Source organism: Rhamphochromis longiceps, linkage group LG12 (assembly GCF_057381845.1).
Source record: "Rhamphochromis longiceps isolate RC_006_pf linkage group LG12, R_longiceps_female_GT1.1, whole genome shotgun sequence".
Classification (NCBI taxonomy): domain Eukaryota; kingdom Metazoa; phylum Chordata; class Actinopteri; order Cichliformes; family Cichlidae; genus Rhamphochromis; species Rhamphochromis longiceps.
The window spans coordinates 13,723,764-13,867,942 of NC_140568.1; the positions used below are offsets into that span (position 1 = coordinate 13,723,764).

Sequence of the window (144,179 nt, forward strand, 5' to 3'; positions counted from 1 at the left end):
ATCCAGGAAGTGACACATCCATGTCATGTTTGGGATCTGATGTGATTCGCAAACAGATGAATTTCATTCGAGCTTAGATAATGCATTAACTTCATCAAGTCTTCATTTGTCATATTCTTTAGTTTATGACCACAAACCTACAAAAGTAATAACACTGCCATTGCTCAGACAACTTTAGCACTGGACTCCCAGCCAACCAACCAACAAAGCAAACTGGTACTTATTTAGCACTACGGGTTCAGCCCAGGAATCGTTAACATGCAAATGTGATAAGCAGGGATCAAACCACTGACATTCCAATTGGTAGAAAACCCTGCTTATCTTCTGAGATCAGACATAATTGGGCATGGTATGCATGTATAACTTACACGATAAACTGTAACATATAACTTGGAATACATTATGTTAAATTTAAGTTAAAATAAGTTATAGATGAAAATTTTTTTTACTTCTCAAAACACTGTAGATGCACAATTTCATCTTAAAATCACAAAAAGTGTTGCTTTTATCACGAGCACGTTCCACATGAAGCTTCTTTTAATTACGGTATTTTTAGTTTTTATGATTTCCATCAGTAAAACTGTTTATAAATATAAAAATCATAAATCATATTTTTCCTCTGTGCAGAAATTTTAGGTTCAACCCAAAAGATACAAAAGCCATAATAATAATAATAATTTTGAAAAAGTTAAATGATTCAATTATTCAAGCATTCAGAAATTGAAAAAAACAAAAACACTCAATGACTGACTGACCAGTTGGCTTATTTTCTCACAGTATTACAAACTAGTCATATAAAACATTTTAGTAAACAATTCGAAGGATATGAGTAATTTATCAAATCCTTCTCATTACTTCACAGTTGCACTGACCATGTAAAATCAGGCAGGTATGAGAGTACTAATGATGTTTAGTATAAGATGAGGGTATCTACTCCACTTGGTGCTCCTTAAGTGGTCATAAACCTCCTTTAAATGAATATGAACAACCCACATAAGAGTTAAGTAGCCACAGGTTTTCCAAAGACCAAAATAAAACGGACACAGGTTTAAACTCAAGTTGGGACTGAGCCTCCGACCACTGACAAATGAGATCAGTCATTATGTGTCAAATATTTATTCTTTTAAAACGTTTATTACTGATTAAATTCATGTAGGGAAAAATGAATAGTACATCTTTGTCTCCAGTGTACAGCAAACCACAGCTGACAAGTGTCTTTCAACCACAGCACACGGCCCATGTTTAACACATGTGCAGTTGGTGTGCTAATCATGTGTGTATGTTCTATATTGAATATAAACACACAAATATATTTATATATACATACACATAATGAAGAGAAATCATAAAGTGTGAGATCTGATATCATTTCGACGCCCTTGAGGTCGCGGTGACCTCTTGACACGTATCGGGATCCCAAACCAGCTGCCGGAGCCTGCCCAGAGGAGGAAAACAAAGTGTTTTCGACAGAAGCTTGTGCAACATCAAGCTCGCTCCCAATTCCAGAGACAGAAAAAAAATTAATAATAATGTCAGTAAGACATTGTACAACGCTTCGGCCTCTGTGGCAAATCCGGGCGGGGAGGGAGCGGATCCAGTGCTGCAGTTCATCCCCATTTGTTCTTATATTAACAGTCCCACTGTGCGCCACACTCTCAATGTGGAGGGTCGCCAAAAAACACTGTCCTGTAACACTTCAATTTGGGCAGGTAGTGCAGATCATGACCATGAAAAGCAAAGCGATAAACCTTAATGCTTTAGTCGACTGTTTAGAATATTCTGCAGGAGAAAACGCAGGAAATCCACAAGAGGTTGAATGCTAAAATGCATGGTATCTTTTTTTTTTCCCTAAACACACCCAATCAAACAGTGTTACATGCTCAAAAACACAAGATTGAAAACCACAGTCTGCAATGTATTTGGGAGGTTTGGGTGGTTGCACAGGTGTCTTGGCGAAGAGCTTCCATGCACCGTCGCTGGACCAAATGCAGGAGTCCATCACTGAGAGGGGTGCTGATATGTGGGCATCAGGGGAGAGAAGGCTGGTTGCTGCAGGAAAAAAGAAGTAAAAGAGGGAGAGGGATGGAGGGAGCGCCTGAGGACTCAATTCACCAAACGTCTTGGCCAGCCACTGGCCACTATGGCAACAGTCCAATGAGAGGCGCTGCAGCTCCTAATATTTCTTTTTTAATATATATAATATTGGCAGTATCACGGTTTAAAAAAAATAAAAAAAAAAAAAAAAAAGGGAAAAAAATATTTTGGGGAAAGGTTTTAAAGCAAACTCTGAAGCATAGTAAGACTGCAGTGAAAGGTGCACGAGGAGCTCGACGTCCCAGAGCTCCGAGAGTGGTTCAACTGCTCCGCTGCACTCAAAACAAAAAAAAAAAAAAAAATCTATTATGGATGGCTCAGCACTACTGGAAGTTAGAAAGGAAACAAGGGAAAACTTGGCAAAATACAGACAAAAAAGAAGAAAAAAAGTCACCAGTTCTGTCCATCAGATTAGTTGCTAAAGATTGACTACCAATGATCCTTCTCCTCCTCCAAGTGATTTTTCCCCCCAACAAGTCAAATAAAAGAAAACCTAGAAGTTCATGATCTGTTGGCGTGAAGCCATCGTAACACAGAAACGTTCAATGGAGATGTTCAGTGGAGAGACACCTGTTCCAAAAACTGCCCCCCTCCCTCCCCCCGCCCCAGAAAACAAACCCAAATAAATCCAGGAAAGGTGAGCCCTCCTCCTCCTCAGACGCAGAGTCCAACCCGACTCTGAATGTCCCGTGTGCAGTGGAATGAGAAGGAGAGATGAGATACTGATGTGAGAGAAACAGGGTTGTGGAAGTGGATACAAATCGGAGCATTATAGCTGTCAGTTGCAGATCCTTGAACAAAAAATTAGGACCTCAGGTCAATAGTGCCCATCTGCTGAATTCCAAATAAAACTTGATCTGATGTCTAATAAAATCTGTACAATTTTTTTTTTATTAAAGTCTTCATGATTAGTTTGTCCAAAGGGGACATTTTTGCCGTCATTTTTTTTTTTTTTAAATCTTTCACCATATATTTATTAAATCTTTATCTGCTCTTTAATTTAGATGCTCTGAGTCCCATCGTGTATGTGTGTATATGCATGTGAAGACGCCGCCCGCTTTTCTGTGGATGGCTTCGAGTTTGTTAGCAGCACTTTTTCTTTCGTTTACTGTTCCGGGTGAGTTTGACCACGTCGTTTTGTTGCTGCTGCTGCTGCTTGGCTAGCACTTCCTTCTTGGCTTTTAGCACTAGCTCCGTGATGCAGTTGAACATCTGCCGAGAGAGGCACAAACCAAAAAGCATGAACAGATTAGAGCGGTCAGATTTGTGTGTCATAATGGTGACAAAGGAACAGTTCAAAGCCTCACTTGAGTCTTATTTCTAAATATGAAGATGCAGCCTGGATAACTGAAATTAAGAATCAGGCAACAAAAATCCACCCACAGCTGTTCACAATGGTGGAAAACCTCTGATGATGAGTTTCCACATAGATGTTGTTATTTTGTTTTGATTAGCGAGTCTTGGGGTGGATTTGTTTACCTATGTACACAAGCAGGCTAGCAAACTCGACACCATTCTCATTGCTATTCCTATAAATCTGAAGCCAATCTAACACTGCAATAAAGCAGAAGAGCACATTAACAGCCTTTGGTTAAAAAGTAATAAAATCCACTCTTAGCTTTTCAAAAATAAGGACACTATTCTTTGTGCTGTGTGATTGTGAACCGTTTTAAACAATAGCACTCACTTGAATTAACTGAGTAAACGATTAGCAGATTGTTTTGTCGGGGCAAAAACAGTAACTTTCAGCGATGCTTTGTGCAGTGACAAGCTGATCAGCAGTTATCACAGAGCTTCTGTGCATGCCTGGCGAACAGCTCCAGACCAGCTTATCAGTCTGAGGCTACAAGTAACACAAAACAACTAATTACCTCTTCAACATTTATGTTCTCTTTTGCACTCGTCTCGAAAAGGCTGATTCCCATCTGCTCTGCAAACTTCTGCGCGTCAGTTGTCTCGACCACCTTAGAGTTTGGGTCGTCGTTCTTGTTTCCCACTAAAAATAGAAAACAGCTCAGTGTAAAATAATGGAGCAAGAAATTATTCCCATACTGCCAGCAAATACAAGAGGTGTGCACTGGAGTGAAGGGCAGAGTCTATTTTTAAGCTAAAGAAGACGAGGCGAGAACAGTGCCAAGGTGTTTCTTTGGAGCGCACTCACCTAATATTCGGCACACGTCGTCACAGTTCTGGTTGATTTCATGTAACCATCGTTTTACATTGACAAAGGACTCCGCACTCGTGACGTCATATACCACTATGACCCCATGTGTTCCCCTGTAATATCTAAAGACAGAAGAAAGGGGAAACAGTCAGCTTACAGTTTGCGAAAAAGATCAATTGAATTCATTTTAATTTTATTCATATAATGCTAAATCACAACAACAGTCGCCTCAAGGCGCTTTAAATTGTGGGGTTAAGACCCTACAATAATACAGAAAAAATCCCTAACAGTCATATAACACCCTTTGAGCAAGAACTTGGTGACATTGGAAGAAACCGCCAACAGAACCAGGCTCAGTGAGGGGCCTCCGTCTGCTGTGACTAGTTAGATAAAATATTTCTAATTAGCTGAACAGTTATAACGACTTCTACTTTTACTACAGAGAAATGGTAGTATAGCAGCAAGACTAGAGAACGCTAAAACTGTTGGCCGAAGAGTATGAACAACAGTATAACTGATTACCTAAAGATAAAGGATAACAGACAGGGTAAAACATGGACGTAGCTTCGGTGGCGGAAAAAAACCCTTTGACCTGCATTTTTTCTGAACACCACATTATGGTGATGGAAAGTAACCGACAAATTTAAAAATAAATCTAAAAGTAATGCCTCAATAGAAACTGTTAGACAGGATTAATGAATAAACAGCAGAGATAGTTTGGTAAAGGTAATAACAAATAAAAGGAATTATTAAAGCTAAAGTTGGCAAATAAATATGTAAAAAATAATTTGTTAAAGTTAATAGATGAAAATAAAACACACAGCAGAAATGGCTAACACACAAAACAGACTGGAAAATTTAAAAAAAAGAAAAAGAAAAAAAAAGGCCAACAGGATTGATGTGTGAAGAGTTTTTGATACCACTACACCGTGTAACAGTTTAAGTATGCTATGGCCTGACCTTCGGTATAATTTTAATTTCAAGTCATCCCTAACTTTCTGAGCGAATAACTAATGTTATCCAGCAAAGGGAAAGACACTTGAAGGGGCACAACTTAATAAATACATTCATCAGGACAGAGTGTATGACTGTGTGAAGGAAAAAGCAACAGCACCACATTTATACCGCACAGACAAATGAACTGGCTTCAAAAACAGAGGCCAGATCTGAGAGAGTGCATCACCAGTACCAATGCACTACGCCAAACAAACACAAAGAAACTTTTGTCAGGGATTCTCTGTGTGTGTGTGTGTGTGTGTGTGTGGTGACAGTTTGGGGATACAGCTTGTTTTGATAGGGTTTGGTGGCATCAAGGATTTACATCACACTATGTTATTAATGTAAATTAACATTATTGGGCATGATTTTCAATACCATAAAAAACTATTCTTACTACTGAAACTGATACAAGGGTGATCTGATGAGATGTTTTGTACTGCAAAGACTGCCAATACAAGAGTAAAGTGTAAAGCCAACACAGACCAAGCTTGGTTCTCCTCATTTATGGAAGGAGAGCGCTTCTTATTATACATACATGCTAGGGCTGGGCCATATTATACCGTTCACGGTAATACCGGTATAATGTTAGGCAACGATAGGAAAATGAAATATCGCGATAGAATGGGAGTAAAACGCGCATGCGCAGTGCCTTTGTTTTCATACGCACATGGCCGATTGTTGTGTGAAACAGATGAACCAGAATTGGTTTGTAAAAATGGTGAAACTTCAGTGATGTGGAACTGGTTTGGTGTTTGTCCGTCAGATACACGACAAAGCACATTTTTTTGCAGAACAATGCAAGCGGCCGTCGTTATTGTCGTATTTGTCGGACTAAGGTGCTCTTAAATCTGGGAGTAATCTGGGTCCTAAACTCTGTATTCACCTGGTCAAACGAACACTGCAGCATCACTGAGAGTTAAAAACTGTCTAAATTCTTTCATCTTTAATAAAACGATCAGCATTGCTGCTTTACCAGGTGTAACTATGAAGTTTAACTTCCAGACATCCATGAAAACAAAATGTATTACATTTAACGGAGTTAGAAGTTAGCAGGAAGCTAGCGGAAGTTAGCTCGCTAATTTCGCTAGTTACCTAAGCATGATATTGCATGTTCTGACTGAGATTTCTGAAAAAAAAAAAAAATCAAACGTACAGCTCTGCTATCACTTCCAACATAAATGAAGACAGGAAACTAAACAGCAGTGACGTTTGTAGGGTTACTGAACACTGCAGTTTAATGTTGCAAAGCACCTCTTTTTAACTTCAGTGGATATTATACATGGTTATGCTCAGGATATGTCAGCCCATTTCTACTGGAAATGCCTTTTGGTTAAACTTTCAGCAAGGAATTTGCAATTGCACTGTTACATTTTTATAAATATTTTTGGCCATATCGCCCTGCTCTAATACATGCTACAATTAGTGAAGTTTGTAGAGTCTAATTTTCTGGCTAAACAAATCAGACTGCCTTACTTTACTGACCATTGTTCTGCACTGCTCCTGCTAGCAGACTGGTATTAATAGTGCTGACTAGTATGGGTGGAAACATCTAATTGTTTAATTAAAACTACAATGACAAAACCAAACAAACACCACAACACACACAATACTACTGTATCCTCAGTAAAAAGATACCACCCAAGCCTATTGTCTGGGTTTGTCCCCAAAGTCCTTCAATGATGGACAGACACACAGCAGCGGTGTGTGGCTGTGCGTTTATGTCTGCTCAGTGCACATGAATAAAGAACCTTAAACTGCCAAACACACAAACAGCCTCACAGCCCAACCTGATGTACCCTTTTCTGTAAAGGGTTAGCATACTGAACTCACTGAAAGAATCATCATTCAGGTGGACCGCTGCTGGCGCTTGAACATGGGACCTAGATGCCCTCGGTAGGAGTCCACCTGCGGACTTTTTACTATTGTTAATCTCATTATGTGCTCTTTTATTTACAATGCAAAACAGTAAATAATTATGAGAAAAACAACAGCATAAAAGTCTCTAAAAGAGAAAAAGATAAAGTTAAAGTGATATTATGCTGTGACTGAAGCCTGAGGCTGAAAACACAGCTGCTCACTGACATATGGCTACCACCTCAGGTTAGTCTGCCTGAGTAGACTCAGCAGGTCACTGCCCATGATCCATCTCCACAGAAACATTCATTTAGGATCTAATGAGGCACCATGCCACTCTAGTTCGGCACAGGGAACAATCACCCTTAATAGGCAGCCTGCTCGCTGGAGGGATTCCTGCAGAACAAGTCGCAACAATCCTTCCAAACTAGGACAGCTATGCTCCACAGGGGCTAAAGCGTTAAGGATTTCACGCTTTCTGGGTGATTTTAGCATTCTGATTGGCCTCCCTGCAACAGTGCTAGTACATAAGAGTCAAACATGCCCTCCTGGTCCCATTCAAGACGAAACTCGGGAGGCAAATGACGCTCCAATATCTCCCAAGCGCAGTCTGTGTCTGCTTCAGTCAAAGTCAAAAAGGGGTGAGCATGTGAGATGACTGCAGTTTAAGCTGTAGGTCACATCAATGATGTTCCTATCGGTGCTGCTCAGAGCACTGAGTGACTGACTATTTGTCATGAATATAGAAACCTATGAATGCAGACTATTTCTCTTGATACAATGGCAAAGATTACTGAAATTTATTTTTAGGAGTCTAAAAACGTGTTATCCATAATAAAAGCAATCGTTATAGTTTGATAGTTTGAAGCAACATTAGTGGGCGTGGTAATAGTCATGAGCACTAAATGCTGAAATTGCTTTACTTTTTCATTAGTTTGGGATCATATTCATTTGCATCAAGGGTTTTTTTGCCCACTAACCCACCATCTGTCACCTGGAGGTCTACTACTGCTGCATCATCCAACCTTAAAACAAAATGTAATAGACTCCAGACTTCCACTCGTGGTATTGCGAGCTATGTGGGTTGACGTAAATGATGGGACGTCTTCTGAAAGCTTAGAGAGCATCTTTCTGTAGGCTGCCATCAAACCACAAGACCAAACTGAAGTGATAATATTTCTATTTAAAAAAAAAAAAAAGCCTGCACAGACCAAAACCAAATTTATGCTGTTAACAACTGTTATCTCTATATCCTGACAGACTTCATGTTTATTTGTCGTAAAAGTCGACCAACGCTTAAAAGCTCTCAAAAACAGAAATTTAAATTTGCAAGAGTAGCAGCAGCACTTTTTGTGTTTTTACAGGCTTTCTGAACAGCAGTGAACTTCTGGGACAGACAGCAGTCTGTGTTCTTGGTCTATTCAGGTAAACTGTGGAGAAAAGAAAAATTTAGGCCAACGTTCCTTCTTAAAGCGTGGGAGTGCCGATCATTGTGAACCCTCAGGGCACATGGACAGCAGTGTGAAACACGCTGCAAGTGTAAGAGGGTAATGACGTACACTCGGCACCGTCATGGAGCACTACAGCACACAACAAGGAGCCTCCCTCTCACATCTGTAATTAGGATGTGTGGGGAATTCCACCCAGTTTCATAGAACAGCAATGACTTATTCTACTGCTTCCTCATATAAAACCTAATGTCAGGACCGCAAAGAGCCTTTCATGGTTTCAGACTTAATTGTTAAAACATAAACAAAAAGTTTCACCTGAAAACTCCAAGCAAAGGAGGGGGACGTGTGTGTGAATGGATCCACTTACGTTGAGGTGATGGTGCGAAAACGTTCCTGCCCTGCTGTGTCCCAGATCTGTAGCTTCACCTTCTCCCCATTGATCTCCACTGTCCGGATCTTGAAGTCCACACCGATCGTGGTGATATAGCTACCTGCGAGTGGGCACGCGAACACAAAATCGAATTTATTATGAAAACATGGAAACTGAAACGGAGATGAGTCCTGATTATACATCGCTGCTTTGGTCGACCCCCGCACCTGAAAATGTGTTGTCTGCAAATCGCAGGAGGAGACTGCTCTTCCCCACTCCTGAGGAGGAAACACAAGCACAGGAAGAGGTTTAATGTACAGCGGCACAACAACAAAAAACATATACACTATAACAGCTCTGCATTTTTGATACTGGCAAGTCTGAAAACACTTTTTTTTGCACCACAACAGAGCAAGAGTTTTGGTTTCGCATATTATATCCTAGCTAACCAAGAGCAGCAGCACGTGATAACGGCACGCACACGCACACAAAAAAAAAGAAAAGTGGGGGATGTCAAGCTGAATCGTTCCTCTAATCTTTGTGTAAATACAGATTTAGTTCTTCAAGACATAAACACGGATCTAACCTGCTGCACAGTGTACAAGCTGAAGGCTTCGGGTAAGCAAGACTACACCCTACATACTCATTCTGATGACGAAGGTAGCTCTAGAATCTTAATCGATTTAACCTCAGTGAGGCAGACACAGGGAGGCTTCTTAAAAAATTCAGATATGAAACAGTGGAATTCAGAAAGAAAGAAAGAGTAATAAAAGATGACAGGAGAGGACAAAGAAAAAAAGAGAAAGGGACTGAAAATGAGGTTAGTTTATAAGTGTGAGGAAGAGTGATTGTGAGGTTACAACTGAAAGTTAGGAAGTCACTCTTTTGGCCTGAGGTGGGACTGAACCTGCAGCCCAGTTACACAGGTTATCTATTGTGTTATTGTAATTTCATGTTTGATTTGTCCTCACATAAAAAGCTATCAGGTTCCTGTGATCTCAGCACTACAGAGTTTTGTTCAAACATACAATGACCAAAGCTTCAAAGCAGAAGAGCATTCATCAGCTTTAACATGTAGTGTGGGCCTTTAGCTTGGCAACCCCCCCCCCCCCCCCCCCCCCCAAAAAAAACAAAAAACTGTCAGGTGTAAAAATATCCAGGACACCTCTGTTGTCAGCCTGTAATTATATCTCTACATCAATGGAGCATAAATTAACCACAGACCATGGAAAAAAAGGTAATACATATCTGATACATGAAATGTTGCTCAAATTTCCATTTAGAGAATGATGTTCATGTGTACTGTGAAATTTTGTATGTCCTCTAACTTGTCATAGGTTAGAGGGTGTTCACGTTCAACTAGGGATTCAGTGAGTGGAGAATCTGATTCCCAGCAGCAGGTCTGACAACAGAACAAGGGCACAAGGTCAGAGCCCCCCAAATAAATAAATAAAAATCTCTGTGCAGCACTGCAAACAGTAGTGCTTCCATGCTGCAGCTGAGGGCACACTGGCCCCTGTGTGTGACATGCAGTGAAGGGCTTGCTGTACTGCCTTGTCTCTCCACTGTGAGAAGCCAGCTGATGGGGCAGTGCCAGGACCGGAGCTGTCAATGAATCCAAAGACCATTGCTCACAAAAGAAGTTCAGCGGGATGAGGCTCTAGCTGCTGAGGGTGGAATACTTTTTTATTTTCCCGCTTTTCTTAAAGCATGTTTTCCACTTAAAAACAAGAGGGGCAAACATTTTTTTTTCATATATACACAGATCTTAGTTATGCATCTACCTGTGGCTGTTTGTTCTAATTATTAACATGATAAAAAGGTGCTAAACATAAAGAAGCTGTCAGAGTCTTTGTGCTGTTATACCTTATACACCAAAGGGCACTTTGGTTGACACTAACCGCGGTGTCAGTCTCACTTCACTGTAGTCTGACTAACTAGATGCAAACATGTCTTTGCAGTGCAGCATTCCTCCACTCTCAACCTCCTAGGTCTCACAAGCTAACTAGCTAAATAAATAAATAACAAAACCCATTGCAACATCTTAACCGGACTTAGTTGAATTTACATCTGTGCCGGCAACTTCTTAGCATTTAACCTTCCCGGTGCAGCAAATGATAACTAACAGTTATCAACATATAACCAGGCAAGGACTTGTCATGTTAGCCTAGCTCATAGCTAGCCAACACAACCTAGCTAACTGTAGATACAAACAAAAGGCCATAACTACATCCTACTACCACAGGAACGGTATAGGTCACAGTACGTGTTGTGTTACGGCGGTAAAACAATTGTCTAAACCGATATAAAAACAATTTAGGACATTTTCAAGAGATAAATCCTTAGTGTCTGGAGGCGGTATCCGGCCTCATCGGCTGACATGCCCAGCCCGGACACACAACCTCCGCCCTGTAGCTGACACGAAAATATGGCGGATGTGTACGTTTAACACGTAATTTCAGTGCCTAAAAGACAAAATAATACACTGCAAAAGCGCCCGGATGGTACATAGCCGGGTTAAAATAGTACTTCTGCTTCCCCCATTGTAAAAAAAAAAACAAGACAAGGCCCACTTCCCGTCCTGCATCCCCGGCGTCGGCTTACCGCTGTCACCGATGATGAGCAGCTTGAAGAGGTAATCGTAGTCCCTGGCCATGCCGGTAGCTGGTGGCTCACCCCCGCCGTGTACCGCTTCTTTGCTCGGTTAGCTGTCGGACTCCCTCGGTGCGTAAAGAAAATCACCAGACCCCAGATCCCCCCGGTATAAAACACCACCACCACTAAGGATATCACAAACTGTTAGCCCCCCGAGCCGGCGGCGTTTTTTCTCGGGGTTTCGCGGCGTCAGCAATCCTCACTCTCCGCTGCAAACAGCCGGAAACTCCGCTTCCTCCTCTGGTGGAGCTGCACCCAACTGTGACCCAGTCTCACTGCGCAGACTCGAGCTACAGCACAGCGGTCCCATCCCATTGATGAACACAAGAATCATGCCAGGAGAAACGCTGGAGAGTCCCGAGGATTCATGCTTCTTTTTAATGCACTGAAAACAACTTAAACCACACAATACTGAGAAGCACGTGTTGTTAAACTCGTAGTTTAACTCCACATTGCAGTAGTTTACAGGAAGTTCAACTAAATTCGTATTTGCATAGAGAGGAAATTCAGTTTGTCGGTTTTGTGTAATCAACTAGAAATAATTTGGAGCCTTAAAAGGGGGAAGACTTATTTTATTTCGCTGTTGTCTCATGGTTTTTATATATTATTTGTATTACAGTAGCTGAATTACCTTTCTCCAGTCTGCTCCACCTTTTATTTCATCCGGATTGTTGCGCAGACACACCAGGCTTCAGAGACTGGGGTACCTGTTACTTCATTTAAATATGTCCAAAACTAGAAATTATCCGATATCACTTATAATTTGATGCATTTCCAGCTCTATAGTAGCAGATATGGGCAATTTAATCTTTTACATAATTCATCTTACACTTATCCTTGGCGTTTCCCCTCAGTGCATCCTGTCTGAAATGGACTGTTTTAGCTGCCAACTTAAAGCTGTGTGCCTGAGATAAAGGGTATCTGCTCTCAGTGAGATCACACAGAGCCAAACATAGAAAAAAAAAGCCTTAAACGGAATTTAGAGTAGTTTAAGGACAAACACCAACCTCATTAACTGAAACTAGCCTCATTTAATAAGTCTCCACTGCTGTAAGAGCATACATATGGCAGAAAAAATGAAAGGCATAATAGTTCCCCTTCCTCCTCTTAATATACAAGTGGAAAACCAATCCTGAAACCTTTTTCTTCAGACATTTAAGGCCACTCGATAATATTTCAGATGTGAATGTACTCCTGCATCTCCTCTAGGCTCTGTGTTCCTGGTTTGGAAAACCTAGACCATGAAGGAAGACTTCAGACCTTGTACTCTGGGGCCTCTGGATATCTGGGGCCTGGATCTCCTCCATACCTGCTTCATACCCTGGTGGATGGGGCTATGGCTCCCCACACTCCCTAGCAGATCGTTACATGGAGAAACCTTTGGAGTACAAGCATGCTGATCCACACAGGTATGCTCACAGGTGTACACACGGGTGTTCACAGACACGGACTACACCTTTCTTGGCTGCTGCCTCAAAGCACATTGTGCGCTGTCTATCTTGCATGCTGCACAATAGCGTTTATTATTTAGTATCTACTGTTATCTACTGCTAACTAGTTTATTGTGATGGTGCGGTTTTGTTTTGTTTTTTTTATTATGTTGCTCTTTGTTGTTTGCCTTCTCTTCTGTTTTTTTTCTCCATACAGGTGATCCAGGTGGGGGTTTTTTTTTTTCTTTCTTCCCCCCTTCTCACCGTCTCTTCTCCCCTTTGGTTTTCTTTCTCTCCCTCTCTTTCTTTCATTCTTTCTCCCTGTCCTATCCCACAGTCATGTCTGTCCCGTTTGTAGCAACCGAAAATAAAATAAATTCATAATTATAATAAAGGTCAATCAAATGGACCAATATGGCAAGGCCATGATGATCCACTTGGTAAAATAAATCCGCTTGGCATCTTTCTTGGCCTTAAGACAACAATTCTGATGGCTAAAGATCCAAACGGGACACAAAAAAATAAAAAAAAATAAATAAAAATATACAAGTGGAAAACCAATCCTGAAACCTTTTTCTTCAGACATTTAAGGCCACTTGATAATATTTCAGATGTGAATGTACTCCTGCATCTCCTCTAGGCTCTGTGTTCCTGGTTTGGAAAACCTAAACCATGAAGGGAGACTTCAGACCAAATCACCAGAGTAGAAAAGCGAGATGAGGCCACATAGAAAGCAAGAGAGTGGCGAGGTTTTAACTGGAAGCCAAAAGTTTTTGTCTGCTGAAGCTTCAAGAGTAAAATCCAGCAATTGGTGAATCAGAGAACTTGGTGGAATTCAAGTGAGGTGTGACAAAGTCTGAGAGACGCCAACCTGAGAAAAACCAAGCATCCAATATTTAACACACTACATTATGAAATCCAGAACCTTTTATTATGTATTGCCTTTTTACAACTGCATCGCTGACATAAGAATGATTTGTGTTTTTATAAGAAGTTGCTTTCCCCAAACAACCGTCACACTCAAAGTTCAAATAAAAGGTAAAGAAAGGGGGGCTCTGTTTCATTAACAGTGGCAATAATTGAAATCATTTTGGTAAAATAAGTAGCAAAACACTGAAATATCAAAACAGATTTGGCATCGTGTCTTCTATTGTTGCTCGGTACAAGAGAACAACCTGTGCATCATATGATAAAATAAATTGGGCTTAAAGGCCGCTAAAACAAGGATTTAAAGTGGGTGGGGGGGAAGAAAAACGCCAAAAACAAAATTTTCTGGGGAATACAGCCAAAACACTACTCATCTCAGGCTCCCCAGTGTGTCTGAGGTTCTCATACACGGATTTGTTTAATATGTCAGTAAATCTTCTGCTGCTTTCTGCAGATCAGAGCACTTCGTTGTTTAGTCCATCATGTTAGGATTGTGTCATCGATCTCTTCATTGGAGTCTGGCTGGCTGGCGATTTTTTTCAAAGACCGGCGGTGACACTCTGACAGTAGGTCATTGCTTGCAGAGTCCAGAATGGCAGTAATAGTCTGAAATGCAAAGAGAGGAGCGTGTAAAAATGTTTTGCTCTACAGATTACATCTGTGTGCAGATTACAGTAGGGAGTTGATAGTCGCACCTGCATGGTTTCCTCCCCCTGACGAAGCCGTAGCAGGTTGACGATTGTGTGTTCGCTCTGGGCCCGGACGCTCGTGTTCTTGTCCTTGGTGTTGTCCAGCAGAGTTTTCAGCAGAGGTTTGATGAGATTCACGTCCACGGAGGGCAGTGATGGTTCTTTGAATACCCACCACAGCACCCGCTCTGACACCAGTCTGACATCACTAGACTGGTTCTGAAGACACTGCAGGGTCACGCAGACAACAGATATAATGGCACAATACACACTGTTCAAAGAGGTACTCAAAGGAATCATCTTCTTATAAATACACAGGCTTCACAGCAAACACCTGATCAGACTGATATCAGCTTTCATGCTGTGCTTTTAGTGTGGAAATGTACACACTAATCACTCACACACAAAAATAAATGTTTTCTACACTCCTCATTTACAGATGCTGAATATCCTGTTGAGCACACTGCTTAGTTTCTTCCTGGCCCTCACTACTGTGCAGGTACTTTCTCTTAGTGTTCAGTTTTCTACCTAAAGACTAAGAAGAGCTGTGAGCCTAAATAAAACAATGAGCGTGAGCTATAAAACCAAAAAAGATAATACTAAAGCATAACTCTACTACAAGCAACTATGTTTGTATTACACATAATTTTACTGTGAGAAGTATTAATTTAAACAGCTACACCTTTTTCCAACATTACAGTGGGCACGAGCCCATTTTTGGCAACTTGACTGCTCCCACTTCCTCACCTGTACAAATATAGAAATGGGAAGTGGACAGGGTTTGATTCTCTGCTTTACCTTAACAAATTGTGTAATCATCTGCTGGGAAACACCACTGCTCCCCTCTGTTCTCAAATGATGCTTCATCAGGTATCCCATACCTCTGATCCCACTGGTAGCAATGGGAATCTGGAAGAGGAACAAAATGCCACGCATGAGGACAAAAAGACTCTAAGATAAGGCTAGAAGATCGATCAGTGCAGCTGAAATTGCTACAAGGATGACTGACAAGCTGATAAGACAGAGTAACATATTATATGAACAAAGAAACTTAACAAGTAAATTCAATTAAAAAGATATGAAAGATAAAATGAAAATGCAAATAATTACATTAGGAATACATCAATGAGATTAAGAACACACAAAAAAAGATAATCGCACGGTGCATTAAAAGGACAAAACATCAAAATATACAATATTGAAAATAGACCAATCAATAATGGATTGGATTTATATAGCGCTTTTCAAGGCACCCAAAGCGCTTTACAATGCCACTATTCATTCACTCTCGCATTCACACACTGGTGGAGGCAGCTACAGTTGTAGCCACAGCTGCCCTGGGGCAGACTGACAGAATCGAGGCTGCCATATCGCGCCATCGGCCCCTCTGGCCAACACCAGTAGGCGGAAGAGTAAAGTGTCTTGCCCAAGGACACAACGACCAGGACAGAGAGGAGGGGATCGAAATGGCGACCTTCCGGTTACAGATGCGCTTCCCAACCCCCTGAGCCACGGTCGCCCCCTCAACAGTAATGAGACAATCTAGAGCAATAGATTGTAAGGTTGTTAGAGCGAGACAATGCTGTGTTTGCAGCCAGTCCTCAGTACTCTGTATCCATTTGCATATCAGTCATGATGAAAATGACTGTGTGGCTCATTGCTATGCAGTAGCACTGATTGTTACATAACTGTACAGTTTATGAGGTTGGGGAACCTACAGTCAGCTGAAACTGGATGTGATGAAATATTTTTCCCGCTGAAAATGCTGTATCCAGATGAAGTGACTAACTTTCACTTACTTTTGGTGCTTCGCTATTTGATAGCCTGCAACCAAATATTGATATTTTTTTATTAAAACAACAGGTGCTCTCCACTAATCTGACTAACCACAGACACCATCTCATTAATGGAAATAAAACTATGGTGATGAAGAAGAAACACATAGGTTTAAAATAGTGTCATGCACAGGAAAATAAATCAGTGAGCTCATTAATTCAAGTGGAACATTATTAAAATGTAATAACAGCAGGTCCATAGTGCTTCACACACTGGGGTTGCACTGGGAAGCACACCCGGTGTCAAAATCTGCCAAATCAAATGACCCCTTGCTACTAAGGGAGCCAAAAGTAGCTTCTATAAAAAGTTAGTAGTCAAACACACACTGACACCACCACAGTGCAGCAAACAGATACCCGATTCCTCCTTTTAGAGTGTGCGGGGATATTTTTTTCCTTCTTATGTTACTTAATATCTGGACGTACAGAGTATCACAGAATCACTGTATTATGATGTATGGTAATAGTGAATGAACCGGTTCATATACAGCGCTTTTCTACTCTACTCCAGCACTCAGAGTGTTTTATACAAAAGTATTTCTATACTGAAGGCATGCATGACAATGGTTATATGGGGCCGCTGAACAGTGACAATGACATGAATGTGAAAACACCTATGGAGGATTCCTGTGGAGGAAAGGGGTCCAACTCTTCAGAGTTCAAACCTGGAGAATCAGAGTGGAAGCTGTACTGGTGACACCTTACTGCGAGGCATTACGGTGATTTTTCCATTACCGCCTGTCACATCTCAGTTGTTTAATCCTTATAGTAAAAGAGTACATTGGTTTATTAACAGTGGTTTGAAATATATTTTTTGATCTGGTGTTTTTCAGAAGTGACTGTGTTACCTTGATGTTTCCAAGAGACATTACCACAACAAAATCACAACACACTTCCCAAAATGGCAACTATTTCTACTGTTTTCCAATCTCCCTGTGGGTATCTATGAGTAAACTCTCTGCTCACCCTATCAGCGGTGGCATTGGCCAAGATGGTCTCTGTCACAGTGTCACAGTACTCGTTCCCACACAGCTTCCCGGGAGCAGATTTGACGGCGATGGCCAGGGCCAAGCTGCGACCGTGACGCACCATCCAGTCCACACCAGACACGTCGGCTAAAGAGAGGCAGACCGTTCATGAGCTCGTGGCATCACTGCTCGGCTAACGCACAAAATAATGCAGCACACAGCAGCAGACAATAACAAGCTGAAGCTTTTTTTGATGCAGATACACTGGACAAACATACATTAAATGTTTTTATAAAAGGATTTTTTAAATTTCAAATTTCTTAGCGCTATAATTATTTCACTCTATAACTCACAATGAGCAGGAAAAAGGACATCTGATGATGGTCACAATGACAAAGCAACCCTACACACACTTACAATGAGATCCTGAGAGAGGTGTAAAATAACTTTGCACACAAATACCAACCTAAGACATGCTGAAGTAACACACTCTTCAGCTCCTCCTCTGACAGGAAGGCACACAGCTCACCAACACAGCCGGCTGAGGCCATACGAGTTGCATCCTGCAAGTGCACACACAGACACACACACCAATAAGACAGCCAGACAGAGACAGGTTGTGTGTCATTTATTCTCAAACTGACACGAAGACTAAAACCACCTTTTTAGAAAACCACATCCTCTTTGTCTGACTTCCGTTTTTCTACTGAGATCACAGAGGAAACTCTACTTGTGAATAACTCTGAAATCTGCTTATACACGTACTTCACTGCTAATTACTTTATGCATCCAGTAGCTACTGCAGGTTCTGGGTTGGAAAAAAGGGTTGCAACACATTCAAAAGAAGTCTTTGAGGGCTGCTCGTCATACCTCGTCATGTCCCAACATGCCTAGCAATGTGGTGGTGATGTTTTTGCGGATGGCTGGGTCCACCTTTGATCCGGCCCCCTGGATGACAAACCTTAAGGCCTGGAGCATAGTCTCCCTGTGAACACAAACAGGAGAATTAAACTAAAAGACAAAAGCAAATATTTTTTATTTCATGTAAAAACATGTAAGCAGATATTGTATTTTGGATATAAACACACAGCACAAACTACAGTTTTTGCTAATTATATGCTAAAACTCAACTTCCCAGAAATATGATAGAAGATTTGTAGTAAATTTGTCAGTGCTTTCTGGTGGACAAAGGATGTAATGAGGAACTATTTTTTTAAAGATAAATCCAAACACATTTGCATTTCTGTACTCTGGCTCTCCTTCCATCGTACACTTTTTAGAGTTAAGCTGGTGTCAGGCTGCACTATCAGCTTCTAGTTAATAATATTTTGGGAGAAATGTTTCAGACTTTAAAACTGACTCCAAACCAAGCAGCAACTAGAAAACTGAAGCCAGCAGAGGCCAGCCGATAAAGGATTTGTTTTTGGACCGACACCAATATTTGATGATTTAAGAAAAAAAGAAAAAGATCCCAAATTCTAAATCATTGGCTGATATTATTACTGCTTATGCTTCTTAAGCAGATTTTCCTAACATCTGATATGTGTACTTATTAATTGCGCTCTGCTCGACACTGTTCAGATCAGATTGTTGTCGCATTTCTTGCAAAAAGTGACGCTACAGAGTGCCCTCTGATGGACAAACTGTGCAATGTCAGCACCCACAACACAACTGAAGAGTGTTTCTCCAGCCTCTTCTTTACTATTTAATTTTTATCAGTGAGGAGATCGGTAGAGTGGCAAATAGCTAATACTGGTCACTAATTTAAGCCTACCGATAAATTAAATAAATGCTCTTTATGTTCCTTATTAGAGCAAAAAAGTTACAAAACACAAACACTGTTGTGTCTACTTTAAAGAAGTTAATGTTGAGGATACAACAAGGCTCCACCAGGTTTAAAAAAAAATAAAAATAAAAAAATCATTCTTTCAATGACACGTGTGCCAATATAAAGAGCTGTACTGGCAGCTGGTGTGCCCAATTTATGACTTCTCCATATTTTTTGTGCTCATGGTGCCTTTGGGAGTCTTCATGCTGAAATTAAGTGACAAATAAAATGACTTTCTGGGTGATTCAGTCCATCCTGAAGTTTGTGCTCTGTGCCCTGAAGGTTTGGTTCTGGTGTTTGGCAGTAATTAGCATGTAAATGCTTTCTCAGCATATTCTATTGTCTAAATGATTATTCCAAAATAGAGGAGTGAACTGCCCTCTTTAATATACAGGCTATGCTTCATACACACATTTTCAGACTAATGGCTCCCAGTCTGTGCTTGTAACATTAAGACAAAGCAGCATCTTTAATCAGATGATACATTTCAACTTCTCTATTTGTGGAGATAAAATGATTTAAAATATTAACATCACAGGCTCACACATTTTGAAAATTCTGTTGGGGATGTTTATTGTTGCTGATTCTGTACTGAACAATACCAGACTGCACACAAACCTGACTCCAGAGTCCTCGGCATTGCGAATCGCAGAGAGTTGCTCAGTGAAGAGTGGATCGACCTTGGCGTGGATGGAAACCAGCTGACCCAGAGCCTCTGCTGCCCTCAGTCTTACAGCACGGCTTGAATCCTGCAGGGCTTTCAGGAAGGTGGTCTGGAGCTGAGGCAGGAAGGGCTTCAGGGCTATGCCCACCTGGAGGAGGAACGCAGTGCAAAGGTTAGAGCCTTCTGACAGAAACTTTGACCAGCTTTGGAGAGGTACGGTTGGCCATTTTGTCTTCCACCAGACCTTTGCCAGCAGCAGGGTGAGAGTCTCTAATAGAGCAGTCTTCACAGTCCAGGCAAAGCGGTCTCCTAAGATACGAATAAGAGGTCCAGTGATGTTGACTACAGACGGCCGCAGAGCCTCGGGAGACGTCAGTTTGATGACCCCTCCTAATGCTTTAGCCGCCTCTTCTTTCTGTTCAGGGGTGCCAGTGAGGACACCTTCTCTCAGGACTGGCAGGATACAGGTCACACCCTATGTAAGCATCGAGATAAAAATAAAAATATTAACTGAACAGAGCTGAAAGAAACCAACATTTCCCAATTAATGTTTAATTGGTGGCATATTGAAATTGCTTTTTTGTTCCCTGAACAGTCAAGAATCCACAGGTAATATACATACACAATGATATAAACACTTTTGAAAGCTGGATCCAGTGGACATGTGGTACTTTGCTTTTTTGAAGAACTAAACAACATTAAAATCAGATTGTTACTGAAAGTGTGTAAGCCAGGTTAAAACACACTTGGCCCATTGCAGTGCCCGCTCTTATTGAGCAAATCAATAGAAAGACCTCCACGTGAATGATCACTATTAATGAGTTTCTAATTATGTGGACACAGTTCATGTCACAAATGTGCCCACTCAAAGCTCTGCTCACTTGACAGAACAAGAACTCAATAGGATGAATGAGCTGCTGTAGAATGACATCACCATGCTGTAATAATGTAGCAATAGTGTTTATTGTGTCAGGCGCTGCCCTCTTACCTTCTTGGGCAGACAGAAACCAGGAAGGTGCTGACCCTTCACGTCTCCGGCTACTGATCTAATGTCTCGATGCAGATCGTCGATTAGAGCCAGCTGGCTGCTTGCATCCAGTTTCTAAAGAACACATCAAAGCCACAGTGAGTTTGCATTTCACCTTTGATTTAAAAACAATCAAAAGGTCCACTGTTTTATTTACTAACATATTTTGTACTAGACTATGAAAGCTCATGCAAATGGAAAGAAATTTTTATAGGAACACACCTTGGTGATGGAGTTGATGGTGTCCCAACTCTGAGACAAAACCTCTGGGTTGGAATCGTTAAGAAGGCGGATGACGCCTGACAGCAGCGTGCGTGTGTGGGCACTGTAGTCCAGTCGAGTGCGAGCAAAGTAGGCATTGAGGATGGTGACGGCAGCCTGTCTGAGGCCAGGATCGGTGCCCCGTGTGGCCTCCAGCAGGTCTTCTATGATGATCCGCTGGCCCACTTCATCCTCCACAGAAAGGATCACCGTCTGACAGCTGCACAATTCCTGGTGCAAAGGTAACAACATCCAGTCATATCATTCAGAAAGGCAGTTTAAAATATGCAGTGTTCACAGTAAAATAACCACTAAAAAGTCAGAGTTAATAGAAGCAACACCATGACATTTTAATGGAGCTCACTTCTCGCATAGATCTGAAAAGTATTTTAGGGTTTAAATGCGTTGTAAATATTTACACCACAAAACTGCAGCTCTTTCTAAATCACTGCCAATACCTTTGTGTACAAAATGTTTTGAAATAAATTAAGAAGGTTTTAAAAGACAGGGAGACCACAGACTGGATAGTAACTGATTTAACCTGGTGATGGTCAAAGCTGTGCTTTAAAAAGGGGAAAAAAATAATCTGAGCCTAGAGGGGAGACATGGTGTTCTGGTACGTCTGCAGCTGCATTTTGAATGACAATAAGAGGAAATCAAAGTAGGACATATGGCCTGTTTAGCAGATAAGAAGGATTTTAATTCTCCAGTTGATTTAAAATAGAAGAAGCTACTGAGCAGAACTGGGCAACAGCAGTAGTGCTGGAGTATTGTCTCAGAATACTACAAAGTTAACATATACAGGAGTGGTATGGTATTAAAAAACAAACAAGCAAATAAGAAAAATCTGACTAAAGGACGTTAACAAAATCCTCAAACACAACAGAATCAGTAGGGAAGCTTTATATTTGGAGATTGCTGGTTGTACCTGTGCTTCGTCCTCTGTTCCCAGTTTTCCTTTGAGGGAAGAGAGCAGGGCAGGGAGGATGACTCCTAGATGACGTGTCAGAGCATCTCCAGCCACAGCAGACAGGAAGGCCAGTACTCGGGTGTTTACAGGAGGAGCAGTCAGCTAGCAGAAGCACAGAGAACACTGGATTATAGTCACACAACATAAAAATGACATAAAGGCCTTAAAAAGGAAATCACGTGTGATGCTTTACCTTTGGAACCAAGTAAGGCAGCACAGAACGACTCTTTACTGCCATGACTTGCTTCAGGCCATCCAAAGCAAACTCAGCCGTTTCCTCATCATCCTGCAAAAACATGTTCGGTATGAGATATAGACTAGACTGCAAAGCTTCTTAAATCCTACAGATTTCATATTACATTTTCCCCCTCACTCCCTCACCAGCTGTTTGAGCAGGGTAGGCAGGATGTCATCCAGCGCCTGGTGACCGATGGTTGCATGGAGCTGCTCAAAGGTTTTGGCTGCAGCCTCTCGGACCTCCTCCAGAGGGTCACACAGAGCCTTCCTCACTGTAGGGACGAGTGACTCAGAGAAAACAAGCACCTGCAACACAAGTGTCAACAGATTTAAGGTTTTAAGTTTACTAGAATTTTCAGCTTAAGCTAAAACAGGCCCCACTGCTTGATTCAGAACCATTTTTAATAAATAAAATCATTGTAAAAGTTCTAATTCAATCCCACGAGCTATAATAATTACAAACGTGCGGAAAAAATGTGTGTTACAACAGCAGTGTGACTCACAGCGTCTTTACTGGTGGACTTCATGATTTCACTGAGGCCGATGCAGACACCTTGCCTCTCATCGCTCTTGTCAGAGCGCAGGCCCTCCTCCAGGATGGGAATGATCTCCGGGAGAATCTTCTCTCCAAGTTTCCTCACCAGATCACCCAGCGTCCGAGCAGCGATCTAAAACCGTGCAGACAAATGACGTTAACAAAAAGCTCTGTATGACTACTTTCACGTCAAGAGCCAAACAGAAACACCAGAGATCATGAAAAGAGTTAAAGAAAAACAAGCATTACTGTTCTTTTGTCAGGACACGTAGAAGCCAGGAAGCCCAGCAAGAGTGTGAAGAGGGTTGGGAGGATTTCTCTCAAAGTTCTGGGGGTGTTGGACACCACGATCTTCCACACGTGGAGAGAAGCTTGTCGAACCACGAGCTGGGTGTCTGAACGGCCCATGTAGAGGCCTGAGAGGACGCGGTTACGACGCTCAGCTCCCAGAGCACTAATGATAGCCTGAGAGGGGTAAAGGTCAAAGATCAGCAAACAAAATTCAACCAATATCAGTTAATAGAAAATGAACTGCTGAGAAAAAAAATATATACATATTCATACTTTATTGGATGCAGCAGTTCCAAAGTTGTCGTCCTCTGACGCCGTCTCTGTGGTCATCTTTCCGGTTACTCCAGAGATATGGAACAGCAGGTCGCCAAGCAGCTGCACAGAGCTGAATCTATAAACCAACAAGGGCACGAGTCAGCAGGTCAGTAGCTCTATGAGTGACATTTATTGAACTGCCAACATGTTACCGTGCATTTATCTGACCTGATTCTCCACAGGTCATCAAACAGTCCTTGTTCCAGCTCGGGAAGCAGCAGTGCGATGGCGGTCTCAGCGTACATGCTGATGATTCTCTGGCCGGCTCGCAGTGCCGTGTCTCGCACGTACTCGTTCTCATCGGCCAGCGCCTGGTGGACGAGAGAGAGCATGAGGCTGCAGTGAAACATGTACGTGAACACGATACACAGTGAAAAACTGAAAATAGCTATACAAAAAAAGAAACATTTTTATATTATTATTCATTGTGATTTTAAAATGTTTTACTCTTAGCAGTAAGTAGCTCTTAGTAACCAGTACCTTGAGAATGCAAGGGATGATGGGACCAACATAGGGAGTAAATTTATCTCCAAAAGTGAGCGGCAGGTAGATGAACATCATGATGTAGCCATCTCTGACGTGGGAAGCAATGTCCACCTTGCTGGCAGTTTGCACTACGTCTGGCATTAGCTTGTCCAGCTTCTCTACTCCCAGTCCAGCCATGACCTCAGCCAGACCTGAAAAAGACCGTCACACAAACCACTGAGCTCTTGGCTTTGAGCACAAATCAGAAACACGAGGACAGAGTAGAGAAGAACCCACCTTGTGCAGCTCCTGAGCGGTCCACAGAGCTCTGCTCAGAGGCCAGCGTCTCCATGAGCCACGGCAGCAGGTCGTCAAAGCAGGACTCACCCATCCCCTTAACCATGGCACCCAGGGCTTTAGCTGATACTGTACGAACCTGAAGGGGGAAAGAGAAGGAAACATGATAAAAGATGAAAGGAAGAAATGAGAGGAGATAAAATGAAGTTAAAAAAAACAAACAAAAAAAAAAACAACACGGAGTGAACTGCTGCTTCATCGTCAGCTACATACATACAGGATTATTTAAGAATACTAAACACACCTCAGGCACCGGGTCCAACAAGGAGGCCTTCAGTCCAGGAATAACACTGGGTAGGTATGGTGACAGATCCTGTAAGGAGCAGAAGAAAACAAAAACAAAGCAAACAAATCATTAAGAAAAAGCTTTGGAAAACACTAGTTTTACTGAATGGACTACTCTGATATTTCGCTTATCCCCGTGTACCTTCTGGTCAGTGAGCGAGTACATGTTTCCAATGATCTGAGCAGCCATCTTGCGAGTGTCAGTGGAGCGATCCTGGAAGGCTCTCTGGACGATGGGCATGATGAGGGCGAGAGAGGGGGCGTCGATGAAGTGCACAAACTTGGTGTCCAGCAGCGTCTGCAGGCACGTCTGGGTTTTCCTGGACGGGTCGGTGAGAGCATCCAATAGGATGGGGGTGATAGCTGGAAGAGAAAAACAAACTTAGCTGTTAGCATTACTGTACCTACCACTGGTATAATACCAGTAGATTACAGATGGTCGCCCTCCCTAATCCTGGTTCTGCAGGGGGTTTCTTCCTGTTTACATGGATTTTTTCCTTCCCACTGTCGCCAAAGTGCTTGCTCATACGGGGTCGTATCATCATCATCGTTTATTTATATAGCACTTTAAAAACACACAAGGCTGACCAAAGTGCTGAACAATAGAAATATAATAGATTCCATAATAATAATAATAATAAATACGATAAAATAATAAACATAGCAAAAACAATAAAATATAAGTAAATTAAAGTCAGTCAACCACTGAGTCAAAAGCCAGTGAATAAAAATGCGTTTTCAATCTGGATTTAAAAACCAGCACTGATGTCGATCGCCTAATGTGAAGAGGAAGATTATTCCAAAGCTTAGGAGCCACGATAGAGAACGCTCGGTCTCCTCTCAGTTTCAGCCGTGATTTGGGGACTGAGAGCAACAGCTGCTCAGCTGACCGGAGCGAACGAGTGGGGACATAGGGCTTCAGCAAATCAGACAAATATGCAGGTGCCAGACCATTTAAAGATTTAAAAACCAATAAAAGAACCTTAAAATGAATCCTAAATTCAATTGGAAGCCAGTGCAGGGAGGCCAGAACCGGAGTAATGTGCTCAAATTTCCTTTTACCAGATAAAAACCGTGCCGCAGCATTCTGTACTAGTTGCAGGTATGTCAGAGTGCCCAGTCCAACCCCTATTAAAAGGGAGTTGCAATAATCCAAGCGTGAGGTTATAAAAGCGTGGATAACAGTCTCCAAGTCACGCCTTGAAAGAAAAGGTTTAACCTTCGACAGACGCCTGAGTTGATAGAATGACGATTTCACCACCCCATTCACGTGGCCATCAAAGGTAAGTGCAGAGTCGATTTTTACCCAAGATTGGTAATCGAGCTCTTCAGGTGAGGGGTCAGAGCAGCAAGGTCAACATCAGGGATATCAGAGGAACGATTCGGGCCAAACAGAATTGCTTCCGTTTTACGTTCATTAAAATTTAAAAAGTTTTGAGCCATCTATGACTTAACATCACTAAGGCAATCAAGCAGGAGTCTAATTGGGGAGCTATCAGAATGACTGAAAGGAAAATAAAGCTGGCAGTCATCAGCATATAGATGAAATGAAACTTTGTGTTTACGAAAGATTGCACCCAGCGGCAGGAGATACAATGTAAACAGTAATGGCCCAAGAATAGATCCCTGTGGTACACCCCATGGCAGAGGGGCCACAGAGGACAATGACGAGCCCAACTTAACACAGAAGCTCCTGTTTGACAGGTATGATTTTATCCACAGGAGTGCAAAGCCAGAAATGCCCACATAAAGCTGTAATCGAGAGATCAGCAGGTCGTGATCCACTGTGTCAAATGCAGCAGTAATATCTAGTAGTATAAGCACCACATGTTTACCACAGCCCGTCGCTACCAGAATATCGTTCATAACCTTTATGAGAGCTGTCTCTGTGCTATGAAACTGCTTAAAGCCGGACTGAAAAACATTTGAGAGTTGTTTAGATAATCCATCAGCTGAGTATGAACAACCTTTTCCAAGATCTTACTCAGAAAAGGAAGTTTAGAGATGGGTCTAAAGTTTGACATTACTGAAATATCTGAGCCGGGCATCTTAAGCAAGGGGTGAATAACTGCATGCTTAAGGTTGTATGATTGTTGGATTTTTCTCTGTATGTATTATTGTAGGGTCTACCTTACAAAATAAAGCACCTTGAGGCGACTGTTGTTGTGATGTGGCGCTGTATAAATAAAACTGAATTAAATTAATATGCAACTCGTCATATCATAAGGTGTTGTACTAGATGTACTAGACATTGTTGAGATGATTTGTTCCAGTCACTCAGAACAAAACAAACCTTTTTGGCTAAATATTTTAGAGTGAGCCAATTATGGTTATTTACATTCTGTTTTTATTGTTAGACTGTATTTGGTGCAGCCCCTCAGATGATTTTTTTCTACTTGCAAACTGCAGATTTTAACAGGTGGGTGGGCTTCAGTGCTCTGAGATTAAGGATATCTGTTCTCATTATTATCACGCAAAGAGTTCAAAAGGACTGTCTGAAGCTGAGCTTTTCATGCTTTGGGCTGAAGTTTTGGCTCACGGAGATTAGCTGTACACTGACCTCATTTGAAACTTTGAGCAGGTTAAAGCTTAGCATTCACTGTTGGAAAGTATACATGACAAAATAAGGGAAAGTGCAATATTTCCACTCTAAAAAGTGCATTCAAATTTAGGAATGCATTCCTGTGTTAAAAAAGGATTAAACTCATTGCAGCAGAGTATAGCTTTCATTTTATTTGCTCTTCATCGACACTACCTGAAACAGTAGCTTCTGAATGAAGACAAAGGAAATATTCAGATTTTCTGTTTCTTAATCCTCTTTGGGTCCATATTTTATGACTGCCTATGAGCAACAAGCCTTCTGCATTGGCAGCTGTGCCTCAAGACACTGAATCACTTACCCAGGATCTCTGGGTTGCGGATGACTGAGCCAATTTGTCGGAGGGCCTGCTGGCCGGCCTTCTGCACCTTCACATGGGAGTCAGTCAGCACCTCCGTCAGCTTGGGCACAATGCTGGGCAGGCAGGAGGACAGCTGCTTGGGTGCACAGTAAGCCATGGCACCCAATAACTCCACAGAACCTGCAGGAACAAGAGGGGTGAGCGACGGGATTGGAGTAGTCATCTGACTGAGACTGATTATTACCCATTTATGAACTCTTCAGTGCTGTTACAACAGCTGAAAACCACACGTGTAACTACTGTTCTCTAGTTACATGTGTGTGTGTGCTAAAAAAAAAACTAGAGCCCATTCTAAATACATCACTATATTCAAGACCTGCTGTGACACCCTTTGACTGAAGATGCGCTTTACCTGCTTTCGTCCTCCAAGACTCCTCCTCCAGGGCCACCAGCAGGGAGGGCAGGACCAGCTTCACCCCATGGGCACTCAGGTTCCTCATCACAGCCTTGGCACAGTCATCTGCAGCCTGGGAGGACAAGCAGGAGGGGTGGTAAAATGTCCCACTTGAGGAAAAGTCTCCAACAACTAATATTTAGACAACAACACGACCTGCCTGCTCACCTCTCTAACATACTGGTTCCCGTCTCCAAAACAGAGCAGGAGGTGTGGCAGCACATGGACCACGTAGGGCTCAAACAGTTTTCCCAACATGTTACACAGCATCTCAAAGGCAAACAGCGCCCCTGCAACAAACCAAAAATAAACCGGATACTCTGAGCTGTGCTAATAATGGTGGCATCTGGTATAAAGAGGATGAATCAAAACCAGACAGTTCAATGACTCATGAATTCTTGCTGACCTTCCCTGCGTCTGAAGTTTTTCTTATCCTGGATGGCCTCAGTAAGTGTGGTCATGATGTCCTGCTGTTTAAGCGCCAGGATCCCGAGTCCTTTGACCAGTCCAGCTAGCCCGTACGCTGCACCCTTCCTCTCTGCGTATTTGTCGCTCTCAAGCAGCAGCTGAAGCAGGTTTTTAACAATCCCTGCAGCATCCTCTTTGATGGCGGGGACCAAAGGAGGCAAACAGCTGGCAACAGACTCCTGGACCTGGTGAAGGACGACATACCACACAAGATGACGTTGTGAAAATCGGAGTAGTACAGGTTGAGTGGGTAGAAAAGGAGCCAAAGTAGGCCTTTACCTGCTGTGATGGGGTAGAGAGTGCGGTAATAAGCTTGGCCACAATGGGTTTGACTTTGGGGTCGTTTTTGTCCAAATGTTTGGCCAAGGAGCCCATGAGAATAACCACGCTCTGACGCACAGAGTCGTAGCTGGCATCCTGCGGGGCGTTCTTCAAGAACTCCTCAAACACTGGCAGCAGGGAGCTCACGTTATCCTGACACATAAGGAAGGCGCATGAGATGCCGAGGAATACAGAAATCATAGCTGTCTGAAAACAACGTCTAGAAAAATAGAACTGAGCGTTACCTTGCCGTGTGTGTTGAGCGCTGAAAGGGCGGCGTCCAGCATGCAGCGCCGCACATCAGTGTGGCGATCGTTCAGAGCATCGGGAACGAAGAAAAGGAAGAGAGGGGTGACCTGAGATTCATCCAGGTACTGAGAGAGCTTGTTCAGAGCCAGAGCAATGCCACACCTGGGAATAAAAAATATAATCAGCGCACAAGAACAACACTGCATTCAACCACAGTCTTTAGGAACACTTCTTAAGTCCTGATGTTTTCCCATCATTTACATTTGGGTAATACAGAACTGTGTGGCACTCAGAGCTTTTTTTCTTTCCTTAAATTCCATCAGACCCAGATTTAATTACCTGGCCTCCCACTGGTCAGGTGGGGCTTCAGAGATGACTCTGCCCAGTGCATCCAGCACAGGTGGTGGTCTCTTTAGAAGGAAAAAAAGAGAAGAAAGAACCGATCAAAACAAACTTACATTGTTACAGCAATAAAAATCTATGGGTGGGACATGTTCTTACATAAAGTTTTTGATGGTAGAGCTCAGTGAGCTGGCAGAGCACCGTGGCAGACTGGTCTCTGTACTGGGACACGGCACTCGACAGAGCGTCAGCTGCTGCAGAGCGGATGGCTTCCTCGTGGTGAGTGACGTCCCCGATCAGCAGTGAGCAGATCTCAGGGACCAACTCCAAACCCAGAGACTCCCAGAGCCTGAGCAGGAGGAACAAACAGGGGAACTGGCCAATTTACAACATTGTTTCTCCACAGCACAAATCAAACATTTTCATCATGTTTTGACTCGAATATAAAAACCAGAATGGTTAAAATGTAAATTTTCAAACAATGTTATTGCAGACATGCAACATGGGACTGAATGAAACATGAACGAACAAACAGGCTGAAGAACAAAAGTCAAACATTTTCAGTCAGTGACTGTTTGCAGGAAGTTAGGAACAGGTGTTACATACTTTTCAGCCAAGGCTTGACCTTCCTCCTCAACATCGAATCTGGCAACCCAAAGCCTGCGCAGCAAACTCATCCCGCTGGCATCTGTGCTGTCTGTAGGCAAGGCAAACTCCATCTCCAACAGCCCCTGAAAACAAACAGGACGAACCGTTAATCAAACGTTGAAACTTAAAATGTTGATTTTCTTGAAAAACGTATGTTTGTTTCACATTTTAATTTGCTAAAATGCTTCAAAAAAGTTAGGACGAGGCACTGAAAGACTGAAAAACATCTGGCGGAATCTCTTAAAACCAGGTTAATTACATGAGTGTGTAAAAAAGAGCAACCCAGAGAGGCCAAGGCTTTCAGGAATACAGCTGAACAATTAAATTAACTTCATTAATTTATTAAAAGACTAAGTTAATTCAGAGAAATCTGTGGCAGTCAGGGACAAAGGCTCTGAACTGTTCTGTAATGGAAACACTTCTAAAAACCACGGCCAGTGAAATGCAAGACAGAGAGACACAGAGACACTTCAGCAAATATCAAAATGAAGTGATCCCAGGCTCACCCTGAGGGCGGCGTCACGGACTGAGAAGCAGGGTGAAAGCAGGGCGTTGAGTAAGACATCGATCTCTGGCTGCTCTGCTACAGTGCAGCCCTCTTCTCCTCCAGCACTGGCACACAGAGCCGTCAGGCACTGAGACGCCAACACCTGAAACACAAAGTGTGCAAAGTGTCACATTGTGGAGCTACGCAATAATTCTGGAGCAGAGTAAAACAAGACCTAAAAGGTAACATTCAAAATGACTTGATGTCCCACTGAAGCATTAGAAAGGGTCCAAATGTTTGGATACACAAACTCTAAACTCTGGCATTTACCTGGAGCCTCGGTGCTGCGGTGGAAATGACTCTGGTCAGTAACAACAACATGCTGACACGTGGAAGCAGCTCTGGGCCGTTCTATGACAAGAAAACAACACAAAGAAATGATACTATGCAGTGTTTGGAAATGTACTCTATATCGTGCAAGTCTAGAGCCACTCTTCATTTTATTTACACTGCAAAGAGCCAGACTTTGTCATTTCTAAAGTGCTCTTGGGCAATAATTCTCCAGACTTTCTGAAGGCCTTTCTTTGGACACTGGCTGTTTTTTCACTTTCAGTCCAGCGCTTGTAGCTGAGCATTTTCAAAGGAAGGTCAAGGGTAGATATGTTGTTAAGTTACTTAACACTGATATATGAATCATGCAAACAACAAAGGCCCTAACTCAAAGAATAAACCTATGTCGCTTTTACACAGAGTAAACAAATGATTTTAAATTGTATTGTAAAATAAAATAAACAGATCCAGGCCAAGAAAAAAGGGGGACGGTATGTAAAGTGTAATTTAAAAACAAAAAAACAAAACAAAAAACAAAGATTTACAAATCTCATAAACTTAGAAAACATCTTAAACTGAAACTTTATCATTTCTCAAAATACATTTCAGCTTACTCTGAAATTGATGGTGGCAACACATGACCAAATATGTTGGGACAGGAAAAAAACAAACTAAATTAAAAAGTGGTACTAAAAAAACTGGGCTAGAAGAACGTTTGACAGCTAATCAGGTTAACTTGAAACAGGAACAAGGCGGAAAAATCAATACTGGATACCACATGATCTCTGGGCCTTCGGGCTGCACTGAATTAAAAAGCAGACACGATTCTGTCGTGACTCAGGAGCACTTCAGAAACTGTTCTCTATGAACACAGTTCACTGTGCCATTCACAAAAGCAGGTTAAAGCTCAATCATGTAAAGAAGCTCTATGTGAACCTGATCTAGAAATGCTGCCATCTTTCTCTGGGCATAAACTCATTTAACATGGACTGAGGTAAAGTGGAAAACTGTTCTGTGGTCAGATGAATTAAATCGGAAATTCTCTTTGGAAAACAGTGGCGCTGCGTCCTCTGGATTAAAGAGGAGAGGGATCATCCGGCTAGCCATCAGCCTTGAAGCCAACATCCTGATTGTATAGGGGTGCATTGGTGTTTATAGAAATGTCAGACTGTACATCTGGAACCAGGCACAATGCTGAAAGGCATATCCAGATTTTGGAGCATCGTGTGCTCCCATGCAGACAGGATCTATTTCAGGAAAGGCCAACAAGATGCTGCTAAATCTCATCCTGCATCTATTACAACAGCATGACTTCATATTAGAAGAGTTCATCGACCTGCGTGCAGTTCAGACCTTTCACCAACTGAAAACATTTCAGTGCGTCATGTAACATGAAACACCACAAAGAAGTATGGCGACTGTTAAGTAGCTAGAATCCTTTGTCAGGCGAGAGTGAGACAACATTCATCTCCCAAACGTCCAGCACCTGGTTTCCTCAGTCCCCAGATGTTTACAGACTGTTGTTAAAAGAACAGGGAACTCTACCCTGTGCCAACTTTCACGACACGAGTTGCTGCCATTAAATACCAAAATGAGCCAATATCTTCCTTGAAGTTGAATATTTTCTCCTCTTAAATGTTTGATATGTTTTATGTGCACTATATGAATAAAATATGGGTTTCTGCATATGATTGCATTCTCTTTTTATTTACACTTCACACAGACTCCCAACTTGTTTAGAACTCGCTCTGTGCAGATAACAGCCACCACACAGAAAATGGAATAAAGCCATTCGTCTGTACCTCATCTATGGCAACGTCATCACTGTTGGTGTCAGCCCGAAGCTGAGAGTGTTCATTGATGACCTGCAGTGCTCTCATCATGGTGTTCTCAGTCTCCTCGGTGCTGTCTGAAGACTCCCTGAGTGTAGCGTTGAGGAGAGGGAAGCAGAAGGAAAAGGCAGGAGCAGATAGAGGCGCCGCGTCTGAGGAAAAAATAAAAAATACATATTGAAAGGAAAGGAAGAGAAGGTCATCCCTCTCCTGAACGACGCTTGCTTGACACCGCCCAACACACACGCCAAGGTAACGCTTAATTCTGGGTTTTTTAACAGTTTGCTTTCTATCATTTTTATGTTCCTCGGAATCTCATGTGCCTGCTTTATGTGCCCGGATAATTATTTTTAGTACCTTATAATTTAAAATGATTTACACATGTATGCTATTAGGGTAATTTATACTTAATAGCCAGGTTCACTACAAGGCCTGAATATATTTTTTGGGTCATTGATGTCTGTTGATAATCAAGAGTACTGACCAAACCTAAATGAGCTTCACTGTTTTCACGAAGGATTAAAATTACCGTTAAACGGCACAAACTCATCAGTAAAGTATTTACAGAGATCAGCTCATCTTAGACCTTTAAAGACTGGGACTTTTTTGTTTTTAAACTAGAGCAGGCGCCCTCTGCTGGACGTTTGAAAGAATTCAGGTTTTCAGACCCATAAGGTATCTTTTACATACTTTAGGTTTGTATTTTCTGCACAGAAATGTCTATTATAAACCTGTCTCCTTTATTTGAGCTTTCATCTGAATTATTTTCATCTTTTGGGGGAAAAAATATGAAACTGAAACCAGTTTAATATTCATCACATTCAGCAGTTATACTGTGGTCACAGTGAGCAGCGCTTTAGTTTGTGTTCTTTAGATTTTATTCTCATCTTTTAATGTTTTTAATCATCAGTGTGGTGTTGGTTCAAGCCTTTCAGATTTATTGACTCACATTCATTTCATTTTGTGAACCACATGTACTCACCGGCAGTCTTGCCCTCTCTCTGTGGGACGGTGTGGTTGTGCAGCAGCATCACGGTGCGGTGAGCAGCTGTAGCCAGGTCCTCTTGTTCCCAGGCCTTATCCAGATCACACTCAGGCTTCAGTAACCGTAAAGTCACATGACCCACAAGGACAGCTGGATGGGGGAAAGAAAAACAAAAGTGATTTTAAACTGAGATGCCAGAAACAGTGTTTTAAAACTACACCAAGACAGACTTTGTACCCAGATGTTGAAGGCTCTTGGGCATGAGGCACACTCCAATATCCAAGAAGACCTGCTGGATGCTTGGAGCAGCCAGGGGGGAATGCAGCAGGGGCATTAGGACCTGGAGGACAGCAGGGAGCTCCCTGGTGATCTGAGCAGGTCTCTCTATCAGAGTGGCTTCCAGGAGACCCACCACACTCTGCAGCTCTCCATCCAGCTGCAAACAGCAAACAGGGAATTTTAAAATGTCACACTGGGGGGCAATCTGTTTTAATGACCTGATTTACTGGACAGACTTTAGAGCTCCTTACCTCTTGGAGTCTTTTGCGAGTAGCAGACTCTTTTTCCAGCTGGATTTGCATCATTTCCTTCTGTTTGGTAGTTAGCTGGATCTCCTCTTTGATACCTTTCTTCTTCTTGAGCTCCTGTCACATCAAAAAGGAAATTAACACATTCAAATAGTTTCAAACATTAAGGTCCTTAAAAAATAAAAAACAATAATTAATCTACCTCCTGTAACTCCAGTTCAATGATCTGTTCCTTGTATGAGTACGCCTTGTTCTCTCGCTTCATGTTTACTTTCTTAGTGTTTTCCTTCTGGGCACTGCAGCAGGTTAACAGAGGGGAGACAGGAGTGAATAAATGTCCCACAGACGGAGCTCTGAGTTCAGCTGCAGGTGAGTGAAACTGCGCATTTACCTCTGGATGATACTCTTGTCATACAGTTCTCCCTCGGGTGTCAACATGATGGCGTACTCCTCCCTGGTGACCTGAAGCAGTGCCGGTTTGGAAAGCCCTTTAGTGATGTGACTGATCACCCGTGGCAACAGCTTGTTTGGGGAGAGGCGTGAAAGGGAGCCCACTGCATTTCTGACCGCCTGAGGAGAAAGGAAGAAAATAAAAATAAATACATAAAATCACTAAATAATCCAAGACCTTATTCATCACTTAAGATACAAACAGAAAGTCTGCAAGTGTACGAGTTTAGTGAACAGTAAGAAAAACTGTTCTTCAATTTAAGATGAAATAAAAAAAGAAATGCTGCTTTTTAGCTGGAGAGCAAATGTAAAGAGGTGCATGTTTGTTATCATCATCTGAACACGTCTCCTTTCCTGGATCTAGATGCTACATGAAGCTGTTTCATTCTGTTTTTTCACCATTTTCTACATGAATCTGTATAAACAAATGTGGAATACAAGAAATGAAGCTGTACGATTGTCAAACCTGGTTGTCGGCATCGACTTTGAGCAGCTGTGGGAGAATAGCCTCCAGGTTGTTTTCTATGAACTCTTCAGCTTTCAAGTTCATGGAGGAGAGGAGAACAGGCCAGAGGCCACGGCGAGCTTCCACTGAAAAAGATAAACGTGGAGTGAGACATTTCAGATGCTGCTACCACCACCAAAGCACTATAGCAACAAACCTCGGGGTTATCAAACTGTGAAAACCATGTACCTATAGATGGATGATGAGAAACTATCAGGGTCTCCATAGCCAAACTCTCTGCTTCAGCAGGATCGCCCCACTGGCTGGCAGAGGAGCAAACAACACACAGTGCGTCCAACAGGATGCGAGGGGGCACATAGCTGCGACCCAGCTCAGTCAGCTCTCCGGACTCTGACACCACGCTGTCCTGGGGTAAAACCTGAAAGTTTACAGTATTGTCAGTAAGATAAAAATAAAGTGAGTAGAAAGAGTTAGCATCCAGCCCTGCAGCGGCTGGAAATGATAAGTGATTCTGTACTTTGTGTTTGTTGATGACCACCCGCAGTTCCCCAAGAAGGCCATGAGCAAGACTGGATCCTCCCAAAGAGGAGAGAAGCTTCCTGATTGTCTGCTGTGCTCTCTTCCTCACACGCCAGCTTCGAGACAACAGAGCCGCAACCGTGGCCTGATGATACATCCTACAGAGCGCACAAAAGGGCAAATGTCATTAAAGCAAAACGGGATAAAAGGCAGACTGCGTGCTTCCTGCATAAAAACAACACTAGGTGACTTTTAATTTCAGCAAGTCAGCAAGTTTGGGTTTTGTCCTGTTTACTTCAACAACTCTTTTGGAATTGGGGTTGTATCTGTATTCCAACCAAACACTGCCATGGGCCAATATTGCCTTCCAGACCTGTATCTAAATGACAGACTGATGTTTTTCTGTTGTTTCCACTTTTTTACTGCTTAAATGTTAAAACATGGTATGATGAAAAGATTTAAAACAGTTTTTTTTCTTATTAAGATTTGTTACTAGCCTAAGGGGAATAAATAACAGCAAGAAAAACAAACTACAGGGATCAAGCATCGCATGTGAAGACTTTTTCACACAACAATTTCTTGCATTTAGGCTCCTTCATACAGTAAAAGCACTGCCCCAACAGTATTAATACCATGGGAATATGTAAAATAGCATAAGCAAGTTGTGTAAGGTCCTTGTTGTGCACTACATTTTAAACCCTATTTCACTGCCCACTAAAAAAAAAAAGTACCATCTCAGGTTAAAATTAACATATGTTTCTGGCTATAACTGGGCTGATATCAGTCAGCTGATGTAGGCACTGACAGCAGATACTGGTATGCTGTCAATAAGTGCTATCATCAAAATCCTTTAAAGCTTTTATTCAATCTATCAATCTGTATCAGCCATAAAGAAGAGACATTAGAAAGGCTCTAAGTTCACCTTCACCTTGTTAGAAATATCAAAAAGGGCACACGATGTGTGAGGACAGTATTTTGATATCTAAGTGTTTCTGGTGTGAATGAACACTGAGGTTAGACTCACTGTGCTTTGCTGCTGTTCAGTCTGTGGGCATGATCTAAAAACAGCCGTTCACAGAGCTGTAGCACTGTGAGCAGAGCTAGAGACAGAGTGCAAAACAGAAATGAGACATTTTTTAAATCGCTCATAAGCAACGTAAAACTACATAACAGTATTTTTAAAATGCTCTTACTTTCTTCACTGCACTGGGAGAGGAACTTCTCTGTAGTGAATAACGGCTTCTTCTCATCCAAGATCAGATTCCAAAAGCTGGTGAATTTGGTCTCTGCAGGGACAAAAACAGCCTCTGTCACTTCATATTCTCTTAGAGGCTCTATAAGTGACAAAAAGCCACAGCTGGAACAAAAGCCTCACCTGTTTGTGTCTCCAGCAGAGCCAATCGACTCAAGAGAACAGACGCCGCCACGCCCTCTGCAAGCAGAGCATGCTGGGAGTTCTGCGCTGCAGCTTTCTCAATTGTCTGGAGCAGCAACGGTATGAGGTCTGAGGCTTGGGCCAGAGTGTCACCTGGACAACAGACAAAAATGGTTTGACTTCCTTTAAGCCAGCTGCACACGTGTGATGCAGCATAATGTCTCCTTGCGTCTCACTGACCTTTGAAGGCCCCCAGCATGGCTTGAAGGTAGGCATGCCGAACCAGAGAGGTGGAGGTCTTCAGGGTGAACGCCTTCTTGAACCAATCCAGCAGAGCGACGGGAACTTCCACCGTGAGGCGGTTGCTCCACTGGGAGAGCACAGACACTGCGTGCACCAACGTGCCCTCATGGACTAAACAAAAGAAGGAGAACAACAAGTTTAGAGTAACCCTGGATTTTGAGCTCACAGACACACAGGACCAAGAGAGGAAGGTGAGGAAGATGAGCGTTACCTTCCTGCTGTAAATAGGGGATGAACATCACAGTGACTGCAGAGCTCAGAGTCTGGTTGGAGGCTCCTGACACGGTATGATGGCTGCAGCTGGCAATGCCTGCAACATTTAGAGCAAATGCTTGCCTTTCTTTTCTCATGTTAAACAGCCAAGCTCATAAATACAAAGTGTTTGAAAGCCTGCATACCTGACAACACACTCATCTTTTGGGCAACAACTGTGAGCTTTCCTTCAGAACCTGCAACCACAACAATACTGCTTCAGCTCAACAAACCCAAACATAAAAATCTTCATTATTTGGGAAATAGTTAGTTCACCTCCGAGGATTTTGAAGAGATGTGTGACGACATCCTGCACAGCTGTGGGGTCGCTGCACTGCTGGGCCAAGTTCTGCACGGCCTGGACTGCTCCCTCCATCAGCTGGGCATTATTAGCTTTCAGCTGACCTGCAACACAAAGCACAATGATACCTAAAGCATAGCATCGCACAGGCTGAGTGTGTGGTTTAAAATCATGTTGCTCAAGAAATAAAGAGCACCAGCCGAAGCCTTACTTGCGAGTGCCTTTCCGATATCCATGGCATACTGACTGAGGTCGAGCGTTACAGCAGACAGCAGACAGGAAACGGCTGCAATGACATCAAAGAGTTTTTTTTTTTTTCCTCATTTGCTGCATGAGCTTCAGACAGGTGAGGATTAAACACTATGACCAAAAGCTAAAGGCAGCTCACTCTGCATGGCGTTCTCCGGGCTGCGGAGCATCGTCTTCTGCAGGGTAGGGAGCAGCGTCTCCTTAAACTCAGGGTGAGACACGTGACGCAGTAATGAAGTACTTTTGTCCAGAATGTGCTGCTGTGGTTTCGTCTTGCTCATGAGGACCGATTTCACGTACAGGTCCAGCAGCGCGCTCTGAAAGAAGCACACAAAGAACATCAGGGTACAAAGAGATATCAGAAAGAACTGCTAAAAATGGAAAATAAATTTAAACTCACCCTGTGTTTCTCTATAGTAGCGTTGTCCTTTTGAGCAGAGCAGAAGTCAAAACACACCCCCAGCAAAGCCAGAGTCGTGGGGCTCTGCTCCAGAGTCAACAGGGTGCTGATGTACTGATTGACCATCCCTGGGTTCTGGTAAAGAGAAGTGACTGTTAGAAAACCTGTGTGAATCATCAAATGGCTAGATGGCTAAAGCTAAAAGCAGTTGAAGTTTCTGCAGCCTGTTCTACACCATATTTATATCAATGTCATGTTCAGTGGTAACTAAATATTAAAACATGGAAGAAAAAAACCTAAAAGAAAAAGAAGTGACTTATTTTTATAAACACACTGTCTTTGTTTCAGTGGGAAAAAAAATGGGAAATAACAAAACAAAAAAAAACAAAAAACTGAGTATCAGCTTTACTGTTAGCAAAACTGTTGTTTTAAACATCTGTATCAGCCCAGAATTTCACATTTGGTCCATCTCGATTATTGAACTACAGTTACTTTTTTGAAATTTGACATTAAATCAAATAGTGAGATAGTTTACATATCATTTATCATGGTAGTAAGAAATGACCAGCTTTCTATAACGTGCAGCTACATCATATGAAAACACTTCAGCAGTACACAATCATCTGGAATATGATATTCAAATTGGCCATTTTTATGTGTTAGTAAAGTCTGGGTTTTTAACTACAATTTATCACCTTCACTGTAGCCTCACTGTGTGTGCACACGCACGCTAAGTTATGTTGAAATGAACCCACGTAAGCAAAGGGCAATTTCTGTTTGTGCATGCTGAGCTAATGAAATCAGCTTCGCATGCATAATTAAAGCCATAACAAACTGTTTATTGAGTGCTCTCTGTGACAGCTGACATGATCTGGTGCTTGTGAATTTAATAAACTGCACCTTTAGGTGAAGTGAATGAAAGTGAGATGTGAAAAAAGCAGGTCAGATCCAAGAATGTGTTCTAACTCACTCCCTTCCACAAGTGACTGAGATTCTTGAGGCTTGACTTCTTAGCGGTGGCCTTGGCTCCACCCACAACCTCAGCCACAAGAAGACTCTGAACCTCCACCTGAAAGAGAAGCCAAAACACCCAGGGGTGAGACCAACATCCAAGTAAAACCTGTGCTCTATTACAGGAAGCAGGTTTAGTGAACAACTCTGAGTTTGTTAACCTTGAGATTTGGTTTTCTGTTCTAGAAAGCGAGCTAACAGACTCTGTGGACTCAGCCAGCTCGCATTCAGGTTTTCTTCCTCCCCTCCTGGTGCACCTGAACCAGCTGACTGACACTCAGATTCATTTCCTCATTCATAAAGTTTAAAAGCGCACATTGAAGTGGATTCACCTGCAGCCCTTCATGTTTTTACAAACACTGATGTCCCAGGTAGATGTAAGTTTGCTTGATTTTTGTATTAAAACGAGTGCTTTCTAAAAGGATGGAGACAGCGACTGCAGCACAGATTTATCATCAGCTCAGAATAAAATTTCAGTTTCCATGTTTCTGACTCTGTGGACAATAACACAGCTATTCCTGTCAGCTGTCCCTGCACTGCAAACAATTATTGTATCTTATTGCAGCATTCACAGTTTAAATAAAACATCTCTGTATATGAAGCTTTAAACAGTCATTTGTTGTGTTGTCATCACTCTGGTGGAAAAATGTCCGTTACAGGTGGATCTCGGACATGTGATTATTTCAATGAAGATGAGGCTGAAATTAAATTAAATGATTTTAAGACTCTACAAACTGAACAAAATGTATTTTAAATGGACGTTTTAAATGCAGCTGCAGACAGTCTGAGGTTTAAAAATCTCAAAAAGTTGAAATTTGTTCACAGATTGAGATTCAGCCATTAAATGACTTCAAAGAGCCTGAAATTTAGAGTCTCAACTTTAACATATTTTCAAGTGAAGAGCACCTAAATCACTCCCAGTGAGTCGACCCAGAACCAGGACAGGTAAAAGACTCTGTAACAGATCAGAAAACCGTATCCATGTCAGAGTCCACTTGGAGAGCAGGACGGATGCTAAATGGATTCAGTCCGGATCAGAACGTTTGCTTTTACTAATAAAACAGATTCTGTCATCTAAATTTGCTCCTGTCAGGTAAGAGCACAATAATTAGAATATAAATATTAAATGTCAAACTAGGACTCCATCTTGACCTCATAAAAAGTTCAAGTTGGGTAAATGACGACCACAGACATAAATTTTACATCAAACTTTTATACAGTCTGTGATGATGTCAGAGGCCATCATGGTGCAAGCTGATTAAAACTCTTTTCCTCCTCCAATTTTTGAAGATAGATATCGGTCCACACTGATGTGTTCCTCTGCTCTTTACCCTCAACTTTTATATTTATCCGTTACCATGGTGAATTGTGGCATTGGGGCTCCATTGATGATGGCTTTCTTTACATAATTATGCGCTTAACTAAGGGGAACAATCTTAAAATTGAACTTGCTCTGATCAGCTGTTTCAGAAAGAGAAACTAAGAGCTGCTGATGTCAGACTTTATTTTTAAACTCAGTTTGTTGACCATGCTTCCTGGTATATGGCCCTGGTCTCATGCGAGCAAATCCTGTTGATAAAATGTTTAAATAATGCTATTTGTCACAAAGAGAAAAGAAAAAAAAAAAAGAAAAAGCATTTTCACTGACCATTTTCTTCCAGGTTGGTCCTTCTCTTTTCTCTGGGGCAGAGAACACACTGGACACTAAAAGGCAGGTCCAAGACAGGCCAACGAAGGCGGCGGAGCCTGTGGCTTTACTGCAAATACAACAAAGAAATCAACCAGAACAATATGTAAACAGAAAAATGACATTTTTCCACAGTGCATCCAAAAAAAAATGGAAGAACACTTCAAGTTTTCCAAATTTGAATGGAGATGTGAGAACTTTGGAAAACAAAAAAAATAACAGCACGTAAAACGTAAGTTTTTATGGTAATGTTGAAGGAGGCTATCCCAATTGTCGTAGGGCAAGAGGTGGAGAAGTTGTTAGTTCAGGACCCCCAGTAAGCACACTGGAACCCATTACCTTCTTGCTGTGAGGCGGCAGTAATTCCCAGATGGATAAGACATTACAGAATACCTACAGTCAAACATGGTCATGGCAGCAACATGCTGCAGGACTGTTGTTCTGTGACAGGATCACACAGATGGAAGGACGGATGCAGAAAAATACAGTGAAAACTTTTCTTCCAGAGCGCCCCAGATCTCACATTTTAGAAACTCAAGAATGTGAAAAGAAAGCAGTGTCTTCATAAAGCTCTGGACTGCTGCCCTGCTGTGTGCTGATGCCTTCTCAAAGGTTTAGAAAAAAAAAATCCAAGCTTTTATGATCCAAGGCAACTTTAGGGCATCGATGCTGTCAATGGCTTCACCCAAGCAAAGAATCTAAATATTCAGTTTTTACTTTTCATACACTTAGAAAACACTCAAACCCTCTTGCCATGTCAAGAGGATTGTGGAGTAGTGTGTGCAACGAGAAAGCGAATAAACACTATTTACTATGCCATAAAGCAATGCACCCACATTATTTTAATTAAAGCCGCTACACTAAGTTATATAAATTATGTTTACTGTGCCAGGCAAACACAGAAAGATTAAAGATGTTTATGACTCTTCTCTTCTGTAAGTCTGTAAAAGCAGGAATTTATTACCAGTGAACATCTGCAATGTTTAAAGCCAACTAGATGCACCCTGAAGTTTGGGTCATTACCTGGGCTCTCCGGTTTTGCTGATGACTCCACTGTTGAGCAGGCAGTGGAGCAGGCTGGTTACCAGGATGTCAGGCTTACTTTCAGCCAGCTGGCCAATAACAGAGAGCAGCTCTCTGCGTGATGTAGCATCCCTGAAGAGCGCACACAGGATAGAAAGTGTTGAAACCCCTGACAACAACTGAGTGTAAAGATTCACCTTCACTGTTACAGATGATGTCAGAAACCCACCGATATCTGTGTGGGGTGAGGCAGAAGAGCTTGCATAGTCCTTTAATGGCGGGCTCTGGTAACTCTAAAACAAAAGCATTTTACAGCTTGTTATTGTTTACTGAAGACCGAAAAGTGGAGAGATTAAAAAAAAAGAAGACATAAGCTCTCACCTTTGCCCTTTATACACCGTTTCAGGTCTCCGAATATCTCCTTACGCTCCTTCACGCTGGCTGTATTCACTTTCACAGCAAATTTCTTCAGCGTGTCTGAAACCTGAAGCAACACTCACAATGAGAAAGGAAAACATGACAGCAGTCTTGTGTAAGAGCTAAAAATGTGCAGCTTGTGGTCATGTGAGGCAGAGGAGGGGGGTTCAGTAACACATCAGAGAATGGGCTTGATAAGAATACTTGGGTGTGTTTTTTATTGGATGGTGTCTTAAATGACTGCTGAACTTAATTGTCAGCTCGGCTCTGTTAAAATGTTTGTCCCTCATACTTGAACGTTCATGTCAGAAGGCTATGAACTTGGTCGGAGACGATGAAAACAAAAGTTTGAGGCGGTCCTCTGCTGAGTACCGACTCGCTCCTCTGCTCTCGTCAGCTGCAACAGCTCAGCCTCATCAAGTCACACTTGATGCGACGTAGCACAAAGCTAACGGCTTGCTAGTTAGCTGCTGTAGAGGGCCGCTCGAGTCTGGTGGCGAACACCGAAACCCGTCGAGATGTTCAAATAAATGGACCCCCAAGACACCACCATTTTTGTTTCTGCCTCACCTGAAAGATATAGTAAAAGTAGTTAATAAAATCCTGCCACACAAACCTGCGTGTCCGCCGCCATCTTGCCGGTCTTGATGCAGGAAGGACTTGTTAGCGCCACTTCCGGGTCACGGCGGCTACGTATGCTTCTGCTGCATTCTTGAGAACTGGGAAAGTTCAAGTTCCAATCTAGTAACAAGAAAAATCATAAAGAAAACACAATAGTAATCTGTAACACCTAATTTTGTAATTGCAAACTTTTATGCACGAGGTACTATGAATGCAACCCCATAAACCCACACGCACCACAACTTAAACCGCACTCAGTCCTGTTTTCTTTATAATATCAAACACACAGTTCCATGTAAGATAAGATGCCACTTTCAGCTGTTCCCTTGTCGCCACAGCAGATAGCTCCTTGACTGATTTGGCGTAGTTCTCCTGACGCAATCGCGAAGGAAATTTGTGTCTGCTATTGAACAGTGTGTAAACCACATTTATTTTATTTTTAACCTGTGGTGTGAGTAAGTAAATGGTGTTGGGTTCAAATCTTTTTCCCAACATAAGAAAGAGCAGTAATAACAGCAACAAAGTCTTGAAAGAGCAGCAATAACAATGATGTGTGTTGCTGCAGCAGCTTTATCCATTGTAAATCATTGTCATCGTCATGTCCCCTCACAGTTTTGTTCTCTCCTGTGTCTTGGAGTGTTGCAGAAAAATTCTAGTTTAACCTCACATGTAGATTTAGGCGGTTAGAACTTCACTGTATGATTTTGTAAAACCTTTGTATGCTCAGATGAAGTATGTGTATGTGTCAGCGTGACTTTGTGAAAACTGCTTAGCTTTGCTTAACGATGTTTCGCTATGTTATCTGCTAACTCTTTTGCTCAGAAGGAGAAGAACAGTTGTGTGTAGGCAAAGCTGGCATGACTGTGAACTGTAATGTTTGATGTGTGTGCTGGCTCTCCTGCGCGCAGTAATAAATAGCTTGAACACAGCCTTTTCAGTGTTTCAGACTTTATTTACAAAATCCCGCGACAGGGGGGATTAGAAAATTGTTTAACATTTGCATTTGGTAAATTTCACAAAGACTATGTCAGATTATAAAAGCTGTTCATTTTTTAGCTTTAACATTTTCTCACATGATTTTATGTGTCCTCTAATTAATTTATACAAGGCCGTTATTGCTATTCTTCCTGTTGTGTGTATCTAACTTGTGGTGTTTGACTTGTATAATTTATTTATTTATGTATTTTTTTTTACCATTTGTCATTTTAGTGTTATTTAATTATTTCTTTTGTTGTTGTTGTTGTTTTTATTTAATTATTTCTTTACACAATGGAGTCTCAAACTGAAGAAAAATTCAAGTCCACTTACTGAAAGTCTGTTCATAACGTTTCACAAAGCCTAAAGATAAAGGCTTATGCTATGAAGACAAAGTGTAAGGAAAGATGCATATGGGCACATATTTCACTGCCATATGTAAATGTGGGTATGCTGATACTGAAAACTGTAATGTGTTTTCTTTTTTTTAAGTGTAGTAAAATGAGAATCAGGTATAGGCATATATTGTGTTAATAAGTGTGCAAAATTAAATGATTAATACTGTTAATATATAAATAAAAGTGAATCTATTCTGCTCATTCAAAAATCCATATTTTTATTATTTTCATGATCCAAACTTAAAAACAGACCCTTATATTTATCTCTCAAGTAATGACCATGCTGTAGTATTGCTTGATCTGTGGTTTCAGTCTGTTGTTAGGTGGTTGCTAGGTAACATGCTAAGCATCATTGATAAATAAAATGACAGTTATCATGTTATCACTGTAGGATTATAAGATTATTGTTATAAATCAGATGTTGCCATGAACATGCATTTATAAAGAGCTGCAGATACAAAAGAAAAAGCTTCAGATGTTGTAAGTGGTTGCTAGGCAACATTACAAGATCATAATATCTGATATAGATTAGAATCTTCTGGTGAGCAAGAAGCTACGTGCCAATTCTGGTTGCTCAGTTCCTTATCATGTAGGAGGAGTTCAGAGGGAAATATACAGAGATTCCTGGCCCAGTTTGCTATAAAGCACATTGTGTTGATAACATATTTTATTCCCAGGGAAACTGTTGTCAGTCAGCTCTACGGTTATCCAGAAATGATTTTGGTCTAATGAGCTAACAAAAGAACACAGAATTGGTAACTTTGACATGCAGACTGTTACACAATCATTAACCATAATAATGCAGGTACCACAGATTCTAACAGCATAAACTCCAAGCACAGTAGTGCAGCCACAGTGAATCGTGTGAACATATTACAGCTCTAAAACAATCACCTTTCACCTCGCAATATCACTGTCTGGCCTCGTTGCACAGCATGTCTTTGTAATTTCCTGCTAGAGTGAAGGTGACACATGCCTACGCATCAGTGAACTGTAAGAGTAATCCACTCTTTTATTAAATGTCCAGTTACAATATGTGTGTGTGTAGGCTAATGTTAATATCTTCATGGGGTTTCTATTATTTGGTTACAGACTGACAGTTAGTAATAACAGTGAACATAGTTCTTATGTTAACAAACCAAGTCACCTGATTATTTGGAAAGCTCCACACACATATAAATATTATGGTTCCACAGAGGTTTTTGGCCTCTACCTAGCATGTTTATCTAAAATGAAAACATCAGTCACCAGGGGTCACTGCTTTCTCTAATACTCTTCGTTCTGACTACAGATAAACAGAAACTGTCTTTCCCGTTATTGAGGGCTCCAAGCTCAGACTTTCAAATTATTAACAATACGACTCCAAACATGAGACGGTCAAGGAGTGAATCTGTTCTCCATCCACATGTGCTGGTCACATGACATACTGACATGGCACGTGGAGACCTTACATTCTGTTTGTAAGTGCAACATGAAGAAGAAATCTGGAGATTGTATCTGAGCAAAGAAAAGAAGAGCAACCTGACACTAAAATAAACCACTCAAAAATAACAAACACAAAAACATTTTAATGATTGTGAGGACAGTAAGTTTTACACCTAAACTTATCACATTTAGACATTTATTTCTCCTTTCCCACGTGGAGCTATCTGAGGCGGATACATATTTATAAAAGTTTGGCATCTGTTCTGTTTTCTTTCATCTCTTGATCATCTCTGAGAGATGAATGGGCACCGCAGCAGGAGCCTGGTGATATTTGATTAAAAATACTTGCAGTTTTCCTTAAAAAAAAGAAAGGGGGCAAAACACAAATGGTATCTACTTAGTATGTAGATACCATTTGAATAAATATTCATGGCAGTGAGATTTCACTGGGAGGACAGTGGACCAGTTTCATTCTGTTGATATTCATCCAGTGAACTTATAAGACTTTAAATCCACCTATAATCTCTTGGTGTGGGCTGTTCAGTGTTTTGAAAACATCACCTTTTAAAGAAGGGAGTCTTTTAAAAAGGAGAGAGAAAAAGCAGCTGAGCAACCCACGGTACCATATCAACTTAAGGCGTGCAGTAGAGTGAAGAACAGGAATTATCCTCCATAAATATGTCATAGAGAACAGTTCAGGCAAGATGCTGGAGTTCCACAGTTACAGTTCCTCTCCTCTTCCCAGGTGCTTTACCTTTAGTCACTTCCTTTGGTGCTTTGAACAATAGCAACGATTATAAGACTCAGAATGATGAGTCCTGCTACCACCGCAACTGCAATAAGCACCACTTTCATCTTCTTGTTCGCCCATCTTTTCTGTGTCTTCACCTGGGTGGATGTCTTTTCAAACTTTTTACTCTGCGAAAAACAAAATTAAAAGGTTTAAGATTTTGTTCTTGTATAATTACATTTCTAAATGTCTAATAGCTGTGATCACAAAGATAAAACCCAGAACTGACACGCTCATGCCACTTCCAAGTAAACTTATCACGTAAACAAATCCAGAGGAAGTCCTTGTATCTTTAGGTCAAACGAGTCACAGACTGAAGGTCAGCGTGTTTTTCATTAAACAGGAAAGTACAAGAAAAATGGAGATTTCGATATAACTGCAGCAATCAGTGCTTTCTTATTCAAACCTGTTAATGTTAAATCCACAGAGATTTGCTTTATGTCTCAGCTTTTGATTTTTTAGCTTCTTTCATCTTGTTTTCTCTTTAGGGCCCACATATTTCTGGTTCAGTTTGATCATATTTTTTCATCAGACAGGCATACATGAAGTGGGATAAATGATTTTTCGGGGTGTTTTTATTCTAATAGTTCTATTGAACTGGATAGATTACATTAACTACATTATAACCCACGATTTAAAGTTGCCTCCAGGTGTCACCTTTTGGCAGATTCTTTTTCCTGTGTTGTGGTCTGAGTGCAATGCAAATGATCTGGTGCTGAGTAGGGTGGTAGTAATGTCAGTGAGCAAAGCTGTGTAAATGAAAGCTCTGGACTGAAGAGTTTTAATGTTTTTGATTTAGCTGATCCCAGTTTTGTCAAACTTGCTTACTTCTGTCTGGGGTAAGCCTGTTCCTTTTTTGTATCGGTGAGATCCTCTGTAAGAATCTATGCATTTTCTTTGAAACACATAGGAACCGAACCTTGTTTTTTTCACAGTCTACGATATTCAAAAGTAGCTCAGTTTGCTTCTTGAACTTCAATTTGCCTGTCTGCTTTTTTAGTTCTCCCCCTGGCTCCTCACCAGTGTCATGTAACGCAGCCAATGGGGCAATGTGGGAATGATGCAACCTCGCTGTTGACCCCTGGAAGGATATTCATACCCAGGGAGACCAGCTTGTTTCATTCATCTTAAGAAACAATAGGAAATACCTTTCTAAATATAGCACCATAAAACAGAATCAGGATGTAAATCGCACATTTGCTTTCCTCTCCAGCTCCACCTAAAGCATATTTATAGACATCAATGTGACATGTCTTAGTATTAATCCAAAGGTGCTTGTGGAGAGGGGATCTGTGTGCCATTTGCCCCAGTTATTCACCTTCAAAATAAAAGCCAAAGACTTTTACAAGGAACATGTAGGCAAAATAGAGCTGTGCTAAGAGATGATGCTTTTCCACTTGGACAGTGTACCTCTTCCAGCAGCAGATCAGCCCTGTCTTCAAGCTCATTGAGTTTGCCAGATCTTTCTTCAGCTTTGTTCATGTTTTGCAGCATGATGACTTTCACCTCCTCCACTTCCTCCTGGGTCTTCTGCAGGTGGCTCTTCCCGTTCTCCTGTCCAATCAAAACACACAGTTTGATTAAAACTAAACCAACCCAACCTCCTAGGACCCTCACAGGAATTATGTGCTCACATTATTTAAACTTTCTCACGGTGACATAATGACAGATGTCAGTTGACACACAAACTGTGAGGCGCTCTTTGTGTTTTTGGATAAACAGAGGATCTCAGTGAGCATGCCCACAGTGACTGTGGAAGTCATCTGTGTAGCCAAAAAATGCAGGTCAGCGCACATCATTATGTCACAACTAAAATCAAATTTAAAAAAAAGAAGAAAGTCACAAGATTGGATTTCTAATTTGGATGACTCCAGTTTTTGTTCCTGTTGTGCGTCACTTTCAAATATGTGCTATCAAATTTAAGGAGACCTGTTATGCCCATTACCAAGGGTATATTTTCATTCTTTGACTCTATTAGAGTAGAGCTTCATATCATTCATGGTCAAAAATAATCCTAATTTAGTGTCTTTGTGCAGCCCCTCATCTGCCACCAATACACAATTTTAATCTCAAGCATCTGGTTCAATTAAGGTTAAATAAATTAGATCGAGAGTTTAAGAGTTTAAAACTATACTTCTACCTTGCTGTTGCAGAAGTCACTTATCTTATAATGTCTCTGCTTAAGTTAATTAAGAGCCTCTACCATTGTAACTGTATATATGAGAGAAAGTAAGAAAAATAATAACAGGTCTCCTTTAATGGAGCTGAGACGTTTCAGTGGGCTTTTGTGGAAATTCTTTTTTAAACAGAACAAGTAGCAACACTGGATGTTTAGTTACTTCTAATTCTATTACTATATTACTTTTATTGGTGTCGTTTTTTTGTAAACAACTTTTGAAAAGAAATCGAATCAAACATTAAGCTGCCAAATAAAAAAAATGGCAACCAGCACCAACAAGATCTAGGCTGCCTGATACAGGTCAGACTGGCATCTTGTTTTATAAACACAGCAGCACTCTTCTCCACCCGTCACCTGCTTTTCAAGCGTGCTTAAGCAGGGATATGTTAATTGTTAAACTGTATAGCTACAAATATATTTCTGGAAGCAACTCACAGAACAAACTAACTTACACAGTAAAGCAAACACATTCTGACATGTTAAAACTATTAAAAAGAAAACGTGTTGCCACTCAGACTGGTACCAGCTGTTTATTAGACAGCAAATGAGCAGAACAACAACAAGAGGGATGATTTTCAAGGATATTTGTCAAGTCAAATTATCCTTGAACTACTTTCAAGGATAGTTTGACCAAAGGGCCATTGGTATCCTGACAGCTCTCTCCTTCACCTTCGTCCTCTGGGGCGTGAGAGGAAACCGACATCTCAGATACTGACAGGAACAGGAAACTGACAGACAGAGCAAAACAAATATGCCTCAGCACCTTGATTCACTTCACGCTCAGCTGTCTGTTTCTCTAAAGGCTTTCGTAGCCCTCCCATACTGCGGTCTGCTTTTCATTGGACCTGGCTAAGAAACTTGCATCTCACCCAGCAATGGTGACAACTGATTTATGCTGGGCTTATCTCATCCTGGGCATAGCAAATAGCAGCTGAACAATGGTGTATGTTTAAAATTCAGATGGCGGTGTCTTGACACAGGAAATGCTGCCCATTCCAGTTCCCCTCCTTGCTTCCTTCCTTCCTTCCCTCACTCCCTCCCTCCTGCCTGCCCGCATTCAGGTACCTGATATTATCCCAGTAAGCCACATCATGTTATAACATGCTCAGTATGTTGTATCATGGCACTGTTTTAAGTGTTCTGCTGGTCCATAAATTGTTATAATCTTAGATGTTTACTCTTAAAGCAGGATGTGTTAAATGAGCAGGTTTAAAAATGAAAAGAGAAGAAATATAATAAATAAATTCATTCCATTTAGTTTACATCTATCTCATTTCACACATGACCTGGTGCCTCTCTTGACTGAAAATGGGTTAGCCTCTCTTCACCTTCACATTGTTAATGTATGAATTAACGTCATGTTATCTCTAACTGAGAACCTTCACAGACGTCATGTTATCTCGCTGTACCGAGTCTCTGGATGAGTACGTTAGTTTGGGTTGTAAAAAGCTAAGCTAAGCTAAGAGAACTGAAGGTTGACCTGCCTGTTCATTAGTACCATAACAGACTATAAATGGTCACAGCGTGCTTTAGGCGTTCTTAAAAGTAAAGAAAATACAAAAGACAGAAAGAAAACGGCAGCTCTAACAAACTTTATCTCTCATTCATCTCGTGTTTTTTGTGAAAGCCATTTAAATGTCCTTTAGCTCAGAGGAGGCAGGTATGCACTTACCGAGTCCATGTTGTCTCGTGCTGTTTGCGTCGAAACTGTCACAGAGTCCGCATTTAAAAGGGGAGAGTCGACTCGACTTTGCAGTAAGAGGAACACCCAGGCTCCGCTGCTCTATCCGGACTAATGTCACAAATTAAGACAGAGAGATATTTCTCTGTTTTCTTTTATCCGTATCCTCTTTTCTGCGCTCGAGCTCACCTTACTCACTTTCACTTCTCTCTCCTGTGGCTTCACAACTTGTTTGCGCTTTGGCTGTGAGGCGTTCGAGGTATTCCCGGAAACCTCGTGTTTATGAAAAATCATGTTACGTACAACGTCAAATGCAAAACGGTGGTGAAAAACTCCCGGATTTCCCCCGCGCTGTACCACAGTCTATGCAACTGTGTAAAGTATGCACCTAGTAGTTTATAGTTTAGACAAGAGATTTTACTTATTTTGTTTTTGTTTATTCATTTTTACACTTAATATCCGTTATACTCATCTATATAAGTATAAATGTTTTAAATACATATATTACTAAACCTATGAATGCATTGCAAATAACGATTTATATTCAAACCATGACAGCTGCATTAAATTAATTTTACGTGCTTAAGTATCAGTAAAATCTGGGGAATATTCGGCATTTCTGTGCTGCATTTGTACCAATTCACACCCACGCAGCTCGTGGGATTTACTGTTAGTGGTGAAACAGTGGTTAGCGCTGCTTGCCTCATAGTAAGAGGCAAGAACCGCTGTCCGGCTCGGGCTTCCTTGCGTGGAGTTGTAAGTTTACTCCGGCTTTTCCCTACAGTTCAAAGACATGTATGTTTGGTTAATTAGGGATTCTAAACTGGCTGATAACTCATCATCTGTCTGATATCTCTCCATCTGTCTGATAGATGGGTGTACCCCACCCAGTGGCATCTGCGTTAGAGCCCGCGACCCTGAAGTGGACCCTGAAGCGGTTAAGACTATAGATGGATAGATGACCAAAAACCTTTCCCGTGTTTATTGTGTCTTATTGTGCTTTATATCTATATCCAGAGCTTATGTTACCTTTACCTTGACAGGGGCTCTGTATATCCAGATTTGGTTTGCATGTGCACATTCATAACTTCATTAGCACAGATAACGATGGCTTTGTCGTTTGGATGAAACTATTCAGACACAGGAAATGGGTGTATGTGACTGTGGAGATGCAGGAAGTGGGTTCTCTTGTTTGTTATAGATGATCTACGAATGTCAGTTTTACATGAAATGGCTAAGCACACACTGAAATGTTTCAGTGTTTAGATATATGTCTCTAAGCTTTGTTTAAGCTTTGTTTCATTTCTAAAGCATTTCATTCATTCATTTATTTGTTCATTTCCAGGCACAACAAATACCTATATTGAACATAAAATGCACAAAACAAAAAACAAAAATTGCCTGAAAAAGGAGTGGGACGAAGAAAACTTATTAAATCCCACCCCTGTACTCACTCATCAACAAAAAAACAAAAAACAAAACAAAACAATAAATTATATGTTTGTGTAAGCCAGATATGAAATTTGATGTAGAGCTGTGGAGGAGCCTGTTTTGCGTATTTTTTATGAATTTGTAGTATTGTGAACCCCCATGTGACCTGAGAAATATGCATATGACATGTTTGGCACAACATAACTTTTACTTCATGTCAACCTATCTTATAAAAAGTATAAAAACGGCATTCTTTTTAATGTGGATTTCCAACATAGCATTTCTAAACATAGTAGTTTTCTTCAGAGAGCATAAGTTATTTCTATCTGCACGCAATAACAGAATTATTTAAAAAAATAAAAAATGACAAAAGTGTTTTATACCACAACACAAACCATGATGATGTGCTTTAGCTTTGTAATAGTTAAAGCTTGTAAAATCGAGTTAAAACTGAGGGTTATCTTCAAATTAACATACAGCATAAAAACTTCAGTGATGATTTCTTGAATCAGAATCACTTTTATTGCCGGATTTGTATACGACCAAGGAATTTGTCGCAGTGTTATGGTGCAGAAAAGAGAAAGCATCATGCCAAAAATAAAATAAATAGAGTTGAGAAAAAAGAGAAAGATTTCAAAGACTCTGGGAAAAAGCCGAAAAAAACAAACAAACAAAAAGACACTAGAACAACTGCCAAGATACTTATAAATGATGTAGCCAAGTCAGGACTTGTAGTCTCAAAGAAACAATCAGCCCTGCACAGTAATGGACTTTGAGGGTGCAGACCAAGAAAAACTCCACTTCTGCCAAAGAAACACCTTCAAGTCAGACTAAAACATGTTAAGGACAACCAGGAGACAGATTATGTATACTGGAAGTGCGTGATTTGGTCAGATAAGATGGAACTAGAGCTCCTTGGCCACAAAGTCGCTGCTTATGTTTGGAGAAAGAAGGGAGAGGTGTTCAAAGAACAGTGTTACCCACAAAGAAACACGGTAGATGTTTATGTTGTCAGTCTTCAGTGTGTCTGGAACTGAGAGTCTAATCAAGCTGGAAGAAATCACGAAGAAGGACTATATATGAATGAGAATAAGTGAAGATTTCTGTAATACCCAGGTCCAGAGGTAGGGAAATGGAACAGCTGCAGCCAGGTCCAGCTGCCAGTCACAATTAAAGGTGTGGTTTGTTACTACTCAATCAATCAATCTATCAATCAATCAAGGCTTTATTCGCCATGTGCAGGTTGCCCTGCAGTGAAATAGGACCCCCCCCCCCCCCCCCCCCGACCTTACACACACATCATAGACATCACATAGGGATACAGGTCGGAGATCGGTAGTGTTACAGAAAAAAAAAACACTGAAATATACACTACAATGGGAAAGTACAAGAGGAAAAAAGAGACCTCTACTCATGCTGGGCTCCTGGGAGGACAGCAGGAAACAAAAAAACTCCTCTGCACAAAAAAGCACATAAATGTCCACAGCACAACATTATGGAACACATGACAAGCCACAGGGTCGGGTGGGGGGTGAGGAGTAATCCGAAGCAAACACAGCAGCCATCCTGCCCAGCGCTACCATTCCAGCGCGGGCTCAGACCCGCCGTGTTCCCAGGAGGGAACAAGCATCGAAGGCGTTTGGAAAGGGAGGGGGGATAAGTGTGTGCATATCAGTATATATGTATGTGTGTGCGTGTCCAGAGTTCAGCTGAGACAGTGTCCTTCGCCCTGCCAGGCTAAGTAAACAGTCTTCCAGCCAACCCAGGTGGTCTTGCATGGAATGGGAAGGAACAGACTAAACACAGTCGTTATCAGGGTGTTTTTGTTCGGCTCCAGCCTTGCGACCGCAGCTGGCGCCGAAAGGGTATCCGCATGAAGTGATGGTGCTTTTTACTTTAGTGCGAACAGCTCATATGAATTTCAAAGCTGTTCTAACAGTCCAACACTGGTCTCTCAATCTCCCGTTGGAGAGCCGTGAGCTTCTCCATGATGTTATCAAACTTGCACTCTGTGATGTTGTCATTCTTGTGCTCAAAGAGCCGATTCTGAGAACTCACGACCACAGTGAGCCTCCCCAAGATGTAATCCAATTTGCGCTCAGAGATGTTATTCCGAGCGAGCCCCTCCGAGATGTAATCCAGTCTGCACTCAGAGATCTTATTCTGAGTATTCACGGCAGCCGTGCGTTCTCCAAGATCTTATCCGTGCTGCACTCAATGAGCCCATTTTGAGAAACTCACGCCTTGTCTCATCATTTCAATCCCAGCGGGCAGCCTTGTGGGGGTTTGAACAGCCGGTTCTGCTTTCTTAAATCTTTGATAAGTCAGGGCCAAGCCAGCTCCGATCAGAAAGAACCCTGTTACCATGGTTCCGAATAGGTAGATATCTTCAGCACTCAGGCTCACCCAAGCCCAAACTTCTCGTTGAGAAAGGGGTGTCAATTGCATTTAGGGACCAGTTGATCAAATCCATAATTCCTCTTTTAGGTTTTAGAGAACAGACTGTGAGAGAGTGTTCCAGGGAAAAGTAATACAAAAAACATGAGACTAGACAAGGACATAAGAGGCTAAGCAGGGAAACTAAGGGAGGGGAGGAGAGGAGAAAAGTGCGACCGCCTTCGTCAAGAGCAAGAGCAGTGACTCTTGGTCAAAAGGTCAGTACCCAAAACTGAAGGCATAGGCAAAGCTAAAAACAAAACCAACCAGTAAGAGGAAGTGTTACCTAACCCTATGTGAAACAAAATGTAAAAAGAAGAAAAAAAGACGTGGTTTCCCTAACTCACCAAAGCACAAGAGGAAAAACTGTACAAAAATAAATAGGCAGTTCACTCCTTCTGGTTCAGTGATAGTTCCAATAGTTACATGGTGGGTAGATGGCGTTATTGACAGGAACACTGTATGCAAAACTAAGTTTCGCTCAGGAAAACACAGAGAACAAGCAAAGGTTTGGAAAATCACCAGAGGCACCTGAACGCAGCAGTACTGTTTATCTCCTTTATATCTTTTGTGCTGTGTTAAACTGTGAAGGACTGCTTGATAAACAAACTAATATGCTGCTGTATTCAGTGAGAGCCTGGCAGTGTGTGGCTCTTCCTGTCTGAACTTGTCAAACGTGTTGTGATGTGATAAGACGCACAGCCCTTTTGTTGCAGAACTCTGTGACATTGGGTCGCTTAAGGGTGTTGCCTTCTTGTGGGCCCTGAAAGCGTTTAAAACGTCCTCCTCATGTGAAATATGTGTAATATCCATGTCATATCCCCACAGGGATAAGTCTGTGCCATATTAAGAAGGCCATTCTTTGTGGTACTTTTTGCTGCTTCCTGCAGTGGAATTGTTTCTTGTAATTTATGTTTTTTTTTTTTTTAAACTAAACAATGGCACATGTCTTTCAGCATAAATGTGATGTAGATACACACTAGGTTTTTGTTATGATATGTGTTGGATCACTCAGAGACTAAAGCCTCTCTTTTTTCTGAAGAAGTCGGTCATCAAACAGGTTTTTAACCAAGACTGCTTCCGTGTATGTCTGTGTGACACGCATATGATAGGGAGCTGATGAGCAGACAACACTGCTCTATTGTTGCTTAGCTGTGTCACTCGGTGAGCAATTAGAATTCTTTCCCACAGCGTTTGATTCAACAAGCATGAGACCCCTGCCTGAGACCAGCAGACCATATTAATTTGCAGTGTTCCATTAGCTTTGATGGAAAAAAAATACACATTATAATTTACATATTTGCAATCATATCTGCATAGTATATGTGTGTATGTGCGTGTGTGTGTGTTTAACTTAATCTTATTAAAATCTGTGGAGATACAAACCAAATTTTTCTGCACCGCATAATAACAATAAAGATACATGCTACATACATTCTATTCGTGTCCCGTGAGGGTGTGAAAATTAGAGGAAAGTAAAGAAATATCAGAAATGGGAAGTAAGGCCTTCCATGCGTGCAAAACATGAAAGGGGTAAATTTTCTTCATCATGTGATTTTGGCATAAGCGCAATTTTATTTGCATCATCAAACTTCCACACATGTATGCGGTCAAATGGCTTAACAGTGAAAAAGGAACTAAGAAAGCGAATAAATTTCTTTTAATCCTTGGAAGATTTTGGAAACACGTATTAGTTCCATGATTCATAAATGATCAAGTGATGTTTGACTGAACCTTAGCTTGCTTAGCTTTTAGCTTAGCTTGCTTAGCTTAGCTCGCCTAGCTTGAGTGTGTGAGTAGAACCACAGGCCTGTTCACACCTGCGCTTTCTTCTGTTTCACTTGCAGGTTATGTTCGTTCTCACTTCTTGTTCTCTGTTATTTTTGGCAGCTGTTAGGTTTAGGTTTGGCTCCAAAAGTATTTAATTATGTTTAGGAAAACATGTGGTTTTGGTTCAAATGAGATAATTTGGTTGTAAGACGAGAACTGCTCCGCGTACCTCCCAGGGCTACTTCCTTGTTTCCCTGAGCGGAGGTAGCTGGGTTTAAACAGCAGTATTTGATGGTCTGTAATGACAAAAATACAATAACATTAACAACTGGAATGGGCATGAATGGAATATATGAGCACCTGGGGCCTTGTTTTCCGTCAACAAAGGTTTAATGAGTGACAAATGTAAATACAGTTAATCGGGAAAAAATACAGCAAACAATCTGGTCCTGTCACAGTTTCTGTTTACACTGTGAGTGAAGATAAATGTGTGAAAAAAGAATCTCCTGTGTTAAAATCAGTGGTTTGGAGTTGACAAACTTAAAACTCTATTACTTTATTAGCAATAAATACTACTATTATTATCTCTATAATAATAATAATAATAATAATAATAATAACTATTACTAATATTACAGTACTATTTAAGAGTTAGTACCACGAAATTTGCCTCTCCACTCCTCCATCACTGTGTTATACTTTCGCTTTCAGTTTCAGCTGTCTGTATGATGATATTGTTGTGTTTAATTTTCATGTAATTGTTTCAGGCAGTGTTTTATGTGAGAGTAGTCTTACAGCACAATGATAGATTTTTAAAATTTACAGTAGTATATTGTGCAGTTTCACAATATACTATATTTTACCAAACCATACAGTATGTTCTTGTGTGGTGTTGTGTACTGTAGTGCAGTAAAAGTATCATCTACTTCAGCACTATGAAGTACTATGACACTACGATAGAGTGTATTACATAAAAATAGTAATATAAAGATATTTAAATATTAAACATAAACAACATGAGGCTGCACTCATCATAAATTCTTTTTACTAGCACATCATCTGTATGACAGTATAATTATCACTGTGTATCTCATCAGCACCGTCTACGTATTAAACATTATGGTGGGTCACAGTTTTTGGTGACACAGACCAGGCCAACAAAAGGCTTGCTGTGGGGAAAAAGCTTCACAAATACAAAGGTTGCATTCAGGATACTGACCACCCTCCCTTCACATTACTGCCTGAGGTTCATGCATAGATGGCAGAGTCACATTCACATGACAGTCGGGGCTGATTTCCCATTAGTAACAAATGAGCTTTGTGTTCCAGAGCTGTTGTCGCAAAGCTTAATTAGGTCTTTTGCCATGGGGATAACTATATTGCTTTACTAACCACATGTGGGCAAAACAGCACTTTCACAGTGAACGGAAAGACAGGCTCAGTTGAGAAACTATTAAGTCAACATCAGAGTCCAGCCTGTTACAACCTGCTGTCTATCTCGTTTGAATACACTTTGGAATGTTTGAAATGATTGATTTATTCTTTTTACTTTGGGAAGAGAATCCAAAAAAAATCATTTAAAGACACAGAGGATTTACAATTTTTATTGTTGTGACCAGTGTGTTTCCTTTGCCTGTTTTTGCATTTTATTTTTGCAGTTTCTTTGACAAAATGCACACAGAATACACCTTAAAGCCTGTAAAACAACACAACGATATGTGGTTTTATAGACCTTGTTGCTGTAGAAAAACATTGATCAGTGAAGGCTCTCTGGCAACCAGCCTTACCAGCTGGGTGTAGTTTGTAGCATACACCCTTTTTTAATCACTTAAACTCCATAACCCAATGTTGCATCATAGTTTAGCTTTTTTTGTTTTTTTGCTTTGCTCTACACATTAGCAAAGCCTGCGATTAGACAAACAGAGAGCAAACGTGTGCCAAAATGTGGCACAACAACCTTCATAATGTTATCAAGACCTGATCTTCACTGAACAACAAGGAAAATTCTGCGGGAATCCCCTCTGATCAACTTAATCAAGACTCAGATCATTTGGACTCTCAGTCTCCATCTGCTGGCAAATCAGCAATTTCTCTATTACAGTCAGCCTGTATGAACACAGAAGGAGTCACAGAGAAGGGAGATTATAAATGGGCAGTTAACTTTTGGAACCTTTTGCAACATTTCTATACATATAGGTGACATTATGTTTAAATAGATATTTAGGTTGGTTTTTTTTTTACCACTTTCAAGATAAAGTGCTGCAGATTTTCAGTCTAAAATGACAGAACTGCAACTTTGAGAGCCAATTGGTTGACGTGGGCCTATGTAGAGGCCATAAATGATCCTGGAGCCAGGTGGATGGTTTGAAGAGCCTAGTAGCACTGGCAGTGTGAAAACAGACAAAAGCCTCGTTTCTGTTTGCTTGATTTAGAGATTTGAAACTTTTGGTCTCATCTGTTCAAGTCCAAAAATCTCAGATCACATCTCAGTATAAACAGCAGGTTTATTATGTTATTTTAAGTTGACCAGTGTGAAGAATCGGTATAATGCAGAAGGCACTATGCTAATGCTGGAGTAATCTCTCAGTCATCACCCAAAACATCTGTGTGCAATGCTTCTCTTGTAGTCCGTCATGTTGACCTATTCAGTGCAAATTTTCACAACATCTGCCCTCATAAGTGCAGATTGCTTCCCCCTTCCTGAGCCTTGTTGAGCCCAAGGTTTGTTCCTGTTAAAAGGGAGTTTTTCTTGCCATTGTCACCAGTTTTTTTTTGCTAGGGGGGTGTCTGATTGTTGTGGTTTTTACTGCGTCTTTACCTTACAATATGAAGCACCTTGAGGCAACTGTTGCTGAGATTTGGCACCGTATAAATAAAATTGAATTGAATCTTAAGTGAGGATTAAAAGGTGTGCAACATAGTACATCTTTAAAATGTTACAGATGCTTATTCTTCAGATCCTGCTGTTGATTGTGCTCTGTTTATCAAATGAAAGAACCAAAGTATTATGCTAACGTGTGTGGTGTTTTAGTGACCTCCACAGTGAAAGTTTTCTTTCAGAGCCACTGAGTGTATGGTGCAAACAACCGACTCTTGAGTGCCCTCTGCTGCTTAAATGGAAGCAGGACGTGCCTGCACAAAGCTGAGGATGGCACTGCACACACGTTTTATTACAGTATCACTTACACCATCTTCCTACTCAATGAGACATAATTTATTTATCTTAAACACAGATCGCTTTTATTTTTCCCCTTAAAGTTACATATTTGTCTTCAAGTCCATATGCAGTCTATGTTTTTGACACAAGCATCATTTTATTGCTAAAACCACGACAGTGTGATTAGGAGATGATACCATTTTTTTTTTTTTGCAAATTAACAGATGTAGGATCAGAGAGACTCATGCAGTGATGTTGGATTATGATCTAAATGTGTTTTCAGGGCTTGGAGGTGGGGCTGGCTATTGGAGTCACAAGAGCACTGATGGGGATGACCAGCAGCTAGCAGAATGATGATGATGAGGACAGCGATGAGGACGATCACTATGATGGCCACAATCAGCTGGATGTTCTTACACCTGTAAGAGCTTTCGACTTTTTTCAGAAAGAGAAACAAGACAGGCCGCTGAAGAAACACACTGTTCTACATGTCTGCTAATGACAACATACTCCAAACACACAAGACTATTATTAGCTTCATTCTTTAACAATACCTACATCAACTACTACTGAAAATAACTAAACTCCTAAAAACATATTTAGTGGAATGAGGAAACAAAACAACTTTATAACACAAGAAAAGCAAAATCCACTGTTTCCTAGCTTTAGAATGTTTGGGTCTTTTTAAACTTTACTTTTTAGACAAAAAGTTTACTTTTTACTTTGCCACCTTTTTTACGCGTGTTTCACACACACACACACACACACACACACACACACACACACACACACACACACACACACACACACACACACACACACACACACGTATGACTTTGCCGGTTTCAGCTGAAACAATTTCAGTGTTTCAAACCATGTTCCAGGATTTTTCCTTCACCATTTATGAGGTTTCAAGAAGAAGATAAACGACAGATATGAATGTTTGAAAAAGTTATAGATGAAAAGATGAAAAATACTCAAAGGATAAATTCAATTGGTTTATTGTTTTATGAATAAGTTGAAAAAGAAAAAGTTAAACAAGTAAATAATGAAACAAGGTAAAATGAAGTAAGAACAAAACGTCAACAAGTAAATAATGAAACAAGGTAAAATGAAGTAAGAACAAAACGTTAACAAGTAAATAATGAAACAAGGTAAAATGAAGCAAGCACAAAAAGTTAAGTAAATAATGAAACAAGGTAAAATGAAGTAAGCACAAAAAGTTAAGTAAATAATGAAACAAGGTAGAGGAGAGAAAACCCCAACAATCCCCTCTGAGCACGCACTAGGCGACAGTGGGGAGGAAAAACTGCCTTTAAACGGGCAGAAACCTCCGGCAGAACCAGGCTCAGGAGGGGACAGTCAACTGCCGGGACTGGTTGGGGAGGTGAACAGAGGTGGAGCAAGACGAGGCTACACCTGCTGAGGAAGCAGTAGAGTTCCTCCTCCAGGGCCAGCGGAAGCGTTTGTTCTTCTTTTTCATGCAGTTTTCTACAAGAGCTTTTTTTTCCAGGATGAGGGTTCTCAACTCATCGATGGTTTCTTTGTTTTGTTTCTCAAGCTTCTTGCACGTTTTCTCCACCTCTTCCAACGTTGCTTGTTTTTCTTCAAGCTTTTCCCTGAGCTCTTTGGATGTTTCCTCCTGCATTATCTTGTCCTTGTGCATGTCTGCGTTTCTTTGTTGTACTTCTTTGTACATGTCTTGTAGCTCCTCATTTCTTTTGTGGATATCTTGGAGCGTACGCTGCAGGTCGTCATGTATGTTGTCTTGTTCTTGCTTTTGCGCCTGCATTTCAGTGTGTTTGCGCTTCAAGTTGTTGTATTCCAACAATATCCCCTTAGTGAGCTCGGAGTTGTTTCTCGCCATTTGCTCCATCCTTTTCTGCATGTGCGAGCATTGTTTGTCCAGTTTTTCTTTTTCCCCTTCTAGTTGCTTTTTCTCATGAAGAAGGTCTTTATTTTGGCGCAGAGTATCATCCACCTTCTCTTTCAGCATTCTGTATTTTTCCTCCGTGACTTTGAGTTTGTGCTCCATGTCTCTTTGCTTTTTCTCCTGTTCTTCCTTCTGTTGGAGGATTTCTTCATTTTTTTTCACAGCTTCATCGAAGTTTGTTTGGAGCAGCCGATTCATTTGGTCCATATATTGGAGATCCCATTCTGTCTTCTCAACAGTAGCTTTGCTGTCTTTAAGCTGGTTGGACATCTCCTTTAGTTCCACGCTCTTTTGCTTGTTTTCCTTAATTAGGAAGACAATCTGCTCTCGGGCTTGTCCAAACTTGATTCCCCAACCCTCATTAATAATATTTATGTCGGGCTGGCGTTTTTGTCTTTCTTCCAGGTTCTTATTTTGCGCTTCCATCTGTCTACACTTCTCCTCCAGTTGAAGTTTCTCTTCTTCAATCTGTTGAATTTTATTCTGGAGATGGTAGTTTTCCTTCTTACTGTCATGTAATGCCCTTTGGACGGCTAAGAGGTCATTTGGGGAAATTGGCCGGCCACGACAGGAAGGAGAAGCGGCGTAATCTTTTTGCCTTGGTTGGTGTCTTGTTGGATACATGTTGAAGGTTGTACACGACAACTCTGAAAAGGTTTCCAAAAGTTTCTGTGGTGAACGTGTGAAGGCTGCAAACACAAATGCTGCGAAGACACGAACTAAAAAACTGCTGTGTGTCACCCCTGTTTAAGGAAAAACTTCAAAGGATCGTGTAGTGACATCATAACTCCGTGAGCCAATGAGATTGTCATGTGACATTTTGGAATGGGGATATTTTTTTTTAAACCGTTTTCAAATTTAACTTAATATTTGACTGTTTCTTAACTGACCTGTTTAGCTGATTAAGAAATGAATTGAAACGAGCATCACTAACGTTATATAACAGACAACAGAAAAAAAACAGTTTTTTTTCTAAGTAATAGAGGTATAATACATTTTTTTAAATTTTTTTTTAAATTATCCTACTTTTTATAAGAGGGAACATTATTTAAAGAATATGTATTTAATTGGAAAACTCTCTATTCGTCTAAAGGCTATAACAAGAAAGGTGAGCTTCCTGCTCAAAAATGAAATGACCAAAATAAATGGAGCATTTCTCTGCAATTACAAACTCTGTGTAAACAATCTTGGTTTCAAAATAAGGCTAATGCTGGTGAGATGTCATCACAGGTGTAAATATTACTGCAGATGTTACTATGTCAAAGTTTCACAACTGTCTTATGTTTATTTATGTAGGCAAGACCTACTTTTCACTTTTTTGCTTTGCTATATGTTCTTGAGTGTATTAGTTTGCCAGCAGCACGAACATGTACTAGTGTCAATAATAATAGTACGGTGGATTAGAAAACCTGCTCACAAGTTGAATAAACACCCAGGATTGTTTCATCATTTTCATTCAAAACCAATATTTGAGTCAAAATGAGAAAGTTGTTTGTGCTGTCTGATGAAGAAGAAGCAAAATAAAGTGCAGTTTTGATGTAGATGATGTTGTATACAAACTAGAAGAGGAAGATAGTAGGATCTCTGTATCATGCTTTGTCACTTTGTACCATGTAATTCTTTCTATTTCCACCAGGGGGTGTTTTCAGAAGTGGTAGGTGGTAAAAGAAGAGGTCAGCAGGAAGATGGCGAAGAGCGACCAAAGACCAAGAAAAAGAGGCAGTCAGGGAAAGATGAAGAGTATTATATCCCTTACAGACCTAAAGACTTTGACTCTGAGAGAGGGTGAGGCATTAAACTGTTGCATCTGTTTCTTTAAAAAATGTGAATGGCTTTGTGTTTTATGCTGTTTTGTCCTGTGTTATGCGTCGACAGGTTGAGTCTCGGTGGAGAGGGCAGTGCTTTTGAACAGCAGGCCTCTTCAGCTGTCCTTGATCTCATGGGAGATGAAGGCGATCGCCTTAACCAGCAGAAGAAAATGATGAAATGGTACAAATTTCCCTATGTTTGACTCAGTATCCACCAAATGGTCATTTCAAACTATAATTTAAAGTCTTTTTTCCCCCTTCTTTTTTTAGGGACCGTAAGAGGAAGCGTTTTGTGAGAGAAACGGGAAAAGAAGACCAGAAGAAGAAGATCAAAACAGACAGCGGTCAGGTTATCAGTAACAAGAAGAACAGGAAGAACTTGTATCCTTCCAACAAAAAGCTTCTCTGTGTGCTGCTCTCAATGACCCTCTTCTCTACTCCTATGACAATATTAAGCTGTACTGTGAAGATGTTGTATCACTTGACAACATGTCAGTTATGAGGAGTGAAGGAAAAAATACAAGATTGATGATACAGGATCTGGATCAGATGGAGAAACAGGCGGAGGAGGCAGGAAGCCAGCAAGAGGTAGGAAGGCATCAAAATGAATAGCACAAACATGTTAAATATAGACCATCAGCCACCATGTTTTAACTCAACTCTAAAGGTAAATACTTCAAGTCCCTCTTCCAGCCTTGCGAGCTATAACCTCCAACCTCTTTGTTGTGTCGTGCCTCTCCCAGGTCGTGGCCGTGGCCGACGAGGTCCAAACGTACAGAGCTCCGGTGACCACAAAGCACGCTCGGAGCTGAAAACAAAGGATCAGATCATGAAGCAGCGCAAGAAAAAGCAGAAGCACCAGTTCCTGCAGGGCGGGGGGATGAGGAAGCTCCGCTCCAAGAACAAAAAGTGGCTCGGATAAGTTAAAAAGTCAGGTTTTGGAAGGGGTGGCCATAAGAAAGGCAAGCTGAGGAAGAAACTGGGAGGAGGACAGAGGGTTGATGGTGTGGAGGACATCACGAGGAACTGGGTGATAAGCGTCAGAATCATCTGAGAACATCACCAAAGATTTTCCTGGCGCTTTGTGTGACTGTAGATTAAGGAGAAAATCATTTGTGAATCTTTACACTGCAGAAATGCACGTCACTTCTTCCTTGATGGCCTGCTGAACTCTGCGTTTGCCACAGAGTTATGTTTAATTATGATCCACTAACCTGGATTTACTACTTGTAAGCATGTTGGCAGTCTAATAAAAGTGTTTTGGAGTACTGAAATATGTCTTATCAAAATGGTAAAATACAGATATTAAATATTGTGTGCTTAATTTGCAGTTAGTTTCAAAAATCGTCTCGCCCATCTTTTCTTAAAATAAGAGGTGCTCTATAAAACTGACATTAAATTCTGTAAACGTGCTCTATTTGCAATTATTTATCATTACTGTTGTCCAAGTGGTCTCATTTCAAAGTTGAAAGCGAGCATCGGAACGGGCAAGAAAGGCGACTTTTAATTGACTTTGAATGTGTTGTGGTTACTGATATCAGATGGGCTGGGTTGAGAAACTGGCTTAGAATTCCTCTTGCCTTCAGCATGGCCACGCCCCTCTGACTTCTGCAATCAACAAGGCATTTTTACCCAGGGAAATGTTTATTTCGCTTTTCAGTTTGGACTGTTCTCTGTAAATTCCTGAGAAAATTTGAGAAGATCAGGAGTGTCTGAAAAACGTAAAACAGCCCATCTGTCACCAACAGCAATGCTGCCTTCAAAGTCACTTAAATCACCCTTTTTTTTTCTGGCATGTGATTGGCTGATTAGATATTTGCATTCACAAGCAGCTGAATAGGTTAGTGCAGGGGTCAGCAACCTGCGGCTCTTTAGTCCTTTTAGTGCGGCTCTGCGTGGTTTGGGAAAATAAATTATTTTTTTAAGTAATTAGCTGAAGTGTATTTTATTTATGTTAGTTCTTTTTTAACTTGTAGTTCTAAATTGGAAGATTACTGTGATATTGAAATATAAATATAAAATTATATTCTATTAGTTTTTGAACGCTCAAAATAAGCGTCACACTTGCGGAAGCCGATATACCCGCCGAAACGCCGTGCATTTATCGAGACTTTCAACCCCAGGTAGGCTAATTATCAATCTTCGGATCCACATTATGTCAGCAGCTCCACCGTGAACTATGTTAAAAACAAACACCGCTCACGCCTCACAGATGACAGCTTACAGTCCTGCGTAAAGATGAAAGTGACTTCATACAGCTCCGATTTGCAGACGCTGTGCGCAGAGATTCAGGAGCAGAAGTCCCATTGTAAACATATCACGGCAGACCCAACGATGTTTCCATGAACACGCTTTACAGCTTCTCTTTATTGACCACTTTTCACACACGGTTGCTGTATGCATACAGCCGGTGTTAAAGCTCACAGCCCGACACATACCAACACAACAGCATAGAGAGCACAGACGTTAAGGCGCCGAGGCGTGATCTCGGGTGCCGCTCAGGTGCGTCCGCCTCCCCTGCAGCGGCGCTGCAGACCACGCCCCGCCACACACATTAACCAGGTAAAATACATATTGTCAGGGTTCCTGGGTCGGTGACCCAGTGTTTTCAGTTTTGTTCATGTTCATATATATATATAGCATATAGTAAACAATGAATCTGTAAACGACAGCTGTTGACATTTTTTAAAAATGAATGAAAAAGCATATTTAAATAATCAACATACATGATTTAAATATAAACACACACGTGACAAGAGACAGAACGTGTAGAAGATATATGCAGAAAGAGCTTTCAGTGGTCAGCTGATAACATGATATCTAAAAAATACATAGCTCATTTTCCTGTCTGTTAGTTGGACATGCTAACCTGTTAACAAGCTCCTATATTCACCCATACAGTTTGTAGATCATTTTGCTAAAATAGGTAAAATCTCCACTCTTTCAGGGCACTAATAGGCTAAAGGCATATTACAAAAGGTCATTCATGTATTCACAGATTCTCTGTAGTTATTCTGCTGCTCATTCACCTGTAAAAACCACACCAATCATTATTTCAACAGCCTTTTTATTTTGGAACAAAAGCATTTGACGATATGACTTACAGGACGTTACCAAATTCATGAAGCTATATTTGTGAGTTTATTTATCAATATCAGTTTAATGTAAACAGACTGATGTAGTAATAGACAGTAAAATGTTGGTGCGTGTGTAATATATGAGCGTTTATGTTTCTCTACATGGGTAAAAGTACTCCATGTCGCCCTCTGGTGGTAGCAACCAACTATGAAAAGAATGGATGTTGGATCTTAACTAAATGATAAAAAGTTTTATTACTTTGTATTACTTTCTTTAGTTTGGTAAAATTTACAGTTTTAATCCCGTAAGAAAATAAATCACTATCATAGAGAGGGATATTAGTAATTCGTTTGTTAATAACACTTTGTTTGTGTTTGCTAATGTTTCGACAGGAAAATGGTTTTCTACAAAGTTGTTTCATGTACAGAGTAACACACACACACACACACACACACACACACACACACACACACACACACACACACACACACACACACACACACACACACACACACACACACGTATGACTTTGCCGGTTTCAGCTGAAACAATTTCAGTGTTTCAAACCATGTTCCAGGATTTTTCCTTCGCCATTTATGAGGTTTCAAGAAGAAGATAAACGACAGATATGAATGTTTGAAAAAGTTATAGATGAAAAGATGAAAAATACTCAAAGGATAAATTCAATTGGTTTATTGTTTTATGAATAAGTTGAAAAAGAAAAAGTTAAACAAGTAAATAATGAAACAAGGTAAAATGAAGTAAGAACAAAACGTCAACAAGTAAATAATGAAACAAGGTAAAATGAAGTAAGAACAAAACGTCAACAAGTAAATAATGAAACAAGGTAAAATGAAGTAAGAACAAAACGTTAACAAGTAAATAATGAAACAAGGTAAAATGAAGTAAGAACAAAACGTTAACAAGTAAATAATGAAACAAGGTAAAATGAAGTAAGAACAAAACGTTAAGTAAATAATGAAACAAGGTAAAATGAAGTAAGCACAAAAAGTTAAGTAAATAATGAAACAAGGTAGAGGAGAGAAAACCCCAACAATCCCCTCTGAGCACGCACTAGGCGACAGTGGGGAGGAAAAACTGCCTTTAAACGGGCAGAAACCTCCGGCAGAACCAGGCTCAGGAGGGGACAGTCAACTGCCGGGACTGGTTGGGGAGGTGAACAGAGGTGGAGCAAGACGAGGCTACACCTGCTGAGGAAGCAGTAGAGTTCCTCCTCCAGGGCCAGCGGAAGCGTTTGTTCTTCTTTTTCATGCAGTTTTCTACAAGAGCTTTTTTTTCCAGGATGAGGGTTCTCAACTCATCGATGGTTTCTTTGTTTTGTTTCTCAAGCTTCTTGCACGTTTTCTCCACCTCTTCCAACGTTGCTTGTTTTTCTTCAAGCTTTTCCCTGAGCTCTTTGGATGTTTCCTCCTGCATTATCTTGTCCTTGTGCATGTCTGCGTTTCTTTGTTGTACTTCTTTGTACATGTCTTGTAGCTCCTCATTTCTTTTGTGGATATCTTGGAGCGTACGCTGCAGGTCGTCATGTATGTTGTCTTGTTCTTGCTTTTGCGCCTGCATTTCAGTGTGTTTGCGCTTCAAGTTGTTGTATTCCAACAATATCCCCTTAGTGAGCTCGGAGTTGTTTCTCGCCATTTGCTCCATCCTTTTCTGCATGTGCGAGCATTGTTTGTCCAGTTTTTCTTTTTCCCCTTCTAGTTGCTTTTTCTCGTGAAGAAGGTCTTTATTTTGGCGCAGAGTATCATCCACCTTCTCTTTCAGCATTCTGTATTTTTCCTCCGTGACTTTGAGTTTGTGCTCCATGTCTCTTTGCTTTTTCTCCTGTTCTTCCTTCTGTTGGAGGATTTCTTCATTTTTTTTCACAGCTTCATCGAAGTTTGTTTGGAGCAGCCGATTCATTTGGTCCATATATTGGAGATCCCATTCTGTCTTCTCAACAGTAGCTTTGCTGTCTTTAAGCTGGTTGGACATCTCCTTTAGTTCCACGCTCTTTTGCTTGTTTTCCTTAATTAGGAAGACAATCTGCTCTCGGGCTTGTCCAAACTTGATTCCCCAACCCTCATTAATAATATTTATGTCGGGCTGGCGTTTTTGTCTTTCTTCCAGGTTCTTATTTTGCGCTTCCATCTGTCTACACTTCTCCTCCAGTTGAAGTTTCTCTTCTTCAATCTGTTGAATTTTATTCTGGAGATGGTAGTTTTCCTTCTTACTGTCATGTAATGCCCTTTGGACGGCTAAGAGGTCATTTGGGGAAATTGGCCGGCCACGACAGGAAGGAGAAGCGGCGTAATCTTTTTGCCTTGGTTGGTGTCTTGTTGGATACATGTTGAAGGTTGTACACGACAACTCTGAAAAGGTTTCCAAAAGTTTCTGTGGTGAACGTGTGAAGGCTGCAAACACAAATGCTGCGAAGACACGAACTAAAAAACTGCTGTGTGTCACCCCTGTTTAAGGAAAAACTTCAAAGGATCGTGTAGTGACATCATAACTCCGTGAGCCAATGAGATTGTCATGTGACATTTTGGAATGGGGATATTTTTTTTTAAACCGTTTTCAAATTTAACTTAATATTTGACTGTTTCTTAACTGACCTGTTTAGCTGATTAAGAAATGAATTGAAACGAGCATCACTAACGTTATATAACAGACAACAGAAAAAAAACATTTTTTTTCTAAGTAATAGAGGTATAATACATTTTTTAAAATTTTTTTTAAATTATCCTACTTTTTATAAGAGGGAACATTATTTAAAGAATATGTATTTAATTGGAAAACTCTCTATTCGTCTAAAGGCTATAACAAGAAAGGTGAGCTTCCTGCTCAAAAATGAAATGACCAAAATAAATGGAGCATTTCTCTGCAATTACAAACTCTGTGTAAACAATCTTGGTTTCAAAATAAGGCTAATGCTGGTGAGATGTCATCACAGGTGTAAATATTACTGCAGATGTTACTATGTCAAAGTTTCACAACTGTCTTATGTTTATTTATGTAGGCAAGACCTACTTTTCACTTTTTTGCTTTGCTATATGTTCTTGAGTGTATTAGTTTGCCAGCAGCACGAACATGTACTAGTGTCAATAATAGTACGGTGGATTAGAAAACCTGCTCACAAGTTGAATAAACACCCAGGATTGTTTCATCATTTTCATTCAAAACCAATATTTGAGTCAAAATGAGAAAGTTGTTTGTGCTGTCTGATGAAGAAGAAGCAAAATAAAGTGCAGTTTTGATGTAGATGATGTTGTATACAAACTAGAAGAGGAAGATAGTAGGATCTCTGTATCATGCTTTGTCACTTTGTACCATGTAATTCTTTCTATTTCCACCAGGGGGTGTTTTCAGAGGTGGTAGGTGGTAAAAGAAGAGGTCAGCAGGAAGATGGCGAAGAGCGACCAAAGACCAAGAAAAAGAGGCAGTCAGGCAAAGATGAAGAGTATTATATCCCTTACAGACCTAAAGACTTTGACTCTGAGAGAGGGTGAGGCATTAAACTGTTGCATCTGTTTCTTTAAAAAATGTGAATGGCTTTGTGTTTTATGCTGTTTTGTCCTGTGTTATGCGTCGACAGGTTGAGTCTCGGTGGAGAGGGCAGTGCTTTTGAACAGCAGGCCTCTTCAGCTGTCCTTGATCTCATGGGAGATGAAGGCGATCGCCTTAACCAGCAGAAGAAAATGATGAAATGGTACAAATTTCCCTATGTTTGACTCAGTATCCACCAAATGGTCATTTCAAACTATAATTTAAAGTCTTTTTTCCCCCTTCTTTTTTTAGGGACCGTAAGAGGAAGCGTTTTGTGAGAGAAACGGGAAAAGAAGACCAGAAGAAGAAGATCAAAACAGACAGCGGTCAGGTTATCAGTAACAAGAAGAACAGGAAGAACTTGTATCCTTCCAACAAAAAGCTTCTCTGTGTGCTGCTCTCAATGACCCTCTTCTCTACTCCTATGACAATATTAAGCTGTACTGTGAAGATGTTGTATCACTTGACAACATGTCAGTTATGAGGAGTGAAGGAAAAAATACAAGATTGATGATACAGGATCTGGATCAGATGGAGAAACAGGCGGAGGAGGCAGGAAGCCAGCAAGAGGTAGGAAGGCATCAAAATGAATAGCACAAACATGTTAAATATAGACCATCAGCCACCATGTTTTAACTCAACTCTAAAGGTAAATACTTCAAGTCCCTCTTCCAGCCTTGCGAGCTATAACCTCCAACCTCTTTGTTGTGTCGTGCCTCTCCCAGGTCGTGGCCGTGGCCGACGAGGTCCAAACGTACAGAGCTCCGGTGACCACAAAGCACGCTCGGAGCTGAAAACAAAGGATCAGATCATGAAGCAGCGCAAGAAAAAGCAGAAGCACCAGTTCCTGCAGGGCGGGGGGATGAGGAAGCTCCGCTCCAAGAACAAAAAGTGGCTCGGAGAAGTTAAAAAGTCAGGTTTTGGAAGGGGTGGCCATAAGAAAGGCAAGCTGAGGAAGAAACTGTGAGGAGGACAGAGGGTTGATGGTGTGGAGGACATCACGAGGAACTGGGTGATAAGCGTCAGAATCATCTGAGAACATCACCAAAGATTTTCCTGGCGCTTTGTGTGACTGTAGATTAAGGAGAAAATCATTTGTGAATCTTTACACTGCAGAAATGCACGTCACTTCTTCCTTGATGGCCTGCTGAACTCTGCGTTTGCCACAGAGTTATGTTTAATTATGATCCACTAACCTGGATTTATTACTTGTAAGCATGTTGGCAGTCTAATAAAAGTGTTTTGGAGTACTGAAATATGTCTTATCAAAATGGTAAAATACAGATATTAAATATTGTGTGCTTAATTTGCAGTTAGTTTCAAAAGTCGTCTCGCCCATCTTTTCTTAAAATAAGAGGTGCTCTATAAAAATGACATTAAATTCTGTAAACGTGCTCTATTTGCAATTATTTATCATTACTGTTGTCCAAGTGGTCTCATTTCAAAGTTGAAAGCGAGCATCGGAACGGGCAAGAAAGGCGACTTTTAATTGACTTTGAATGTGTTGTGGTTACTGATATCAGATGGGCTGGGTTGAGAAACTGGCTTAGAATTCCTCTTGCCTTCAGCATGGCCACGCCCCTCTGACTTCTGCAATCAACAAGGCATTTTTACCCAGGGAAATGTTTATTTCGCTTTTCAGTTTGGACTGTTCTCTGTAAATTCCTGAGAAAATTTGAGAAGATCAGGAGTGTCTGAAAAACGTAAAACAGCCCATCTGTCACCAACAGCAATGCTGCCTTCAAAGTCACTTAAATCACCCTTTTTTTTTTCTGGCATGTGATTGGCTGATTAGATATTTGCATTCACAAGCAGCTGAATAGGTTAGTGCAGGGGTCAGCAACCTGCGGCTCTTTAGTCCTTTTAGTGCGGCTCTGCGTGGTTTGGGAAAATAAATTATTTTTTTAAGTAATTAGCTGAAGTGTATTTTATTTATGTTAGTTCTTTTTTAACTTGTAGTTCTAAATTGGAAGATTACTGTGATATTGAAATATAAATATAAAATTATATTCTATTACAGTTTTTTCTGAATGCCTAAGCACATTTTTTGTAACTATTGGCTAATTTTGCAAAACTCTTCACACAAATAAGAAAACCTGTCACCCAATAATCAAAACATTGTAGTTCTCTTGCAAAAGCAAACACAGCTAGATTAACTCTTCACACCTTCGTAAAAATGGTGTTTCCGTATCAAACAGTACACACAAGCCATCATCTACTAAGCACACAATGCGCCAACTGCACACTGATGGTATGAATACAAAACACATCTGGCTTTTGCTTTCTCTGTGCACAAGGTAGGCTATGTCAGTTTGAGCTCATACTTCTGTCATAGATCCATAAGCATAGAGGGATCCAAACTTCAAGTACTGGTGTACTTGAAACACATCAAAACAAACACAAGTGTTCATTTCCAAGTATAGGATTATTTGCAATCGCCATAATGACTATATGGGTTACTTGGTCTGCAGTGAACATGCTTCCTCTGCCCCCAGCATCTGGTCATCTAGCAATTCTGTAAAGTAACAATTTCAGTATTTTTACATCAATGGTATTGGTGTGTTTCTCATTGGCATATGGCAGTGCTACAAATCTTTGTGCGAAGTGACTGTACTAACCGATTCTCATTTCAAGATGTCCTTATGGTACTTGCTACAGTGTAGCGGCTCGAGTTAGGCTGGACCCGTTGGCCAGCTACCCTCAGGGTCATTCCACGGTTGATTACATGGTTGATTACATGGTCCACTATTGTCATCAGCAATTCTATTTCTTACTCTTCCTACCCTTCCTCTCCCCCCTCCTCATCTTCCTCTCCCCCCTCCTCGTCTTCCTCTTGCTCCTCCTTGTCCTTGTCGTCCTCTTCATCCTACTTCTTCACCTCCACGTCCTCTTCCTCGGCCTACTCTACTTCTCACTCTTTCTGCTCCCTCCATTGTACTCCGCACACACAGCTTACCTGTATTATAGTGCTTAGGCTGATTGCAAAGTGAACTAATTATCTAAAAAAGTTTTCACATGTGAAAGTGTGCCAGACAGTTGGCAAATTAGTGTTAATGATAGCCATACATGTGTATACTTTTGCTAGGAGTGTGTTGGAAATTTGGTAATTGAGTGTTGTGCAGTGAATTGTGCCTACCGTTTTGCAAAGTGTGTGTTACAAAATTGCAAACTGAGTGCAAAGCAGTTTATGTGCTTTTAGTTTTGCAAACTCAGTGAGTGGTTTTGCTATAAGTCTGAATAGTTTTAGAGATTGTGCTACAGGAATCACAGTTAGGGTTTAAGCATTCAGAAAAAACTGTAGTTTTTGAACGCTCAAAATAAGCGTCACACTTGCGGAAGCCGATATACCCGCCGAAACGCCGTGCATTTATCGAGACTTTCAACCCCAGGTAGGCTAATTATCAATCTTCGGATCCACATTATGTCAGCAGCTCCACCGTGAACTATGTTAAAAATAAACACCGCTCACGCCTCACAGATGACAGCTTACAGTCCTGCGTAAAGATGAAAGTGACTTCATACAGCTCCGATTTGCAGACGCTGTGCGCAGAGATTCAGGAGCAGAAGTCCCATTGTAAACATATCACGGCAGACCCAACGATGTTTCCATGAACACGCTTTACAGCTTCTCTTTCCCCACGGGGCTCAATAAAGTACAATAATGTACACACTTTCTTTCTTTATTGACCACTTTTCACACACGGTTGCTGTATGCATACAGCCGGTGTTAAAGCTCACAGCCCGACACATACCAACACAACAGCATAGAGAGCGCAGACGTTAAGGCGCCGAGGCGTGATCGCGGGTGCCGCTCAGGTGCGTCCGCCTCCCCTGCAGCGGCGCTGCAGACCACGCCCCGCCACACACATTAACCAGGTAAAATACATATTGTCAGGGTTCCTGGGTCGGTGACCCAGTGTTTTCAGTTTTGTTCATGTTCATATATATATATATAGCATATAGTAAACAATGAATCTGTAAACGACAGCTGTTGACATTTTTTAAAAATGAATGAAAAAGCATATTTAAATAATCAACATACATGATTTAAATATAAACACACACGTGACAAGAGACAGAACGTGTAGAAGATATATGCAGAAAGAGCTTTCAGTGGTCAGCTGATAACATGATATCTAAAAAATACATAGCTCATTTTCCTGTCTGTTAGTTGGACATGCTAACCTGTTAACAAGCTCCTATATTCACCCATACAGTTTGTAGATCATTTTGCTAAAATAGGTAAAATCTCCACTCTTTCAGGGCACTAATAGGCTAAAGGCATATTACAAAAGGTCATTCATGTATTCACAGATTCTCTGTAGTTATTCTGCTGCTCATTCACCTGTAAAAACCACACCAATCATTATTTCAACAGCCTTTTTATTTTGGAACAAAAGCATTTGACGATATGACTTACAGGACGTTACCAAATTCATGAAGCTATATTTGTGAGTTTATTTATCAATATCAGTTTAATGTAAACAGACTGATGTAGTAATAGACAGTAAAATGTTGGTGCATGTGTAATATATGAGCGTTTATGTTTCTCTACATGGGTAAAAGTACTCCATGTCGCCCTCTGGTGGTAGCAACCAACTATGAAAAGAATGGATGTTGGATCTTAACTAAATGATAAAAAGTTTTATTACTTTGTATTACTTTCTTTAGTTTGGTAAAATTTACAGTTTTAATCCCGTAAGAAAATAAATCACTATCATAGAGAGGGATATTAGTAATTCGTTTGTTAATAACACTTTGTTTGTGTTTGCTAATGTTTCGACAGGAAAATGGTTTTCTACAAAGTTGTTTCATGTACAGAGTAACACACACACACACACACACACACACACACACACACACACACACACACACACACACACACACACACACACACACACACACACGTATGACTTTGCCGGTTTCAGCTGAAACAATTTCAGTGTTTCAAACCATGTTCCAGGATTTTTCCTTCACCATTTATGAGGTTTCAAGAAGAAGATAAACGACAGATATGAATGTTTGAAAAAGTTATAGATGAAAAGATGAAAAATACTCAAAGGATAAATTCAATTGGTTTATTGTTTTATGAATAAGTTGAAAAAGAAAAAGTTAAACAAGTAAATAATGAAACAAGGTAAAATGAAGTAAGAACAAAACGTTAACAAGTAAATAATGAAACAAGGTAAAATGAAGTAAGAACAAAACGTCAACAAGTAAATAATGAAACAAGGTAAAATGAAGTAAGAACAAAACGTCAACAAGTAAATAATGAAACAAGGTAAAATGAAGTAAGAACAAAACGTTAACAAGTAAATAATGAAACAAGGTAAAATGAAGTAAGAACAAAACGTTAACAAGTAAATAATGAAACAAGGTAAAATGAAGTAAGAACAAAACGTTAAGTAAATAATGAAACAAGGTAGAGGAGAGAAAACCCCAACAATCCCCTCTGAGCACGCACTAGGCGACAGTGGGGAGGAAAAACTGCCTTTAAACAGGCAGAAACCTCCGGCAGAACCAGGCTCAGGAGGGGACAGTCAACTGCCGGGACTGGTTGGGGAGGTGAACAGAGGTGGAGCAAGACGAGGCTACACCTGCTGAGGAAGCAGTAGAGTTCCTCCTCCAGGGCCAGCGGAAGCGTTTGTTCTTCTTTTTCATGCAGTTTTCTACAAGAGCTTTTTTTTCCAGGATGAGGGTTCTCAACTCATCGATGGTTTCTTTGTTTTGTTTCTCAAGCTTCTTGCACGTTTTCTCCACCTCTTCCAACGTTGCTTGTTTTTCTTCAAGCTTTTCCCTGAGCTCTTTGGATGTTTCCTCCTGCATTATCTTGTCCTTGTGCATGTCTGCGTTTCTTTGTTGTACTTCTTTGTACATGTCTTGTAGCTCCTCATTTCTTTTGTGGATATCTTGGAGCGTACGCTGCAGGTCGTCATGTATGTTGTCTTGTTCTTGCTTTTGCGCCTGCATTTCAGTGTGTTTGCGCTTCAAGTTGTTGTATTCCAACAATATCCCCTTAGTGAGCTCGGAGTTGTTTCTCGCCATTTGCTCCATCCTTTTCTGCATGTGCGAGCATTGTTTGTCCAGTTTTTCTTTTTCCCCTTCTAGTTGCTTTTTCTCGTGAAGAAGGTCTTTATTTTGGCGCAGAGTATCATCCACCTTCTCTTTCAGCATTCTGTATTTTTCCTCCGTGACTTTGAGTTTGTGCTCCATGGCTCTTTGCTTTTTCTCCTGTTCTTCCTTCTGTTGGAGGATTTCTTCATTTTTTTTCACAGCTTCATCGAAGTTTGTTTGGAGCAGCCGATTCATTTGGTCCATATATTGGAGATCCCATTCTGTCTGCTCAAAAGTAGCTTTGCTGTCTTTAAGCTGGTTGGACATCTCCTTTAGTTCCACGCTCTTTTGCTTGTTTTCCTTAATTAGGAAGACAATCTGCTCTCGGGCTTGTCCAAACTTGATTCCCCAACCCTCATTAATAATATTTATGTCGGGCTGGCGTTTTTGTCTTTCTTCCAGGTTCTTATTTTGCGCTTCCATCTGTCTACACTTCTCCTCCAGTTGAAGTTTCTCTTCTTCAATCTGTTGAATTTTATTCTGGAGATGGTAGTTTTCCTTCTTACTGTCATGTAATGCCCTTTGGACGGCTAAGAGGTCATTTGGGGAAATTGGCCGGCCACGACAGGAAGGAGAAGCGGCGTAATCTTTTTGCCTTGGTTGGTGTCTTGTTGGATACATGTTGAAGGTTGTACACGACAACTCTGAAAAGGTTTCCAAAAGTTTCTGTGGTGAACGTGTGAAGGCTGCAAACACAAATGCTGCGAAGACACGAACTAAAAAACTGCTGTGTGTCACCCCTGTTTAAGGAAAAACTTCAAAGGATCGTGTAGTGACATCATAACTCCGTGAGCCAATGAGATTGTCATGTGACATTTTGGAATGGGGATATTTTTTTTTAAACCGTTTTCAAATTTAACTTAATATTTGACTGTTTCTTAACTGACCTGTTTAGCTGATTAAGAAATGAATTGAAACGAGCATCACTAACGTTATATAACAGACAACAGAAAAAAAACAGTTTTTTTTCTAAGTAATAGAGGTATAATACATTTTTTAAATTTTTTTTTTAAAATTATCCTACTTTTTATAAGAGGGAACATTATTTAAAGAATATGTATTTAATTGCAAAACTCTATTCGTCTAAAGGCTATAACAAGAAAGGTGAGCTTCCTGCTCAAAAATGAAATGACCAAAATAAATGGAGCATTTCTCTGCAATTACAAACTCTGTGTAAACAATCTTGGTTTCAAAATAAGGCTAATGCTGGTGAGATGTCATCACAGGTGTAAATATTACTGCAGATGTTACTATGTCAAAGTTTCACAACTGTCTTATGTTTATTTATGTAGGCAAGACCTACTTTTCACTTTTTTGCTTTGCTATATGTTCTTGAGTGTATTAGTTTGCCAGCAGCACGAACATGTACTAGTGTCAATAATAGTACGGTGGATTAGAAAACCTGCTCACAAGTTGAATAAACACCCAGGATTGTTTCATCATTTTCATTCAAAACCAATATTTGAGTCAAAATGAGAAAGTTGTTTGTGCTGTCTGATGAAGAAGAAGCAAAATAAAGTGCAGTTTTGATGTAGATGATGTTGTATACAAACTAGAAGAGGAAGATAGTAGGATCTCTGTATCATGCTTTGTCACTTTGTACCATGTAATTCTTTCTATTTCCACCAGGGGGTGTTTTCAGAAGTGGTAGGTGGTAAAAGAAGAGGTCAGCAGGAAGATGGCGAAGAGCGACCAAAGACCAAGAAAAAGAGGCAGTCAGGCAAAGATGAAGAGTATTATATCCCTTACAGACCTAAAGACTTTGACTCTGAGAGAGGGTGAGGCATTAAACTGTTGCATCTGTTTCTTTAAAAAATGTGAATGGCTTTGTGTTTTATGCTGTTTTGTCCTGTGTTATGCGTCGACAGGTTGAGTCTCGGTGGAGAGGGCAGTGCTTTTGAACAGCAGGCCTCTTCAGCTGTCCTTGATCTCATGGGAGATGAAGGCGATCGCCTTAACCAGCAGAAGAAAATGATGAAATGGTACAAATTTCCCTATGTTTGACTCAGTATCCACCAAATGGTCATTTCAAACTATAATTTAAAGTCTTTTTTCCCCCTTCTTTTTTTAGGGACCGTAAGAGGAAGCGTTTTGTGAGAGAAACGGGAAAAGAAGACCAGAAGAAGAAGATCAAAACAGACAGCGGTCAGGTTATCAGTAACAAGAAGAACAGGAAGAACTTGTATCCTTCCAACAAAAAGCTTCTCTGTGTGCTGCTCTCAATGACCCTCTTCTCTACTCCTATGACAATATTAAGCTGTACTGTGAAGATGTTGTATCACTTGACAACATGTCAGTTATGAGGAGTGAAGGAAAAAATACAAGATTGATGATACAGGATCTGGATCAGATGGAGAAACAGGCGGAGGAGGCAGGAAGCCAGCAAGAGGTAGGAAGGCATCAAAATGAATAGCACAAACATGTTAAATATAGACCATCAGCCACCATGTTTTAACTCAACTCTAAAGGTAAATACTTCAAGTCCCTCTTCCAGCCTTGCGAGCTATAACCTCCAACCTCTTTGTTGTGTCGTGCCTCTCCCAGGTCGTGGCCGTGGCCGACGAGGTCCAAACGTACAGAGCTCCGGTGACCACAAAGCACGCTCGGAGCTGAAAACAAAGGATCAGATCATGAAGCAGCGCAAGAAAAAGCAGAAGCACCAGTTCCTGCAGGGCGGGGGGATGAGGAAGCTCCGCTCCAAGAACAAAAAGTGGCTCGGAGAAGTTAAAAAGTCAGGTTTTGGAAGGGGTGGCCATAAGAAAGGCAAGCTGAGGAAGAAACTGTGAGGAGGACAGAGGGTTGATGGTGTGGAGGACATCACGAGGAACTGGGTGATAAGCGTCAGAATCATCTGAGAACATCACCAAAGATTTTCCTGGCGCTTTGTGTGACTGTAGATTAAGGAGAAAATCATTTGTGAATCTTTACACTGCAGAAATGCACGTCACTTCTTCCTTGATGGCCTGCTGAACTCTGCGTTTGCCACAGAGTTATGTTTAATTATGATCCACTAACCTGGATTTATTACTTGTAAGCATGTTGGCAGTCTAATAAAAGTGTTTTGGAGTACTGAAATATGTCTTATCAAAATGGTAAAATACAGATATTAAATATTGTGTGCTTAATTTGCAGTTAGTTTCAAAAGTCGTCTCGCCCATCTTTTCTTAAAATAAGAGGTGCTCTATAAAAATGACATTAAATTCTGTAAACGTGCTCTATTTGCAATTATTTATCATTACTGTTGTCCAAGTGGTCTCATTTCAAAGTTGAAAGCGAGCATCGGAACGGGCAAGAAAGGCGACTTTTAATTGACTTTGAATGTGTTGTGGTTACTGATATCAGATGGGCTGGGTTGAGAAACTGGCTTAGAATTCCTCTTGCCTTCAGCATGGCCACGCCCCTCTGACTTCTGCAATCAACAAGGCATTTTTACCCAGGGAAATGTTTATTTCGCTTTTCAGTTTGGACTGTTCTCTGTAAATTCCTGAGAAAATTTGAGAAGATCAGGAGTGTCTGAAAAACGTAAAACAGCCCATCTGTCACCAACAGCAATGCTGCCTTCAAAGTCACTTAAATCACCCTTTTTTTTTTCTGGCATGTGATTGGCTGATTAGATATTTGCATTCACAAGCAGCTGAATAGGTTAGTGCAGGGGTCAGCAACCTGCGGCTCTTTAGTCCTTTTAGTGCGGCTCTGCGTGGTTTGGGAAAATAAATTATTTTTTTAAGTAATTAGCTGAAGTGTATTTTATTTATGTTAGTTCTTTTTTAACTTGTAGTTCTAAATTGGAAGATTACTGTGATATTGAAATATAAATATAAAATTATATTCTATTACAGTTTTTTCTGAATGCCTAAGCACATTTTTTGTAACTATTGGCTAATTTTGCAAAACTCTTCACACAAATAAGAAAACCTGTCACCCAATAATCAAAACATTGTAGTTCTCTTGCAAAAGCAAACACAGCTAGATTAACTCTTCACACCTTCGTAAAAATGGTGTTTCCGTATCAAACAGTACACACAAGCCATCATCTACTAAGCACACAATGCGCCAACTGCACACTGATGGTATGAATACAAAACACATCTGGCTTTTGCTTTCTCTGTGCACAAGGTAGGCTATGTCAGTTTGAGCTCATACTTCTGTCATAGATCCATAAGCATAGAGGGATCCAAACTTCAAGTACTGGTGTACTTGAAACACATCAAAACAAACACAAGTGTTCATTTCCAAGTATAGGATTATTTGCAATCGCCATAATGACTATATGGGTTACTTGGTCTGCAGTGAACATGCTTCCTCTGCCCCCAGCATCTGGTCATCTAGCAATTCTGTAAAGTAACAATTTCAGTATTTTTACATCAATGGTATTGGTGTGTTTCTCATTGGCATATGGCAGTGCTACAAATCTTTGTGCGAAGTGACTGTACTAACCGATTCTCATTTCAAGATGTCCTTATGGTACTTGCTACAGTGTAGCGGCTCGAGTTAGGCTGGACCCGTTGGCCAGCTACCCTCAGGGTCATTCCACGGTTGATTACATGGTTGATTACATGGTCCACTATTGTCATCAGCAATTCTATTTCTTACTCTTCCTACCCTTCCTCTCCCCCCTCCTCATCTTCCTCTCCCCCCTCCTCGTCTTCCTCTTGCTCCTCCTTGTCCTTGTCGTCCTCTTCATCCTACTTCTTCACCTCCACGTCCTCTTCCTCGGCCTCCTCTACTTCTCACTCTTTCTGCTCCCTCCATTGTACTCCGCACACACAGCTTACCTGTATTATAGTGCTTAGGCTGATTGCAAAGTGAACTAATTATCTAAAAAAGTTTTCACATGTGAAAGTGTGCCAGACAGTTGGCAAATTAGTGTTAATGATAGCCATACATGTGTATACTTTTGCTAGGAGTGTGTTGGAAATTTGGTAATTGAGTGTTGTGCAGTGAATTGTGCCTACCGTTTTGCAAAGTGTGTGTTACAAAATTGCAAACTGAGTGCAAAGCAGTTTATGTGCTTTTAGTTTTGCAAACTCAGTGAGTGGTTTTGCTATAAGTCTGAATAGTTTTAGAGATTGTGCTACAGGAATCACAGTTAGGGTTTAAGCATTCAGAAAAAACTGTAGTTTTTGAACGCTCAAAATAAGCGTCACACTTGCGGAAGCCGATATACCCGCCGAAACGCCGTGCATTTATCGAGACTTTCAACCCCAGGTAGGCTAATTATCAATCTTCGGATCCACATTATGTCAGCAGCTCCACCGTGAACTATGTTAAAAACAAACACCGCTCACGCCTCACAGATGACAGCTTACAGTCCTGCGTAAAGATGAAAGTGACTTCATACAGCTCCGATTTGCAGACGCTGTGCGCAGAGATTCAGGAGCAGAAGTCCCATTGTAAACATATCACGGCAGACCCAACGATGTTTCCATGAACACGCTTTACAGCTTCTCTTTCCCCACGGGGCTCAATAAAGTACAATAATGTACACACTTTCTTTCTTTATTGACCACTTTTCACACACGGTTGCTGTATGCATACAGCCGGTGTTAAAGCTCACAGCCCGACACATACCAACACAACAGCATAGAGAGCGCAGACGTTAAGGCGCCGAGGCGTGATCGCGGGTGCCGCTCAGGTGCGTCCGCCTCCCCTGCAGCGGCGCTGCAGACCACGCCCCGCCACACACATTAACCAGGTAAAATACATATTGTCAGGGTTCCTGGGTCGGTGACCCAGTGTTTTCAGTTTTGTTCATGTTCATATATATATATATAGCATATAGTAAACAATGAATCTGTAAACGACAGCTGTTGACATTTTTTAAAAATGAATGAAAAAGCATATTTAAATAATCAACATACATGATTTAAATATAAACACACACGTGACAAGAGACAGAACGTGTAGAAGATATATGCAGAAAGAGCTTTCAGTGGTCAGCTGATAACATGATATCTAAAAAATACATAGCTCATTTTCCTGTCTGTTAGTTGGACATGCTAACCTGTTAACAAGCTCCTATATTCACCCATACAGTTTGTAGATCATTTTGCTAAAATAGGTAAAATCTCCACTCTTTCAGGGCACTAATAGGCTAAAGGCATATTACAAAAGGTCATTCATGTATTCACAGATTCTCTGTAGTTATTCTGCTGCTCATTCACCTGTAAAAACCACACCAATCATTATTTCAACAGCCTTTTTATTTTGGAACAAAAGCATTTGACGATATGACTTACAGGACGTTACCAAATTCATGAAGCTATATTTGTGAGTTTATTTATCAATATCAGTTTAATGTAAACAGACTGATGTAGTAATAGACAGTAAAATGTTGGTGCGTGTGTAATATATGAGCGTTTATGTTTCTCTACATGGGTAAAAGTACTCCATGTCGCCCTCTGGTGGTAGCAACCAACTATGAAAAGAATGGATGTTGGATCTTAACTAAATGATAAAAAGTTTTATTACTTTGTATTACTTTCTTTAGTTTGGTAAAATTTACAGTTTTAATCCCGTAAGAAAATAAATCACTATCATAGAGAGGGATATTAGTAATTCGTTTGTTAATAACACTTTGTTTGTGTTTGCTAATGTTTCGACAGGAAAATGGTTTTCTACAAAGTTGTTTCATGTACAGAGTAACACACACACACACACACACACACACACACACACACACACACACACACACACACACACACACACACACACACACACACGTATGACTTTGCCGGTTTCAGCTGAAACAATTTCAGTGTTTCAAACCATGTTCCAGGATTTTTCCTTCACCATTTATGAGGTTTCAAGAAGAAGATAAACGACAGATATGAATGTTTGAAAAAGTTATAGATGAAAAGATGAAAAATACTCAAAGGATAAATTCAATTGGTTTATTGTTTTATGAATAAGTTGAAAAAGAAAAAGTTAAACAAGTAAATAATGAAACAAGGTAAAATGAAGTAAGAACAAAACGTCAACAAGTAAATAATGAAACAAGGTAAAATGAAGTAAGAACAAAACGTTAACAAGTAAATAATGAAACAAGGTAAAATGAAGTAAGAACAAAACGTTAACAAGTAAATAATGAAACAAGGTAAAATGAAGTAAGAACAAAACGTTAAGTAAATAATGAAACAAGGTAAAATGAAGCAAGCACAAAAAGTTAAGTAAATAATGAAACAAGGTAGAGGAGAGAAAACCCCAACAATCCCCTCTGAGCACGCACTAGGCGACAGTGGGGAGGAAAAACTGCCTTTAAACGGGCAGAAACCTCCGGCAGAACCAGGCTCAGGAGGGGACAGTCAACTGCCGGGACTGGTTGGGGAGGTGAACAGAGGTGGAGCAAGACGAGGCTACACCTGCTGAGGAAGCAGTAGAGTTCCTCCTCCAGGGCCAGCGGAAGCGTTTGTTCTTCTTTTTCATGCAGTTTTCTACAAGAGCTTTTTTTTCCAGGATGAGGGTTCTCAACTCATCGATGGTTTCTTTGTTTTGTTTCTCAAGCTTCTTGCACGTTTTCTCCACCTCTTCCAACGTTGCTTGTTTTTCTTCAAGCTTTTCCCTGAGCTCTTTGGATGTTTCCTCCTGCATTATCTTGTCCTTGTGCATGTCTGCGTTTCTTTGTTGTACTTCTTTGTACATGTCTTGTAGCTCCTCATTTCTTTTGTGGATATCTTGGAGCGTACGCTGCAGGTCGTCATGTATGTTGTCTTGTTCTTGCTTTTGCGCCTGCATTTCAGTGTGTTTGCGCTTCAAGTTGTTGTATTCCAACAATATCCCCTTAGTGAGCTCGGAGTTGTTTCTCGCCATTTGCTCCATCCTTTTCTGCATGTGCGAGCATTGTTTGTCCAGTTTTTCTTTTTCCCCTTCTAGTTGCTTTTTCTCGTGAAGAAGGTCTTTATTTTGGCGCAGAGTATCATCCACCTTCTCTTTCAGCATTCTGTATTTTTCCTCCGTGACTTTGAGTTTGTGCTCCATGTCTCTTTGCTTTTTCTCCTGTTCTTCCTTCTGTTGGAGGATTTCTTCATTTTTTTTCACAGCTTCATCGAAGTTTGTTTGGAGCAGCCGATTCATTTGGTCCATATATTGGAGATCCCATTCTGTCTTCTCAACAGTAGCTTTGCTGTCTTTAAGCTGGTTGGACATCTCCTTTAGTTCCACGCTCTTTTGCTTGTTTTCCTTAATTAGGAAGACAATCTGCTCTCGGGCTTGTCCAAACTTGATTCCCCAACCCTCATTAATAATATTTATGTCGGGCTGGCGTTTTTGTCTTTCTTCCAGGTTCTTATTTTGCGCTTCCATCTGTCTACACTTCTCCTCCAGTTGAAGTTTCTCTTCTTCAATCTGTTGAATTTTATTCTGGAGATGGTAGTTTTCCTTCTTACTGTCATGTAATGCCCTTTGGACGGCTAAGAGGTCATTTGGGGAAATTGGCCGGCCACGACAGGAAGGAGAAGCGGCGTAATCTTTTTGCCTTGGTTGGTGTCTTGTTGGATACATGTTGAAGGTTGTACACGACAACTCTGAAAAGGTTTCCAAAAGTTTCTGTGGTGAACGTGTGAAGGCTGCAAACACAAATGCTGCGAAGACACGAACTAAAAAACTGCTGTGTGTCACCCCTGTTTAAGGAAAAACTTCAAAGGATCGTGTAGTGACATCATAACTCCGTGAGCCAATGAGATTGTCATGTGACATTTTGGAATGGGGATATTTTTTTTTAAACCGTTTTCAAATTTAACTTAATATTTGACTGTTTCTTAACTGACCTGTTTAGCTGATTAAGAAATGAATTGAAACGAGCATCACTAACGTTATATAAAAAACAGTTTTTTTTCTAAGTAATAGAGGTATAATACATTTTTTAAAATTTTTTTTTAAATTATCCTACTTTTTATAAGAGGGAACATTATTTAAAGAATATGTATTTAATTGGAAAACTTTCCGCAGTGCCAGTCACTTTTTAAAAAAAATACATTTTGACCTGATGTGAAGAATGCAAAAAATGTCATTAGTTTGGAAGCATGTTTGGTATATGATATACTTGCCTGACTAATAATAATTTATTATTACTATTACTAATGTTGTTGTTGTTGTACAATGGAGCCTTTCCCCTGTGAATGACCAGCTCCCAGCTAAAATGTGTATTTTGTGCCATTTATAAGGTCAGTGCTTTATCATACCTTAAACTGTGCAGGGTAAAAGCCTCAGTTGCTGGGAAAAGCACAGGTGTATTAGAGTTTTTCTGAATTGCTAAAACACTAAACCCCATTGTAAAAACTAAACTGTCAACTATGAAAACTCTTTCATCAAATCAGTCCCACTGTTGCCAAAATCTTAAACACTATTCAAAGCTCAGTCTCCCATTTAGCAAAACTCTAAACACAAAACACACTTAGCAGTGTGGTGCACCTGTTGTCGTGTGAAGGCTGTGTGCAGTAGTGATGTCTCCTGTGTGTCGAAGCTTTGAAGCGTGTGTCGGGTAATCTCGTGGTAGTTTTGTAAAGCGCGTATCGAGGCTTGCTTTGATTACGTATGCAGTGATGTTCGAGGCCTCGCGGGCAGTCCGTACCACGTGACTGATTCAGGAACTGGCTCGCCGGTTTGCACCAGATTCTAAATAAATTGGGCAGCAAAACACAGCTGATTCCCCGTCACATTGTGTTGTGGAATTGGATTACGTCCCAGTTACATACTTACTTGAACATTTCTCCTTCGATGGAACCAGCAAGGAAGAGAATATTTGTCTGACAACATTTAATCTCATCTCTCCTAATAAAGTATGCACACAGTAATAAATATCACAAATGATAAGTACCATAATATAAATCAACAACACCACAGATCTTATAATCTGATTTCTGTCTTTTAGTTTATTACAGTTTTTTTCTGAATGCCTAAGCACATTTTTTGTAACTATTGGCTAATTTTGCAAAACTCTTCACACAAATAAGAAAACCTGTCACCCAATAATCAAAACATTGTAGTTCTCTTGCAAAAGCAAACACAGCTAGATTAACTCTTCACACCTTCGTAAAAATGGTGTTTCCGTATCAAACAGTACACACAAGCCATCATCTACTAAGCACACAATGCGCCAACTGCACACTGATGGTATGAATACAAAACACATCTGGCTTTTGCTTTCTCTGTGCACAAGGTAGGCTATGTCAGTTTGAGCTCATACTTCTGTCATAGATCCATAAGCATAGAGGGATCCAAACTTCAAGTACTGGTGTACTTGAAACACATCAAAACAAACACAAGTGTTCATTTCCAAGTATAGGATTATTTGCAATCGCCATAATGACTATATGGGTTACTTGGTCTGCAGTGAACATGCTTCCTCTGCCCCCAGCATCTGGTCATCTAGCAATTCTGTAAAGTAACAATTTCAGTATTTTTACATCAATGGTATTGGTGTGTTTCTCATTGGCATATGGCAGTGCTACAAATCTTTGTGCGAAGTGACTGTACTAACCGATTCTCATTTCAAGATGTCCTTATGGTACTTGCTACAGTGTAGCGGCTCGAGTTAGGCTGGACCCGTTGGCCAGCTACCCTCAGGGTCATTCCACGGTTGATTACATGGTTGATTACGTGGTCCACTATTGTCATCAGCAATTCTATTTCTTACTCTTCCTACCCTTCCTCTCCCCCCTCCTCATCTTCCTCTCCCCCCTCCTCGTCTTCCTCTTGCTCCTCCTTGTCCTTGTCGTCCTCTTCATCCTACTTCTTCACCTCCACGTCCTCTTCCTCGGCCTCCTCTACTTCTCACTCTTTCTGCTCCCTCCATTGTACTCCGCACACACAGCTTACCTGTATTATAGTGCTTAGGCTGATTGCAAAGTGAACTAATTATCTAAAAAAGTTTTCACATGTGAAAGTGTGCCAGACAGTTGGCAAATTAGTGTTAATGATAGCCATACATGTGTATACTTTTGCTAGGAGTGTGTTGGAAATTTGGTAATTGAGTGTTGTGCAGTGAATTGTGCCTACCGTTTTGCAAAGTGTGTGTTACAAAATTGCAAACTGAGTGCAAAGCAGTTTATGTGCTTTTAGTTTTGCAAACTCAGTGAGTGGTTTTGCTATAAGTCTGAATAGTTTTAGAGATTGTGCTACAGGAATCACAGTTAGGGTTTAAGCATTCAGAAAAAACTGTAAGTTTAGAGGTTTACACATCACATCATTATAATCATTGAGCCTGTCTGACTTTAATCGTCCACTTGATGGCGCAGTAGAGCCAATGAATCGTCACAATGCTTCGAACCATGAGTCGACCAGTTGGATGGAAAGCTTCAGTTCATCACAAGGCTTCATCTCACCATCACTAATGAAAGCTCTTATAATTTGGCTGCTATTAGAGACCATTGATTTAGTCTCTCTTTGGTTACTACGTGGATCTTTTTTCAGACAAATTAATGAAAAAAAATATAATAAATGGAAAAACAGAGTACAAATGTGGACAGTTAACTGGATATTACAGCGCGATTTCAGTGCATAAATACATAAATACAGGTCTGAGACGTAAGTGGTGCAATATTGATAGAGCTCACATGACTCCGTCCTGTTCGTATCCCAGAAATCCACCAGGATTTTAGTGCCTCATATACTGCACAGGTCATTGGCACACCTGAGATTCAGGACGACATGCTAAGCAGTGCTGTGTCACCATCAATAATACACCATATTAATGCAAGGTACAATTACAGCTGGGCTCCGCCACATTTTATTTTAACAGAGGAAATAAAATATGCAGAGCTAGCTGAGTTGGTTGAAATTCAGTTGCTACTTTAAGAGAATTTCATACAAGAATAATTGAAGATAAAATAGGTTATTAAAGCTGTCATCATTGCTTCAGTGCCATATTCTCTCTGCTGTAACTCCGATTTGAAGAGGGCTTGTTTAGGCAACAACTCAGAGCACTATACGATCACTGCCGGTCACTTAGGTGATTTGTTATAAATGTGAAAACAGCTATGCAGGTTTAATGCAAGGAAGTCTTTACTCAGTGTTTGGCATGGGTCCTAAATGAAGGAGGGGTAGTCTGTCAGTCACTGCATTCCTCACCTGCATGGGAAACTTCCCAAACTGGAAGTTATCAGAAACATTGGAGACAATACTGAATCCACCAGAGACAGCTGGGACAGGTCCTAGTCATTACCATACAGAAAAGAACGGATTTATTTCAGTTCAGTTCAAATTAATAAGGTGAAGAAAAAACAGAGACTGCATCTTATGTGTTTTCTATTCTATTCTAGTAGTTTTAGAATCCAATAACTACACAAACAATCATGGCAGTGAGGTGTGGAGGGCCAAGAGTGACAAAATGAATGAATTAAATATGCCATTAATTATTGAATTAAATGTTTCATTATTTAATTAAATGCCCATTCACTTCACTAGTGTTTGTAGTTGTTGTTGAGAAATGCCCACTGAAAGAATGGCCACCAGGGCAAGTGCCTGTAATCGGATTACAGTAACACGTTACTTGTAACGCATTACTGCCCATCTCTGTTGAGAACAAATAATGTAAATGAATAATAGTGTTCAAATTGTTCGTTAAAACTCTGCATATCTCAGAAAAACTAAAAAAAAATCAGCTTTCTTCACTCACTTCTTTACAATGCAGCCATTACAGTCTTCTTTGATTGGTCGCTGCAGGATTGCCATTCTTCTCATGTTTAGTTTTTTTTCCTATCAGTGCTTTAATTCTATGAAATAAATTTTTCAAAGTCACTTTTTGCTTTCACTAGCTTGTTTTTAGTGTCCCACTTTTGGATCTTCTGAACTCACTCTGATTAAAGTTGTCATTGTACTAATGTTATTCATGTGCAGCTGACTTCACAGCTGTGTGTGGTTTTTTTTTTGCTTTTTTGCAACTTTTTGTGATATCTAAATGTTTAACCTGTTCAATAACATTATTACTATTCAGTGATTATTATATATGATTATCACTTGGCTACGTGAACATACATAAATCTGTTCAATCTCAGCGACACAAGCATGTCTTCATGCGCACACACAGTTTCTACTCCCATTCATTCAGGTTTATATTTACAACTTTTACAGGACGAATGGACAGCCATCACTTTAAGGAAAAACAAAGAGAGAGAGAGAGAGATTATAAGTTCAGGGCAGGTCAGTTTTTATAGAAATGCATAGATGTGTGTTGTACTTCCATCTGGCTTATTACTTTCTAATGCAGGGGAAAGACATTGGCAAAGAAACACCTACTACATAAATAGTTTGATTTGAAGTTGCTCTTTTGAGTCCTCTCTATTGACTCTGACATCCTGCTGTTAACAGTTTCATGGTATTGCTTTGTTTGCTTTAAACAAACCTCACAGGGTGGTAGAATATGTCTGCGGTGCAGAGGTCCTTGGATCGCCTCTCTGTTGTCTTTGTTGACAGCAATGAAGGTGGTGAAAGAACTGCTCACTCCTGATTGGACACTGAGCTGCACCACCTTCTCCTTCACTCCTCCATCTTGCTGTCCTCTGAGCTCTCTCTCCTTCATCTCCAGGGAACGAATCAGAGTGCGAGCACCCAACCTGTGGACTGTTAATCTGCAGACAAGGAAGAAAACATTTACAGTTTTAATGTTTCCTATTTTTGCTACATTTGTACATCACTGACTTTTCTGTTTTTCTGTACTGAGGGTGCATTCTTTTTATATTAGAATTAGTAGAGTTACAGAGGGTATATAGAGTGTGAACATAAAATAAGAGCTTGATTAGGCTGTAGAAACGGATGAAAATCCAGTAAAGTGAAGAGTGTGTGTGTGTGTGTGTGTCTGGCAGGAAGTGAAGCAGGAAGTCTGAATATAGCTTGTGAGCTTGTGAGAGACGTTTCAAAAGGAAAACAGAGGAATTAGAGAGTGAAAGTGCTAAGAAATAGTAATGAAAATGATATTAAATAAATGTCTTAGTGTGTTAATACAGGTGCCCATGGACTTGGCTCAACCTCAGATGAGTACAGCGGCAAAATGATAGATTAACATAATTGGAACGACAAACAGGCCAGGCTTTGGCTGAAATTTTACAGCTTCACCTCTCATCCTGCCCTTATCCTGAGAAGAAGCTTAAAGGACAGTCAATCTCCTGATGAAGACAGAAAACAGACAGAACAACACCGTAGATTTGAAGAATTAACAGCAGGCAGAAGACAGTACAACTGACCTAAAACACTGAAGGGTCCAGCAGCATGTATGTTAATGGAACATGTGCTCTGAATTACAAGCTGGAAAGTGTACCAGTGACATGACTGTGTGAAAGCACTGCATTGGACTGTCTGAGTTCATATTTGCCATGCTGGGAGTTAACCGCCAAGAAAAGACTGAAAAGATGAAGAGAGAATGAACAGAGAAGAAGAAACGGCTGATTTGGGCCTGTGTTTGATTTGGGAGGCCACACAGGAAGCTGTGAGAAGAGGGGACGAGGACCGGTGAGAGGTGAAGGCTGGACGTGTTCAAGTGAAAGTATAGGAAAATTGGGTTGAAAATTGAGGCTGAACTTGTGGGGTTTAGAAATGTCCAGAGCATCGCAACAGAAAGGTGAATTTAAAAAAAAGAGAGAGAGCGGGATGAAGAAATAAATAAACTAATAATACATAAATGAATAGAAAAATCTTTTGTATATGGCGAGGTGCTGTGGGCACCTAAGTCTTTGATAGTGTAGAATTTTCAAGTCAATACCATGGTTGCATCTACTGAAAATCTCTGTGACGCTTAAATCTCAATGACCTTGACTTCAAGGTCAGAGGTCAACTTTTCTGAAAATCAGAGGAGTTTCACATTCATAACACAGGTATGTCTACTAGGAGGCTGAAGGGTAGCTCTATATATTTATAAACAATCAAAAACAACAATTATTACGCAATTTATTTCCAATTTGTATGGAATTTATTTCTGTAAAGGTGGTGTTTTAGGTCTGATTGAAGGACTGATGTGATGGTAAGGTGTCCACTGCTGCGCTTTGAAGATTGGTAGGCTTTTTTTTTTAATTTTCACAAGAATTGCTACTTCCCCTAGAGTTTTGGCCACTCCAACAATCAGAAGATTTCCCTATGAGCAAGCATTTAGCGACAGTGGGAAGGAAAAACTCCCTTTAAAAAGGAAGAAACCTTCAACAGAGCCAGGCTCAGGAAGGGACAGCCCTCTGCCACGACTGGTTGGGGTGGGGGGAGTGAAAATTAAAAAAAAAGAAGCCAAAGTGATCATTTTTGGAGCAGCTTAATTAATTTTTGCATTGTAATTTGCTGTTAATGTCATTTTCCAACCCCAGTTTGTATTTTTATCACTTTTGTCCAGGGTGGAAGATGCCATGCTGGAGACTGATTCAGTATGGTCTTTCAATGTTGATACATGGGAACCTTTTAGAGAGGCCAGGGCTGAAAAAGGGATGCCGGAGAACCTGAGAGGGTGTTATCCGCTGGTGTGCATCCAAGGCCAACATCTGTTTAATTAGGCTGACAAATAAGCGTTGGCCAGCTTCTGGTCCTCGTCTAAACATCATTAGCTGTTCAAGGTCATCCAGACGTGTAAGTATTATGTATCTTGTCTCCAGGGATTCATGTCCTGTCCCTGGAACAGAGTCTTTATATTGTTCTTCCGTCTTAAATGTCCAGCGCTGTTGCTTGTATTTGTCTCCAATGAAATAGTTTTCAGTGTACACGCCAGAGTCTAGCACATGATCTGGTGGCTGACCCTGAGTCTCTATGATGAATTTCAGATAATCATAGTCATTCTCCGAAGGGTAGAGTGGCAGCCCTGTAGCAAGCTCCACAGCCACCAGCCCCAGAGACCACATGTCACTTGCTTCATTGTAAGGAAGGCCAAGCATAACCTCAGGTGCACAGTAACCAACCGTCCCCACAAAGTCACCAGGTATCACTGCAGACGCAGGACATGCGAGGCCAAAGTCTATAAGTTTGACTTTGATGGGAGACTCATGGCGGTTTACAACCATGATGTTTCCAGGTTTGAGGTCAGCGTGCACTATTCCCACAGAACTCAGGTGGGACAGAGCATTTGTGATTTGACCTAAAATTGGCCTGACTTCGCTTATGGGGAGACCCTGTTTATTCCGGTCCCCTATGTAGTCCCACAGGCATTGATCAAGGAGTTCAAATTTCAGGCAAACCCGCTGTCCGTCGTGGAAAAAGCCGTTCCATTGAACAATGTTGGCGGCATCTGGATCCAACCTTCGCAGCTGCTCCAGGATGAAAATTTCCACATGTGCCTGTTGCAGAATATCAGGGTCGCTCTTGTTGACTTTAATGGCAACAGCTTGGTTGGTTGTTGTGTCGCGGCATTTGGCTACAATACCAAAGCCCCCTTCTCCGAGGAAAGCCTCTACCTTGTAGTGCTTTCCCAAAATGCTCCCTTTAACTAATTCAAGCTCATCTGAGCTGAATGATGGACTGGCTGATGTGTGGACGAATACTTGCTGAGAAAATTCAACCGAGTTTTGAAAACTGCAGTTGATTTTCTGTGATCTCTTGCTTTCCAAGTTTGAAGGGTGCTGAAAGACCACAGGGTTTTGTGATATTTCAGCACTCATGTCAATGCACAGGGAACTCTTAGGGCTGAAAAAGGGATGCCGGAGAACCTCCGAGGGTGTTATCCGCTGGTGTGCATCCAAGGCCAACATCTGTTTAATTAAGCTGACAAATAAGCGTTGGCCAGCTTCTGGTCCTCGTCTAAACATTATTATTTGTTCAAGGTCATCCAGACGCGTCAGTTTTATGCATCTTGTCTCCAGGGACTCATATCCTGTCTCATACTGAAATTGTTGGTCAGTCTTAAATGTCCAGCGCTGTTGCTTGTCTTTGTCTTCAATGAAATAGTCTTCAGTGTAGACGCCAGAGTCTAGAACATGATCTGGTGGCTGACCCTGAGTCTCTATGATGAATTTCAAAACATCATAGTCTTCATTTCCAGGGTAGAGTGGCAGCCCTGTAGCAAGCTCCACAGCTACCAGCCCCAGAGACCACATGTCAATTGCTTCATTGTAAGGAAGGCCAAGCATAACCTCAGGTGCACAATAACCAACCGTCCCCACACGGTCACCAGGCATCACTGCAGACGCAGGACATGCGAGGCCAAAGTCTATAAGTTTGACTTTGATGGGAGACTCATGGCGGTTTACAACCATGATGTTTCCAGGTTTAAGGTCAGCGTGCACCATTCCCACAGAACCCAGGTGGGACAGAGCATTTGTCAGTTGACCTAAAATTGGCCTGACTTCGCTTATGGGGAGACAGTGGTTTTTCCGGTCCCATATGTAGTCCCTCAGGCATTGATCAAGGAGTTCAAATTTCAGGCAAACCCGCTCTCCGTCGTGAAAAAAGCCGTTCCATTGAACAATGTTGGCGGCATCTGAATCCAACCTTCGCAGCTGCTCCAGGATGAAAATTTCCAATTTCGCCTGTTGCAGAATATCAGGGCGGCTCTTGTTCACTTTAATAGCCACAGCTCGGTTAGTCATGGTATCACGACATTTGGCTACAATACCAAAGCCCCCTTCTCCGAGGAAAGCCTCTACCTTGTAGTGCTTTCCCAAAATGCTCCCTTTAACTAATCCAAGCTCATTTGAGCTGAAGGATGGGTGAGCTGACATGGTGAAATGTGTCGGCTTGGTCGGTGAATTGCTAAGTAAAATTCTCTCAAAACTCTCCAAAAAGGGTTTGCTTGCTGTCAGGTCAAGGTCCGTTGAGCATTAAAGTTTAACAGAGCAAAGCTCCTATTTAAGGGTTTTTTCTCTCAGCAAGATGATGACATAACAAAGGATCTATGTCATCATCTTGTGATGTCACAAGATGTCACCTTTTTTCACAAGATGCATTCCATTTGGATCAAAGGCATTCTATTTTTTCAGTTGAAACACTAAAAAAAAACAATGTTTCAACAGGCCAGGCTGCATTTTCTGCTGCAACATCTCAACAGGAGATAATAAGATAAAGACAAGGAAGACTGGTGATCTATCCATATCAGCAACATCGGCAGGTTTCTAGTGCAGGAAGTAATAAATTCAGCCCTCGTGTTTGCACTACAGGTTGCTTTCATGAGTATTTCTGTTTTTGTGGTGGGGGAATTTTTCCTCGTTCCAACGATGTAAACAAAAACATTAATTGTGCTTTCCGCAATGACTAGTAATCATTTTGTCCTACTGTTCATTTACAGAACAGGAAAGGTTTTGTTTGGTTATGATTGTTTTGCAAGAAATGCTTCAATCACAGTGGGGTAGTCTTGATTAAAATGTTATATGAGAACTGTGGCACCATGTGTGACCAGATATTGGCATGTAGTCGTCGCCAGACTGTCATCAAAAGTGTGAAGTTTGGGACAGACTGGACAAAATACATTTTTAGAGATGAAAATCTTATGTCCAGTGATAAATGATCAAAATTCCACCACAAACATGGCTTTGACAAAGATGTCCCTTTCTGAAGTAACCCCAAAAAGTTCCTGAAGTAACCAAATGGAATTTAACCAGTGACCTCTCACTTTGCAGGCGAATGTGTAAACCAGCGATGCCTGGAAAACACTAAAACTGTGCCAAAATGTCATTTTACATTCAAAATGGCGGACTTCCAGACTTCCTCTTTGGATTGGGTTCACTGAATCTGTGTGTAATAAATGTCATACATGTATTTCAAGCTGTAAATAAGTTGTTAGAAGTTCTTTAAAATTTCTTAAGTGGTGCTGTAGATCCATTTCCGCAGTGCCAGTCACTTTTTAAAAAAAAGTACATTTTGACCTGATGTGAAGAATGCAAAAAATGTCATTAGTTTGGAAGCATGTTTGGTATATGATATACTTGCCTGACTAATAATAATTTATTATTACTATTACTACTGTTGTTGTTGTTGTACAATGGAGCCTTTCCCCTGTGAATGACCAGCTCCCAGCTAAAATGTGTATTTTGTGCCATTTATAAGGTCAGTGCTTTATCATACCTTAAACTGTGCAGGGTAAAAGCCTCAGTTGCTGGGAAAAGCACAGGTGTATTAGAGTTTTTCTGAATTGCTAAAACACTAAACCCCATTGTAAAAACTAAACTGTCAACTATGAAAACTCTTTCATCAAATCAGTCCCACTGTTGCCAAAATCTTAAACACTATTCAAAGCTCAGTCTCCCATTTAGCAAAACTCTAAACACAAAACACACTTAGCAGTGTGGTGCACCTGTTGTCGTGTGAAGGCTGTGTGCAGTAGTGATGTCTCCTGTGTGTCGAAGCTTTGAAGCGTGTGTCGGGTAATCTCGTGGTAGTTTTGTAAAGCGCGTATCGAGGCTTGCTTTGATTACGTATGCAGTGATGTTCGAGGCCTCGCGGGCAGTCCGTACCACGTGACTGATTCAGGAACTGGCTCGCCGGTTTGCACCAGATTCTAAATAAATTGGGCAGCAAAACACAGCTGATTCCCCGTCACATTGTGTTGTGGAATTGGATTACGTCCCAGTTACATACTTACTTGAACATTTCTCCTTCGATGGAACCAGCAAGGAAGAGAATATTTGTCTGACAACATTTAATCTCATCTCTCCTAATAAAGTATGCACACAGTAATAAATATCACAAATGATAAGTACCATAATATAAATCAACAACACCACAGATCTTATAATCTGATTTCTGTCTTTTAGTTTATTACAGTTTTTTCTGAATGCCTAAGCACATTTTTTGTAACTATTGGCTAATTTTGCAAAACTCTTCACACAAATAAGAAAACCTGTCACCCAATAATCAAAACATTGTAGTTCTCTTGCAAAAGCAAACACAGCTAGATTAACTCTTCACACCTTCGTAAAAATGGTGTTTCCGTATCAAACAGTACACACAAGCCATCATCTACTAAGCACACAATGCGCCAACTGCACACTGATGGTATGAATACAAAACACATCTGGCTTTTGCTTTCTCTGTGCACAAGGTAGGCTATGTCAGTTTGAGCTCATACTTCTGTCATAGATCCATAAGCATAGAGGGATCCAAACTTCAAGTACTGGTGTACTTGAAACACATCAAAACAAACACAAGTGTTCATTTCCAAGTATAGGATTATTTGCAATCGCCATAATGACTATATGGGTTACTTGGTCTGCAGTGAACATGCTTCCTCTGCCCCCAGCATCTGGTCATCTAGCAATTCTGTAAAGTAACAATTTCAGTATTTTTACATCAATGGTATTGGTGTGTTTCTCATTGGCATATGGCAGTGCTACAAATCTTTGTGCGAAGTGACTGTACTAACCGATTCTCATTTCAAGATGTCCTTATGGTACTTGCTACAGTGTAGCGGCTCGAGTTAGGCTGGACCCGTTGGCCAGCTACCCTCAGGGTCATTCCACGGTTGATTACATGGTTGATTACGTGGTCCACTATTGTCATCAGCAATTCTATTTCTTACTCTTCCTACCCTTCCTCTCCCCCCTCCTCATCTTCCTCTCCCCCCTCCTCGTCTTCCTCTTGCTCCTCCTTGTCCTTGTCGTCCTCTTCATCCTACTTCTTCACCTCCACGTCCTCTTCCTCGGCCTCCTCTACTTCTCACTCTTTCTGCTCCCTCCATTGTACTCCGCACACACAGCTTACCTGTATTATAGTGCTTAGGCTGATTGCAAAGTGAACTAATTATCTAAAAAAGTTTTCACATGTGAAAGTGTGCCAGACAGTTGGCAAATTAGTGTTAATGATAGCCATACATGTGTATACTTTTGCTAGGAGTGTGTTGGAAATTTGGTAATTGAGTGTTGTGCAGTGAATTGTGCCTACCGTTTTGCAAAGTGTGTGTTACAAAATTGCAAACTGAGTGCAAAGCAGTTTATGTGCTTTTAGTTTTGCAAACTCAGTGAGTGGTTTTGCTATAAGTCTGAATAGTTTTAGAGATTGTGCTACAGGAATCACAGTTAGGGTTTAAGCATTCAGAAAAAACTGTAGTTTTTGAACGCTCAAAATAAGCGTCACACTTGCGGAAGCCGATATACCCGCCGAAACGCCGTGCATTTATCTAGACTTTCAACCCCAGGTAGGCTAATTATCAATCTTCGGATCCACATTATGTCAGCAGCTCCACCGTGAACTATGTTAAAAACAAACACCGCTCACGCCTCACAGATGACAGCTTACAGTCCTGCGTAAAGATGAAAGTGACTTCATACAGCTCCGATTTGCAGACGCTGTGCGCAGAGATTCAGGAGCAGAAGTCCCATTGTAAACATATCACGGCAGACCCAACGATGTTTCCATGAACACGCTTTACAGCTTCTCTTTCCCCACGGGGCTCAATAAAGTACAATAATGTACACACTTTCTTTCTTTATTGACCACTTTTCACACACGGTTGCTGTATGCATACAGCCGGTGTTAAAGCTCACAGCCCGACACATACCAACACAACAGCATAGAGAGCACAGACGTTAAGGCGCCGAGGCGTGATCGCGGGTGCCGCTCAGGTGCGTCCGCCTCCCCTGCAGCGGCGCTGCAGACCACGCCCCGCCACACACATTAACCAGGTAAAATACATATTGTCAGGGTTCCTGGGTCGGTGACCCAGTGTTTTCAGTTTTGTTCATGTTCATATATATATATATATAGCATATAGTAAACAATGAATCTGTAAACGACAGCTGTTGACATTTTTTAAAAATGAATGAAAAAGCATATTTAAATAATCAACATACATGATTTAAATATAAACACACACGTGACAAGAGACAGAACGTGTAGAAGATATATGCAGAAAGAGCTTTCAGTGGTCAGCTGATAACATGATATCTAAAAAATACTGGGCTCATTTTCCTGTCTGTTAGTTGGACATGCTAACCTGTTAACAAGCTCCTATATTCACCCATACAGTTTGTAGATCATTTTGCTAAAATAGGTAAAATCTCCACTCTTTCAGGGCACTAATAGGCTAAAGGCATATTACAAAAGGTCATTCATGTATTCACAGATTCTCTGTAGTTATTCTGCTGCTCATTCACCTGTAAAAACCACACCAATCATTATTTCAACAGCCTTTTTATTTTGGAACAAAAGCATTTGACGATATTGTTAGGTATTTTAGTACCATGGGAGCATTTACTGGATATTGTTTTATAGTGACATTGTACAGGAAAACTCTGTCATTCAATAAGGCCCCTTTGTTTGAGTTATTATTCTCTTTGACCCAAGAATTGATGTGTGAGAATCACAGGCTGGTACAAGGTTGAAATACCACAGAGATCACTCCCTCAGCTACATTAGTTTCTTAATCTTTTAGACGCCTGTTGAAGGCCAAATGGTTTGTTTCAGATTTCACTAATGTAAGAACTCTTTGTTTTGTGCCTTGAAAATATGTCGCTGAGATAATCACAATTGTAGCTGAACTGATACACTACACAAAGGATGCTTCTTCACCCAAGGGCAGGAAGACGCTGCCTTATCTTGGTCTGTACTGGTTTAAACTGATAAATCTGCTGTCTCATGAATTTTACCCTCTATATAAACTGTTGTACTTGTGAATAAAGTTGAGTCAATTTGGGAAGACAACCTGAAGCAGTCTCTGTTTTCTTGTTCTCCCAAGCTGCTCCCGAGCTCGTACTAACACGCTGAATGGCATGCTTGAATATTACTTGAGAATATATTTGACTGTGTTACAGACTAAGGTACATTCTCTGCTGATAGGTGAAGGTACATTCTCTGCTGATAGACGTCCACGCCTCGAAGGAAGTCGATCCACGGATTAGGCCCTGGAAACCGTTTCCTTCAATTTTGGTGTCAGAAGTGGGATCCTGACGAAGGTAGGCACTCGTCTTTTATTTTATAAGACTGTGTTATGCCTTTCTCAGTGATCCACATAGAAACGGGATACGCTGACGAGGCCTTCTTCAGTGGCCCACATAGTAACAAGTGGGATACGCTGAGGAGCCTTCGTTAGTGGCCCACATAGAAACACAGGAAGTTGCCTGTTGTTTTGTAAATAAAAGCAGAAAGGACACAGGAAGTTGCCTGCTGTCATAAACTAAGAAGTTGCTCACCAGCAGAAAGGACACAGGAAGTTGCCTGGGGTCATAAAACGAGAAGTTGCTCGTTAAAAAGTGAGAAGTTGCTCACTAAAAAGATAAATTGCTAGCAAAAAATCAAGTAACCTCAGGTGTGCCACAGCAAAAATAAAAACTAACTTAAATCCTTCAAAGCGTCTAAACCCCTCTGGAAATCACTGACCATGGGTCAGAATAATTCAAAGACCTTAGACGGGTCCGATAAAAACTCAAAATTAACTGTAAAACCGAAAATAATAAAATATAAAATCACAAATAGCGGCTCAGTACGACTCCCACTTCCGGTTACGTTTAACCCACGCTCGTGAATCAATGAAGACTTCCATGATTACGTATCCAGAACATGCGGAAGTGCTTACGTGACTGATTTCGTCTCGAACTTAAGAACTATAACTTTAATGCATCCTAATGTATTTCCGGAGCCCTATCCCGAACGATTATCGCCAGAAAACAGGTCAGTAGAAATGTTAAATACTATTTGTGATAAGGAAAGTAGGCTGATTAAAAAGTCCTGTAAAAAATATATGATAGAATGTCGTGATGTGATCAATCGCATGCTACCGCTATGGAAAAAGGGACCCGAGCCAGACGTAAATGCTTTAAATCAAGCCAGTGTAGGCTCTAGTAAATCCACTGCAGAAAAAACTAGCCTTATATGCCCATCCGTTCAACCTACGGCTCCGCCGCCTTATGATGAAAAGACAGAATTAATAGCTGCTGCGGCGGCTGCACGTCATCAGCGCGTATATCCTGATATAACAGCAGAATCCCAAAAGAGTGAGGAAGGCACTGAAATGACACCTAAATCAGAAGAAGATGACTGGTTTAACCTAGATCAAAGACAGGAACGAGAATACACTGAACGAGAAAGAGAGTTACAGGAACATAAAAAGCAAACAAAACAGTTAATGACAGAGTGTGAGGAAATCATGAAAGATCCTTTAACTGAACGTACGGAAGCTGAACTGCAGCAAGCAGTTTCCGTCATAGATAATCATGTTCAGCGCCACACTAGAGTAGCGAATGGTTTGACTGTGCCAAAAGCAATAACTAACACCAGAAATTGAATAAGGAACTACTTAAAGCAGAGAAAAGAGGAAAAAACTCAAGAGGGCCCCCACAAAAACACCCGTTATAAAGAAAAGCAGGGATCACAATTTAATGACGTCAGCCCCTCCCTCCCGTTCATGATAATAGGGGACATGTGTTGCATTCAACCCCCTAAAATTTCAGAGTTAGCAGCAACCATTAAAGAACTTCCCGATCCTCTAAAAAATCCTACAGCCTTTGTTTCTGCATTACAGAGAAGTACCAGATACCACCACTTGGGTGGGCCTGACTATAGATATATATTATGTCAACGAATTCCAGGTGTGACTGAATCTCAGCTTATTGAAGAAGTAGAGGAACTAGACCCTAAAAATGACCAAGCAGCCAACACCACCTCGTTTTTGTGGATAAACGATGACAAAATCACAGCCTTTTTTCAAAATCTAAAGAAATTTCTGCTCACAATGTCTAGAGATAAAATTGATTTAAATGCAGTAACCATGTGTAAGCAAAAGCCAGATGAATCCATTCTAGTGTTTATGAAACGTTTCACACACTGCTGGACTAATGAGGCATGCATGCCTGAAGGAGGAAATGATCAGATTTTCATAACAACATTCTTAAACAATATTCATCCAGAATGTTCACAACTATTGAAGCTGACTGCCACTGATAATCTCTATGACATGAAAATAAAGAACTTTATCACACTTGTCAAAACAAAAGCTGGTGCAGATCTTTTCCCCAACAGCACGAAGGCTAAAAGTGTTAAGATGATGTTGAATTTTGATGTTGAAGGCTCAGAGGAAAGTGAAAAAATGATGTATGCAGGGGCCCCGTCCCCTCAACAAGCGCAGCAGGGAGATTTCAGAAGGAGAGATAGGAGTGGAGACGTATGTTTTTACTGTGGAAAAATAGGACACTGGAGGAGGGAATGCAAATCAGCAGCACATAGGTCTCAACCACAAAACACAGGACCAGCTCCTGCCACTAGGCGTCAGCAGAGCTCTTACAGACAAGGTAACTGGCAACGCAGACAGGAATCACATCAAAGAAACGGCCCCTTTGCACTTAGGGAGCAACCTTATAATCCACATTTTAATCCCCATCCATATGATAACGAAAGACTGGACCAACCATAGGGAGGCCCAGGTGAAGATGAGGGACAGTGTGAAGCACTACACACGATGCTGCATTTGCAATTGTCCCGTAACACAGAAAGCTTGCCCATGTTAGATATAGAAATAGGTGAAAAGATTTATTCCTTTTTAGTTGACAGTGGAGCCACTAAAAGTTCACTGTCTGGAAAATTCTATAGTGGGCCTGTTTCCTCTGTGTGCATCAACACCATGGGAATAAACGGAACTCTAGTGCAATGCCCCAAAACTCATTCTCTAAAAACACGCTGGGGCCCAAAACCAGACGAAATTACATATCATCCATTCATAATTCTTCCAAACTCGCCTGTCAATTTATTAGGCAGAGATTTAATGGCAAAAATGAACTTGTGTATTTCATTTAACACAAAGGGTGAAATGTTTGCAGATACTGATAACAGCTATGTTTTCTCTGCCCTATGCACTGACACCATGGAGAAGGAACAGCCTCTGTGTCAGCTGGACGCCTCAGCGGAGAATGAACTCAATATCCATCTGACTGGTATCCCACGTCACACTCTGTGTCAAAAACATGTGCAAACACCGTTACCAGGTAGCCCCATGCCTGGAAGCCACATATTTGTTTCTCTCACACTGTTCAACAACATGATAACTGCTCACACCAGTGAAGGCCAAACAGTGGTTTTGTCACATAACTCAGACATAGGCTATGACATTACTGCACCATGTCGACACACAGATCTAACCTACCCCATACACTGTACTATCTCTGCTGTCACATTGCCAGCTGAATATCAAAACATGACATTATGGTCAAGAGGTGAGAATGATGTAGGATTTATTGACTGTACACCTTATCATGCTCAGCTGAAAAACAACAAGCCGGTATATGTCAAGCAATATCCCATTTCCGCTGAAAAAGCCGCAGCCTTAGACATCATCATAGGAGATTTATTGACAGTTGGAGTAATAAAGCCCACAGTATCTCCATATAACACTCCTGTCAATCCTGTGCCAAAGCCTAACAAACCTGGCGTATGGCGTTTCACACAAGACTTAAGGCAAATTAATGCAGTCATTATGCCTCTACCTCCTCTTGTCCCAGATGTTCCCAGCATACTGACAGGTATTCCAGCAACAGCTACACATTTTACTGTGGTGGATTTGTGCTCCGCCTTTTTCTCAGTACCTGTGCATGAGGACACACAGCCGATATTTGCTTTTACACATAGAGATAAGCAGTACACATGGACTCGCTTACCCCAAGGCATGGTAGACAGCCCTGCAGCTTTCTCAATGGTGGTACGTGCTACCCTGGACGGCTTCATTCCTCCAGAGGGCTGTACTCTGATCCAGTATGTAGATGATCTCCTCCTCTGTGCTGAAAGTGAAAAACTATGTCAAACTGCCACACACATGCTACTCTAGCACCTCCAACAGACTGGCCACAAAGCATCAGCAAAGAAAATGCAGTACTGTCAGACTTCTGTTCAATATTTGGGATTTACACTGTCTCACGGACAACGTTCCATGACTACAGACAGGGTCAAAGCTGTGACCTCTGTCCCTAAGCCCACTACACAGAAGGAAATGCTGTCCTTCCTAGGCATGGTGAACTATTGCAGACAGTGGATACCAGACTGTTCTTTTCATGACCACATTCTGCGTGAATGCTGCAAAAAAGACAAGCCTCCTCGAATACTGTGGTCCACAGAAATGACTGCCTCTTTCAATGCATTACAGGGAGCGCTGACCTCCGCCCCTTGTTTGGGTCTGCCTGACTACCACTTACCGTTCCACCTGTACGTCACAGAGAACGGCACAACCTGTGCAGGTGTATTGGCCCAAGAGCATGGCTGTGGCTACCGTCCAGTAGCCTTCTACTCAAAGGTGCTGCCAGCAGTAGTTCAGGGGATGCCGGCCTGCCTGAGAGCAGTAGCAGCTTGCTCTATCATGATAAGGGACTGCGAGAAGCTCACACTCTCACATGACACTATTCTACACACCAATCACCAGGTCACGACCATTCTAGCAAACATAACTACACAACATATGACCGCACAACGTCGCTCAGGTTATGAAGCTACACTGACTTCAACAGCAAATCTCACTATAAAAGCAAGCAGCACACCCAATTCGCCAGCACACTTACTTATTCGTATGCTGTGTTCTTCTGACCGACAGGATGGTTCAGACGACCCTGACGATCATGATTGTATGACACGTATACAGGAATCCACAGCACCACGCCCAGACTTAGAGCAGACACCAATCCCAGACTCAGTCATTGTTTATGTGGACGGGTCCTGTTCAAAACCAAATGACAACTCATTTCTTTGTGGCTATTCAGTGGTCACATTGCCTGACATCATACTAGAGGCTCACTCATTACCGTTTCACTCAGCACAAAAAGCAGAGCTCATGGCTTTAATACGCGCCTGTGAGCCACATGTGGATAAGCGGGTAACAATTTACACTGATAGCCGTTATGCATTCGGTGTGGTGCATGACTTTGGCACATTGTGGAGACAAAGAGGATTTAGATCTGCTGATGGAAAATCGATTGCTAATTCTGACCTTGTTCAAAGACTTTTGCAGGCTATACAGCTGCCATCGGCAATTGCAGTTGTTAAAACGAAGGGGCACAGCACGGCTGACACAGACGAAGCAGTGGGAAATGCTCTTGCAGACGTAACCGCGAAAGCAGCTGCTGCCTCACAGCAACCACCCAGAAAGGAAGTATTATCTTTGCCTTTACAGCTGCCACTTGTCACACTCCCAGACTATTTAGAAGCAAATGTTGACCTAAAATTCATACAAGAGCAAGCCTCTGCCTTAGATTACATTTACTGGGAAAGTAATGATTGTACCTTAGATAACAGAGACGGCTTATACAAAAACCTTGAGGGTTTGATTGCCCTCCCATCTTCACTACTGCCAATCCTTGTCCGCCATTTTCACGGTGTGAGTCATGTCGGACAAAGAGGGGTAATAGGAGCAGTAAAATCAAGATTTGTAATCGAGAAAACATCACACGCAGTAAAACGCATATTAGCAACCTGTCTAACATGTGCACGAACTAATGTAGGAAAACCAAAAGCAAAACATCAGCATTTACCACAACCAGATTTCCCATTTCATACATTACAGATTGATTTTACACACATGCCAGCACAAGGAAGCGTCAAGTACTTACTGGTAATAGTGGACCAATTTAGTAAATGGGTAGAAGCTTATCCAACCTCAAAAGAAACTGCAGAAGTAGTCTGTCAAAAGTTGTGCAATGAAATAATACCCAGATTTGGAATACCTCACCAAATTAACAGTGATAGAGGACCTTCATTTACATCAGAAGTAATTCAAAAGTGTGCTAAAACTCTAGCAATAGACTGGAAATATCATGTGCCATACCATCCTCAGAGTTCAGGAGTTGTAGAAAGAATGAATAGGACCATAAAAAATCGCCTGACTAAAGCAATGATAGAAACAGGAATGACCTGGATCAAACTACTTCCTCAAATCCTCTGCGAGATTAGAATGACTCCATCCGCAGCAACCAAATTATCTCCATTTGAAATAATCATGGGAAGACCGTTTCCAACACCATGGTCAGCCTCCAGAGGGGCACCGCTATTGGAAGGGGACATAGACACTGCATTGTCTGACTATGTTCATAACCTGGTAGAAACACTGAATAATAACTATCAGAAAGTTTGTCTCTCCCAGCCTCTCCCTTCCATAGATCCAACCCATCCGTGGAAACCAGGAGATGCGGTGTTGGTAAAGTCGCTAAAACCAAGGGCACTCGGGGAGGCCGCGTGTTCCAGCCCCCAGACTGTACTTGCAGTGACGAGAACCAGCATCCTAACAGACGGACAACCTCAGTGGATTCATGCCAGCAGGGTTAAGACCAGCCCCACCAAACCACCTAAGGCCTCGGATCAAGTAGATGACGACTCAGGCGAGCCAACGCCCGGATCCAATACACCTACACACACACAATCACTGATTAACACACAACGCCTGAAAGAGCCAAGACTCAGAAAGCCCTTTGATCCCCCGCCTGAACAACAACAACAAGGTACTCGAACATCCAGCAGGAACAGAAAGCCTAGAGTACCACACAATGTCTAACCTGATAAAGATAGACTCGTTTCATCCTGATAATGGAGAAAATGAAATGCCCATTGTCATCACACGACGCTTATACGGTGTCTCTCGAACCTGGGACCAGGCCAGGAGACGACTAAAGAACTGTCTTTTTTATATATTTAGGTTATTAATCATATCTACTGCATTAACCTTAGGATTTTTATTTACTATTTCGTATTGTAAACTGCAACCCTGTTCACATTTCTGCAAGCCACATTTTGCTGACAATACCTCATGCTCCACTTGGCAAGACACCCACCTAGTACACTCGTCACGTTCTCTAAAATCAGTAGAAAGCAACACAGACACCACCAATAAACCATGATACCCTGTGTACGCTCAATGATAACCCATATAGCTACCAGTACAGCTACTTCAATGTATTTGCAATTAGCACAAATTGATCCTGAGGATGTGCCAGATGTTACCAATGATGTTCCTGATGTGTATATTGAACATTAGGTTGTGAACTATTACATTTTATGATTTGCTTTTTATATTATGTTATTACATTTGTGATTTTTCCTTTCTATTTGAGTTATTATTTTAAAATATAATAAAAGAGTGGAACTGTTAGGTATTTTAGTACCATGGGAGCATTTACTGGATATTGTTTTATAGTGACATTGTACAGGAAAACTCTGTCATTCAATAAGGCCCCTTTGTTTGAGTTATTATTCTCTTTGACCCAAGAATTGATGTGTGAGAATCACAGGCTGGTACAAGGTTGAAATACCACAGAGATCACTCCCTCAGCTACATTAGTTTCTTAATCTTTTAGACGCCTGTTGAAGGCCAAATGGTTTGTTTCAGATTTCACTAATGTAAGAACTCTTTGTTTTGTGCCTTGAAAATATGTCGCTGAGATAATCACAATTGTAGCTGAACTGATACACTACACAAAGGATGCTTCTTCACCCAAGGGCAGGAAGACGCTGCCTTATCTTGGTCTGTACTGGTTTAAACTGATAAATCTGCTGTCTCATGAATTTTACCCTCTATATAAACTGTTGTACTTGTGAATAAAGTTGAGTCAATTTGGGAAGACAACCTGAAGCAGTCTCTGTTTTCTTGTTCTCCCAAGCTGCTCCCGAGCTCGTACTAACACGCTGAATGGCATGCTTGAATATTACTTGAGAATATATTTGACTGTGTTACAGACTAAGGTACATTCTCTGCTGATAGGTGAAGGTACATTCTCTGCTGATAGACGTCCACGCCTCGAAGGAAGTCGATCCACGGATTAGGCCCTGGAAACCGTTTCCTTCAGATATGACTTACAGGACGTTACCAAATTCATGAAGCTATATTTGTGAGTTTATTTATCAATATCAGTTTAATGTAAACAGACTGATGTAGTAATAGACAGTAAAATGTTGGTGCGTGTGTAATATATGAGCGTTTATGTTTCTCTACATGGGTAAAAGTACTCCATGTCGCCCTCTGGTGGTAGCAACCAACTATGAAAAGAATGGATGTTGGATCTTAACTAAATGATAAAAAGTTTTATTACTTTGTATTACTTTCTTTAGTTTGGTAAAATTTACAGTTTTAATCCCGTAAGAAAATAAATCACTATCATAGAGAGGGATATTAGTAATTCGTTTGTTAATAACACTTTGTTTGTGTTTGCTAATGTTTCGACAGGAAAATGGTTTTCTACAAAGTTGTTTCATGTACAGAGTAACACACACACACACACACACACACACACACACACACACACACACACACACACACACACACACACACACACACACACACACACGTATGACTTTGCCGGTTTCAGCTGAAACAATTTCAGTGTTTCAAACCATGTTCCAGGATTTTTCCTTCACCATTTATGAGGTTTCAAGAAGAAGATAAACGACAGATATGAATGTTTGAAAAAGTTATAGATGAAAAGATGAAAAATACTCAAAGGATAAATTCAATTGGTTTATTGTTTTATGAATAAGTTGAAAAAGAAAAAGTTAAACAAGTAAATAATGAAACAAGGTAAAATGAAGTAAGAACAAAACGTCAACAAGTAAATAATGAAACAAGGTAAAATGAAGTAAGAACAAAACGTCAACAAGTAAATAATGAAACAAGGTAAAATGAAGTAAGAACAAAACGTTAACAAGTAAATAATGAAACAAGGTAAAATGAAGTAAGAACAAAACGTTAACAAGTAAATAATGAAACAAGGTAAAATGAAGTAAGAACAAAACGTTAAGTAAATAATGAAACAAGGTAAAATGAAGTAAGAACAAAAAGTTAAGTAAATAATGAAACAAGGTAGAGGAGAGAAAACCCCAACAATCCCCTCTGAGCACGCACTAGGCGACAGTGGGGAGGAAAAACTGCCTTTAAACGGGCAGAAACCTCCGGCAGAACCAGGCTCAGGAGGGGACAGTCAACTGCCGGGACTGGTTGGGGAGGTGAACAGAGGTGGAGCAAGACGAGGCTACACCTGCTGAGGAAGCAGTAGAGTTCCTCCTCCAGGGCCAGCGGAAGCGTTTGTTCTTCTTTTTCATGCAGTTTTCTACAAGAGCTTTTTTTTCCAGGATGAGGGTTCTCAACTCATCGATGGTTTCTTTGTTTTGTTTCTCAAGCTTCTTGCACGTTTTCTCCACCTCTTCCAACGTTGCTTGTTTTTCTTCAAGCTTTTCCCTGAGCTCTTTGGATGTTTCCTCCTGCATTATCTTGTCCTTGTGCATGTCTGCGTTTCTTTGTTGTACTTCTTTGTACATGTCTTGTAGCTCCTCATTTCTTTTGTGGATATCTTGGAGCGTACGCTGCAGGTCGTCATGTATGTTGTCTTGTTCTTGCTTTTGCGCCTGCATTTCAGTGTGTTTGCGCTTCAAGTTGTTGTATTCCAACAATATCCCCTTAGTGAGCTCGGAGTTGTTTCTCGCCATTTGCTCCATCCTTTTCTGCATGTGCGAGCATTGTTTGTCCAGTTTTTCTTTTTCCCCTTCTAGTTGCTTTTTCTCGTGAAGAAGGTCTTTATTTTGGCGCAGAGTATCATCCACCTTCTCTTTCAGCATTCTGTATTTTTCCTCCGTGACTTTGAGTTTGTGCTCCATGTCTCTTTGCTTTTTCTCCTGTTCTTCCTTCTGTTGGAGGATTTCTTCATTTTTTTTCACAGCTTCATCGAAGTTTGTTTGGAGCAGCCGATTCATTTGGTCCATATATTGGAGATCCCATTCTGTCTTCTCAACAGTAGCTTTGCTGTCTTTAAGCTGGTTGGACATCTCCTTTAGTTCCACGCTCTTTTGCTTGTTTTCCTTAATTAGGAAGACAATCTGCTCTCGGGCTTGTCCAAACTTGATTCCCCAACCCTCATTAATAATATTTATGTCGGGCTGGCGTTTTTGTCTTTCTTCCAGGTTCTTATTTTGCGCTTCCATCTGTCTACACTTCTCCTCCAGTTGAAGTTTCTCTTCTTCAATCTGTTGAATTTTATTCTGGAGATGGTAGTTTTCCTTCTTACTGTCATGTAATGCCCTTTGGACGGCTAAGAGGTCATTTGGGGAAATTGGCCGGCCACGACAGGAAGGAGAAGCGGCGTAATCTTTTTGCCTTGGTTGGTGTCTTGTTGGATACATGTTGAAGGTTGTACACGACAACTCTGAAAAGGTTTCCAAAAGTTTCTGTGGTGAACGTGTGAAGGCTGCAAACACAAATGCTGCGAAGACACGAACTAAAAAACTGCTGTGTGTCACCCCTGTTTAAGGAAAAACTTCAAAGGATCGTGTAGTGACATCATAACTCCGTGAGCCAATGAGATTGTCATGTGACATTTTGGAATGGGGATATTTTTTTTTAAACCGTTTTCAAATTTAACTTAATATTTGACTGTTTCTTAACTGACCTGTTTAGCTGATTAAGAAATGAATTGAAACGAGCATCACTAACGTTATATAACAGACAACAGAAAAAAAACAGGTTTTTTTCTAAGTAATAGAGGTATAATACATTTTTTAAAATTTTTTTTTAAATTATCCTACTTTTTATAAGAGGGAACATTATTTAAAGAATATGTATTTAATTGGAAAACTCTCTATTCGTCTAAAGGCTATAACAAGAAAGGTGAGCTTCCTGCTCAAAAATGAAATGACCAAAATAAATGGAGCATTTCTCTGCAATTACAAACTCTGTGTAAACAATCTTGGTTTCAAAATAAGGCTAATGCTGGTGAGATGTCATCACAGGTGTAAATATTACTGCAGATGTTACTATGTCAAAGTTTCACAACTGTCTTATGTTTATTTATGTAGGCAAGACCTACTTTTCACTTTTTTGCTTTGCTATATGTTCTTGAGTGTATTAGTTTGCCAGCAGCACGAACATGTACTAGTGTCAATAATAATAGTACGGTGGATTAGAAAACCTGCTCACAAGTTGAATAAACACCCAGGATTGTTTCATCATTTTCATTCAAAACCAATATTTGAGTCAAAATGAGAAAGTTGTTTGTGCTGTCTGATGAAGAAGAAGCAAAATAAAGTGCAGTTTTGATGTAGATGATGTTGTATACAAACTAGAAGAGGAAGATAGTAGGATCTCTGTATCATGCTTTGTCACTTTGTACCATGTAATTCTTTCTATTTCCACCAGGGGGTGTTTTCAGAGGTGGTAGGTGGTAAAAGAAGAGGTCAGCAGGAAGATGGCGAAGAGCGACCAAAGACCAAGAAAAAGAGGCAGTCAGGCAAAGATGAAGAGTATTATATCCCTTACAGACCTAAAGACTTTGACTCTGAGAGAGGGTGAGGCATTAAACTGTTGCATCTGTTTCTTTAAAAAATGTGAATGGCTTTGTGTTTTATGCTGTTTTGTCCTGTGTTATGCGTCGACAGGTTGAGTCTCGGTGGAGAGGGCAGTGCTTTTGAACAGCAGGCCTCTTCAGCTGTCCTTGATCTCATGGGAGATGAAGGCGATCGCCTTAACCAGCAGAAGAAAATGATGAAATGGTACAAATTTCCCTATGTTTGACTCAGTATCCACCAAATGGTCATTTCAAACTATAATTTAAAGTCTTTTTTCCCCCTTCTTTTTTTAGGGACCGTAAGAGGAAGCGTTTTGTGAGAGAAACGGGAAAAGAAGACCAGAAGAAGAAGATCAAAACAGACAGCGGTCAGGTTATCAGTAACAAGAAGAACAGGAAGAACTTGTATCCTTCCAACAAAAAGCTTCTCTGTGTGCTGCTCTCAATGACCCTCTTCTCTACTCCTATGACAATATTAAGCTGTACTGTGAAGATGTTGTATCACTTGACAACATGTCAGTTATGAGGAGTGAAGGAAAAAATACAAGATTGATGATACAGGATCTGGATCAGATGGAGAAACAGGCGGAGGAGGCAGGAAGCCAGCAAGAGGTAGGAAGGCATCAAAATGAATAGCACAAACATGTTAAATATAGACCATCAGCCACCATGTTTTAACTCAACTCTAAAGGTAAATACTTCAAGTCCCTCTTCCAGCCTTGCGAGCTATAACCTCCAACCTCTTTGTTGTGTCGTGCCTCTCCCAGGTCGTGGCCGTGGCCGACGAGGTCCAAACGTACAGAGCTCCGGTGACCACAAAGCACGCTCGGAGCTGAAAACAAAGGATCAGATCATGAAGCAGCGCAAGAAAAAGCAGAAGCACCAGTTCCTGCAGGGCGGGGGGATGAGGAAGCTCCGCTCCAAGAACAAAAAGTGGCTCGGAGAAGTTAAAAAGTCAGGTTTTGGAAGGGGTGGCCATAAGAAAGGCAAGCTGAGGAAGAAACTGTGAGGAGGACAGAGGGTTGATGGTGTGGAGGACATCACGAGGAACTGGGTGATAAGCGTCAGAATCATCTGAGAACATCACCAAAGATTTTCCTGGCGCTTTGTGTGACTGTAGATTAAGGAGAAAATCATTTGTGAATCTTTACACTGCAGAAATGCACGTCACTTCTTCCTTGATGGCCTGCTGAACTCTGCGTTTGCCACAGAGTTATGTTTAATTATGATCCACTAACCTGGATTTACTACTTGTAAGCATGTTGGCAGTCTAATAAAAGTGTTTTGGAGTACTGAAATATGTCTTATCAAAATGGTAAAATACAGATATTAAATATTGTGTGCTTAATTTGCAGTTAGTTTCAAAAATCGTCTCGCCCATCTTTTCTTAAAATAAGAGGTGCTCTATAAAAATGACATTAAATTCTGTAAACGTGCTCTATTTGCAATTATTTATCATTACTGTTGTCCAAGTGGTCTCATTTCAAAGTTGAAAGCGAGCATCGGAACGGGCAAGAAAGGCGACTTTTAATTGACTTTGAATGTGTTGTGGTTACTGATATCAGATGGGCTGGGTTGAGAAACTGGCTTAGAATTCCTCTTGCCTTCAGCATGGCCACGCCCCTCTGACTTCTGCAATCAACAAGGCATTTTTACCCAGGGAAATGTTTATTTCGCTTTTCAGTTTGGACTGTTCTCTGTAAATTCCTGAGAAAATTTGAGAAGATCAGGAGTGTCTGAAAAACGTAAAACAGCCCATCTGTCACCAACAGCAATGCTGCCTTCAAAGTCACTTAAATCACCCTTTTTTTTTTTTAGCATGTGATTGGCTGATTAGATATTTGCATTCACAAGCAGCTGAATAGGTTAGTGCAGGGGTCGGCAACCTGCGGCTCTTTAGTCCTTTTAGTGCGGCTCTGCGTGGTTTGGGAAAATAAATTATTTTTTTAAGTAATTAGCTGAAGTGTATTTTATTTATGTTAGTTCTTTTTTAACTTGTAGTTCTAAATTGGAAGATTACTGTGATATTGAAATATAAATATAAAATTATATTCTATTAGTTTTTGAACGCTCAAAATAAGCGTCACACTTGCGGAAGCCGATATACCCGCCGAAACGCCGTGCATTTATCGAGACTTTCAACCCCAGGTAGGCTAATTATCAATCTTCGGATCCACATTATGTCAGCAGCTCCACCGTGAACTATGTTAAAAACAAACACCGCTCACGCCTCACAGATGACAGCTTACAGTCCTGCGTAAAGATGAAAGTGACTTCATACAGCTCCGATTTGCAGACGCTGTGCGCAGAGATTCAGGAGCAGAAGTCCCATTGTAAACATATCACGGCAGACCCAACGATGTTTCCATGAACACGCTTTACAGCTTCTCTTTATTGACCACTTTTCACACACGGTTGCTGTATGCATACAGCCGGTGTTAAAGCTCACAGCCCGACACATACCAACACAACAGCATAGAGAGCACAGACGTTAAGGCGCCGAGGCGTGATCGCGGGTGCCGCTCAGGTGCGTCCGCCTCCCCTGCAGCGGCGCTGCAGACCACGCCCCGCCACACACATTAACCAGGTAAAATACATATTGTCAGGGTTCCTGGGTCGGTGACCCAGTGTTTTCAGTTTTGTTCATGTTCATATATATATATATAGCATATAGTAAACAATGAATCTGTAAACGACAGCTGTTGACATTTTTTAAAAATGAATGAAAAAGCATATTTAAATAATCAACATACATGATTTAAATATAAACACACACGTGACAAGAGACAGAACGTGTAGAAGATACATGCAGAAAGAGCTTTCAGTGGTCAGCTGATAACATGATATCTAAAAAATACATAGCTCATTTTCCTGTCTGTTAGTTGGACATGCTAACCTGTTAACAAGCTCCTATATTCACCCATACAGTTTGTAGATCATTTTGCTAAAATAGGTAAAATCTCCACTCTTTCAGGGCACTAATAGGCTAAAGGCATATTACAAAAGGTCATTCATGTATTCACAGATTCTCTGTAGTTATTCTGCTGCTCATTCACCTGTAAAAACCACACCAATCATTATTTCAACAGCCTTTTTATTTTGGAACAAAAGCATTTGACGATATGACTTACAGGACGTTACCAAATTCATGAAGCTATATTTGTGAGTTTATTTATCAATATCAGTTTAATGTAAACAGACTGATGTAGTAATAGACAGTAAAATGTTGGTGCGTGTGTAATATATGAGCGTTTATGTTTCTCTACATGGGTAAAAGTACTCCATGTCGCCCTCTGGTGGTAGCAACCAACTATGAAAAGAATGGATGTTGGATCTTAACTAAATGATAAAAAGTTTTATTACTTTGTATTACTTTCTTTAGTTTGGTAAAATTTACAGTTTTAATCCCGTAAGAAAATAAATCACTATCATAGAGAGGGATATTAGTAATTCGTTTGTTAATAACACTTTGTTTGTGTTTGCTAATGTTTCGACAGGAAAATGGTTTTCTACAAAGTTGTTTCATGTACAGAGTAACACACACACACACACACACACACACACACACACACACACACACACACACACACACACACACACACACACACGTATGACTTTGCCGGTTTCAGCTGAAACAATTTCAGTGTTTCAAACCATGTTCCAGGATTTTTCCTTCACCATTTATGAGGTTTCAAGAAGAAGATAAACGACAGATATGAATGTTTGAAAAAGTTATAGATGAAAAGATGAAAAATACTCAAAGGATAAATTCAATTGGTTTATTGTTTTATGAATAAGTTGAAAAAGAAAAAGTTAAACAAGTAAATAATGAAACAAGGTAAAATGAAGTAAGAACAAAACGTCAACAAGTAAATAATGAAACAAGGTAAAATGAAGTAAGAACAAAACGTTAACAAGTAAATAATGAAACAAGGTAAAATGAAGTAAGAACAAAACGTTAACAAGTAAATAATGAAACAAGGTAAAATGAAGTAAGAACAAAACGTTAAGTAAATAATGAAACAAGGTAAAATGAAGTAAGAACAAAACGTTAAGTAAATAATGAAACAAGGTAAAATGAAGTAAGAACAAAACGTTAACAAGTAAATAATGAAACAAGGTAAAATGAAGTAAGAACAAAACGTCAACAAGTAAATAATGAAACAAGGTAAAATGAAGTAAGAACAAAACGTCAACAAGTAAATAATGAAACAAGGTAAAATGAAGTAAGAACAAAACGTTAACAAGTAAATAATGAAACAAGGTAAAATGAAGTAAGAACAAAACGTTAACAAGTAAATAATGAAACAAGGTAAAATGAAGTAAGAACAAAACGTTAAGTAAATAATGAAACAAGGTAAAATGAAGTAAGCACAAAAAGTTAAGTAAATAATGAAACAAGGTAGAGGAGAGAAAACCCCAACAATCCCCTCTGAGCACGCACTAGGCGACAGTGGGGAGGAAAAACTGCCTTTAAACGGGCAGAAACCTCCGGCAGAACCAGGCTCAGGAGGGGACAGTCAACTGCCGGGACTGGTTGGGGAGGTGAACAGAGGTGGAGCAAGACGAGGCTACACCTGCTGAGGAAGCAGTAGAGTTCCTCCTCCAGGGCCAGCGGAAGCGTTTGTTCTTCTTTTTCATGCAGTTTTCTACAAGAGCTTTTTTTTCCAGGATGAGGGTTCTCAACTCATCGATGGTTTCTTTGTTTTGTTTCTCAAGCTTCTTGCACGTTTTCTCCACCTCTTCCAACGTTGCTTGTTTTTCTTCAAGCTTTTCCCTGAGCTCTTTGGATGTTTCCTCCTGCATTATCTTGTCCTTGTGCATGTCTGCGTTTCTTTGTTGTACTTCTTTGTACATGTCTTGTAGCTCCTCATTTCTTTTGTGGATATCTTGGAGCGTACGCTGCAGGTCGTCATGTATGTTGTCTTGTTCTTGCTTTTGCGCCTGCATTTCAGTGTGTTTGCGCTTCAAGTTGTTGTATTCCAACAATATCCCCTTAGTGAGCTCGGAGTTGTTTCTCGCCATTTGCTCCATCCTTTTCTGCATGTGCGAGCATTGTTTGTCCAGTTTTTCTTTTTCCCCTTCTAGTTGCTTTTTCTCGTGAAGAAGGTCTTTATTTTGGCGCAGAGTATCATCCACCTTCTCTTTCAGCATTCTGTATTTTTCCTCCGTGACTTTGAGTTTGTGCTCCATGTCTCTTTGCTTTTTCTCCTGTTCTTCCTTCTGTTGGAGGATTTCTTCATTTTTTTTCACAGCTTCATCGAAGTTTGTTTGGAGCAGCCGATTCATTTGGTCCATATATTGGAGATCCCATTCTGTCTTCTCAACAGTAGCTTTGCTGTCTTTAAGCTGGTTGGACATCTCCTTTAGTTCCACGCTCTTTTGCTTGTTTTCCTTAATTAGGAAGACAATCTGCTCTCGGGCTTGTCCAAACTTGATTCCCCAACCCTCATTAATAATATTTATGTCGGGCTGGCGTTTTTGTCTTTCTTCCAGGTTCTTATTTTGCGCTTCCATCTGTCTACACTTCTCCTCCAGTTGAAGTTTCTCTTCTTCAATCTGTTGAATTTTATTCTGGAGATGGTAGTTTTCCTTCTTACTGTCATGTAATGCCCTTTGGACGGCTAAGAGGTCATTTGGGGAAATTGGCCGGCCACGACAGGAAGGAGAAGCGGCGTAATCTTTTTGCCTTGGTTGGTGTCTTGTTGGATACATGTTGAAGGTTGTACACGACAACTCTGAAAAGGTTTCCAAAAGTTTCTGTGGTGAACGTGTGAAGGCTGCAAACACAAATGCTGCGAAGACACGAACTAAAAAACTGCTGTGTGTCACCCCTGTTTAAGGAAAAACTTCAAAGGATCGTGTAGTGACATCATAACTCCGTGAGCCAATGAGATTGTCATGTGACATTTTGGAATGGGGATATTTTTTTTTAAACCGTTTTCAAATTTAACTTAATATTTGACTGTTTCTTAACTGACCTGTTTAGCTGATTAAGAAATGAATTGAAACGAGCATCACTAACGTTATATAACAGACAACAGAAAAAAAACAGGTTTTTTTCTAAGTAATAGAGGTATAATACATTTTTTAAAATTTTTTTTTAAATTATCCTACTTTTTATAAGAGGGAACATTATTTAAAGAATATGTATTTAATTGCAAAACTCTCTATTCGTCTAAAGGCTATAACAAGAAAGGTGAGCTTCCTGCTCAAAAATGAAATGACCAAAATAAATGGAGCATTTCTCTGCAATTACAAACTCTGTGTAAACAATCTTGGTTTCAAAATAAGGCTAATGCTGGTGAGATGTCATCACAGGTGTAAATATTACTGCAGATGTTACTATGTCAAAGTTTCACAACTGTCTTATGTTTATTTATGTAGGCAAGACCTACTTTTCACTTTTTTGCTTTGCTATATGTTCTTGAGTGTATTAGTTTGCCAGCAGCACGAACATGTACTAGTGTCAATAATAATAGTACGGTGGATTAGAAAACCTGCTCACAAGTTGAATAAACACCCAGGATTGTTTCATCATTTTCATTCAAAACCAATATTTGAGTCAAAATGAGAAAGTTGTTTGTGCTGTCTGATGAAGAAGAAGCAAAATAAAGTGCAGTTTTGATGTAGATGATGTTGTATACAAACTAGAAGAGGAAGATAGTAGGATCTCTGTATCATGCTTTGTCACTTTGTACCATGTAATTCTTTCTATTTCCACCAGGGGGTGTTTTCAGAGGTGGTAGGTGGTAAAAGAAGAGGTCAGCAGGAAGATGGCGAAGAGCGACCAAAGACCAAGAAAAAGAGGCAGTCAGGCAAAGATGAAGAGTATTATATCCCTTACAGACCTAAAGACTTTGACTCTGAGAGAGGGTGAGGCATTAAACTGTTGCATCTGTTTCTTTAAAAAATGTGAATGGCTTTGTGTTTTATGCTGTTTTGTCCTGTGTTATGCGTCGACAGGTTGAGTCTCGGTGGAGAGGGCAGTGCTTTTGAACAGCAGGCCTCTTCAGCTGTCCTTGATCTCATGGGAGATGAAGGCGATCGCCTTAACCAGCAGAAGAAAATGATGAAATGGTACAAATTTCCCTATGTTTGACTCAGTATCCACCAAATGGTCATTTCAAACTATAATTTAAAGTCTTTTTTCCCCCTTCTTTTTTTAGGGACCGTAAGAGGAAGCGTTTTGTGAGAGAAACGGGAAAAGAAGACCAGAAGAAGAAGATCAAAACAGACAGCGGTCAGGTTATCAGTAACAAGAAGAACAGGAAGAACTTGTATCCTTCCAACAAAAAGCTTCTCTGTGTGCTGCTCTCAATGACCCTCTTCTCTACTCCTATGACAATATTAAGCTGTACTGTGAAGATGTTGTATCACTTGACAACATGTCAGTTATGAGGAGTGAAGGAAAAAATACAAGATTGATGATACAGGATCTGGATCAGATGGAGAAACAGGCGGAGGAGGCAGGAAGCCAGCAAGAGGTAGGAAGGCATCAAAATGAATAGCACAAACATGTTAAATATAGACCATCAGCCACCATGTTTTAACTCAACTCTAAAGGTAAATACTTCAAGTCCCTCTTCCAGCCTTGCGAGCTATAACCTCCAACCTCTTTGTTGTGTCGTGCCTCTCCCAGGTCGTGGCCGTGGCCGACGAGGTCCAAACGTACAGAGCTCCGGTGACCACAAAGCACGCTCGGAGCTGAAAACAAAGGATCAGATCATGAAGCAGCGCAAGAAAAAGCAGAAGCACCAGTTCCTGCAGGGCGGGGGGATGAGGAAGCTCCGCTCCAAGAACAAAAAGTGGCTCGGAGAAGTTAAAAAGTCAGGTTTTGGAAGGGGTGGCCATAAGAAAGGCAAGCTGAGGAAGAAACTGTGAGGAGGACAGAGGGTTGATGGTGTGGAGGACATCACGAGGAACTGGGTGATAAGCGTCAGAATCATCTGAGAACATCACCAAAGATTTTCCTGGCGCTTTGTGTGACTGTAGATTAAGGAGAAAATCATTTGTGAATCTTTACACTGCAGAAATGCACGTCACTTCTTCCTTGATGGCCTGCTGAACTCTGCGTTTGCCACAGAGTTATGTTTAATTATGATCCACTAACCTGGATTTACTGCTTGTAAGCATGTTGGCAGTCTAATAAAAGTGTTTTGGAGTACTGAAATATGTCTTATCAAAATGGTAAAATACAGATATTAAATATTGTGTGCTTAATTTGCAGTTAGTTTCAAAAATCGTCTCGCCCATCTTTTCTTAAAATAAGAGGTGCTCTATAAAAATGACATTAAATTCTGTAAACGTGCTCTATTTGCAATTATTTATCATTACTGTTGTCCAAGTGGTCTCATTTCAAAGTTGAAAGCGAGCATCGGAACGGGCAAGAAAGGCGACTTTTAATTGACTTTGAATGTGTTGTGGTTACTGATATCAGATGGGCTGGGTTGAGAAACTGGCTTAGAATTCCTCTTGCCTTCAGCATGGCCACGCCCCTCTGACTTCTGCAATCAACAAGGCATTTTTACCCAGGGAAATGTTTATTTCGCTTTTCAGTTTGGACTGTTCTCTGTAAATTCCTGAGAAAATTTGAGAAGATCAGGAGTGTCTGAAAAACGTAAAACAGCCCATCTGTCACCAACAGCAATGCTGCCTTCAAAGTCACTTAAATCACCCTTTTTTTTTTCTAGCATGTGATTGGCTGATTAGATATTTGCATTCACAAGCAGCTGAATAGGTTAGTGCAGGGGTCAGCAACCTGCGGCTCTTTAGTCCTTTTAGTGCAGCTCTGCGTGGTTTGGGAAAATAAATTATTTTTTTAAGTAATTAGCTGAAGTGTATTTTATTTATGTTAGTTCTTTTTTAACTTGTAGTTCTAAATTGGAAGATTACTGTGATATTGAAATATAAATATAAAATTATATTCTATTAGTTTTTGAACGCTCAAAATAAGCGTCACACTTGCGGAAGCCGATATACCCGCCGAAACGCCGTGCATTTATCGAGACTTTCAACCCCAGGTAGGCTAATTATCAATCTTCGGATCCACATTATGTCAGCAGCTCCACCGTGAACTATGTTAAAAACAAACACCGCTCACGCCTCACAGATGACAGCTTACAGTCCTGCGTAAAGATGAAAGTGACTTCATACAGCTCCGATTTGCAGACGCTGTGCGCAGAGATTCAGGAGCAGAAGTCCCATTGTAAACATATCACGGCAGACCCAACGATGTTTCCATGAACACGCTTTACAGCTTCTCTTTATTGACCACTTTTCACACACGGTTGCTGTATGCATACAGCCGGTGTTAAAGCTCACAGCCCGACACATACCAACACAACAGCATAGAGAGCACAGACGTTAAGGCGCCGAGGCGTGATCGCGGGTGCCGCTCAGGTGCGTCCGCCTCCCCTGCAGCGGCGCTGCAGACCACGCCCCGCCACACACATTAACCAGGTAAAATACATATTGTCAGGGTTCCTGGGTCGGTGACCCAGTGTTTTCAGTTTTGTTCATGTTCATATATATATATATAGCATATAGTAAACAATGAATCTGTAAACGACAGCTGTTGACATTTTTTAAAAATGAATGAAAAAGCATATTTAAATAATCAACATACATGATTTAAATATAAACACACACGTGACAAGAGACAGAACGTGTAGAAGATATATGCAGAAAGAGCTTTCAGTGGTCAGCTGATAACATGATATCTAAAAAATACATAGCTCATTTTCCTGTCTGTTAGTTGGACATGCTAACCTGTTAACAAGCTCCTATATTCACCCATACAGTTTGTAGATCATTTTGCTAAAATAGGTAAAATCTCCACTCTTTCAGGGCACTAATAGGCTAAAGGCATATTACAAAAGGTCATTCATGTATTCACAGATTCTCTGTAGTTATTCTGCTGCTCATTCACCTGTAAAAACCACACCAATCATTATTTCAACAGCCTTTTTATTTTGGAACAAAAGCATTTGACGATATGACTTACAGGACGTTACCAAATTCATGAAGCTATATTTGTGAGTTTATTTATCAATATCAGTTTAATGTAAACAGACTGATGTAGTAATAGACAGTAAAATGTTGGTGCGTGTGTAATATATGAGCGTTTATGTTTCTCTACATGGGTAAAAGTACTCCATGTCGCCCTCTGGTGGTAGCAACCAACTATGAAAAGAATGGATGTTGGATCTTAACTAAATGATAAAAAGTTTTATTACTTTGTATTACTTTCTTTAGTTTGGTAAAATTTACAGTTTTAATCCCGTAAGAAAATAAATCACTATCATAGAGAGGGATATTAGTAATTCGTTTGTTAATAACACTTTGTTTGTGTTTGCTAATGTTTCGACAGGAAAATGGTTTTCTACAAAGTTGTTTCATGTACAGAGTAACACACACACACACACACACACACACACACACACACACACACACACACACACACACACACACACACACACACACACGTATGACTTTGCCGGTTTCAGCTGAAACAATTTCAGTGTTTCAAACCATGTTCCAGGATTTTTCCTTCACCATTTATGAGGTTTCAAGAAGAAGATAAACGACAGATATGAATGTTTGAAAAAGTTATAGATGAAAAGATGAAAAATACTCAAAGGATAAATTCAATTGGTTTATTGTTTTATGAATAAGTTGAAAAAGAAAAAGTTAAACAAGTAAATAATGAAACAAGGTAAAATGAAGTAAGAACAAAACGTCAACAAGTAAATAATGAAACAAGGTAAAATGAAGTAAGAACAAAACGTTAACAAGTAAATAATGAAACAAGGTAAAATGAAGTAAGAACAAAACGTTAACAAGTAAATAATGAAACAAGGTAAAATGAAGTAAGCACAAAAAGTTAAGTAAATAATGAAACAAGGTAGAGGAGAGAAAACCCCAACAATCCCCTCTGAGCACGCACTAGGCGACAGTGGGGAGGAAAAACTGCCTTTAAACGGGCAGAAACCTCCGGCAGAACCAGGCTCAGGAGGGGACAGTCAACTGCCGGGACTGGTTGGGGAGGTGAACAGAGGTGGAGCAAGACGAGGCTACACCTGCTGAGGAAGCAGTAGAGTTCCTCCTCCAGGGCCAGCGGAAGCGTTTGTTCTTCTTTTTCATGCAGTTTTCTACAAGAGCTTTTTTTTCCAGGATGAGGGTTCTCAACTCATCGATGGTTTCTTTGTTTTGTTTCTCAAGCTTCTTGCACGTTTTCTCCACCTCTTCCAACGTTGCTTGTTTTTCTTCAAGCTTTTCCCTGAGCTCTTTGGATGTTTCCTCCTGCATTATCTTGTCCTTGTGCATGTCTGCGTTTCTTTGTTGTACTTCTTTGTACATGTCTTGTAGCTCCTCATTTCTTTTGTGGATATCTTGGAGCGTACGCTGCAGGTCGTCATGTATGTTGTCTTGTTCTTGCTTTTGCGCCTGCATTTCAGTGTGTTTGCGCTTCAAGTTGTTGTATTCCAACAATATCCCCTTAGTGAGCTCGGAGTTGTTTCTCGCCATTTGCTCCATCCTTTTCTGCATGTGCGAGCATTGTTTGTCCAGTTTTTCTTTTTCCCCTTCTAGTTGCTTTTTCTCGTGAAGAAGGTCTTTATTTTGGCGCAGAGTATCATCCACCTTCTCTTTCAGCATTCTGTATTTTTCCTCCGTGACTTTGAGTTTGTGCTCCATGTCTCTTTGCTTTTTCTCCTGTTCTTCCTTCTGTTGGAGGATTTCTTCATTTTTTTTCACAGCTTCATCGAAGTTTGTTTGGAGCAGCCGATTCATTTGGTCCATATATTGGAGATCCCATTCTGTCTTCTCAACAGTAGCTTTGCTGTCTTTAAGCTGGTTGGACATCTCCTTTAGTTCCACGCTCTTTTGCTTGTTTTCCTTAATTAGGAAGACAATCTGCTCTCGGGCTTGTCCAAACTTGATTCCCCAACCCTCATTAATAATATTTATGTCGGGCTGGCGTTTTTGTCTTTCTTCCAGGTTCTTATTTTGCGCTTCCATCTGTCTACACTTCTCCTCCAGTTGAAGTTTCTCTTCTTCAATCTGTTGAATTTTATTCTGGAGATGGTAGTTTTCCTTCTTACTGTCATGTAATGCCCTTTGGACGGCTAAGAGGTCATTTGGGGAAATTGGCCGGCCACGACAGGAAGGAGAAGCGGCGTAATCTTTTTGCCTTGGTTGGTGTCTTGTTGGATACATGTTGAAGGTTGTACACGACAACTCTGAAAAGGTTTCCAAAAGTTTCTGTGGTGAACGTGTGAAGGCTGCAAACACAAATGCTGCGAAGACACGAACTAAAAAACTGCTGTGTGTCACCCCTGTTTAAGGAAAAACTTCAAAGGATCGTGTAGTGACATCATAACTCCGTGAGCCAATGAGATTGTCATGTGACATTTTGGAATGGGGATATTTTTTTTTAAACCGTTTTCAAATTTAACTTAATATTTGACTGTTTCTTAACTGACCTGTTTAGCTGATTAAGAAATGAATTGAAACGAGCATCACTAACGTTATATAAAAAACAGTTTTTTTTCTAAGTAATAGAGGTATAATACATTTTTTAAAATTTTTTTTTAAATTATCCTACTTTTTATAAGAGGGAACATTATTTAAAGAATATGTATTTAATTGGAAAACTTTCCGCAGTGCCAGTCACTTTTTAAAAAAAATACATTTTGACCTGATGTGAAGAATGCAAAAAATGTCATTAGTTTGGAAGCATGTTTGGTATATGATATACTTGCCTGACTAATAATAATTTATTATTACTATTACTAATGTTGTTGTTGTTGTACAATGGAGCCTTTCCCCTGTGAATGACCAGCTCCCAGCTAAAATGTGTATTTTGTGCCATTTATAAGGTCAGTGCTTTATCATACCTTAAACTGTGCAGGGTAAAAGCCTCAGTTGCTGGGAAAAGCACAGGTGTATTAGAGTTTTTCTGAATTGCTAAAACACTAAACCCCATTGTAAAAACTAAACTGTCAACTATGAAAACTCTTTCATCAAATCAGTCCCACTGTTGCCAAAATCTTAAACACTATTCAAAGCTCAGTCTCCCATTTAGCAAAACTCTAAACACAAAACACACTTAGCAGTGTGGTGCACCTGTTGTCGTGTGAAGGCTGTGTGCAGTAGTGATGTCTCCTGTGTGTCGAAGCTTTGAAGCGTGTGTCGGGTAATCTCGTGGTAGTTTTGTAAAGCGCGTATCGAGGCTTGCTTTGATTACGTATGCAGTGATGTTCGAGGCCTCGCGGGCAGTCCGTACCACGTGACTGATTCAGGAACTGGCTCGCCGGTTTGCACCAGATTCTAAATAAATTGGGCAGCAAAACACAGCTGATTCCCCGTCACATTGTGTTGTGGAATTGGATTACGTCCCAGTTACATACTTACTTGAACATTTCTCCTTCGATGGAACCAGCAAGGAAGAGAATATTTGTCTGACAACATTTAATCTCATCTCTCCTAATAAAGTATGCACACAGTAATAAATATCACAAATGATAAGTACCATAATATAAATCAACAACACCACAGATCTTATAATCTGATTTCTGTCTTTTAGTTTATTACAGTTTTTTTCTGAATGCCTAAGCACATTTTTTGTAACTATTGGCTAATTTTGCAAAACTCTTCACACAAATAAGAAAACCTGTCACCCAATAATCAAAACATTGTAGTTCTCTTGCAAAAGCAAACACAGCTAGATTAATTCTTCACACCTTCGTAAAAATGGTGTTTCCGTATCAAACAGTACACACAAGCCATCATCTACTAAGCACACAATGCGCCAACTGCACACTGATGGTATGAATACAAAACACATCTGGCTTTTGCTTTCTCTGTGCACAAGGTAGGCTATGTCAGTTTGAGCTCATACTTCTGTCATAGATCCATAAGCATAGAGGGATCCAAACTTCAAGTACTGGTGTACTTGAAACACATCAAAACAAACACAAGTGTTCATTTCCAAGTATAGGATTATTTGCAATCGCCATAATGACTATATGGGTTACTTGGTCTGCAGTGAACATGCTTCCTCTGCCCCCAGCATCTGGTCATCTAGCAATTCTGTAAAGTAACAATTTCAGTATTTTTACATCAATGGTATTGGTGTGTTTCTCATTGGCATATGGCAGTGCTACAAATCTTTGTGCGAAGTGACTGTACTAACCGATTCTCATTTCAAGATGTCCTTATGGTACTTGCTACAGTGTAGCGGCTCGAGTTAGGCTGGACCCGTTGGCCAGCTACCCTCAGGGTCATTCCACGGTTGATTACATGGTTGATTACATGGTCCACTATTGTCATCAGCAATTCTATTTCTTACTCTTCCTACCCTTCCTCTCCCCCCTCCTCATCTTCCTCTCCCCCCTCCTCGTCTTCCTCTTGCTCCTCCTTGTCCTTGTCGTCCTCTTCATCCTACTTCTTCACCTCCACGTCCTCTTCCTCGGCCTCCTCTACTTCTCACTCTTTCTGCTCCCTCCATTGTACTCCGCACACACAGCTTACCTGTATTATAGTGCTTAGGCTGATTGCAAAGTGAACTAATTATCTAAAAAAGTTTTCACATGTGAAAGTGTGCCAGACAGTTGGCAAATTAGTGTTAATGATAGCCATACATGTGTATACTTTTGCTAGGAGTGTGTTGGAAATTTGGTAATTGAGTGTTGTGCAGTGAATTGTGCCTACCGTTTTGCAAAGTGTGTGTTACAAAATTGCAAACTGAGTGCAAAGCAGTTTATGTGCTTTTAGTTTTGCAAACTCAGTGAGTGGTTTTGCTATAAGTCTGAATAGTTTTAGAGATTGTGCTACAGGAATCACAGTTAGGGTTTAAGCATTCAGAAAAAACTGTAAGTTTAGAGGTTTACACATCACATCATTATAATCATTGAGCCTGTCTGACTTTAATCGTCCACTTGATGGCGCAGTAGAGCCAATGAATCGTCACAATGCTTCGAACCATGAGTCGACCAGTTGGATGGAAAGCTTCAGTTCATCACAAGGCTTCATCTCACCATCACTAATGAAAGCTCTTATAATTTGGCTGCTATTAGAGACCATTGATTTAGTCTCTCTTTGGTTACTACGTGGATCTTTTTTCAGACAAATTAATGAAAAAAAATATAATAAATGGAAAAACAGAGTACAAATGTGGACAGTTAACTGGATATTACAGCGCGATTTCAGTGCATAAATACATAAATACAGGTCTGAGACGTAAGTGGTGCAATATTGATAGAGCTCACATGACTCCGTCCTGTTCGTATTCCAGAAATCCACCAGGATTTTAGTGCCTCATATACTGCACAGGTCATTGGCACACCTGAGATTCAGGACGACATGCTAAGCAGTGCTGTGTCACCATCAATAATACACCATATTAATGCAAGGTACAATTACAGCTGGGCTCCGCCACATTTTATTTTAACAGAGGAAATAAAATATGCAGAGCTAGCTGAGTTGGTTGAAATTCAGTTGCTACTTTAAGAGAATTTCATACAAGAATAATTGAAGATAAAATAGGTTATTAAAGCTGTCATCATTGCTTCAGTGCCATATTCTCTCTGCTGTAACTCCGATTTGAAGAGGGCTTGTTTAGGCAACAACTCAGAGCACTATACGATCACTGCCGGTCACTTAGGTGATTTGTTATAAATGTGAAAACAGCTATGCAGGTTTAATGCAAGGAAGTCTTTACTCAGTGTTTGGCATGGGTCCTAAATGAAGGAGGGGTAGTCTGTCAGTCACTGCATTCCTCACCTGCATGGGAAACTTCCCAAACTGGAAGTTATCAGAAACATTGGAGACAATACTGAATCCACCAGAGACAGCTGGGACAGGTCCTAGTCATTACCATACAGAAAAGAACGGATTTATTTCAGTTCAGTTCAAATTAATAAGGTGAAGAAAAAACAGAGACTGCATCTTATGTGTTTTCTATTCTATTCTAGTAGTTTTAGAATCCAATAACTACACAAACAATCATGGCAGTGAGGTGTGGAGGGCCAGGAGTGACAAAATGAATGAATTAAATATGCCATTAATTATTGAATTAAATGTTTCATTATTTAATTAAATGCCCATTCACTTCACTAGTGTTTGTAGTTGTTGTTGAGAAATGCCCACTGAAAGAATGGCCACCAGGGCAAGTGCCTGTAATCGGATTACAGTAACACGTTACTTGTAACGCATTACTGCCCATCTCTGTTGAGAACAAATAATGTAAATGAATAATAGTGTTCAAATTGTTCGTTAAAACTCTGCATATCTCAGAAAAACTAAAAAAAAATCAGCTTTCTTCACTCACTTCTTTACAATGCAGCCATTACAGTCTTCTTTGATTGGTCGCTGCAGGATTGCCATTCTTCTCATGTTTAGTTTTTTTTCCTATCAGTGCTTTAATTCTATGAAATAAATTTTTCAAAGTCACTTTTTGCTTTCACTAGCTTGTTTTTAGTGTCCCACTTTTGGATCTTCTGAACTCACTCTGATTAAAGTTGTCATTGTACTAATGTTATTCATGTGCAGCTGACTTCACAGCTGTGTGTGGGTTTTTTTTTGCTTTTTTGCAACTTTTTGTGATATCTAAATGTTTAACCTGTTCAATAACATTATTACTATTCAGTGATTATTATATATGATTATCACTTGGCTACGTGAACATACATAAATCTGTTCAATCTCAGCGACACAAGCATGTCTTCATGCGCACACACAGTTTCTACTCCCATTCATTCAGGTTTATATTTACAACTTTTACAGGACGAATGGACAGCCATCACTTTAAGGAAAAACAAAGAGAGAGAGAGAGAGATTATAAGTTCAGGGCAGGTCAGTTTTTATAGAAATGCATAGATGTGTGTTGTACTTCCATCTGGCTTATTACTTTCTAATGCAGGGGAAAGACATTGGCAAAGAAACACCTACTACATAAATAGTTTGATTTGAAGTTGCTCTTTTGAGTCCTCTCTATTGACTCTGACATCCTGCTGTTAACAGTTTCATGGTATTGCTTTGTTTGCTTTAAACAAACCTCACAGGGTGGTAGAATATGTCTGCGGTGCAGAGGTCCTTGGATCGCCTCTCTGTTGTCTTTGTTGACAGCAATGAAGGTGGTGAAAGAACTGCTCACTCCTGATTGGACACTGAGCTGCACCACCTTCTCCTTCACTCCTCCATCTTGCTGTCCTCTGAGCTCTCTCTCCTTCATCTCCAGGGAACGAATCAGAGTGCAAGCACCCAACCTGTGGACTGTTAATCTGCAGACAAGGAAGAAAACATTTACAGTTTTAATGTTTCCTATTTTTGCTACATTTGTACATCACTGACTTTTCTGTTTTTCTGTACTGAGGGTGCATTCTTTTTATATTAGAATTAGTAGAGTTACAGAGGGTATATAGAGTGTGAACATAAAATAAGAGCTTGATTAGGCTGTAGAAACGGATGAAAATCCAGTAAAGTGAAGAGTGTGTGTGTGTGTGTGTGTGTGTGTCTGGCAGGAAGTGAAGCAGGAAGTCTGAATATAGCTTGTGAGCTTGTGAGAGACGTTTCAAAAGGAAAACAGAGGAATTAGAGAGTGAAAGTGCTAAGAAATAGTAATGAAAATGATATTAAATAAATGTCTTAGTGTGTTAATACAGGTGCCCATGGACTTGGCTCAACCTCAGATGAGTACAGCGGCAAAATGATAGATTAACATAATTGGAACGACAAACAGGCCAGGCTTTGGCTGAAATTTTAAAGCTTCACCTCTCATCCTGCCCTTATCCTGAGAAGAAGCTTAAAGGACAGTCAATCTCCTGATGAAGACAGAAAACAGACAGAACAACACCGTAGATTTGAAGAATTAACAGCAGGCAGAAGACAGTACAACTGACCTAAAACACTGAAGGGTCCAGCAGCATGTATGTTAATGGAACATGTGCTCTGAATTACAAGCTGGAAAGTGTACCAGTGACATGACTGTGTGAAAGCACTGCATTGGACTGTCTGAGTTCATATTTGCCATGCTGGGAGTTAACCGCCAAGAAAAGACTGAAAAGATGAAGAGAGAATGAACAGAGAAGAAGAAACGGCTGATTTGGGCCTGTGTTTGATTTGGGAGGCCACACAGGAAGCTGTGAGAAGAGGGGACGAGGACCGGTGAGAGGTGAAGGCTGGACGTGTTCAAGTGAAAGTATAGGAAAATTGGGTTGAAAATTGAGGCTGAACTTGTGGGGTTTAGAAATGTCCAGAGCATCGCAACAGAAAGGTGAATTAAAAAAAAGAGAGAGAGCGGGATGAAGAAATAAATAAACTAATAATACATAAATGAATAGAAAAATCTTTTGTATATGGCGAGGTGCTGTGGGCACCTAAGTCTTTGATAGTGTAGAATTTTCAAGTCAATACCATGGTTGCATCTACTGAAAATCTCTGTGAAGCTTAAATCTCAATGACCTTGACTTCAAGGTCAGAGGTCAACTTTTCTGAAAATCAGAGGAGTTTCACATTCATAACACAGGTATGTCTACTAGGAGGCTGAAGGGTAGCTCTATATATTTATAAACAATCAAAAACAACAATTATTACGCAATTTATTTCCAATTTGTATGGAATTTATTTCTGTAAAGGTGGTGTTTTAGGTCTGATTGAAGGACTGATGTGATGGTAAGGTGTCCACTGCTGCGCTTTGAAGATTGGTAGGCTTTTTTTTTTAAATTTTCACAAGAATTGCTACTTCCCCTAGAGTTTTGGCCACTCCAACAATCAGAAGATTTCCCTATGAGCAAGCATTTAGCGACAGTGGGAAGGAAAAACTCCCTTTAAAAAGGAAGAAACCTTCAACAGAGCCAGGCTCAGGAAGGGACAGCCCTCTGCCACGACTGGTTGGGGTGGGGGGAGTGAAAATTTAAAAAAAAGAAGCCAAAGTGATCATTTTTGGAGCAGCTTAATTAATTTTTGCATTGTAATTTGCTGTTAATGTCATTTTCCAACCCCAGTTTGTATTTTTATCACTTTTGTCCAGGGTGGAAGATGCCATGCTGGAGACTGATTCAGTATGGTCTTTCAATGTTGATACATGGGAACCTTTTAGAGAGGCCAGGGCTGAAAAAGGGATGCCGGAGAACCTGAGAGGGTGTTATCCGCTGGTGTGCATCCAAGGCCAACATCTGTTTAATTAGGCTGACAAATAAGCATTGGCCAGCTTCTGGTCCTCGTCTAAACATCATTAGCTGTTCGAGGTCATCCAGACGTGTAAGTATTATGTATCTTGTCTCCAGGGATTCATGTCCTGTCCCTGGAACAGAGCCTTTATATTGTTCTTCCGTCTTAAATGTCCAGCGCTGTTGCTTGTATTTGTCTCCAATGAAATAGTTTTCAGTGTACACGCCAGAGTCTAGCACATGATCTGGTGGCTGACCCTGAGTCTCTATGATGAATTTCAGATAATCATAGTCATTCTCCGAAGGGTAGAGTGGCACCCCTGTAGCAAGCTCCACAGCCACCAGCCCCAGAGACCACATGTCACTTGCTTCATTGTAAGGAAGGCCAAGCATAACCTCAGGTGCACAGTAACCAACCGTCCCCACAAAGTCACCAGGTATCACTGCAGACGCAGGACATGCGAGGCCAAAGTCTATAAGTTTGACTTTGATGGGAGACTCATGGCGGTTTACAACCATGATGTTTCCAGGTTTGAGGTCAGCGTGCACTATTCCCACAGAACTCAGGTGGGACAGAGCATTTGTGATTTGACCTAAAATTGGCCTGACTTCGCTTATGGGGAGACCCTGTTTATTCCGGTCCCCTATGTAGTCCCACAGGCATTGATCAAGGAGTTCAAATTTCAGGCAAACCCGCTGTCCGTCGTGGAAAAAGCCGTTCCATTGAACAATGTTGGCGGCATCTGGATCCAACCTTCGCAGCTGCTCCAGGATGAAAATTTCCACATGTGCCTGTTGCAGAATATCAGGGTCGCTCTTGTTGACTTTAATGGCAACAGCTTGGTTGGTTGTTGTGTCGCGGCATTTGGCTACAATACCAAAGCCCCCTTCTCCGAGGAAAGCCTCTACCTTGTAGTGCTTTCCCAAAATGCTCCCTTTAACTAATTCAAGCTCATCTGAGCTGAATGATGGACTGGCTGATGTGTGGACGAATACTTGCTGAGAAAATTCAACCGAGTTTTGAAAACTGCAGTTGATTTTCTGTGATCTCTTGCTTTCCAAGTTTGAAGGGTGCTGAAAGACCACAGGGTTTTGTGATATTTCAGCACTCATGTCAATGCACAGGGAACTCTTAGGGCTGAAAAAGGGATGCCGGAGAACCTCCGAGGGTGTTATCCGCTGGTGTGCATCCAAGGCCAACATCTGTTTAATTAAGCTGACAAATAAGCGTTGGCCAGCTTCTGGTCCTCGTCTAAACATTATTATTTGTTCAAGGTCATCCAGACGCGTCAGTTTTATGCATCTTGTCTCCAGGGACTCATATCCTGTCTCATACTGAAATTGTTGGTCAGTCTTAAATGTCCAGCGCTGTTGCTTGTCTTTGTCTTCAATGAAATAGTCTTCAGTGTAGACGCCAGAGTCTAGAACATGATCTGGTGGCTGACCCTGAGTCTCTATGATGAATTTCAAAACATCATAGTCTTCATTTCCAGGGTAGAGTGGCAGCCCTGTAGCAAGCTCCACAGCTACCAGCCCCAGAGACCACATGTCAATTGCTTCATTGTAAGGAAGGCCAAGCATAACCTCAGGTGCACAATAACCAACCGTCCCCACACGGTCACCAGGCATCACTGCAGACGCAGGACATGCGAGGCCAAAGTCTATAAGTTTGACTTTGATGGGAGACTCATGGCGGTTTACAACCATGATGTTTCCAGGTTTGAGGTCAGCGTGCACCATTCCCACAGAACCCAGGTGGGACAGAGCATTTGTCAGTTGACCTAAAATTGGCCTGACTTCGCTTATGGGGAGACAGTGGTTTTTCCGGTCCCATATGTAGTCCCTCAGGCATTGATCAAGGAGTTCAAATTTCAGGCAAACCCGCTCTCCGTCGTGAAAAAAGCCGTTCCATTGAACAATGTTGGCGGCATCTGAATCCAACCTTCGCAGCTGCTCCAGGATGAAAATTTCCAATTTCGCCTGTTGCAGAATATCAGGGCGGCTCTTGTTCACTTTAATAGCCACAGCTCGGTTAGTCATGGTATCACGACATTTGGCTACAATACCAAAGCCCCCTTCTCCGAGGAAAGCCTCTACCTTGTAGTGCTTTCCCAAAATGCTCCCTTTAACTAATCCAAGCTCATTTGAGCTGAAGGATGGGTGAGCTGACATGGTGAAATGTGTCGGCTTGGTCGGTGAATTGCTAAGTAAAATTCTCTCAAAACTCTCCAAAAAGGGTTTGCTTGCTGTCAGGTCAAGGTCCGTTCAGCATTAAAGTTTAACAGAGCAAAGCTCCTACTTAAGGGTTTTTTCTCTCAGCAAGATGATGACATAACAAAGGATCTATGTCATCATCTTGTGATGTCACAAGATGTCACCTTTTTTCACAAGATGCATTCCATTTGGATCAAAGGCATTCTATTTTTTCAGTTGAAACACTAAAAAAAAACAATGTTTCAACAGGCCAGGCTGCATTTTCTGCTGCAACATCTCAACAGGAGATAATAAGATAAAGACAAGGAAGACTGGTGATCTATCCATATCAGCAACATCGGCAGGTTTCTAGTGCAGGAAGTAATAAATTCAGCCCTCGTGTTTGCACTACAGGTTGCTTTCATGAGTATTTCTGTTTTTGTGGTGGGGGAATTTTTCCTCGTTCCAACGATGTAAACAAAAACATTAATTGTGCTTTCCGCAATGACTAGTAATCATTTTGTCCTACTGTTCATTTACAGAACAGGAAAGGTTTTGTTTGGTTATGATTGTTTTGCAAGAAATGCTTCAATCACAGTGGGGTAGTCTTGATTAAAATGTTATATGAGAACTGTGGCACCATGTGTGACCAGATATTGGCATGTAGTCGTCGCCAGACTGTCATCAAAAGTGTGAAGTTTGGGACAGACTGGACAAAATACATTTTTAGAGATGAAAATCTTATGTCCAGTGATAAATGATCAAAATTCCACCACAAACATGGCTTTGACAAAGATGTCCCTTTCTGAAGTAACCCCAAAAAGTTCCTGAAGTAACCAAATGGAATTTAACCAGTGACCTCTCACTTTGCAGGCGAATGTGTAAACCAGCGATGCCTGGAAAACACTAAAACTGTGCCAAAATGTCATTTTACATTCAAAATGGCGGACTTCCAGACTTCCTCTTTGGATTGGGTTCACTGAATCTGTGTGTAATAAATGTCATACACGTATTTCAAGCTGTAAATAAGTTGTTAGAAGTTCTTTAAAATTTCTTAAGTGGTGCTGTAGATCCATTTCCGCAGTGCCAGTCACTTTTTAAAAAAAAGTACATTTTGACCTGATGTGAAGAATGCAAAAAATGTCATTAGTTTGGAAGCATGTTTGGTATATGATATACTTGCCTGACTAATAATAATTTATTATTACTATTACTACTGTTGTTGTTGTTGTACAATGGAGCCTTTCCCCTGTGAATGACCAGCTCCCAGCTAAAATGTGTATTTTGTGCCATTTATAAGGTCAGTGCTTTATCATACCTTAAACTGTGCAGGGTAAAAGCCTCAGTTGCTGGGAAAAGCACAGGTGTATTAGAGTTTTTCTGAATTGCTAAAACACTAAACCCCATTGTAAAAACTAAACTGTCAACTATGAAAACTCTTTCATCAAATCAGTCCCACTGTTGCCAAAATCTTAAACACTATTCAAAGCTCAGTCTCCCATTTAGCAAAACTCTAAACACAAAACACACTTAGCAGTGTGGTGCACCTGTTGTCGTGTGAAGGCTGTGTGCAGTAGTGATGTCTCCTGTGTGTCGAAGCTTTGAAGCGTGTGTCGGGTAATCTCGTGGTAGTTTTGTAAAGCGCGTATCGAGGCTTGCTTTGATTACGTATGCAGTGATGTTCGAGGCCTCGCGGGCAGTCCGTACCACGTGACTGATTCAGGAACTGGCTCGCCGGTTTGCACCAGATTCTAAATAAATTGGGCAGCAAAACACAGCTGATTCCCCGTCACATTGTGTTGTGGAATTGGATTACGTCCCAGTTACATACTTACTTGAACATTTCTCCTTCGATGGAACCAGCAAGGAAGAGAATATTTGTCTGACAACATTTAATCTCATCTCTCCTAATAAAGTATGCACACAGTAATAAATATCACAAATGATAAGTACCATAATATAAATCAACAACACCACAGATCTTATAATCTGATTTCTGTCTTTTAGTTTATTACAGTTTTTTCTGAATGCCTAAGCACATTTTTTGTAACTATTGGCTAATTTTGCAAAACTCTTCACACAAATAAGAAAACCTGTCACCCAATAATCAAAACATTGTAGTTCTCTTGCAAAAGCAAACACAGCTAGATTAACTCTTCACACCTTCGTAAAAATGGTGTTTCCGTATCAAACAGTACACACAAGCCATCATCTACTAAGCACACAATGCGCCAACTGCACACTGATGGTATGAATACAAAACACATCTGGCTTTTGCTTTCTCTGTGCACAAGGTAGGCTATGTCAGTTTGAGCTCATACTTCTGTCATAGATCCATAAGCATAGAGGGATCCAAACTTCAAGTACTGGTGTACTTGAAACACATCAAAACAAACACAAGTGTTCATTTCCAAGTATAGGATTATTTGCAATCGCCATAATGACTATATGGGTTACTTGGTCTGCAGTGAACATGCTTCCTCTGCCCCCAGCATCTGGTCATCTAGCAATTCTGTAAAGTAACAATTTCAGTATTTTTACATCAATGGTATTGGTGTGTTTCTCATTGGCATATGGCAGTGCTACAAATCTTTGTGCGAAGTGACTGTACTAACCGATTCTCATTTCAAGATGTCCTTATGGTACTTGCTACAGTGTAGCGGCTCGAGTTAGGCTGGACCCGTTGGCCAGCTACCCTCAGGGTCATTCCACGGTTGATTACATGGTTGATTACATGGTCCACTATTGTCATCAGCAATTCTATTTCTTACTCTTCCTACCCTTCCTCTCCCCCCTCCTCATCTTCCTCTCCCCCCTCCTCGTCTTCCTCTTGCTCCTCCTTGTCCTTGTCGTCCTCTTCATCCTACTTCTTCACCTCCACGTCCTCTTCCTCGGCCTCCTCTACTTCTCACTCTTTCTGCTCCCTCCATTGTACTCCGCACACACAGCTTACCTGTATTATAGTGCTTAGGCTGATTGCAAAGTGAACTAATTATCTAAAAAAGTTTTCACATGTGAAAGTGTGCCAGACAGTTGGCAAATTAGTGTTAATGATAGCCATACATGTGTATACTTTTGCTAGGAGTGTGTTGGAAATTTGGTAATTGAGTGTTGTGCAGTGAATTGTGCCTACCGTTTTGCAAAGTGTGTGTTACAAAATTGCAAACTGAGTGCAAAGCAGTTTATGTGCTTTTAGTTTTGCAAACTCAGTGAGTGGTTTTGCTATAAGTCTGAATAGTTTTAGAGATTGTGCTACAGGAATCACAGTTAGGGTTTAAGCATTCAGAAAAAACTGTAGTTTTTGAACGCTCAAAATAAGCGTCACACTTGCGGAAGCCGATATACCCGCCGAAACGCCGTGCATTTATCGAGACTTTCAACCCCAGGTAGGCTAATTATCAATCTTCGGATCCACATTATGTCAGCAGCTCCACCGTGAACTATGTTAAAAATAAACACCGCTCACGCCTCACAGATGACAGCTTACAGTCCTGCGTAAAGATGAAAGTGACTTCATACAGCTCCGATTTGCAGACGCTGTGCGCAGAGATTCAGGAGCAGAAGTCCCATTGTAAACATATCACGGCAGACCCAACGATGTTTCCATGAACACGCTTTACAGCTTCTCTTTCCCCACGGGGCTCAATAAAGTACAATAATGTACACACTTTCTTTCTTTATTGACCACTTTTCACACACGGTTGCTGTATGCATACAGCCGGTGTTAAAGCTCACAGCCCGACACATACCAACACAACAGCATAGAGAGCGCAGACGTTAAGGCGCCGAGGCGTGATCGCGGGTGCCGCTCAGGTGCGTCCGCCTCCCCTGCAGCGGCGCTGCAGACCACGCCCCGCCACACACATTAACCAGGTAAAATACATATTGTCAGGGTTCCTGGGTCGGTGACCCAGTGTTTTCAGTTTTGTTCATGTTCATATATATATATATAGCATATAGTAAACAATGAATCTGTAAACGACAGCTGTTGACATTTTTTAAAAATGAATGAAAAAGCATATTTAAATAATCAACATACATGATTTAAATATAAACACACACGTGACAAGAGACAGAACGTGTAGAAGATACATGCAGAAAGAGCTTTCAGTGGTCAGCTGATAACATGATATCTAAAAAATACATAGCTCATTTTCCTGTCTGTTAGTTGGACATGCTAACCTGTTAACAAGCTCCTATATTCACCCATACAGTTTGTAGATCATTTTGCTAAAATAGGTAAAATCTCCACTCTTTCAGGGCACTAATAGGCTAAAGGCATATTACAAAAGGTCATTCATGTATTCACAGATTCTCTGTAGTTATTCTGCTGCTCATTCACCTGTAAAAACCACACCAATCATTATTTCAACAGCCTTTTTATTTTGGAACAAAAGCATTTGACGATATGACTTACAGGACGTTACCAAATTCATGAAGCTATATTTGTGAGTTTATTTATCAATATCAGTTTAATGTAAACAGACTGATGTAGTAATAGACAGTAAAATGTTGGTGCATGTGTAATATATGAGCGTTTATGTTTCTCTACATGGGTAAAAGTACTCCATGTCGCCCTCTGGTGGTAGCAACCAACTATGAAAAGAATGGATGTTGGATCTTAACTAAATGATAAAAAGTTTTATTACTTTGTATTACTTTCTTTAGTTTGGTAAAATTTACAGTTTTAATCCCGTAAGAAAATAAATCACTATCATAGAGAGGGATATTAGTAATTCGTTTGTTAATAACACTTTGTTTGTGTTTGCTAATGTTTCGACAGGAAAATGGTTTTCTACAAAGTTGTTTCATGTACAGAGTAACACACACACACACACACACACACACACACACACACACACACACACACACACACACACACACACGTATGACTTTGCCGGTTTCAGCTGAAACAATTTCAGTGTTTCAAACCATGTTCCAGGATTTTTCCTTCACCATTTATGAGGTTTCAAGAAGAAGATAAACGACAGATATGAATGTTTGAAAAAGTTATAGATGAAAAGATGAAAAATACTCAAAGGATAAATTCAATTGGTTTATTGTTTTATGAATAAGTTGAAAAAGAAAAAGTTAAACAAGTAAATAATGAAACAAGGTAAAATGAAGTAAGAACAAAACGTTAACAAGTAAATAATGAAACAAGGTAAAATGAAGTAAGAACAAAACGTCAACAAGTAAATAATGAAACAAGGTAAAATGAAGTAAGAACAAAACGTCAACAAGTAAATAATGAAACAAGGTAAAATGAAGTAAGAACAAAACGTTAACAAGTAAATAATGAAACAAGGTAAAATGAAGTAAGAACAAAACGTTAACAAGTAAATAATGAAACAAGGTAAAATGAAGTAAGAACAAAACGTTAAGTAAATAATGAAACAAGGTAAAATGAAGTAAGCACAAAAAGTTAAGTAAATAATGAAACAAGGTAGAGGAGAGAAAACCCCAACAATCCCCTCTGAGCACGCACTAGGCGACAGTGGGGAGGAAAAACTGCCTTTAAACAGGCAGAAACCTCCGGCAGAACCAGGCTCAGGAGGGGACAGTCAACTGCCGGGACTGGTTGGGGAGGTGAACAGAGGTGGAGCAAGACGAGGCTACACCTGCTGAGGAAGCAGTAGAGTTCCTCCTCCAGGGCCAGCGGAAGCGTTTGTTCTTCTTTTTCATGCAGTTTTCTACAAGAGCTTTTTTTTCCAGGATGAGGGTTCTCAACTCATCGATGGTTTCTTTGTTTTGTTTCTCAAGCTTCTTGCACGTTTTCTCCACCTCTTCCAACGTTGCTTGTTTTTCTTCAAGCTTTTCCCTGAGCTCTTTGGATGTTTCCTCCTGCATTATCTTGTCCTTGTGCATGTCTGCGTTTCTTTGTTGTACTTCTTTGTACATGTCTTGTAGCTCCTCATTTCTTTTGTGGATATCTTGGAGCGTACGCTGCAGGTCGTCATGTATGTTGTCTTGTTCTTGCTTTTGCGCCTGCATTTCAGTGTGTTTGCGCTTCAAGTTGTTGTATTCCAACAATATCCCCTTAGTGAGCTCGGAGTTGTTTCTCGCCATTTGCTCCATCCTTTTCTGCATGTGCGAGCATTGTTTGTCCAGTTTTTCTTTTTCCCCTTCTAGTTGCTTTTTCTCGTGAAGAAGGTCTTTATTTTGGCGCAGAGTATCATCCACCTTCTCTTTCAGCATTCTGTATTTTTCCTCCGTGACTTTGAGTTTGTGCTCCATGGCTCTTTGCTTTTTCTCCTGTTCTTCCTTCTGTTGGAGGATTTCTTCATTTTTTTTCACAGCTTCATCGAAGTTTGTTTGGAGCAGCCGATTCATTTGGTCCATATATTGGAGATCCCATTCTGTCTGCTCAAAAGTAGCTTTGCTGTCTTTAAGCTGGTTGGACATCTCCTTTAGTTCCACGCTCTTTTGCTTGTTTTCCTTAATTAGGAAGACAATCTGCTCTCGGGCTTGTCCAAACTTGATTCCCCAACCCTCATTAATAATATTTATGTCGGGCTGGCGTTTTTGTCTTTCTTCCAGGTTCTTATTTTGCGCTTCCATCTGTCTACACTTCTCCTCCAGTTGAAGTTTCTCTTCTTCAATCTGTTGAATTTTATTCTGGAGATGGTAGTTTTCCTTCTTACTGTCATGTAATGCCCTTTGGACGGCTAAGAGGTCATTTGGGGAAATTGGCCGGCCACGACAGGAAGGAGAAGCGGCGTAATCTTTTTGCCTTGGTTGGTGTCTTGTTGGATACATGTTGAAGGTTGTACACGACAACTCTGAAAAGGTTTCCAAAAGTTTCTGTGGTGAACGTGTGAAGGCTGCAAACACAAATGCTGCGAAGACACGAACTAAAAAACTGCTGTGTGTCACCCCTGTTTAAGGAAAAACTTCAAAGGATCGTGTAGTGACATCATAACTCCGTGAGCCAATGAGATTGTCATGTGACATTTTGGAATGGGGATATTTTTTTTTAAACCGTTTTCAAATTTAACTTAATATTTGACTGTTTCTTAACTGACCTGTTTAGCTGATTAAGAAATGAATTGAAACGAGCATCACTAACGTTATATAACAGACAACAGAAAAAAAACAGTTTTTTTTCTAAGTAATAGAGGTATAATACATTTTTTAAATTTTTTTTTTTAAATTATCCTACTTTTTATAAGAGGGAACATTATTTAAAGAATATGTATTTAATTGCAAAACTCTATTCGTCTAAAGGCTATAACAAGAAAGGTGAGCTTCCTGCTCAAAAATGAAATGACCAAAATAAATGGAGCATTTCTCTGCAATTACAAACTCTGTGTAAACAATCTTGGTTTCAAAATAAGGCTAATGCTGGTGAGATGTCATCACAGGTGTAAATATTACTGCAGATGTTACTATGTCAAAGTTTCACAACTGTCTTATGTTTATTTATGTAGGCAAGACCTACTTTTCACTTTTTTGCTTTGCTATATGTTCTTGAGTGTATTAGTTTGCCAGCAGCACGAACATGTACTAGTGTCAATAATAGTACGGTGGATTAGAAAACCTGCTCACAAGTTGAATAAACACCCAGGATTGTTTCATCATTTTCATTCAAAACCAATATTTGAGTCAAAATGAGAAAGTTGTTTGTGCTGTCTGATGAAGAAGAAGCAAAATAAAGTGCAGTTTTGATGTAGATGATGTTGTATACAAACTAGAAGAGGAAGATAGTAGGATCTCTGTATCATGCTTTGTCACTTTGTACCATGTAATTCTTTCTATTTCCACCAGGGGGTGTTTTCAGAAGTGGTAGGTGGTAAAAGAAGAGGTCAGCAGGAAGATGGCGAAGAGCGACCAAAGACCAAGAAAAAGAGGCAGTCAGGCAAAGATGAAGAGTATTATATCCCTTACAGACCTAAAGACTTTGACTCTGAGAGAGGGTGAGGCATTAAACTGTTGCATCTGTTTCTTTAAAAAATGTGAATGGCTTTGTGTTTTATGCTGTTTTGTCCTGTGTTATGCGTCGACAGGTTGAGTCTCGGTGGAGAGGGCAGTGCTTTTGAACAGCAGGCCTCTTCAGCTGTCCTTGATCTCATGGGAGATGAAGGCGATCGCCTTAACCAGCAGAAGAAAATGATGAAATGGTACAAATTTCCCTATGTTTGACTCAGTATCCACCAAATGGTCATTTCAAACTATAATTTAAAGTCTTTTTTCCCCCTTCTTTTTTTAGGGACCGTAAGAGGAAGCGTTTTGTGAGAGAAACGGGAAAAGAAGACCAGAAGAAGAAGATCAAAACAGACAGCGGTCAGGTTATCAGTAACAAGAAGAACAGGAAGAACTTGTATCCTTCCAACAAAAAGCTTCTCTGTGTGCTGCTCTCAATGACCCTCTTCTCTACTCCTATGACAATATTAAGCTGTACTGTGAAGATGTTGTATCACTTGACAACATGTCAGTTATGAGGAGTGAAGGAAAAAATACAAGATTGATGATACAGGATCTGGATCAGATGGAGAAACAGGCGGAGGAGGCAGGAAGCCAGCAAGAGGTAGGAAGGCATCAAAATGAATAGCACAAACATGTTAAATATAGACCATCAGCCACCATGTTTTAACTCAACTCTAAAGGTAAATACTTCAAGTCCCTCTTCCAGCCTTGCGAGCTATAACCTCCAACCTCTTTGTTGTGTCGTGCCTCTCCCAGGTCGTGGCCGTGGCCGACGAGGTCCAAACGTACAGAGCTCCGGTGACCACAAAGCACGCTCGGAGCTGAAAACAAAGGATCAGATCATGAAGCAGCGCAAGAAAAAGCAGAAGCACCAGTTCCTGCAGGGCGGGGGGATGAGGAAGCTCCGCTCCAAGAACAAAAAGTGGCTCGGAGAAGTTAAAAAGTCAGGTTTTGGAAGGGGTGGCCATAAGAAAGGCAAGCTGAGGAAGAAACTGTGAGGAGGACAGAGGGTTGATGGTGTGGAGGACATCACGAGGAACTGGGTGATAAGCGTCAGAATCATCTGAGAACATCACCAAAGATTTTCCTGGCGCTTTGTGTGACTGTAGATTAAGGAGAAAATCATTTGTGAATCTTTACACTGCAGAAATGCACGTCACTTCTTCCTTGATGGCCTGCTGAACTCTGCGTTTGCCACAGAGTTATGTTTAATTATGATCCACTAACCTGGATTTATTACTTGTAAGCATGTTGGCAGTCTAATAAAAGTGTTTTGGAGTACTGAAATATGTCTTATCAAAATGGTAAAATACAGATATTAAATATTGTGTGCTTAATTTGCAGTTAGTTTCAAAAATCGTCTCGCCCATCTTTTCTTAAAATAAGAGGTGCTCTATAAAAATGACATTAAATTCTGTAAACGTGCTCTATTTGCAATTATTTATCATTACTGTTGTCCAAGTGGTCTCATTTCAAAGTTGAAAGCGAGCATCGGAACAGGCAAGAAAGGCGACTTTTAATTGACTTTGAATGTGTTGTGGTTACTGATATCAGATGGGCTGGGTTGAGAAACAGGCTTAGAATTCCTCTTGCCTTCAGCATGGCCACGCCCCTCTGACTTCTGCAATCAACAAGGCATTTTTACCCAGGGAAATGTTTATTTCGCTTTTCAGTTTGGACTGTTCTCTGTAAATTCCTGAGAAAATTTGAGAAGATCAGGAGTGTCTGAAAAACGTAAAACAGCCCATCTGTCACCAACAGCAATGCTGCCTTCAAAGTCACTTAAATCACCCTTTTTTTTTTCTAGCATGTGATTGGCTGATTAGATATTTGCATTCACAAGCAGCTGAATAGGTTAGTGCAGGGGTCAGCAACCTGCGGCTCTTTAGTCCTTTTAGTGCGGCTCTGCGTGGTTTGGGAAAATAAATTATTTTTTTAAGTAATTAGCTGAAGTGTATTTTATTTATGTTAGTTCTTTTTTAACTTGTAGTTCTAAATTGGAAGATTACTGTGATATTGAAATATAAATATAAAATTATATTCTATTAGTTTTTGAACGCTCAAAATAAGCGTCACACTTGCGGAAGCCGATATACCCGCCGAAACGCCGTGCATTTATCGAGACTTTCAACCCCAGGTAGGCTAATTATCAATCTTCGGATCCACATTATGTCAGCAGCTCCACCGTGAACTATGTTAAAAACAAACACCGCTCACGCCTCACAGATGACAGCTTACAGTCCTGCGTAAAGATGAAAGTGACTTCATACAGCTCCGATTTGCAGACGCTGTGCGCAGAGATTCAGGAGCAGAAGTCCCATTGTAAACATATCACGGCAGACCCAACGATGTTTCCATGAACACGCTTTACAGCTTCTCTTTATTGACCACTTTTCACACACGGTTGCTGTATGCATACAGCCGGTGTTAAAGCTCACAGCCCGACACATACCAACACAACAGCATAGAGAGCACAGACGTTAAGGCGCCGAGGCGTGATCGCGGGTGCCGCTCAGGTGCGTCCGCCTCCCCTGCAGCGGCGCTGCAGACCACGCCCCGCCACACACATTAACCAGGTAAAATACATATTGTCAGGGTTCCTGGGTCGGTGACCCAGTGTTTTCAGTTTTGTTCATGTTCATATATATATATCGTTAGCTTCATAGCATAATTGCCTAAGTCAATGACTTAGGCACTTATGCTATGAAGCTAACGATATATAGCATATAGTAAACAATGAATCTGTAAACGACAGCTGTTGACATTTTTTAAAAATGAATGAAAAAGCATATTTAAATAATCAACATACATGATTTAAATATAAACACACACGTGACAAGAGACAGAACGTGTAGAAGATATATGCAGAAAGAGCTTTCAGTGGTCAGCTGATAACATGATATCTAAAAAATACATAGCTCATTTTCCTGTCTGTTAGTTGGACATGCTAACCTGTTAACAAGCTCCTATATTCACCCATACAGTTTGTAGATCATTTTGCTAAAATAGGTAAAATCTCCACTCTTTCAGGGCACTAATAGGCTAAAGGCATATTACAAAAGGTCATTCATGTATTCACAGATTCTCTGTAGTTATTCTGCTGCTCATTCACCTGTAAAAACCACACCAATCATTATTTCAACAACCTTTTTATTTTGGAACAAAAGCATTTGACGATATGACTTACAGGACGTTACCAAATTCATGAAGCTATATTTGTGAGTTTATTTATCAATATCAGTTTAATGTAAACAGACTGATGTAGTAATAGACAGTAAAATGTTGGTGCGTGTGTAATATATGAGCGTTTATGTTTCTCTACATGGGTAAAAGTACTCCATGTCGCCCTCTGGTGGTAGCAACCAACTATGAAAAGAATGGATGTTGGATCTTAACTAAATGATAAAAAGTTTTATTACTTTGTATTACTTTCTTTAGTTTGGTAAAATTTACAGTTTTAATCCCGTAAGAAAATAAATCACTATCATAGAGAGGGATATTAGTAATTCGTTTGTTAATAACACTTTGTTTGTGTTTGCTAATGTTTCGACAGGAAAATGGTTTTCTACAAAGTTGTTTCATGTACAGAGTAACACACACACACACACACACACACACACACACACACACACACACACACACACACACACACACACACACACACACACACACACGTATGACTTTGCCGGTTTCAGCTGAAACAATTTCAGTGTTTCAAACCATGTTCCAGGATTTTTCCTTCACCATTTATGAGGTTTCAAGAAGAAGATAAACGACAGATATGAATGTTTGAAAAAGTTATAGATGAAAAGATGAAAAATACTCAAAGGATAAATTCAATTGGTTTATTGTTTTATGAATAAGTTGAAAAAGAAAAAGTTAAACAAGTAAATAATGAAACAAGGTAAAATGAAGTAAGAACAAAACGTCAACAAGTAAATAATGAAACAAGGTAAAATGAAGTAAGAACAAAACGTCAACAAGTAAATAATGAAACAAGGTAAAATGAAGTAAGAACAAAACGTCAACAAGTAAATAATGAAACAAGGTAAAATGAAGTAAGAACAAAACGTCAACAAGTAAATAATGAAACAAGGTAAAATGAAGTAAGAACAAAACGTTAACAAGTAAATAATGAAACAAGGTAAAATGAAGTAAGAACAAAACGTTAACAAGTAAATAATGAAACAAGGTAAAATGAAGTAAGAACAAAACGTTAAGTAAATAATGAAACAAGGTAAAATGAAGTAAGCACAAAAAGTTAAGTAAATAATGAAACAAGGTAGAGGAGAGAAAACCCCAACAATCCCCTCTGAGCACGCACTAGGCGACAGTGGGGAGGAAAAACTGCCTTTAAACAGGCAGAAACCTCCGGCAGAACCAGGCTCAGGAGGGGACAGTCAACTGCCGGGACTGGTTGGGGAGGTGAACAGAGGTGGAGCAAGACGAGGCTACACCTGCTGAGGAAGCAGTAGAGTTCCTCCTCCAGGGCCAGCGGAAGCGTTTGTTCTTCTTTTTCATGCAGTTTTCTACAAGAGCTTTTTTTTCCAGGATGAGGGTTCTCAACTCATCGATGGTTTCTTTGTTTTGTTTCTCAAGCTTCTTGCACGTTTTCTCCACCTCTTCCAACGTTGCTTGTTTTTCTTCAAGCTTTTCCCTGAGCTCTTTGGATGTTTCCTCCTGCATTATCTTGTCCTTGTGCATGTCTGCGTTTCTTTGTTGTACTTCTTTGTACATGTCTTGTAGCTCCTCATTTCTTTTGTGGAT

The 144,179-nt window shown here is 40.6% G+C and overlaps 5 protein-coding genes and 4 long non-coding RNA genes across 11 annotated transcripts; 4 read left to right on the top strand and 5 right to left on the bottom strand.

The window, feature by feature from the left end:
* Window positions 1-1,100: 1,100 nt before the first annotated feature.
* rab35b (RAB35, member RAS oncogene family b) lies at window positions 1,101-11,819 on the bottom strand. Its single transcript, XM_085424856.1, has 6 exons — window positions 11,537-11,819; window positions 9,160-9,210; window positions 8,930-9,053; window positions 4,256-4,380; window positions 3,966-4,090; window positions 1,101-3,306 (listed from the first exon to the last, which is right to left on the bottom strand). The coding sequence occupies exons 1-6, from the start codon at window positions 11,586-11,588 to the stop codon at window positions 3,178-3,180; spliced, it is 606 nt and encodes a 201-aa protein (XP_085280982.1). The 5' UTR covers window positions 11,589-11,819; the 3' UTR covers window positions 1,101-3,177.
* Window positions 11,820-13,926: 2,107 nt separating this feature from the next.
* On the bottom strand, window positions 13,927-43,340 carry gcn1 (GCN1 activator of EIF2AK4). Its single transcript, XM_085424855.1, has 57 exons — window positions 43,284-43,340; window positions 42,632-42,734; window positions 42,480-42,543; window positions 42,251-42,382; window positions 41,189-41,297; window positions 39,500-39,598; window positions 38,530-38,664; window positions 38,269-38,446; window positions 38,092-38,166; window positions 37,856-37,984; window positions 37,726-37,776; window positions 37,539-37,637; window positions 37,265-37,438; window positions 37,025-37,177; window positions 36,843-36,935; window positions 36,674-36,749; window positions 35,648-35,807; window positions 35,359-35,548; window positions 35,131-35,255; window positions 34,606-34,784; window positions 34,417-34,510; window positions 34,218-34,331; window positions 33,925-34,123; window positions 33,685-33,837; window positions 32,673-32,854; window positions 30,871-30,951; window positions 30,560-30,703; window positions 30,012-30,136; window positions 29,565-29,754; window positions 29,403-29,473; window positions 29,060-29,225; window positions 28,773-28,967; window positions 28,432-28,678; window positions 28,194-28,315; window positions 27,984-28,098; window positions 27,572-27,751; window positions 24,814-25,034; window positions 24,631-24,699; window positions 24,327-24,465; window positions 24,045-24,241; window positions 23,733-23,875; window positions 23,523-23,640; window positions 23,208-23,423; window positions 22,927-23,091; window positions 22,568-22,729; window positions 22,380-22,472; window positions 22,145-22,288; window positions 21,178-21,447; window positions 20,917-21,030; window positions 20,173-20,403; window positions 19,883-20,076; window positions 18,307-18,421; window positions 17,903-17,999; window positions 17,435-17,583; window positions 15,432-15,542; window positions 14,640-14,861; window positions 13,927-14,550 (listed from the first exon to the last, which is right to left on the bottom strand). The coding sequence occupies exons 1-57, from the start codon at window positions 43,299-43,301 to the stop codon at window positions 14,425-14,427; spliced, it is 8,016 nt and encodes a 2,671-aa protein (XP_085280981.1). The 5' UTR covers window positions 43,302-43,340; the 3' UTR covers window positions 13,927-14,424.
* A 2,869-nt stretch (window positions 43,341-46,209) lies between these two features.
* vamp5 (vesicle-associated membrane protein 5) lies at window positions 46,210-50,995 on the bottom strand. Its single transcript, XM_085424857.1, has 3 exons — window positions 50,728-50,995; window positions 48,287-48,430; window positions 46,210-47,004 (listed from the first exon to the last, which is right to left on the bottom strand). Exons 1-3 carry the CDS (start codon window positions 50,734-50,736, stop codon window positions 46,843-46,845), a joined length of 315 nt encoding a protein of 104 aa, XP_085280983.1. The 5' UTR covers window positions 50,737-50,995; the 3' UTR covers window positions 46,210-46,842.
* An 8,635-nt stretch (window positions 50,996-59,630) lies between these two features.
* Window positions 59,631-110,928, bottom strand: LOC146657044 (uncharacterized). The gene is made up of 3 exons (XR_014914007.1): window positions 110,806-110,928; window positions 89,346-89,571; window positions 59,631-59,965 (listed from the first exon to the last, which is right to left on the bottom strand). It is a non-coding gene; the product is annotated as an uncharacterized LOC146657044 (long non-coding RNA).
* LOC146657045 (ATP-dependent RNA helicase DDX54-like) lies at window positions 62,521-64,652 on the top strand. Its single transcript, XM_085426901.1, has 5 exons — window positions 62,521-62,571; window positions 63,100-63,248; window positions 63,339-63,452; window positions 63,542-63,859; window positions 64,015-64,652. Exons 1-4 carry the CDS (start codon window positions 62,521-62,523, stop codon window positions 63,771-63,773), a joined length of 546 nt encoding a protein of 181 aa, XP_085283027.1. The 3' UTR covers window positions 63,774-63,859; window positions 64,015-64,652.
* On the top strand, window positions 69,118-71,148 carry LOC146657046 (uncharacterized). The gene is made up of 2 exons (XR_014914004.1): window positions 69,118-70,462; window positions 70,618-71,148. It is a non-coding gene; the product is annotated as an uncharacterized LOC146657046 (long non-coding RNA).
* LOC146657047 (uncharacterized) lies at window positions 75,408-76,627 on the bottom strand. The gene has a single exon (XM_085425097.1). It carries the CDS (start codon window positions 76,625-76,627, stop codon window positions 75,419-75,421), a length of 1,209 nt encoding a protein of 402 aa, XP_085281223.1. The 3' UTR covers window positions 75,408-75,418.
* Window positions 77,646-79,081, top strand: LOC146657048 (uncharacterized). 2 transcript variants are annotated; one of them, XR_014914006.1, is made up of 3 exons: window positions 77,646-77,784; window positions 77,875-78,395; window positions 78,551-79,081. It is a non-coding gene; the product is annotated as an uncharacterized LOC146657048 (long non-coding RNA). The 2 variants fall into 2 exon arrangements; XR_014914005.1 differs by having other exon boundaries at window positions 77,667-78,395.
* Window positions 110,929-139,263: 28,335 nt separating the features above from the next.
* Window positions 139,264-140,699, top strand: LOC146657049 (uncharacterized). 2 transcript variants are annotated; one of them, XR_014914009.1, is made up of 3 exons: window positions 139,264-139,402; window positions 139,493-140,013; window positions 140,169-140,699. It is a non-coding gene; the product is annotated as an uncharacterized LOC146657049 (long non-coding RNA). The 2 variants fall into 2 exon arrangements; XR_014914008.1 differs by having other exon boundaries at window positions 139,285-140,013.
* Window positions 140,700-144,179: the final 3,480 nt, after the last annotated feature.

Bases quoted from the DNA above. Each gene is read 5' to 3' on its own strand.
- rab35b (XM_085424856.1), bottom strand. From the start codon at position 11,588: ATGGCCAGGGACTACGATTACCTCTTCAAGCTGCTCATCATCGGTGAC. The intron at 4,381-8,929 runs GTAAGTGGATCC...TTCTGTCTTTAG, and splicing joins TTTCGCACCATCACCTCAAC to ATATTACAGGGGAACACATG. The intron at 4,091-4,255 runs GTGAGTGCGCTC...TTCTATTTTTAG, and splicing joins CGACGTGTGCCGAATATTAG to TGGGAAACAAGAACGACGAC.
- gcn1 (XM_085424855.1), bottom strand. The intron at 28,679-28,772 runs GTAAAGGCCTAC...GTCCTTCACCAG, and splicing joins TCTCTACCCCATCACAGCAG to GTCCAGGAGTCTGTTGCCAG. The intron at 24,466-24,630 runs GTGTGTTTAGTA...TTCCCCCTTCAG, and splicing joins TGTTGGACCCGGTGCCTGAG to GTTCGTACAGTATCAGCTAA.
- vamp5 (XM_085424857.1), bottom strand. The intron at 47,005-48,286 runs GTACACTGTCCA...TGTTTTTCGCAG, and splicing joins CTGATCTGCTGCTGGAAGAG to AGTAAAAAGTTTGAAAAGAC.
- LOC146657045 (XM_085426901.1), top strand. From the start codon at position 62,521: ATGTATTTAATTGGAAAACTCTCTATTCGTCTAAAGGCTATAACAAGA. The intron at 63,249-63,338 runs GTGAGGCATTAA...ATGCGTCGACAG, and splicing joins GACTTTGACTCTGAGAGAGG to GTTGAGTCTCGGTGGAGAGG. The intron at 63,453-63,541 runs GTACAAATTTCC...TTCTTTTTTTAG, and splicing joins CAGAAGAAAATGATGAAATG to GGACCGTAAGAGGAAGCGTT.
- LOC146657047 (XM_085425097.1), bottom strand. From the start codon at position 76,627: ATGTATCCAACAAGACACCAACCAAGGCAAAAAGATTACGCCGCTTCT.